The following is a 144,179-nucleotide window of genomic DNA, read 5'->3' as shown; positions in this document are numbered from 1 at the left end:
CACCCTCCTCTTCCCTGCCCATCATGGATGAAGTAATTACTACAAAATGCTCTGTGGTCCGGATACTCATTTAGCACAGTCTACATCACCTTTAATCGGTTGACTACCGACTGGTTCTCCAGCCTCAACTCTTTCTACCACCTCCCTTTTCCTTCTATACACGGCTGTCTCAGTTTCCTGTTGTTAAACTATTGGCAATTTCTATAATGTCTTCTATGGCAGAACTTATAAATATTTCCAAACAACTGTATTCATACCCATTTCTTAGTGCCTCTAATTTTTAAAAAAAAAAAAATGTCATTGTTCATATGTTTTGTCCCTCCCATGATGTAGTTAACATCTGTCCTCTTCCCCACCTGGCTATAGGCCCCAGAGTTCATACACCAGGTTGATCTTTATTTCCTGTATCTTTAGTGACTCACAGGTGGTAAGTGTCCACCTGCAGCAATTGAATGCTTTTCAAAACGCTAGTGGCCGTGTGACAGAGGAGTTACCGCCTCTGCAACTACTGCTGCAGCTCACATTCTAAACGGATTACTTATTAGCTGGCTACCCTTGAGCAAGCACCTTGGGCTCTCTTTATGTTTGTTCTTCCGTATAAAATAGACTGTTTAAATGCCGATTTCATAGAGTTGCTCTCTTTTCTTAAATGTGAAAAAGAAAAGCCTGATGTTTAAACCTTATGCCTACCACGCAGTCAGCACGGAGCAGCTGGCTGTTGTCACAACTCTCCTTGCACTGGAAACAGGCGTCCAGGTATCTGTACCCTTGCCAGATTAGCCAGTGTCACCAGGCTGGAGCTAGCCTCGTTCATCATAGATGAGTGCAAAACTAGTCTACAATTGTCATTTAGCATAAGCACATTACATCAACTGTCAAATTCAGAGATCATCAGGATAGTAAAGTATTAATGACGTTTCTTCCCAAGTTCTGCAGTTACTGTTTTTATGAATTATTAAAGCTAACAGTTCCTACTTTATCATTCATTGCATGCCTAATCTATTCCAGGCAGTGGTAATACATGAATTGTTCCACTAATTTCCCCAACACTGTATGAGGCTTAGGTATTTTTTTTTTTAACAGATTAAGGCATTTGAGTCCCAGATGAACTGAGGAACTCTCTCAAATCATTGGGCTACCAAGGGGGAGAGAGAGCTCAAAGCTGGTGTCTTCCCTAAGATGAGTATGTTAAGAAGTGTTCGTTTATTTTTGCCAATTAAAGACCTTCAGGCCTGCTGAGAATGTACGTTCCCCAAAGTTACGTCAAGCTCACGCCTTTACTGGCAGTTCATCTCCATGGTGGAGGAGGCCTCCTTGGAGGAGACCTTGAGACTCCAGGCTCTGATTTTCCGGTGGGCTTTGAGGACACGGACTGTTGAGCTTCGGTTTGGCAAACGGAGGACAAAGAAAGTATCCTGTCAACTTTCCTTGTTTATAATAAAACCTACATTACGAAGAAAGCTTGGACTACAAGTAATCCAAGTAGCATTTGTCTTGTCCATTCCATCCTTTTTTGGCAGTCATGCCCACAATACATCCTGACGAGTGTGGTGAGACAGCAGTGTGGTGGGACTCGTGCCCTCAGAAGGCATTTCAAGGACAGGATGGCATCCTTGAGAAGTGATGTGGCATCACACACACACACACACACACACACACACACACACACACACACACACACACGTAACTTCCCTAATAGACTACCTTAGAATCACGATTGAATGGCAGCCAGATAAAGTGGGTAGTGGCTTCTGGGTCAAGAGTTGAAAGAGTGGGTTCAGAAGCTCCCCAGACAAGCAACTCAGCTATTTGCCCAAATGACAAATACAGCTGCTTGGATCCTGAGCTTCCTCAACTTGCCCTGGGGAGAAAACTCTCACTTTTGGGGGAAAATGAAGACAACCTTGCCCTCTGTAGTTCTACTGAGAAGATTAAGATAATGATTTTTAAACCAAACCAGATGGGGGTGGAGACAAAAATGAAAAGCTCACAACCCAAGTAGCTCACACTCACAGGAACACGTAGACAAGCCCTAACAAGGCCAGGAGAAGGAAGCTACTATCCTCCAGCTACCCTAAGCCAGCCTCAGCAGCTGAGAGCACCTGAGATCCCCTCACAGATGAGCTCAGGTCACAGCCCTCCATGCCCCCTCCCTGTGAACAGCTCTGTCACCTCTTCTTTTTAGCTCTAAACCATTCCATCTCTTCCTGCACCCCCGATGCCAGGATGATGCTCTTGATTCCTGTTTCACTGAGACCCTCAAGAGAGGCAGGCCACCCCTCACTGCCACTTCTGGCATTCACCGTTTTCTTTCTGCCATGTACCTGGCACAGACATGGACTGTGCTTGCCCCTGTCTCCTTTGCAGGGGTGGCCCCTCTCCCCTCTGATCTGCTGAGGCTGTCATTGTGTCCTCTGTCTGTCCTGTCCCTTCCTCTTCCTTCTACTGACTCACCCCTGTTGGCATAAATATGCTGCCTTGTTTCTCAGTTTATTTATTTCAAAAAGGAAAAAGCCTCCGTCTGACTCCACAAAGTCTGCAAATCGGTCCTTTCTTAAAGAACTGCTCAAATAGCGTTGGATAAGTTTACTGGTTTACCTCTTCTTCTCTTGGCTTCCTGGAGCCCATTCTGATCATGCCATGGAAGGGAACAGCATTGCCAGACTCAGGGGGCCTCAGCTCTTCATTCTTATCTTTGTCAGTAGCTTTAGACATGGGGTCACTTTTCAATTTTAATAGCAGCTTGGCTGAGCTATGATTTATAAAGTAGAAACTTTATCCTCCTAAAGTTTAATTCAACAATTCTTCATGTATACACAAAATTGCATAGTTTTCATCTTCAGATCTATTGCAGAACATTTTATCACCTGAAAAGAAACCCGACATGGATTTGCAGTTACTTCCTATGTAGTCTACATTTTTTTTTTAATGTGGTAAGGTATCTGGCAAATCAGCTTAAGGAAGGCAGGGTTTGCTTTGGTTGACAGTTTGGGTGAGTAATCCATGATGTCAGGTATCCATGAATCCATGGCCATGGGTGCTTGAAGCACCTGGTCGCAGAGAAAGTTGGGTGCTGGTGCTCAGCTCTCTACCTCCTTTTTCTTCAGTTCAGGACTCCAACCCATGGGATGGTGCAGTTCACAATTCAGGTGGGTCTTCCCTCCAATGTTAAACATGTCAGGAACCATCCTCATAGAAACACCCAGAGGTGTGATTCCCAATCTCATCAACTGACTATGAGATTAACCAGCATACTAGCACCTGTTCCCACCGTAGCCCAAAATCTAATTTTGTCTCTGTTAATTTTCATGTCCCAGATGGTTTCTGTAAATGGAATCATGACATGTGTCCTTCAGTTCTTTCACTTAGCACACTGTTTTGAAGACTTATTTGTGATGAACTGTGCATTAGTACTTTATTGCTTTTTAGGGCTGAAAATATTCAGTATGTACATATGTTCAAGCCTCTCAGCTCCTCTTCGATTTTTTTTCCCCTTTTAGCACTGAACATCAAGCCCAGATCCTAGCACATACTAGGCAGGCATGCAACCAAACACAATCTCACATGCTTAGCATATCAGGATTAGTTGCTTATCTTGTTTCTATGACAAAATGTTTGACAAAGAGCAACTTAGGGGAGGAAAGATTTATTTTGAGTTGCACTTTAGAAAGTAGAGTCCACTGTGGTCAGAAAGGCATGGCAGGAGCATTCAGCTGATTTTAACATCTCAGTGGATCTTGAGGCAGAGAAATGAAAGTTGGAACTCATTAGGGTTTCTCTTCTCCTCCGTGTGTTCATTCTAGAACCCCAGCTCCTGGAATGGTGCCACCCACATTCAGAGTAGGTCTTCCCATTAAATCTTTCTGGAAATTCCTTCAAAGTTGCTCACAGTTAGGTGTCTCTTAGGTGGCTTTAAATCCAGTCAAATTGACAATGAAGATTAACCATCACTATGTCCAAAGCAAAGCTCCTCATTCCCTCACCATCACCCACACTTCCTGCTGACTCTTCTTCCTGCATAATGTCAGGTGCACCCTTTCAAGATTCTGGACACAGTACAGCGATCCTTTACTCTTCCCTGCCCCGCACCTCACATCAATCCACTATCAAACTCCGTGGCTCTCACTTTGAAGATATAGCCAGACTTTCTTCTCACTATCTCTGGTCAAAACTGCCACCATTTCAGTTCCTTGCTAGCTGGCCTTGCCAAATGCTAACTTTCTAAATTCAAGGCTCCTTTCACAGTGAAAGTCACAGCATCTCTGTTCAGTATCCTAGAGTTTTGTCTCCTCTTCGGGGGGGGGGGGCAGGGGGGGGGAAGCAAAGCCATTAAGAAGCCTACCGGTCACCTTGATGTGACCTCCTGTGGCTTTCCTAACCCAACTCCTGCCACTCTTCTCATTCATACGGTTCACGTGTGTGTCTTCAGTCGTGGTGGCCTCCTTTCTGTTCTTCAGGCTCATTCACAGCAAACTGTCTCCAGGGCCTTCCTCTCCACCTAAGACCCTCTTCTAGGACATTCCTTTATTTCTTTGCAAGCTTACGGTCAACATTGCTAGGAGCTTCCCAAGAGCCAGCCTCCCTCTCTAACTAGGAACCAAAAAATAAAATTTCTGGCTTGTGCTTACGGCCATATCCCCTAACTTCCCTAGCAACTGACTGTCACTGTGAGTGGGGCTCTAAACAACCAGTTGGCAGATGCACATCCTTTAAGGGTGGATGTGTGCTTCCTCCAGCCAATTTCATGCCACCTTTGCAATAGTAAACCAAAGTTCTTGACTTCCTGAAGCTCCTATCTGGTTAGTAGGAAAAGACAGCTAATGAATAAGCACAAGTCAATCCACAGTGTCTCGTGTGGTATGGCTTCAGTGGTAATCAATAAAGCCAGGTCAAGCAAGAGTCGACGGACACAGTGCTTTGCTACCTATCACAGTGTCAGGGAGGACATCCATGACAAGATGCTACTTCAGCAAATCCTTACATTGGTTAGGATAATTCTTTCTTGTATACATCTTAACTAATCCCCAAACAGCACTGACCTGTTTTAGGAGACAGAAAGCTCTTTCTTTCAAGTTGACCCTGCTTGTCAGGCCCGGGCTGTTAAATGTGGCCTCATTGGGTTACTAGAGTCCCGGGATCCTTCATTTCTCATTGTTTTTATGCTGAACCGTCCCTCTGTGCCTTCCTGGTATCAGCTGCGGGTGTCATGCAGCTAGCCATATGCTCTCCAAGGCAGGCCAAACAACCCCACTGTGCAGCACACAGCCTTCTGTTTGCAGCACATTTCAGGGTTTGTTACCTCTCACCCTCACTTTGGCAAGGAAAGGGGGATTTCAAGACCTACCTTCTGCTGTCTCGCTGCATAACTTAGACTATTTCAGTTCTCTGGACCCATGGACTTTTTTCTAAAAGAAGAATGCTTATGGCCATGTCCACAACTTCCTGTAACATCCATGTGAATGTCCCCTCTTTCCTCCAACAGTAAAATGGAATGGTTTTGATAATCAGCTATTTCTTGGGTCTCTGCCTGTGTTTTCATTCATAAATATGAAGCTTGTATGACCAGCTAGGTTTAGCAATTCAGCTTTTTATTCAATTTTTAAACAATATATGTCTTCACAAGCATCAAAGAGAGAAGTGTTTGCTTCCTGACGTTTTATAACTTTGAGTCAGTTGCACGCATATTCTAACAAATTTTTTTATTTTTTTATTCTCAGATTTATTACATGAGGCTGGGAAGAGAATCTGCTTGGGCACCTTCTTAAACCCCAATAGCTATTCCAACAGGTAGCCCTGGTTCAGCCCATCAGCTGCTCCTGAGCATCTGCCTGAGTTCAATGTCTTCTCCCTCAGCAAATGCTAAGGTTCCCATCTCCCTGAATCTTTTCATCCTCTAACGTAGTGAGCATTGGAAATTACATGATCTCCAACACAAACTGGGATAAATGATAAACAAAGTGTAACAACAAAATTTTGTATTACTAATAGAATCGAAATCAGCTAAAGTGTTATATGTAGATTCTTAGACCACTTGGGTCAGATCGTTGCTTTTTGCTTCAAGCATTTCTGGAGGGAAACCTCCAAGTTAAGACATTGAACAAATAATTCTCTAAAGTAGAATGCAGACTTCTGTCAGTATTGATGGGCAGCCTCACCTCGATCCATTGGCCACTTACCTCTGAGCAGCTCTGAGAGCTGGAACTTCCAGGAACACACGCCCAGCACAGAAGGTGCCTGTAGGCCAGGCAGAGGACAAATGTGCTTTCCTGCCTGTGGTCCTTCCTCAATACACTACAAATTCAGATTGTTCTCATTTTTCTGCCATAGCTATTGATCAAACAGGGTTTTTGTTGTTGTTGTTGTTGATTGTTGTTGTTTTGCTATTTTGTTTTTAGATTAGTAAACAAAGGGATGGGTTTAAACATGGGATTCTCATACATTTGTTTTTGGTGTAAACTAACAGGTTTTAGATCAAATATAAATGAAACATCTAAGACAACAAAATTTACACATAAAATTAATGTGCTTTATAAGAATTGCTTATAAAAATTTCAGTATTTCTCAGAGGAAAGGCAGTAAGTAGTAAGTTTGCTTTGCTTGGTGATCCACTCATTCATTCATTCATTCTGTAAACAAATATCTAACGGCCACCTGCTGCTTGCTGGGTGCTGTTCCAGAAAGCAGGGCTGTCAACAAGGTAGAGCAGTACTTGTGCTGTGGTGCTGTCATACAGAGGTGAGGGGGCGGTCAGAGGAGCCCCGGTGTGGAGAGCCTTTCTAACTGGGTACACTGTGAAGCTCTAACTTACTGGTGCTTTTTGTCAAGATGATTTTAATTAAAAAACTGTAAGCTTTCCATGAATGATTTTTTTTCCAACAACATTGAATTGTTTTTATGCTGAAGTTCATAGTTGACCTGCCACCTTGTATCAAAATAAGATTTTAGTTTTAACTTTAACACTGACCCATTTTTACAATAGAAGGAAATGTGAAGACGTCCGTAGTCCCCCAAATTCCCTAACATGTGTTAGAAGTTTTCACAGACAGAAGAATACAGACCATTAACTAGCTACCACCTGCCTTGGTCAGTTTCAGAAATGGCACATGACCTCTGGGGACAGTCGCCACTGTCCTGTGAGCAGCCTCACTTCTGAAGAGGTAAGTGAAACATTCTGGAGCGAAAAGCAAATCTTTGTTTTCTGATTTTGGATAGTTCTTTAGATTTATTTTTAGTCTCCTTGATGAGAAATGCCCATTATTTTAACTCAGGCTGCACGGCTTTTCTGGTTCCCTTGTTATTTCACATTTCTCCCGGGAAAATGGGCCAGGATGTTTTCTTTTGTATGAGTGGTGAGTGCCGAAGAGAAAAGGCCAGGGGCACCAGGAAGAAGTGCAGGAGCTCTATTTAGCAAGCCTCAGAGTTAGAACTCATGTCTGTCTCATCCTTCTTAGACCACTTGAGTGGGTGTAGTCTAACTTTCTTCACTTTTAATAATCTCTGTAGTACCTGTTGATGGCTTTAAAGTCCAAGAAAGAACATTCTGGAAGCTACCATTTCAGGATACAGGCACTCTGCTACTCAGTTCCGTAGGGTTCTTAGATATCAGCATGAGCACAACCTTTAGAAATGATTTGTTGCCAAGCGGGGTGACACATGCCTTTAATCTCAGCACTTGGGAGGCAGGTGGGTCTCCATGAGTTCAAGGCCAACCTGGTCTACAGAGTGAGTTCCTGAACAGCCAGTGCTACACCTGAAAAGAAAAATAAATACATACAAACATGATTTGTTAACAGTACCACCCGCAGCTTGCTGGGTTGTTGTTACGGACATCCCTCCAGCTGATTGTCTGGTTTCTTCACCTGTCAGTTTAATGCTTCCATTGTTTGGGGCCCCCATAGGCTATTTGCCCCATTGTCCCATGGGACAGGGGCTCATTGTCTGTCACTGACAGGTTTATGTGATGGCGGCATATATTAGATTGAGGTGCATTCTTATTAATCCCATTCAATGATCAGGGTAAATCAGTGCCCTATATCATGGCTCTGTTTTACTTTCATAGATTTTAAATTTTTTATCCTAATAACAAAACATTATTAAGGTTTTTATTCTAGTAATAAACACAAATAAAGTGAGGTTACATTCCTCGAGGGAGTTGAAGGCTGTCAGAGAGAGAGAGAGAGAGAGAGAGAGAGAGAGAGAGAGAGAGAGAGAGAGAGAGAGAGAGAGAGAGAGAGGAAAGCTCAAGTACAGACAACAAAGGAAGAAGGGAGGAAGGGAAGAGACTGTGGAAGAGAAGAGGGGGAAAAAGAAAATTCTCACTGTAGAGGGCAGCATACTGTGTCCAGAAATGCCATTTCTGGCCTGGAGAGATAACTCAGTTTGAAAACACTTACCTCCCAAGGACCTGCAGATGATCATCAGAGCTCAGATTTATGGGGGGAAAAAAGTTGGGTTTGGGTGTTGTGGCATGCGCCTGGAATCTCAGCACTGTGGATCCCTGCGGCTCTGTGGACAGACAGACAGCTTTAGCTGGTTGGTGAGTATCAGGCCAGTGAGAGACCCTGACTCAAAGAACAATAAATAGGTAAATAAACAAGCAAACAAATAAATAAGGACAGCTCCTGAAGGGCAGCACCTGAGGTTGGCCTCTGCCCTCCCCCCCCCACACACACACACCTGTGCACACATTCGAATGGGCACGCACACCCATACACAAACAGAAATGTCATTTCTTCTTCCAGTGCAGCTACTTAACATGGAACCAAACATGTAGAGTACTGTGAAGGCCTGAGAATGAGGCTGGGGCTGTAGCCGTTCAGCCCCTTACTTGGGAGAACAAAAAAATCCCTGCTCTCACTGCCCAGGTTTCCTCGTCTCTGACATGGCAGTAATTGCTGCCTTGGTTACTGTCAAATGAAACAGGTGAATGTGTGCAAAATTCTTGGCAGCACACTTGACATACTGAGCACCGATCAGGTGTCCGGTAACGCCTGCTGAAACAGTGGCGGCATCCGAACACGACAGAATGTTTTCTGTGGACACCCTCGAAGGACAATTGCTTTTGTTCCTGTGCCTGTAACACTTTAGACACTGAAGCAGCTCAAGTGCTATAATTAGATTTACTGTATGCCTGCAAAGACATGCGTGGAATGTACTCCTTTTTAAGTTCCTGGGATTGTTTGTGTTGTAGCTGTACACATACCTGATCTTTATCTCAAACAGCCAGAGTCCAAATTCTTACGGCGAAGTGTTTCTCATGGACGCTTTATAGTTTATAGTTTATAGTTTTTGCCTTCAAGTTCAAAAGTTGGTCAAGGACTATGTCTATATATATAATAGTAAAATAAGGAAACAAAATGTAGTGTGAGGTAATGAATGTCAGCTAGAACCCCCACTGGAAAGAAAACAACCTCATCAGCCTTCAGCTTTACGTGGGAACTGAATAGCCAGTGCTGGCTAGGTGTCTGTGCACGTAGTCAAGTCAGGCATAAAGACAGTCTCAGGGACAGGAAGGAGCTCCCAGGGCTATAAACACAGTTGATCCAAATGTCTAGATTTCGCCTACAATTGCGATTTTCAATACCTTTTTTTTGGGGGGGGGGGATTGGAACTCTTTCCATTCCAAATTGAGAGAGCTGAGGGTGTTTCTTATGCATGAGCAAAAGTTAAGATCCAGCTGGGAATCCAGTTTGCCTGGTGTTCATCTGAGACGTATGTCACTCGTGTTGTGGTGTCTTTACAAGCTTGTGTTTTCTCTGGGTATCACCAAGCTCAGAAGTTGGTGAGACTGTACTGTGCAGAGTGAAAGAGAATTCCAAGCTGGGCACAGTGGTACACACCCAAAGTCCCCGTCTAACTGGAGCAGTGAGACAGGAGGATCACTAGATCCCAGAAATTAGAGGACAGCCTGGGCAACAGTGAGCCCTGTGTGGAAAAGATGATGAACACAGTGACTGTAACTATCCACAAACTTCTGGTGCTCTGCTTGTGGGCGACGCTGTATTTCTGGACCTTTTTTTTTTCGGCATCAGTTTATGTCAATCAGCCTTCACTGAAAGAAATTCCTGAGATTTTTTTTTAAAGAGTGCAGAGGTTGATCTCGGAGCACAGTGTGGAGAGTTCAGCCCATGACCACTGGGCCATTACTTCTCAGCATGTGACAAAAGGAGTACATGGAGGAGAAGAGATCAATGTCCCACCATCCCCTTAGAGGCCACCCTCTAGTGATCTAAAAATCTCCTAGTAGATGACACCTTGTAAAGGTTTCACCACTTTCCATGAAAGCACAAAGCCAAGCCTTTGGTGGCTGGGCCTTTGGGGAACATTCCAGATTCCAACTCTAACATAACCTTTTCTTCCCAATTCCTTCCATTTGTGTCTTCCTTCCCTCACCCCAGGTTATCATCTGAAACAATATCATCACCTCTCAGTGAATAGTCTCAAGTGGGATCAACATGACAAGGATTGTGTCAGAATACCGGAGTGGGTATAGCCTACACACAGTCTGAAAGTTCCCTTAGGAGATGTCTGTGCCTCTTCTTGCCTGTGCCTTTTAACCATACCATAAGTTTATATGTATTTTAAGTTCTGAGCCTAACCAGATATTTTTCTAGGATATTATCAATACATTGGGTTATTAACAATTTTCATAATTTGATTTTTCAGTTCCCAAAGTCCAGGAGTAAAGTATCTATTCAAACCCTCAGGATTCTGTACCTAGATCTCTGTGAGAGCATCCTTCAGGTCAGCCTGGACCCAAATTATAAAATGAATCTTAATTGGATGGCATGACTTTAGTAGAAGATGCTGATGGTGTGAAGTTGATACCCAGGTTGGCAAGTTTCCTTTATCTGCATGGTACAAATTTAACCATGTGCTCTGATATACCCACCCATGTTTCTAGATATTGTAATGAACAGTAGAGTCAGCAGCATAGGTATAAAGGAGTGAAAATATCCAAATATTTAAAAGTCATTGTATGTATTGAGAGTTTTCTAATAATTCTAACATATAAGAGACTGGGGGTTACTATTTTGTTCTTTTTTTTAAAACCATTTAGTTAATAATGCTATATGCTGAGTTTACTGTTAGAAGTTGAAGCATTCATTTTTTTTTTTAATTTTCTGCAAAAAATAGGATGTTCCGGAAAATATTAGGTACAACCGAAAGCAGAAATCAGACTCATCACTGGAACCAACTTCAACACACTAACTGTGAATGTTGTTTTGGGGCCATGATATTACACATTCTACCTGAAAACAAATTTCTCTCGTATGCTGGAAAGAAAGGGTAGGTAATTTTTTTAAATAAGTAAGTGGGGTCTGCTCATTATTTACTAGCATGTGAATTCAGGGATGGAGAAAGTGCTCAGCTGGTAAGGTATTGAAATGCTCAACTAATTAGTCCTTATCAATAAAATAAATCGGAAGTCAGAAATTGGGGTAAGAACCTGAATGATCAGAGAAACTGAGGAGAAGCTACCAGTCAACTCCTACCTCTTCTGTTCCTTTCTCCAAAAGGGCTGAGATCTTCTCTCAACCCCACCTTATTACTTCCTATCTCCTATCTGTCCACAGTCCTCCAAATATCTATGGTTAATTTTGGTCAGCGAGTTACTAGCTCTACCCTCTGACTCAAAGCAAGCTTTATTTTCAGAATGAAATCAAAATATCACACAACAAGGTATTGCTCTGCAAGTGTGAAGACTTGAGTTTGGATCCCCCTCACTCTTGCACAAAGCAGGACACAGCAGTGTGTTCCTATAACCCCAGTCTGAGAGGTAGAAACAGGTAGGTTCTTGGGCTTGACATCCAGCCAGAGATTAAAAATGTGCAAACACTAAACCAATAGATAGCATGGACTTAAGGAGTGTGGTGGTTTGAAAGGAAATGGCCCCATGGGGAATGGTACTATTAGGAAGTGTGGCTTTGTTGGAGTAGGTGTGGTCTTGTTGGAGAAAGTGTTTCACTCTAGAGGCAGGCTTTGACGTCTCAAATATGTTCAAACCATGCCCAGTGTCTCAGTCTACTTCATGTTGCCTATGGGTTAAGTTGTAGGACTCTCGGCTCCTTCTCCAGCACTACGTCTGCCTACATGCCACCATGTCACACCATGATGATACTGGACTAAACCTCTGAAAATGTAAACTACCCTGAAGGTAAGAGTTTCTGTCCCACCAGCCCACTCCCAAGTAAGCACACAGAGAGACTTATTATTAACTATAAATGCTTTAACCCATATTTCTTACGTGTGCTCTGGCATATGGTGGTACTTTTGTCAGCATGGCATGCTCATCTCCTGCTTCCTCTGCATCCGGCTGACAACTCTACCTTCCTCCTTCCTCAGTGTTTTCTCAGTCTGGCTCCCCTACCTAACCTCTTTCTGCCTAGCTATTGACCAGTTGGCTCTTCATTAAACCAATGAGAGCAAAACATCTTCACAGTGTACAAAAGGATTATTCCACAGCACCATCCCAATTAAATGTTTTTTCCTTATTAAGAGTTGCTGTGATCATGGTGCTTCTTCATAGCAATAGAAACCCTAAGATAAGACAAAGAGCTTCTGCCTTGGGTTGCATTAAAGAAAACCTGAAATTTGAGCTAAATCTTGAAAGATAATGACAATTTAAACAGAAGGAAAAGCCCAGGATACTTTGAATAGGTCCAGTTATGGAGGTAATGATGTGGAATAGAAGACCAGATAAATGTGAAAGAAGGGGGGGGGGGGGACTGGGTCAGGTAGGACCTTGATTTCTGCATTTAGTATTCCATTTACTAAACTGATAGTCTTGACAGTCACTGTCTGGTTTCAGGCACTGCTTCACAGTAGATGTTAACACAGTGGACAAGGCTCATCAGCTCCCTGTGTTTAAGAATGAATGCAATTCACGCAATGGTAAAAGCAATGAAGAAACACAGGAGAAAACAGCCCCTGAGAAAGAGGAGAGTTCCACTTTCAGAGTCTCAAGACATTTCAACAGGTAAACAAAAGACTTACTCAATGATCGTTTTAGTGTGAAGGAAGCTTTAGTCTAGCCAGGAGGCCTAGGCTGAAACATGAGGAGGGAAATGAATCTGTGAGGATCAGGGGACCCAATTGCAATAGAGGTTCTACCAGGTGAAGAGGAGATGGGGTGTGGGAAGCTAATCTTCACCCCACAGGTAGCAGGAAGCAGCAGAGTGTGAGCAGGATGGGGGTGTGAGAGGTGCTATGGAGAACTGATGTGTTAAGCAACATAGTCTTCCATCAGTGTGCAGGTTATAGTGGAGGAGGCAGAGTTTGGAGGCAATTACAGTGTTGTTTCTTCTGATAAATAGTAATCTTTGCCATTTGTAGAAAAGCATAAGTCTAATACTTCAGGAGACAGAAGAAAGGTGAGTGAATGAAAGCTCAATGACTGTTATTCAAAATGTATTTGCTAGGTACCCATCATATACCAGGCACTGTGAAATGGGCTGCTGGAAAAACCATGTGATGGTACTCACCATAAATTCCCACATTCAGGAAGCAGAGGCAAGCAGATCTCTGTGAGTTCAAGGCCAGCCTGTTATATAGAGCAATTCCAGGCCAGCTGCATCTACACAGTGACACACTGTCTCAAAAATGGAACAAAACAAAAAAATTCAAGTGCTTCTCTAGGAGAAACTTAAAATACAACTAACAGGTGTATTGTAGTGAGTGAGGCAGGGGAAAACACACACCACGCAGAAGGACAAGGGCTAAAGAATACTTTTATTATTTGCTTTTCTTTTTAGATTTTTTTTTATTTTATTTTATGTGGATTTGGCCTGTAGGACCTGTGGAGGTCAGAAGAGGTCATCAGACCCCTTGGAAGTGGAGTTAGGAAGGCTATGAACTACTCACAATGTTGGTGCTGGAAGCTGAACCCTGGTCCTCTACACGAGCAACAAGAGTTCTTAACCACTTATCCCTGGAAACGATTTTTAGCTAAGGCCGGCAGGATGTGTAGTTTATTGAGTAGATAAAGAGAGGTAAGTGTGTCCCTTGAGACCATATGAAAGGACATTCGAGGCATGAGGACAACTTCAAAAGCAGCTGTGGACTCTTATTATCTGGAGACAGCATGTGAAGGGGATGGTAACTTTCTATTTCTGTACAGCACACCTGAGAGCAATCAACTTTCAATGAGAAAATGTTACGTATTTTAGTTGAATCTTAACACTGGGGAAGTAGAGGTAGGGCCTCTGGTGCTGGGCCAGGCTAATCTGCATAGAGTTCCAGACATGCCAGGGCTACATAATGAGACCTTGCCTCAGTAAACAAACAAACAAAATCAGGGCTGGAAAGCTGACTCAGAAATTAAGAATGCTTACTGCTTTTTCAGAGAACCCAAGACTGGTTCCCAGCACCCAAAGGACATTTAGCAATCACCTGTGACTGCAGATCCAGCAGACCCAATACCCTCTTTGGACCTCTGTTAACACCAATACAAATACACATATGGTTTAAAAGTAAAAAATAAAAAAATAAAAAAGAAACAAACAAACAAAAACAAATACACATATGGTTTAAAAGAAAAAAGAAACAAACAAACAAAAACAAATACACATATGGTGCAAATACACACACTCAGGCACACACACACACACACACACACACACCACACACACACACCACACACACACACACAAACACACACACACACACATTAAATAAATAAATAAATCTAAACGCAATGCTTAGTGGCACACTTACTTCATTCAATGAAAGAATTAGCTAACCTCTCTAGACCATCGCCTCAAAGGACAGAATGATTCTGAAAGTACTGTCAAGGACTCTTTGTTCCACAAGAGACCGTAAATAGCCAAAGCCTTTCTAAGAACTAAGAACACAGCTGGAGGTAAAGTGCTGCTCTCCCTCAAATTATCCTGCAGGACTGTAGTGACAGTGACAGCATGGTACTGAAAGGAAACCAGATCGTTAGGCCGATGCAATGGAATAGAACTACAGACAAACTATCAAAGGTATGGCCACCTAGTTTTTGACAAAAACATGCAATAGAATAAAGATAGTTGACCTAGCAAACGGTGCTTACAAAACTGAATATCCACTGCAGAGGAATTAAAGACATTTAAAATCATTTGCACAACAATACATTCAAAATGACTCAGAGACCTTAATATAAAGCCTGAAACTACTGAAGGGAAATGTAGGGTATGTTTTCAAGACATTGAGACAGGCAAGAACTTTCTAAACAGAACCTCAATAGCATAGACACGAGCACCAAGTATCCACAGGTGAGACTACATGAAATTAAAAAGTTTCTGCCCAGGAATAGAAACTATGAGCAGGGCAAATGGCACATCCAATGGGAGGAAATCTTTACCAGAGATACTTCATGAGGGGGATGAATGTGTGTGTGTGTGTGTGTGTGTGTGTGTGTGTGTGTGTGTGTGTGTGTGTGTAGGGGGTTATGCTCAGAATTTACAAAGAACTATAGAAATTAAATACAGAGGAAATAAAATTACTAATCAGCAAAGGGATTGATGAAATGAATGGGCATTTTAGAAAAAGAAGAAACACAAATGACCAACATCTATTGTGAAAAGTGTTGACAGACAACCTTAGTCATTAGGAAAATGCAAATTAAAACTACTTTGAGATCCCACCCCACCCCAGTCAGCTGACTGTCATCATGAAAGCTGACAGGGGAGCCTAGAGAATTGACTCTGGGGGAAAGAACACTGACTGCTCTTCCAGAGGCTCCGGGGTGGGGTCCTAACACTACACGGTGGCTTACAACCAACCGTCTGTACGTCCAGTTCCTGTGGACACCTTCTTCTGCCCTCTGCGAGCACGAGGCATGCACATGGCACAGAGACGCATGGGCAGACAAGACACCTACACACATAAAATGAAATTAAAAAACTAAAAACAGAAACCTGAGTATTTAAAAAAGAAACTTAAAACAAATCTCAGAGAGGGTGCAGGCAAAGAGGATCCTTACTGCTGGCAGGGATGCAAATTAATATGTCCATTCTTGAAACAGGTTTGGAGGTTCCTCAAAAAAATTAAAATTGAGCTACCAAATGACCTTACTATCCCACTTGTGGATGTATATATGGATAATTTCATACCCTGCCAGAGAGATAGTTTCAGCCCCGTGTCCTTGCTGCTCTATTTATGACAGCAAGGAAACAGAACCAGTCTAGACAACCACTAACAGGTGGATGGATAATGAAAGCGTAGCACATGCACAAGATGGACTATTGCTCAACTGTAAAGACTGAAATTTGGAGGAAAAATGAGTGGGCTTAGAGAGTATACTATTAAGTGAGAAAGATACATAATATTCACAAAGAAAAACCCCACATGTTCTCCCTTACATATGGATCCTAGCCTATGATGTATACATTTATATTTATAAACGGGCATAAGTGTAGTTATAACATCTAGAAAAGGAACCAGGAAATGACAATATTTGGTGATGAGGAAGGACAGAGGGCAGCTGAAGCACACAGGTCATGAAAGGGTTGAAAACAATTGTTCTTCTGGTTTCAATTCCCCCATAGGCTTGCTTGTTTGCTTGTGTGCATGTTTTTGGTTTTTGTGGATCGATGCATAAAATGCAATATATAATGAAAATGTAAAACCTTGGGCAACACTTCCTAGCTTCACAATGGCCATTTTAACTATATAAAGATTTCACTGAGATATAGAGTTTGGAGCTGGGCAAGTGTTTGGCTGATTGGCCACCTTAATCTAATGTGATTTTACTTGTGGGTTCATTACAATAAAGTGATTTTTTTTTATTTAAAAAAATGGTTAGAGAGTATAGATACATTAACACACAAAAATGAATTGTTTTGTAATAAAGGTGTTGCTAAAATTCACAGGAGAATGAATAGCATAGCTTTTATTGTAATTTCTATTGATTTTATGTGTGTGGGTGTTTTGCCTGCATGTATGTCTGTGCACCACACATATGCCAGCAGAGGCCAGAAGCGGGTGTTGGATCTCCTGAGACTGGAGTTACAGAAGGTGAGTGCTGGGGATAAAACCCAGGTCCTCTGGAAGAGCAGCAGGTGTGCTTCACACTGCCACGGATAGCACAGTTCTGGCCCGCGCATCTGGTTTAAAGGAGAGCACACCTGGCTGGCTGCCTCCTCATGTAGCAACACACCGGAGCTCACCTCCTTCAGGAGCACAGACAGACAGGAGGAGCTTTTTGGACAGTTGCTGCTTCTAAAGCAAAGCAGAGTCATCCCAGTCCTCACTGAGCAAGGCATTCTCACTCTTTTTAAACACACGGGGAGAGAAGGGGCCGTTGCCACAGAAACTAGACTGAAGGTGTTGACTGCTCCGTTATGAAAAAGACCATTTCAAACTGCAACAAGAGGCACTCCTTTGAAGCTGGCTGAAATGCCAGCATTGCTGTAAGCGTCGTTAGTTGCGGAGGCAGGTGTCGTTGTCACACTGGCGGTGAGTTTGTCCCTGGATGGGGTGTGACAGAGCACAGTAGCAGAGAGGAAGGACAGGTGCTCCTGAAAGGTGACTCTGGAGGGAGAGGGAGAAAGGCTCTTTGTCCTCTCACCTGGAGGGCTGCCAGCACCAAACTTCTCGGGCTATAATCAAATGTTACTGAGGTGATCACTGTTCCAGAGGGACACAGAAACAGGAAGAGAAGCTGCAGGGTGGTGGAAGCTTTCCCATACCCACACATGCACACACGTGCACGCACGCACACAAACACTCCCGAGACCACTGTTCATAGGCACAGGGTTGGCCACTGTTCTGCAGGATTAAAATGAGATGTGTGGCTTAGGAAAATGTCCTTAGTTTCGACAGAAGCTTGTGTTTTTCCTTTCAAGGTCAGACATCTGAAAACAGTGAACAATTAAGAAAACTTTTGTTCTTGACTCTTACATAAAGTTATCACATTGTACAGAGCAAATTATTTTTTTAAATCTATGATAACAGTAAACAACAGCCCTGAAACACCCTCACATATTTCAGATGTGTAAGAATATACACCATACCCTGTTGTTGTTGTTGTTTTATTTTCTTCAAACCCTTTTGTCATCCTAACGTCTTCCAACGCCTCGTGGGTCCTTACAATACCCTGGCTTGTCTCCCTGCCTCCACCCCTGCCACGTTCCTTCTCTTTTCTTTCCATCCTGATGTGAGTGCCATCCAGCCTCCTTCCTCAGCCACCTGCTGGTCGGTCCTGCTGCATGCTGCCCCTCTTGTGATGAAGTCTAGGTCCAGAATACTTTCAAATCAGTGTCTCGGATCTCAGCACAGCTACAGCCCTCCAGCGCTGGAGCCACCTCCACCTTAGCAATTACTACATATCCACTGTGCCCAGAATCCTCCCAGCCACCAGCCTCCCACCCTTCACATCACCTGTCCCCAAAGCCTACATGTGTTTCCTCTGAGGTGCCTTCAACATCCTTTTCCAATTTCCTCCTTCAGCCTGATGTAGGTCTCCATCGCCATGCAGCTTGATAATTACTGTATTTTCCCCTTTCACCATCCTGCTCCATTCACTTTCTCCACACCAGCTTTCCACGGGTCTGTCTTTTGCTCCTGACTCTGTACATGGTGTTTTCCACATCTCTGGGTGGATCTTTTCAGACGACTGTCATCACCCTGGCTCAGCAGCGACTCTGGCTGGTAAATGTGTATTTCCAACCCATCAGAGAGTAAACATTTCTTTGTCCCTGGGCCCTGCTATCCCTTCATAACCAGTCAATTCCAGAATGTACTCCCCCACTCTTTCTACCTCTGCAGGCCCTGGAGTTTAAGAAGCTCACTCTTCATTAGAGCTATGTATGTTGTTTGCATGTATTAGCCTACATGAGACGTCTTGTCCTCTGCCCATCTTTCCGGCCCTCTTTCTTCTAACACAATTCACTGCTGTGACCAATGACCCAAGATAACTGACCGAAAAGGAAGGAAGGTCCATTTCAAAGGTTTCCTCCCAGGCTTTCATGGCCTCGCTTCAGCCTTTGTTTGCACAGCACAGTAGGAAATGTGCACTCATCTCAGGAAACCAAGAAGCACAGAGAGCAAGCGTTTCAGTCTCTCCTTCCACGGCACACACCACCACCTAACTTCCTCCTACTGGGACCCCTCCTGACAGTTCTTCCACCTCTTATGCGCTGCAGACATAACCAATCCTGAACAACACTCAGGTCCCTGGGGAGCATTTGGTCCCTGCTCTTCCTTCCTCCCATACTGTAGACACCACATACCCCAGGCTTCTTAGGGCTGTGTTTGTTTCAGACACACCTCCCCCAAGATCCAATCATCTATCAGATTTTATCTTGACATTCTCTCTAAACACTAATAACTTCTCTGAGCTGCACTGTTCTGTCAGTGCTGAGCTCTGAGTCTTGTCAGACAGCTCAGGAAAAAAATAAAGAATTTTTGGTCTGAAGAGTGGCATTGGGTAAGGAAGCCATGATTCTGAGGTCATTGTGTTGACATGTTTATGAAGTTAAGCAACTTATTCAAGATGACCCGTTTAGCTGACAGGCTTGGATTGAGCATAGTTCTTCAGATTACCTTACAATTATTTCTTACCAGTCTTCTACGTCGACATGCTTTATCCTTTTGTGTGAGTCACACCTGTGGTTTTTTTTTTTTTTCACCTCTGCAACAGGAGCCATTGGCATGTTCTATTGCTGCCAACTGAGTCATTACTGTTGTGATAACACTACATGAGTCCCATTTGGATTTACATTCTTCTGCCAGAGAAATTCACTGCTGCTTTCATCCCTCTATCTCACTGGCTTCTCAGAGACTGGACTCTGACTCTAAAATATGAGAAGTGTATGTGGTTGCTTCCAACTTGTAGTCCTTGGGACGTCCTGACCCAAGCAACCCTGCTCTGTAAACCTGGTGATACACAGAAGTGCCTGTGGTTGTGCCCTTCACCACCCAGTTAATCCTGAGCCATCATATTGCATTCACATCAGCAATCTGCTCTTTATTTACCTAGATGAACAGCAAATAGACAGCTACCCACACTAGCCGAAAGTTTTCTCCCTGTGATGTTTGCCAAAGAATACCCAGGGCTTTATCAGTGAAACTCATAAGAATCTAACTTAGGACAAGATTAATGATGAATTAATATTCAACATTAACTCTACTCACTTCCCTTCAAATGATCTAATCTATCAACCGCTGCTATTAAATATGGTATTCTTTATTTCACAAGTCCAGCCAGCAGCAGTACAGTCATAACTGTTCTGTGTTTGTACTTCAGGAAGGGCATTCCAATTACTTCCTTTTCATGCATTTATTCCCTATGAAGCCCACCTCCCTCCTCCATTATCTAGATCCAAGTTTTAAGATTTTACACCGAGCTCCCTCTATAATCTGCCCTACCCCCATCTACTGTGTACCATCTACACTTGCCCAATCCATACCCAGACTGCTGACAAACTCCTCAAGAGTCTTGCCTGTTGAGTACACCTGATCTCTTCATCCTTGCCATTTTGGTAATCCATCAGATTTAGCCTGGGCTTCACAACCCATGAAGCCTACTCTGGCTTTCTCTACCTTCATTGCAGAGGGGCTCTAGACCTGAGCCAGTACTTTCCCTAACTATCCACAACACCACAGGACTCTCTCATGTCATATCCAACCTAGATTAACCCTAGTACAAAGAATTTTAGAAAAAAATCATAAACTTCCAAGAATTCAAGAGGATTAAAGAAGATACAAAGAATTAGTTCAATGAAATCAAGGAGAAAAAGCTTAAGGAGCATCAGTGCCTGAGTGATGCCTGAGAAAATACAAATATGAGGCTGATGAAAATGACAAAGACAATCCAGGCCCTGAAAATGGAATTCAATGAAGAGATAGAAACACTGAAGAGGACTCTGGCTGAAATACAGATGTAATTGAAAAACCCAATAGCCCAACCAGGAAATTCAAAGGAAGCCTTACAAATGTAATGAATCAAGCAGAGGACAGAATATCAGATCTGGAAGATGAAAATAGAACATCTAAACCAAATGGGCAAAGACCACAAAAATGAAAGAAAAAGAAACACACAGACACACACACATAGGGAATAAACACAGGAAATGTGAGACACCATGAAAAGAGCAAATCCTCAAATTATAGGCAGAGATGAGTGTGGTGGTATGAATAAAAATGACCCCCATAGATTCATATATTTGAATACCTAGTCATCAGAGAATGGCACTACTTGAGAAAGATTAGGAGGTGTGGCCTTATGAGAGTAGGTCTCGCCTTATTAGAGGAAGTGTGTCATTGAGAGTGGGCTTTGAAGTTTCAAAAGCCCAAGCCAAACCTGGTGCCTCTCTCTTCCTGCTGCCTGCAAATCTGAATGTAGAATTATCAGCTACTTCTCCAATACCATGTATGCCTGCATATCTGCCATGATAATAATGAACTAAACCTCTGAAACTGTAAAGCCCCCAATGAGATGCTTTCTTTCATAATAGTTGCTGTGATAATGGTATCTCTTCACAACAATAGAACACTGGCTAAAACAATGGGGGAAAAGAAGCCTAAGCCAATGGCATAGACCACATCTTCAACATCATCATTGAAGAAAACTTTCCCTCACTAAAGGAAAGGTATACCCATACAAATACAAGAAGCATACAAAACACCAAACAAAAAAGACCAGAAAAGAAAATCTCCATAATATGTAATAGTTAAAACACTAACTATATATAACAAATAAAAATATATTGAAAGCTTTAAGAGAAAAAGAACAAAAAACAAAAACCACAAGTCACATATAAATGAAAACTCAATAGAATAACAGTTGATTTCTCAATGGAATATTCAAAGCAAGAAGAGCCAGAACCAATGCATTCTAAATTCTAAAAGACTTTGATAGCCAACCTATATTAGTATATTCAGGAAAACTATTTGCTGTGATCCAAAGTCATTCCGCCATATAAATAGCTTTAAAAATATCAAATAAACAAAACCTAAGGAAAATATAAGAAACATTGTGTTGGGCTGAAGAAAAAAATGAGCATAGCAGAGAGAATGTGGAGAGAAATACAAAGCCATAAGTATTAAAACACAAAATACCACTGAGAACACAAAAACATCAAAAATTAACAACACAAGCACCACAACTTGGACACACATTTCAATAGCAACTTTAAATATCAATAGCCTCAGTTCCCCCAATCAAAAGACCCCAGACTGCAGCCTAGACTACAGAGTGAGTTCTAGGACAGGCTCCAAAACTAGAAACCCTGTCTTGAAAAAAAAAAAAAAAAAAAAAGACCCAGACTGACTGAATGGATCAAAAAACAAAATCCATCTGTCTGCTGCCTACAAGAAACACATCAACCAATCAGAACAGGTAAGTGACCTGTCTCTTAGCTGAATGGCCCCACTCCTTAGATTCATTTCCCAATGACCCATTCCACTGCCCACACCCTCCCACCTCACCACTTACCCTATAGCTAGGCCCCTGTCCCCAGCTCTGGATGACAACTTTATAAAGATGATTAGAGGTCCTTAAAGAGGAAATGAAAAAAAATCTTTTAAAGAAATCAGGGAATAGACAAAAAATTAGAGGAAACCAATAAACCCGTTAAAGAATGGCAAGAAAGCCGGGGGGGGGGGGCGGGGGACAGGTAAATAGGTGAAAGAAACTGTTCAAGACCTGAAAATCAAAATAGAAGTAATAAAGAAAACACAAACTGAGGGAATTCTGGAAACGGAAAATCTGGGTAAGTGAACAGAAACTACAGATATAAGCATCATTAACAGAATACCAGAGATGGAAGACAGAATCTCGGTAAAGAATCGGTAAAGAAATTGTTAAATCTAAAAAATTCCTAACACAAAACATTCAGGGAAACCCAGGACACTATTAAAAGAGTAAAGTTAAAAATAATAAGAATAGAATAAGAAGAAAAATCCAAGTTCAAGAACCCAGAAAATATATTTAACAAAATTATAGGAGAAAATTTTTCTAACCTAAAGAAGGACATGCCTATAAAGGTACAAGAAGCTTACAGAACACCAAATAGACTGGATCAGAAAAGAAAGTCCCTGTACCACATAATAATCAAAACATTAAATAAATAGAACAAAGAAAGAATATTAAAAGCTGCAAGGGGAAAAGGCCAAATAACATATAAAGGCAGATCCATTAGAATGACACCCAATTTTTCAACAGAGACTATAAAAGCCAGAAGAGCCTGGACAGATGTCTTGCAGACTCTAAGAGACCAGAGATGCCAACTCAGACTACTATACCCAGTAGAACTTTCAATCACCATGGACAGAGAAAATAAGATATTTCATGACAAAGTCAAATTTAAATGATATATATTCACAAATCAGCCCTACAGAGGTATCAGAAAGAAAACTCCAACCCAAGGAAGTTAACTGCATCTGTGAAAACACAGGAAATAAATAATCTCACACCAGCAGCAAAACCCAAAGAAAAGAAATACACACACACATACACTCACACACACTCACACACTCATATATATACACACTACCACCAACACCAACAACAAGAAAATATCTTTGGTCATTAACATCTCTCAGTATCAATGGACTTAATTCCCCAATAAAAAGACAGAGACTAACAGAATGGATGTAAAAACAGGATCCATCCTTCTTCTGCATACAAGAAACACACCTCAACACCAAAGATAGACATTACCTCAGAGTAAAGGGTTGGAAAAAGATTTTCCAAGCAAATGGACCTAAGAAGCAAGCTGGTGTAGTGATTCTAATATCTAGCAAAAGATTTCAAACTAAAAGTAATCAAAAGAGGTGGAGAAGGACATTTCATACTCGTCAAAGGAAAAATCCACCAAGATGGCATCTCAATTTTTAACATCTAGGCCTCAAATACAAGGGCACCCACATTTGTTTTTGTTTTGTTTTTTTTTTAAATACTAAACGTTAAATCACAAATTGAACCTCACATATTAGTAGTGCAAGACTTCAATACCCTACTCTCACCAATGGACAGATCATCCAGACAGAAACTAAAGAGAGAAATAATGGAGACATTATGAATCAAATGGACCTAACATATCTACAGAACATTTCAGCCAAACACACACACAAAAAAAACTATATCTTCTTCTCAGCACCAGATGGAGCTTTCCCCAAAATTGATCACATACTTGATCACAAAACAATTCTCAGAAGATACAAGAAAATTCAAATAACCTCCTATAAACTATCAGACCACCATGGATAAAAACTGGTTATCAACAACAACAGAAACAATGGAAAGCCTACCAACTCATGGAAACTTAACAACTCCCTACTGAACAACTGCTGGGTCAAGGCAGGAACATAGAAAGAAATTAAAGACTTTCTAGAATGGAAAATAAATACACAACATATCCAGACTTATGAGATATAATGAAAGCAATGCTAAAAGGAAAGTTCATAGCACTAAGTACCTTCATAAAAAAAATTGCAAAGATCTTGCTGGGTGGTGGTGGCACACGCCTTTAATCCCAGCACTCAGGAGGCAGAGGCAGACAGATCTCTGTGAGTTCGAGGCCAGCCTGGTCTACAAAGTGAGTTCCAGGAAAGGCGCAAAGCTACACAGAGAAAAAATTGCAAAGATCTCATACTAGCAACTTAACAGCACACCTCAAGGCTTTATAAAAAAAGAAACAAACACATCCAAGAGGAGTAGACGGTAGGATGTAATCAAACTGAGGGCTGAAATCCATAAAATAGAAACAAAGAGAACAATACAATTATTGAAGCAAAGAGTTGGTTCTTTGAGAAGAATCAACAAGATAGACAAGTACTTATTCAAACTAACTACAAGACAGATAAAATCCAAATTAACAAAATTAGAAAAGAAAAGGGGGATATAATAACAGACACTGAGGAAATCATTAGGTCATACTTCAAAAATCTGTATTCCACAAAATTGGAAAAATCTAAAAGAAATGGACAATTTTCTTGATATATACAACTTACCAAAGTTAAATTAAGATCAGATAAACAACTTAAATAGATTTGTAGCCCCTAAGGAAATAGTAGCAGTCATTCAAAGTCTCCCAATCAAAGGAGCACAAGGCCCGATGGTTTTAGCACAGAATTCAACCAAACTTTCAAAGTAGATCTAATACCAATACTCCTCAAGCTATTCCACAAAATAGAAACAGAAGCAACATTCCAAAACTCATTTTATGAGGCCACAGTCACACTGATACGAAAACCACACAAAGACTCAACCAAAAAAGAAAATTATAGACCAGTTTCCCTTGTGAATACTGATGTAAAAATACTCTATAAAATACTCACAAACTAAATCCAAGAACATGCCAAAAAGATCATCCACCATGATCAAGTAGGCTTCATCCCAAAGATGCAGGGATGGTTCAACATATGAAAATTTGTTGATGTAATTCACCATAGAGACAAACTGAAAGAAAAGAATCATATAATCATCTCATTAGATGCTGAAAAAGCCTTTGACAAAAATCCAATTCCCCTTCATGATAAAAAGTCTTGGAGAAATCAGGGATACAAGAGACATACCTAAACATATAAAAGGAAATTTACAGCAAGCCTATAGCCAAGATCAAATTAAATGAAGAGAAACTCAAAGGAATTCCACTAAAACCAAGAACAAGATAAGGTTTCCACTCTAGCCATATATATGTTCTAGCTATATATGTTCAAAGTTCTAGCTAGAGCAATAAGACAATTAAAGGAGATCAAGGGTATACACATTGGAAAGGAAGAAGTCAAAGTATCACTATTTGCAGATGATAATATATATATATATATATATATATATATATATATATATATATATATATGACCCAAAAATTCTACCAGGAAACTCCTACAGCTGATAAACACCTTCAGTGAAGTGGCTGGATAGAAGATTAACTCAAAAAATAAATAAATAAACAATCAGTAGTCCTCCTATGTACAAATGACAAATGAGCTGAGAAAGAAATCAGGAAAACAATACCCTTTAAAATAGCCACAAATAATATAAAATATCTTGGAGTAACTCTAACCAAGAAAGTGAAAGACCTATATGATAAAAACTTCAAGTCTCTGAAGAAGATACCAGAAAATGGAAATTTTTTTCCATGCTCATAAATAGGTAGGATCAACATAATAAAAATTGCCATCTTATAGAAAACCATCTACAGATTCAATGCAATTCCCATTAAAATTCCAACATAATTCTTTAAAGAGCTTTACAAAACAATACTCAACTTCATATAGAAAAACAAACAAAAGAAAACATGATAACTAAAACAACCCTATACAATAAAAAATCTTCTGGGGATATTGCCACCCCTGATTTCAAGCTGTACTAGAGAGTACAGGTTGATCAATGGAATTGAATCAAAGACCCAAACATAAATGCAAACACCTATGGTCACTTGATTTTTGATAAAGAAGCCAGAAATATATGATGGGAAAAGAAAGAAATTTCAACAAATTGTGCTGGTTTACTGGGTAAAAGTATGTAGAAGAATGCAAATAGATCTATATCCATCACCCTGTAGAAAGCTCAGTCTAAGTGGGTCAAAATCCTCAACATAGTCCGAGATACACTGAACCTGAGACAAGAGAAAGCGGGGAAAAGCCTTGAAAGAATTGGCACAGGAGACAACTTCCTGATCAGAACACCAGTGTTGCAGGCACTAAGATCAACAATTAATAGATGGAACCTGATGAAACTGAAACAAAGAAAGGAAAAGCTTCTGTAATATAAAGAACACCATCAATAGGACAAAAAGGCAGCCCACAGAATGGGGGAAGATTTTCACCAACTCCACATCTGACAGAGGGCTAGTATTCAAATAAAGGACTCAAGAAACTAGACATCGACAAACTAAATAATTCAATTGAAATATATGGAATGCTGTGGGATGTTCTGTATGGCAAATGTGTTGCTCTGATTGGTTAGTAAATAAAACACTGATTGGCCAGTGGCTAGGCAGGAAGTATTGGCGGGACTAACAGAGAGGAGAAAAGAAAGAACAGGAAGGCAGAAGGAGACACTGACAGCCGCTGCCATGACAAGAAGCATGTGAAGACACCGGTAAGCCACGAGCCACGTGGCAAGGTATAGATTTATGAAAATGGATTAATTTACACTATAGGAACAGTTAGCAAGAAGCCTGCCACGGCCATACAGTTTGTAAGCAATATAAGTCTCTGTGTTTACCTGGTTGGGTCTGAGTGGCTGTGGGACTGGCGGGTGACAAAGATTTGTCCTGACCGTGGGCAAGGCAGGAAAACTCTAGCTACAACGGAATACAGATCTAAATAGAGAATTCTCAACAAAGGGATCTCAAATGGCCAAGAAACGTTTAAAGAAACATCCAACATCCTTAGCTTTCAGGGAAATGCAAATCAAAACAACTTTGAGATTCCATCTTATACCTTTTAGAATGGCTAAGATCAAAAACACATGTGACGACTCATGCTGGTGAGGATGTAGAGCAAGGGGAACATTCCTCTACTGCTGGTAGGAGTTCAAGCTTGTATAGCCACTTTGTAATTCAATATGGCAATTCCTCAGAAAATTGAGAATCAATCTACCTCAATACTCAGCCATACCACTCCTGGGCATATACCCAAAGGACACTCCATCCTACCACAAGGATACTTGCTCAGCTATGTTTATAGCAACTTTATTCATAATAGCCAGAAGCTGGAAACAACCTAGATATCCCTCAACCATTAATAAACAAAAGGTGGTATATTTACATAATGGAATATTATTCAGCTGTTAAAGACAATGACATCATGAAATTTGCAGGCAAATGAATGGAACTTGAAAAAAAAAATCATCCTCAGTGAGGTAACCCAGACCCAGAAAGACAAACATACTATGTACTCACTTAGAAGTAGGTATTAGCTTTAAAGTCAAAGATAACAGTGCTATATCCCATAGACCCAGAGAGGCTAAGTAACAAGAAGTGCTTAAGGAAGGAATGCAAGGATCACCCTTGGAGGGGGAAATAGAATAGATTTCTCTGGTGGACTGAGGGTGGGTAGAGTAGGGAGCAGGAAGGATAAAATCAGGGAAGGGGATACTGGGAGAAATTACTGGAATTGGGGGCAATTTTGAGGGCAAGGTGGAAACCTAGTACAATGAAAACTCCATGGAATCTAAGATAGTAACCCTAGCAAAGTAATGGGGGATGAGGAGCCTGAACTGACCATCTTCTGTAACCAGGCAAGGCCTCAAGTGGAAGGATTGAGACACCAACCTAGCCACAAAACCTTCAACCTACAGTGCACCCTGCCTGCAGAGTATTGTGGGACTGGAGCCTAGCAGAATCCTCATCAAAGAGACCAGAGAGACTTCATCTGACAACTGATGGGAGCAAATGCAGAGTCCCATGGCCAAATATTAAGTAGAGCATGGGGAGTCCTGCTGAGGAGAGGGGTCAGGGACACCATGAGAACATGGCCACAGAATCAAATGACTAGGACTCATGGGGGCTCACAGAGATCAGGGAGACTGTAGGGGTCTGACCTAGGTCGTGTGTGTGTGTGTGTGTGTGTATAAAATCATATATATATATATATATATATATATATATATATATATATATATGTATGTATGTATAATGATTAAGTAGTTTGATGTTCTTGTGGGATTCCTAACAATGAGAGCTGAGGCAGTCTCTGACTCTTTTGCCCACTTGTGAGACCTTTTTCTCCTACTGGGTTGCCTTGTCTAGCCTTGATGTGATGGTATGTGCCTGGTGTTATTGTAGCATGTTATGCTGTGTCTGGCTGATGTCCCTGGGAGGCCTGCTTTTTTCTGAGAGGAGACAGAAGGGATGGATCTAGAGGAGAGGGAGGTCAGGGGAGAGACTTGTAAAGGAAACTAGGATTTGGATGTAATATATGAGAGAAGAATAAAAATAAAAAATAAATAATAATATATAATAATAATAATAATAATAATAATAATAATAATAATAATAATAAGAAGAAGAAGAAGAAGAAGAAGAAGAAGAAGAAGAAGAAGAAGAAGAAGAAGAAGAAATGAAGGTGGTAGAAGCATGTTGATGGGATATAGGGAAATCTTAGTTTTAAAGATAGGCTCTGCCTTAGAGTAAAAGGATGGACAAAGCATTCCAATCCAATGGGACAAGGAAGCAAACAGGCATTACCATTTTAATATCTAACAAAATAGACTTCGAACTAAAACAAGGAAGGACCCAAATTAGCAGTCAGAAATGAATAGGGAAATATTATAACAGACATCGAAGATATTTGTATTATAAGGGAATATTTTAAAAACCTGTACTCCATGCAGCTGGAAAATCTAGAAGAAATGAATGATGTTCTAGATTCAGCCAAACCTCCAAAATTAAACCAAGAAGAAGTCAACAACTTAAGCATACCCATAAGAAATGAGAAGACTGAAATGGTAATAAAAAGCCTTCCAGCTAAGAAAATTCAGGACCAGATGTATTCATAGTAGTGTTCTATCAGACTTTCAAAGAAGATCTACAGTCAGTCCTTCTGAACTATTCAAAAAATAGAAACAGAAGGGGCACTCCCAAACTCCTTCTATGAAGCCAGTACCATTCTAATACCCAAACCAGGTTAAAGACAGACAGACATGCACACACGCACACATGCACACATACACACACAGTATAGGAAGAAAGAAGGAAAAGAAAGAAAGAAAGAAAGAAAGAAAGAAAGAAAGAAAGAAAGAAAGAAAGAAAGAAAGAAAGAAAGAAAGAAAGAAAGAAAGAAAGAAAGGGAAAACTACTATAGGCCTCAATTCTCCAATCAAATGACACAGACTTGCTGCCTGAATGGATGAAGAAACAAAACCCTTCAAAAATTAGCCAATATCCCTAATGAGCATAGACTCAATAATGCTCAATAAAATATATGCAAAGAGAAACCAAAAAAAATATATAACATGACAAAGTTAGCTTTATTCCTGAAACACAGGGATTTCTCAGCATACTCAAGTCAATAAATGTAATAAACCACATCAATGGATTTAAAGACAAAAATCACATGATCATATCAAAAAATGGTGCAAAAAAAAAAAAGCCTGTCACAAAATCCAACATGCCTTCCAAGACAAAAGTCTTGGAGACTAAGAGGCTAGTTGTAAAGTATCTCAACATAATAAAAGCTATGTATGAGAAAACCGTAGCCATAATCATTCTAAACAGATAAAAGCTTGAAGCAATAACATGGAGGTCAGAAACAAGATAAGAATGTCCACTCCATCCAGTCCTTTCAACACTGTGCCAAGTACGAGCTGGAGCAATAAGGCAAGAGAAGGATATTAAAGGGATACAAAAGGGGGAGGGAATCAAACTATTCCTATCTGCCAATGATATGACTCAATAGATTAGAGATCCAAAAAAACTCTGCCAGAAAATTTCTAGAAATAATAAACAAATTCAGAAATGTGGCAGGATTCAGAATCAACTTGCAAAAATCAATAACTTTTCTTTCAAACAACAACAAACATACATAGGAGATCATGGACACACTCCCATTCACAATAGTTTCAAAGAAAAATAAAATACCTAGGAATAAACCTATCCAAGGAAGTGAACAACCTCTATAATGAAAACTTTAAGGCTGACTCTAAATAGAAAAAAACACTACAAGATGGAAAGACATCCCATGTTCATGAATTGGTAGAATTAACACTGTAAAAAATATGGTTCTACCAAAGGCTATTTACAGACTCAGTGCAATATCAATCAAAATCCCCATCTCATTCTTTTCAGAAATAGACCAAAGTTTCCTAAAATGTATAAGGAACCATAAAATAACCCAGATAACCAAAATAATACTGAACAAAAAGAACAATGCTAGAGGAATTACCATTCCAGATCTTAAGATATATTCTAGAACCACAGTAATAAAACAATGTATTTCTGGCACAAAAGAGATATGTAGACCAATGGAACAAAAAATGAAGACAAAAATGTAAGTACACATAACTTCAGCCACTTAATATTCAACAAAGATGCTAAAAACATACACTAGAGTAAAGAAAGCACCTTCAACAAACGGTTCTGGTAAAACTGGATGTCCATATACATAAGAATGAAATAAGACCTCTATCTATTATACCCTATAGGCAAAACTAACTCCAAGTTTATAAAAGACATAAACCTGAAACACTGAAACTGCTAAAAACAAAAGTAGTACCCTACATGGTATAGCAGTAGGAAAGGACTTAGGAATAGGATGGTTGAAGCTGTAGGAAGAGGACTCCACTTACCCAAGAATGAAGGTCAACAATTAATTGGTGAGACCTCATGAAATTGAAATGCTTCTACACAGCAAAAGCAATCAACTAGATGAAGAGAACTCCCACATAATGAGAAAGAATCTTGGCCCGCTATATACCAGACAGAGATTTAATGTCTAGAATATACAATGAACTAAAAAAAAAGTTTTTTTTAAATGACCCATCTTAAAAAAATGGGCTTTGGACCTGAACAGAGTTCACAAAAGAAGAAAAAAGGATTTCTAGAAGATATCTCGAAAAATGTTCACCATCACTAGTAATTAGGGAAACACAAATCAAAACAACTTTGATTTTTATCTTACCCCAGTCAGAATGAGAAACATCAATGGAACAACCAACACCAAATGCTGGAGGGGATGCAGGTAAAAGGAAACTCTCATTCGCTGTTGGTGGAACTGCAAACTGGTACAGCCACTACAGAAATCAGTGTGGAGAACTCTCAGAAAGTTAAAAATAAATCTACCATGTGACCCAGATATCCCACTCCTTGACATATGCCCAGAGGACTTCACGTACTCTACAGACACTTGCTCAGGCATATTAACTGCTATTCTACTCACAACAGTTAGGAAAGGGAAGCAACCTAAATGTTCTACAACTGACAGATGGATAATGAAAGTGTGGCACATATGCACTATAGAATAGTATTCATCATTAAATGAAATCATGAATGTTTCAAGTAAATGGATAGAAATAGAAAAGATGATACTGAGTGAAGTAACCCAGACACAGAAAGACAAATGTTCTATCTTATTGCAGGCTCCTAGCTCCAAATTTTCAGATGTAAATATAGCCTGTAGTAACTACAGAAACCAGGAACTTAAAAAGGGACCATTGGAGGCATGGGGGTGGTAGTTGTGAGAAACAGAGACCGGAATAGCAAGGCACAAGTATTATGACCAGAAAAATGGGGGAGAGGGGGGCTCCTTAGGGAGGTAAATACAGAAGAGGATGGTAGGAGAGTAAGGGAGAATAGCCGTATACAACTGATCTGATAAGAGGAAAGGGAAAAGTGGTGGGGGGCTTTCTTGGGAAGGATGAGGAAGTAAAATACAGGAGAAGGAGGTAGGTCAAAACAGGAATTATTGGCCGGGCGGTGGTGGCGCACGCCTTTAATCCCAGCACTCGGGAGGCAGAGCCAGGCGGATCTCTGTGAGTTCGAGGCCAGCCTGGGCTACCAAGTGAGTCCCAGGAAAGGCGCAAAGCTACACAGAGAAACCCTGTCTCGAAAAACCAAAAAAAAAAAAAAAAAAAAAAAAAAAAACAGGAATTATTAACATTTATCAAAAAACCTATAATGCACATAATTTGGTGTATAAATGTATGTATATTGTTTTAATGAACTTTTCTTTTCTGGGCCAACAGTGCTTCCTCCAAGAGTCTAAGCTCACCTAACAAAAATCCCACTATCCAACATGAAAATCCCTCTTTTGAGCTGTTGTCCAGGAATGTCAAAAGACTCCCAAAACATAAAGCCTATTGCTGTTTCCCTTGGTTACCTCTCAGAAGCGGAAGGCACGTTTCCTGCTGCTGGAGACGCCATGCACTTCAGACATGGGTTCCAGAGGCTCCTGAGCTGGAACTGACTTTAATGCCCCTTTTCTTAGGACTAACTTTCATGATACCAGAAGGTACCATGCAGTTTTCCAAAGAATAGAGGCAACCAACAGTCCCACCCAGCTATGACACCCATGAACCACATCAATTACTAGCATGGCACAATATCCCTACAGGTGCAGTAGTGGGACATATAACTTAATGGTAACCAACAGCTCTCTAATTGGACTTTAGACCCATTCAACAAGAGGTAGACCATGTCTAGTACTGGAAACCCACCCAACCACCTTCTGGACAACCACGCTCTTGTATCAGCAGACTATTTTAATGTTAGCATTCTCTCCCCAACTTTCATGTCCAGCAGTATGAAATTATCAAATCAACTATGACAATTTATATTTTACTAAATAACAGTACTTTTGCCTGATGATCAGTTGGTATATTTGTTGACATTACTCAAATAAATTTGTCTCTTTTTATATTGATATTTACTGTATTAGAATGTAAAACTAAATTGTTTTAAAGCTATGTTGGTACTATTTTTAAATGAAAATAACTCCTTTAATTTAAAGTAGAGTTTTGTAAACTTTTTTCCAAAAGGAAGCAAACACATTTGGTATTTTTGAGAGACTCTTTCGTAGCTAATTGAACAGAAGACATTAAATTTGTTGTGGCATCCGTCACCTTGTAACCTTCGGAAAGTCCCACTGCACATTCCTGAGCAAGTCAGAGTGAACTAAGCAGGTAGCATCTTAGCACAACTGTGACAAACAGCTTTTACCCTGGGGATTTCCTGAGCACTCGGACTGCAGTTTATGAACAAATGACTGTTCTCTAGCGTAGCTGAAAGATACTGCAGAAAATCAAAAATCTCAAAGGGGTGCATTATGAGATATGTTACAAAATAGTACACATGGCATGATCTCATCCTTTCTGAAATGGTAGCAAAATAAATTGGTCACCATAACCACTTCCAAGTGCATGGTTCATTGGTGTTAAATATATTCACACTTCCTTATCTTTTGTAATTATACTTGACTTCTTTTAAGTTAACATATATAGACTCCAAATACTGGTAATGTAAGTGGTGGGGATGTGTTTGACCTTTATCATCTTGTCTGTTTTTAAACGTTTCTTCCATGAACATATACTATAGAATTTATAAAATGAAAGGAAAATTTTTATTTTAAACTGAATAAAGCAAATGTTCCAAGGAGAGAATGGCAGGCATCATGCTTTAGAGTGATCGTGTTAAGGAACAGATGGACTGCTTCTGCGGAACTCCATTTGGGCTGCAACTATGATTTAATCAAACCTTAATGAGGTTTAGTGCATGAACGGGGAACCTGAATGGGCCCCATGAGAGAAGCTTGGAATGCTGGGCTTTATTGTTGATTTTACATGAGAGGTGTGGATTGTGAGGTTGTGCCAAGCTAGAAGAGATGCCTGAGCAAAACACAGTGAGAGGCCAGAATGTGATGGGCCCCGAGTTCTTGTGAGGGAGATGGGCTCCTGCTGAGATGATACAGAATTTGGACTTTATTCATAGGTAGTAAAGCGAAATTGGAGCCTTTTGGTTAGTGTTATTGTGAAGAAGGTCAATTTTCTCAATTCTCTATAATCTGGGCCTAGGGGGAGAAAGACCAAACATCAGTAAGGCCAATTGGAAAAACAAATGCTTGAATGCAAAGGGTAAGCAATGATAAGGTAAATAGGGAGGAAATAGAAGGGAGAAGTCGAAAGGAAGAGAATGGATGCTTCCTAGCAAAGGTAAAGAGAATGGGATCTCATTCATGCTTTCTTCTTGAGGAAGTATTCATTCATTCAGACCCAGGTTGACCTCATTCCATACTGGGTATCGGTTTCATAGTAAAGTACTTTAAGAGTCTTGGAGGGACTGGGGTGTGTTAACCGGATTAGTAATGTTTTTAAGTTGTCTCCCTGAACTAGACTTTTGGAGAGATAATTTTCAATGGAGTTCCTTTTATTTGTTTTTTTATGTTTAAGGCATAAAATCTGATGTTGTGGTATATTGTAAAATGCCTACTGCATAAATATTAATGCCTAGATGAGTAGCCAGTAGTTTTATTAGCTCTGCTTATTTATAAGCCCGGTTTTTCTAATCATCTGAATTTTTTTCTGCTTTACATACTTCCTCACTAAAATTCAATGGAAAAAAAAGAAATTGTTTCGTTGTAAATTCTAAATGCACAGATCATAAACAGCCCTAAAAGAACATATGTACAACTATTTAATACACTGGGTCCAGTTTTCTGATGAATTAAAGGGTATGTTTTAAAAATCAGATCATTAAAGATGAACTAGAGATTTGACACTTTAAAGACTGATATTATAATTCCTTTCATATAAAGTATCCTTGGTAACACAAATAACTATACTTCCCCTTACTTTCCTTTAAAATAGATTTTTGCTTTTTTCATTTATTGGGCTGTTTCAGAACAAAACATTGTGCTTTTTGTCAAAATAGATATTATTTTAATAGGCAGCAAACTGGCCTTGAGATTTTATGCTTGTACTCAACAGCTCATGACTCAGAAACATACAGAGGGTATCTGTCTATGTGGGCACAGAGCCAGCCCTCCAGTTACCGTATTACATTTAACAGTGCAGAAGCTATGCCCGGGCTTCTCCTCCTGGCAGAAATACCATTTAACAGGGTGAAAGGTCCCTGGGAACTTGAAGCAGTGGTCTCAGGTGTGGCAGCAGCTGCTGTGTGGGCCATAACTCACTCTGTGAGGACAGAATCATCATCATCTGGACTCAGGGGAGATGTGGAGAATCATGTCCAAAGAGTGCTGTTCCAAGAAAAAAAAAATGTGCTTGGAGCATTTATTTATTGGCAATGCTCGCTGACTGTGGTTCCGTCTGGCAAAACTGTGGATTTTTCCCAGAAAGCTGGGGAACACTTATGTAAGTTGTCTCAAGGAATTTATTTTTAAACACTGTTAATGTATCCCTTATGGGTTTTTTGTTGTTGTTGTTTGTTTGCTTGCTTGCTTGCTTTTCCAGGATTTAATTACCTTCACGTCCTGCTTAAAATATATACTTACAAGGCAGGAGGGGGTATGGCCAAGTAGAGGAACATTGTGCTGATATAAAGACTTGAGACTCTAGTCAGAGTTAAGGCCAACTTTAAACGGCCGACTGCTGTTTGAAGGAAATAACTACAAAATATCTGATTAAGTCCTAAATGTGTTGAGTCTCATTAGAAGCTTCAAAACTGTAGATAAATGGTTTTCAGAAAAGTACCGTGTACAGCTGTTGTGGATGCTGCCACACGTAGGTAAGGGAGTCTGGAGAAAGGGTTCTACCCATCCTGGTGTAGAGAGCAGCTTGCTTTGGCAACAGTGTCTGCTGCTCATAGCTGGACCAGGTACTGGTGTATAGAGAATAGGAGGCACGGGCACAGAGGCAGGCCACTGGGTGTCACGTCCACTGTGGGTGTCACGTCCACTGCATGTATTAGACTGTGTCGTGCACTAATATTTTCCATAGCCTTGCTCGATGCTTCTTTGAATGTTCTTTTCTTTCCTTCAAACATTTTCAAAGGCTTAAAAATAGTACATATCTTACTTGTCAGGGCAAGAAATAGAGGATACCTATGTAGTTCGGAAATGACCTAGGCTTCCTTACTCCCCTATTTCCTAGGATGCTGCCTCTGTCACTCATCTGTATGGGAGTGAAAGGGAGCTGCTTTGGTGACCTGGCTCACCCATTTCTTCACAGGTCACCCTGCTTCTGTGGGAAGAAGCTTCTTGAACACACCACTGTTTTCTCTGTTGCCTCATATATTTTCATTCTTTTCTCCAGCTCTTGCTCCTCAGTACTTTTTAGAACCTTCTGCCTTGCCGGTGGTACACAAGACACGGTGTGTTTCTCCTTGGCTTTCTCTTTCTTCTCCTCTGGTTTTCTCTTGTTGTTGTTTAATGAAAAATGTTCTTCTTGGAAGGTGGAAGTTGGAGGAGTGTTACATCTTTTTGCTTTCATTCCAGTGTGGTCTTTTTCTTTCTGCTCCAAATCCTTCTGAGCACAAAGTCTAATGCATCTCTGAGGCTGGGCCATCTGAGTATTTCTTGATCTAGCTCTTCAGCATCCAGGGATGAGCACTCATGAGCTGGAATGAGATATTTAAGATTTTCTTTTTCTGTCTCTTTATAGTAAAGCATCAAATGTCTTCAAAGGTGTGACAGGAAGGACTGATACTTCACTTTCTCAAGGAAGTTTGGCCCTGAAAAGGCTCTCCTAGTCCATTTTTTCCAAGAAACTTATTCCCCAAGTTGGCTTTCTCCTTAAACCAAGAGTCACATTTTCAGCATCTTCCTCCACATCCAAAGATGAAAAATTTATGAAATCTGTGGGGACCCCAAAGGAATAAATAGTTGTAAATTGTGTCATTGTCCCCAGCCCTAGCCCCATTCTGCACCCTGAGTTCAGAAGAAAAGGTCTTTCCAAGTGTCCATAGCATCCTTCTTGGGAAGTCACCTGTGGTTGATCTGTTTCTGCAGTCCACCTCCCACAGCCTTGACTGAGAGTCAAGACTCACCAAACTCTTGAAGTCTGGCAGATAATTCTTATGAAGAACCTGGTCTCCCCTCACCACAGTGTGCTCTCTCTCTCTCTCTCTCTCTCTCTCTCTCTCTCTCTCTCTCTCTCTCTCTCTCTCTCTCTCTCTCTCTTGCTCTTGCTCTGTCTCTCTGTGTCTGTCTGTCTGTCTGTTTCTTTCTCTCTTTAAGCTTTTGTGCACTCTCTCTGGCTCTCTCGTTTTCTCTTTCTGTATCGCTGCACTACTTTGCCCACAGTGATTTGCCAGCAGTCCTCAGTCCTTCTGTTTTGAACCCCTCTTTCCACAATGGCAGTGATGAGACCAGCTAGCCAGGTGCTTTATGGAGTGTGGAAACAGCATCCCTGGCTGACCAGGTCTCAAAAGCCAGCCTCTGCAGCAGCTTTCTCCTCCTCTTCTCGTTGGCAGCTCTGTTGGGACTTTAAAATTTAAGCAGATGAACCGTGTGGGCCATCTGAAAGCCCAGCAGGCCTCCTTGGATGCATTTTAATACTTTAAGAAATACACCAGTTTATTTACATAAAACAAGTCACAGGCCACCTGCCACTTCTATATGGTAATGTTTAAAAGGGGAATAACATTTTTTTAAAATGAAAATAACCACAACTGGGGCTAGAAAGATTGCCATCGTTAAGAATGCTTACTACTTTTCCAGATGACCCAGGTTTTATTCTTAGCACCTATATATTAGGAAGCTCACAATGGCCTATAATTCTAGTGTCATGAGAATCCTACACTTTTGTCTTCCAAAGACACCTGTACTCACATGAACATATCCACACTTGAGCACATATGCGTGCACACAAATATGCATACACACACACACAGCACAGCACAACACAGCACAGTCTTAACTCACAGTAGCAGAAGAGGTCATCTGTGGGCCTGTGGATGTCTTTATATTGGGCCAATCACTATAAGACTGTATGACTTTTATTTAATATATTATCTATATAATCATCTAAATATAAATTTCAAATGAGAAGAAAGGATCCATTATTTCTTATAGTTGTTTGGAAATGTGTAGGTAGATAGCTGGATGGGTAGAGGTGTGTATAGGTAAGTTTAGTACTTTACTGTTTTGAAAGGCTACATAATGGTGGAAAGCTGTAAAAGTTGTCATTCAAATACTTGGTTAATGTTGGCCATTTGCTAGCTGAGTGCTAACATGAATCCTTCATTTTTATATATCTATTACAATGTGCACAAACAGCATAAGTTCTCAGTACATTCTAGTTACCTTCCTAATACCACCATTCTAGTTCCTTCTTCCTTCCATCTTTTATTGTAATTTTGTTGTTGTTGTTGTTGATGATGATGATGATGATGATGATGAGACTGCCCTGTGGTTAGCTCCAAAGCCCACTAATGTCCCAATACAAACTGCTAGAGAACTAGCATTACCAAGGGCCTTTTGCAGCAAGGCCACAGCTTCTAAATTGTCCAAATTATGTGGACCTCAAAATCTCAGCTTTGCCCTATTTTTTAATCTCACATCAAATTTGTTCATTTATAAAGACTACGTGAGTATCTCGTAGAGGGCATTGCTTCCCCCCCCCCTGCTTATAGAGTTTATTAGAAAACAAAGGACAGAGAGTGCGCAGGCCTGTGGGAGAGACACGTGGACACGTGCGTGGAGAAGAGAGTGGGGAATATCGCGCCGGACTTTTTAAAACCAGCTGGGGGCGTGGCCAGGTCACGTCACTACTCTACGCGTGTGCGTAGATCACATGGTCACGTTGCACGCTTACATGACCATGCAATGGAGGGCATTGCTTTTAAATGCATTGTTCGGAGACTAATTTTAAGATGTATGTGAAGGACAACTCTCCCTGAGAAAAACTTTCTTTACCAAACTTCCAATAAAATAACTTATTTTAATGTATCACTATATCATAGAAAACATATCAGTCTGATTCTGAAATAATATTTGAAAACAAACTAATGTAGCCAAGAAATGTTCCTGGCTCCGTGGTTGTTTTTAATTGATGTTGAAATTAAAGCAAATGTAGCCACATCATTGTTGGAACAATTGTTGATCTTGATAGCACAAGGGCAAACACAGATATTACCAAATACTTGGAATCTGCTGAAAAACTTTGGAAAAAAAAGAAGAAGAAGAAACTTACCAGCCGTGTAAAGTGTGGAGGAGCAAGCAGGGGCCTTAGAGGGAGCTGGGGAGGGAGAGTGTCTGACGGGGTTCAGAGGTTTCACAAAGCATCTTACTATTCATCTCTATCACTAGGCTACAGCTCAGTTAGTTTATTTCTTTTTCAATTGCTGATTGCCCAGAGTTTTTGTTTGTTTGTTTGTTTTGTTTTTGTTTTTGTTTAGTTTATGCTAAGTGGTCATTACAAAGAAAATGCTAAAATGCAGATATCAACACTGCCTGATAATTTAAAACTAACCAAAGGAGGTGTGCTTTAGATTATCTTGAAGATTGATTACCCTCCATTCACTCAGCACTTACTGAATAAGTGCCCCAGAAAAGACAGAGTTCCTGTCACTCCTTCCAAAAGGAAGATGATATGTAGAGCCAAATAATTAAAGAAAGAAAAAGAAAAAAGAAAACAAACAAACCACCGTGGGGAAACTGCAAACATCACCGCAGCGGAATAATTAAGAAATATCATGAGGAAAGTGCAAATGTCATTGCAATAGGCTAAAGGAGCTCAGAGGCCCAAGAGTTTTCCTCCAACTGAGCTGTGCATGAAGCGGAAATTTTCTAAGAGGGAATGGAACTGAAGGGTCACCCCAAATGCGGGAGTGGAGCGGAAGGGTGGTCCCAGCTAACGGCACACCACGAACAAGTGTTCAGATAGAAAAGTTCAGAGCAAATTTGAAAATAGCGACCTGGGGTTAACTGAAACTTTTTCTGAGGAGGTATCGAAGGCTGAACAGAAGAGAAACTGATCAGCTGAGAGTTCTAAGTGCCACAGTAAAAGCACTGGGCTTTCAGTAAGAGGTTGCTGTGAGCTGTTTCCAGCAGCAGACTGAGCAAGCTGTTTAGTCTGGGGAGGGAATGTAGGCATTGGAGAGCCAGTGAACAGAGTGGGAAAGAGGGAGATGATATTGGGACCCGTGACATGGGCACACCGAGGGAGATGATATTGGGACCCATGACATGGGCACACCGAGGGAGATGGTATTGGGACCTGTGACATGGGCACACCGATGAAGCAGAGCTCTCAGTGGCTTTGGTTAAATGGAGGAGGAGGAGTTAAGATGATTTGTGGCTTTAACACAACTCAGAGAATGATCACATGGATAAGAAGGAGCAAAAGGAGGAGAAACTAGAGACCAGACAGAAGGAGGGCTTGAATGTTTTGACTGGGCCATTAATAAAATCAGTGTGCACTCGCCCTCTGCCCCACGGTCGTCTGTGTGTTTTACATGTGTGACTCCGCTGCTTCCTCAAGCAACCTCCCAGCTTCAAGATCAGCCCTCCAGAGCTTGCAGAGCCTTATGTGGACAGCAACGAGGCCAGAGTCCTATCCTTAGGGGCAGAATTCTGGGGCCCAGCTTGTTGAATATACTGAATCGTGTTGGGCTTGGAGACAAAGGTAGAAGAGAAGGAAAGACAGATGAAACGAATGGACAACGGATACCACGGAATTTTGAGAAATCCCAGAAACACAAGGACTTTCAGAAAACTAGAAGATCATGTGTCATGGGAACCAAGATGCAGTGCCAGAGGCTTGGAGGCCTAGGATATTGTTTTTAGGCTAAGGGACACCTGCTTATTCCAATTGGAAATGACAGACTTGGAGTGTAGTGGACACCAGGCTTCCTCCAGGAGAAAGTGCTAAGACTCAATGCTCAAATGGAAGAGATGCCAGGTGCCTTTTCTATCCCCCACACCCTCTGACCCCTTCCCCCCCCAAAAACCACATTGCCATTCTCTTTTTGTTTAAGTTGTCTCTGTTCTTTACCATTGCTTCCAGGGGAGCTATGATGAGTGAGTGTCCTTTCCTGGGGCAAGCTGTGCTGAGTGAGACAGAGCAGGGCATTAGCGGAGCCAAGACCAAAGGCATTTGTTTCTTCGTGATGCTCTTGAGTTTCTCAATTAGGAAGAGGTTAGTGTGTGGCAAAACATGAAGATTGTGTCACTGGAGAAGAGCCACAGCACAGCATAAATCTGTAGTCTAACTAGTTGCCAATAGTCTGTGGATTTCATTTGCACTATGTAGCAGTCTGGCAGAAGTCTGCTAGCAAGCGGAACTCATTAGGGTGAAAGGGTAGAAGAGTCTCGTGAACTCCCCTTGAAAATGAGAAAGTCCTTTTAAAAGCTGCATTGCATGCCACAGGGGTGCAGGTTGCCCCCTGTAGACACTCCAGAACAGTGGAAGCTGATCAGAAAGCTAGGAAAAAGGCAGAGGGGTGGCACACGTGGAGGGGCCTTGAGGAGGAGAGGCAGCCTTTGAGGACTTAGAAGGGACAGCAGACTGAATGATGTCCCTGCCACCTCCCTGTGGAGCCCTGAGCAGAGGGAGTTAGGTGACAGAAAGGCAAACAAGGAAAGCAGTTAAGCAATATTTGGTAGAGAAAGAAGGAAAGGCTATGAACAAGTACTGGCCATCACAAGTGATGCCTTCAAAAGGATCCAAAAAAGAAGTGGTCATACTCAAATAGTGAAACTTGGAAAGGCATGTAATCACTATGTGTAGATGTGAGCAGATTTTAAGAAAACAACTACCAACCTCTATCTAGATAGCATCGATGCCTTCATAAAGTTCTGAATAGAAAAACATTCTAGCAATGAATCTTGACTTCATGTTTTAAAATATTGGTGTCTTACAAGGTGCTTTAAGAGCTTATGAAGGGTGTAGGTTTCTTGGGCTTCCCTCTACTTTGTGGAGGACCTTTTTCCCTTTTCTCTGTGTGTCTGTTGTATGTGTGTTTCCTTGCCCCTAATAAAAGACCTTCTTCAGCTGATTCTGTCCTCTGTGTACAAAAATTTTACTATGGTGAGCTGCCATAGCATCGTGATGAAAGAATGTGGCAGAGCAGAATTGCTCATCTCACAGCTGGGAAGGAAAGGGAGATGGGGAGGAAAAGAAGAAGGGAGGGGAGGGAAGGGAGGAGAGGGGAGGGTCTGGCTATATGTCTGGCTTCAAGATGTTTCCTGCCTTTTAATTCTTTAACTGGCAGGGAAAATAAAAAATTTTAAAAAAAATGGTCTGATCGTGAGTCCTAAACAGTAGCATTTTGGGAACATCTCTTGGGATTTCTTCTGAGGACTATTGACTCATGAAGATGAGTATAAACCAGGCCAAACCCTGAAAGGATAATCAAGTATGACTGTTGAAAACACCAGCACACTTCCCCCCACCCCAGAATGGTCTGGTCATTTTATTTTCCTCTCTCTAATAAGGTGAGGTCCCCTTAGACACAAAGGTCCCCTATAACCTTGTCTATGTATCCTAGGAAGCAAGTTCAATTGGTGATATCTGAGAGACCTGTGGACAGATACTAAAATACACTATTAACTTGAGACCTGGCTGCACATCGATGTTACCTCACTCTGCTTAGGTGAGACCTGATTCGGACACCTGAAGAGGAACATCTTAGGCAGATTTGGGGAGTTATAGACAAACCTTTGGATTTTTCAGAGCTCCTATATTTCCCATCCTTCATTTGTCCCTTCTGCAATCCTGAAAGACAGACTCACTATTGTTTTGGACTAAAACTGGATGATGGTTAAACTTCTCTCAAGCTCTCTAGAAGCTATGAGAACCTTAAACTCACTCTAAATACATGTGGGAACTGCTCCTCTGAGCTGAGACCATGGAATTCTTTCTCTGGTTTCTTTCTTTCTTTCTCTCTTTCTTTCTTTCTTTCTTTCTTTTTTTTTTGAGGGGGAGGAGGAGTAACTGCTGTCTCCTATATCCCTGCTAACCTAATTAAAGTATCTTTTTAAAGAAATGGCTGTAACAGTCCACATCTATGAGATGTGTGGATCCCACGTGGACTTGTGCCCTGATGGAGGATGGACTCACCATGAGCAGAAAGCAATCATATGGTTTACCACCTTGGCTGGTGATCTCACCAGGATGGAAGCAACTATGTGATTTGGTAACCATCCTGCTAATGATATCATAAAGAGGGCAAATGGCAGGTGACTTCATTGCCATCTTGGTTAATGTGACCACGTGACACAACCCATAAAACTTTCTAATTACACTGAGCCCTCTGGAGATCACTGAACTCCTTTTTGTATTAAACTAGGGAGGTAACAGCAGGCAGCCTCCAAGGTGATGTATTGTATTTTTAATGTTCTGTTTTGTTTTAGTTTTTTGTTTGTTCTGTTTTGTTTATTTTTGGGTTTTTTTTTGTTTTATTTTGTTTTGTTTTGATTTTTCAGGACAGGGTTTCTCTGTGTACTCCTGGCTGTCCTGGAACTAGCTCTATTATAGACCACATTGGCCTCAAACTCAGAGATCCCCCTGCCTCTGCCTCCTAAGAGCAGGGATTAAAGGCGTGTGCCACCACGGCCTGGCTTGTTTTAGTTTTAACACATTGTTTTCCATGATGTATTTGCTGGTTTCTAGAGGAGACCTAAGAGGTTTCCCCAGCCACATGCCTCCAGCACTGGCCTTCTACAAAGGGGGACGTCGCTGAAATGTGTGGTAGTCCAGGGTTGAATATTGCTCAAGCACAGATCCCAGCAAGAACTTAAAGGAGAAATTGCCGGGTACTAGACAAGCTGCTGTCAGGGCCAGCTGCCGCCGCCAATGTAGGATCAGCCTGCTTGGGCAAAAGATCAGCCTGCTTGGGCAAAAGAATGGCACGTGGGCTTGACTGGTTCTTATTGCCTGTTCTCTCTACCTGGTATCTCCAAGTCCATTTTCCTCTGAGACAGAATGTTCTCCCTCCTCACACCTTGAGGCTGCTTTGCTTCATACTTGCCCGCTTTTATTTCACCCTGTGGCGCCGTGGTACTGTTAATTTGCTTTTGCCTTTCAGTTACAGTAGCAGAGAGAGGTTAAGAGGAAAAAAAAAGAAGAAGAGCTTAATGTCATCACCTTCTGAGTCTTGTCAATTCCTGTTCCCAAAGAATGACGCAGCAGACATGACTCATGTGGACAGCTCTATGCAGGTTGATAAGGAGTACAGGTCAGTTTGGTCCAGCCCATTTCCTGTCCAATGCAAGCCACTGAGTTCAGTTCCACAGAGCAGAAAATTCCTTTTACATGGATGGCATATAGGCACACTGTCCTGTGCTGGTTAAGCTCACCAAGAAGCAGGCTCCAGAGAAGGGATTTGGCCCTCCCATTCTAGATTCAAGCATGTTTATCTCAATATCTTCCAAAACCCCTGTCCTGGGTCAGGCTGGCCCCCTGACTCTGTGACAAGGGAAAGAAGAAGAACAAGAAAGCTCAAAAGGAAAGGCATCATGTCCTTAAGGACAGCTAAGGTGTTAGCTATTTCCAGCCCAGGTTACTATTATTTACCTCATGACATAAAGATGTCTATGGTAAAAATAATGAGATACTCCTCCATGGAAAGAACAGAGAGGACTTTTCTGCCTAGAAGGTTTCAGCCAGCATCTCCAGTATTGGGGTTTTGACAAGGCTTTATTAGCTGATTTCCAAGGCAAGTTGTCGACATGGGTTTGGGGATATTTTGCTCTGCACCTGCTGCTTCTCTTTATCCACTGCTTACATGCATTCAAGACCAAGCGCCCAGCTAGGGTGGGTCATTCTCTGGACTGAAAACTACAAAATAAGAAAAGATTAGTTTCCTTAGCCTTTGAGAATTATGAGAGTTGGGAGTGCTCTTTATTAGGTCCCACCAGAAACTCTTGTTAGATTTCAAGGTGGGACTAGAGAGAGAAAAAAATGGCTTTTCTAGGCATGGACTATACACTAATCTATCCCAGTTAAAATGAGAGAAACGATGTCTTCTATAATCTAAGACTATAATTACAAGATAAACATGTGAGGAGTTTTGGCTCGATGAGTGTGATTTCTTTTCTGCCTTTTGTTATTTGCAGAGGCTATTCCTTCATGTCAAGGTTATTTTGGTAATGTATCAAAACTCTTGCTAAAATGTAAACATTTTCTATATGCACAGGCAATCCTAATTCTTTATATGCCTTAGAGTTTCTGTTGCTGAGATTAAACACCATAACGAAAAGGCAAGTTGGGGAGGAAAGGGTTTATTTGGCTTACGCTTCCACATTGTATCTGTCATTGAAGGAAGCCAGAACAAGAACTCAAACAGACCAAGAACTCAGGGCAGGAACCTGGAGGCAGGGAGCTGATGCAGAAGCCATGGAGGAGTGCTGCTTACTGGCTTGCTCAGCCTGCTTTTTTATAGAACCCAGGACCACTAGCCCAGGGGTAGCCCCACCCACAATGGACTGGGCCCTCTCCCATCCAATTACTAACTAAGAAAATGCTTTATAGCTGGCTGGATCTTATGGAGGCATCTTCTCCACTGAGGTTCCCTCCTTACAGATACAGGTTGTGTCAAGTTGACAAAACTAGCCATATTATATTATCCTATGTAATAGAGAGCTTGAATTCAGCTTTGCTTCATTAAGGAGATTTCGCACAGCAACCTCTTCCAAGTCGAGCAACTGCCGTCTTTATGAGCTCAGCAACGCCTTCTTGCAAAAATCCAACAGATTAGAACTTGCTGATTGTGTTTCCTCGAGGAAGGACAGGGTCACTGCACCCTCACCTGAGCACCCAGCCACTCCTCCCAGCTAGCATGCAATTGCACCTTCTTTGCACATGGCTTGGTGGTCTTGGGGAGGAATCAGAACATACAGGCTAAAGAGGCTAAGGGAAAGAGGCTCCACCTGTACCCTTGTCAGGGAGCCACCATCAGGACTGGGTACAGACTTTGCAGTGTGGCTCCTCTTGGGACGCTACCTGCGCTCTGTAAGTAAACCTTACACACTCACTGTTTCCCTAGGATAAGCTTTGGTTAAAAACCAGAACTTTGATTTGCCATTGGAGCCTTTTAAGGAAAAGATAGACATTGCTAATTCCCCCCTTCTGGCCCAAATTCTCACAGATGGTGAATTTTTTTTTTGTTGATGGTGTTACTATGACTCATGGTATTTTTAAGAAGGAAGATACTAGGATATAAAAATAAAAATATTCTTAGCGTCTAAAGATGAAAATGGCTAGATTTCTTTTATCAAAATGGAAAAAAAGCTAGAAAGCTTATGTAAGTCACAAGGGTCTGAATAAGTTATTTAGGATACATAAATGATGAGATAGATAGAATACTGACAACGTATGTCCAATCAAGGTTTATTTAAGTATGCTCGATTTCTGATCATGCTTTGTCTCAGTATTGCACAGTAATGAAAAATATAAGACTGGTGTAACTAACCTCAGTGTTCAATACCCATACTTGGAATTCTACACTGATGAATTCAAAAGGAACAAATTTCCCCCTTGCCCTCCAAAGTCAGCTTAGTCCCAGTGGACTATGTGGCATCTCTCAAAAGACTATGATAAGTCACCTTTACTCTTGTTCAAGGAGGCCATGGAGATACCACTGAGTGCACTGTTGGAGTGTTCAGTGTACAAAGAGGAGAGTCAGCAAAGAGAAAATACTCCCTTCACACTTACAAATGAAACAATGGTCAAGTGAGACCTTTGACTTATGACCCCTAGATGGACTAATGGGCAAAAGAAGAAGAGCCAGAGGTTCCTCCAAGCCCATGGACCAGATATTCAATTGGCCTTGGCATTAAAAGAAAATAATTAATTTGGGCCGCCTACCTGGTCTTCAACACCAAGCAGGAAAATATAACCAGGATGAAAATGAAAAGTATGTTTCTTTGACAGTTCAAGGGACTCCCGTCCTCAGACATTATACTCAACCATATGAGATATTATTTTGACAACTGTTTCTCCTAATGAGTCTCTTTTGACAAAAAAAAAAAAGAAAAAGAAAAAAGAAAAGAAAAAAAAAGACTACCCAGATATAGGACATGACCTTGGCTCAGCTCAACATTACAGTGCCTACATGAAACTGAGAAAAATGGAGCTATCCTTTTTAAATTCCAAGGCCAAATATAAAAATAGCATTATTCCCAACCATAAAACACTCTCTTTCTAGAAGAGTACTTCTCACAACTGTGATGCACCCTCACTACCCATGTTCCATGATTAAAAGAGGCATAGTAATTTGGATGAGAATAGCCCCAATAGACTCGTATATTTGAATGCTTGGTTCCCAGTTGATGGAACTGTTTGGGAAGGATTGGGAGGCATGGCCTTGTTGGAGGGGGTGGTCACTGGGAATGGTTTTTGATGTTTAAAAAGCCCACACTAGTCTCCTAGCCTCTCTCTCTCTCTCTCTCTCTCTCTCTCTCTCTCTCTCTCTCTCTCTCTCTCTCTCTCTCTCTCTCTCCTTCTCTCCCCTCTAATTGGCAGATAAAATGTAAGCTCTCAGCTACTGTTCCATGCTTGCTGTCAAGCTCCACACCACAATAGTCATAAACTAAATTCTAAAACTGTAAGCAAGTCCCCAGTTAAATGCTTTCTTTTATAAGTTGCCTTGATCATTTTGTCTCTTCACAGCAATAGAAAAATAACTAAGATATCAAGGCAGTTCAAAAAGATAATGGCGTTGATAATGAAGTTGGTTCTGGGAACAGAGCTGATAATTTAAAAGCAAAAAATTGCAAATATAGTATCAAAAATATAGTGACAATTGCAATTTTGTGAGTAGCCTGTAAAAAAAAATTGGGAAAAGCCATAGGAGTACCTCTAAGTTGGCACACTTTTTGAATGTTATTAACTGGGTCTCTGTTATTTCTGATGCTAAAAGTAATGATTGTGGCTGTGTTACTATTCTTTAAACTTCCATAATGTGAAATAAATTATACATAGTATGTTTATGTATTTGCTTGCATTGTATGAAACCTATTTTCTTAGGGTTTCTTTTGATGTGAGGGTACATCATGACCATGGAAACTCTTATAAAGGAAACCATTTAATTGGGGCTAGCTTGTAGTTTCAGAGTGGTCCATTATCATCATGGCAAGAAACATAGCAGCATGCAGGCAGACATGGGGCTGGAGAAGTAGCTGAGAGTTCTGCATCACAGGAAATGAACTGAGTCCCACACTGGGCATAGCTCGAGCTATGAAACCTCAAAGCCTGCCCCTACAGTGACACACTTCCTCTAACAAGCCATACCTACTCCAACAAGGCCACATTTCCTAGTAGTGCCACTTTCTTTAGGCCAAGCATTTAAACACATGAGTCTATGGAGCCATACCTATTCAAACCACCACACCTATGAATTGCAGTTATTTTCCTAGAAATAACACCCTAGTGCTCCTGAAGAAATAAGAGGGCTGGACAGATGGCTCTGCAGTTAAGAGCACCTGCTGCTATTGTGGAGGACCCAGGTTTGGTTCCCAGTACCTACCCAGCCACTCACAGGTATCTGTAACTCCAGTTCCAGAGGATCCTATGCCCCTTTCTGGCCTCCTCAGACAACAGTCACACATGTGGTGCACATCTGTATATGCAGGCAAATATATATATGTGTGCGTGTGTGTGTGTGTGTGTGTGTGTGTATGTAAAATACATTTTTTAAAAAAATTATAAAAGATAATAATTAGCCGGGCGGTGGTGGCGCACGCCTTTAATCCCAGCACTCGGGAGGCAGAGCCAGGTGGATCTCTGTGAGTTCGAGGCCAGCCTGGGCTACCAAGTGAGTCCCAGGAAAGGCGCAAAGCTACACAGAGAAACCCTGTCTCGAAAAACCAAAAAAAAAAAAAAAAAGATAATAATTAATAAACATTTAGAGGACCTTATGGAAAAAAAACTGGTTTTGGATTAGCTGTAAAAAAAAAAATAGAAGAAGAATATAATAAGAAACAAGTCTCTCCAAAGTACAGTTGACATTTTGAATAGAAAAACAATTTGCAAATAGCTACAGCCAGTTCATATGAATGAAATGTACCAACAACAAACTGAAGGACCGTGCAAGTAGAGGGTTGGATCTCTTGAGGACCTGAGCCCTGTTAGGGCACTGTGTCCTCCTCCTCTTGAGTAATGTCACCAGGGACTGCTCACAGCCTAGTGTAAACAAGCATCTGGAGAAGAAAATGTGGGTAGGGCAAGGGTCCGGGTATGCCTTCCTTCCAGAAAACTCTTAGGCCTTCTCTGGCTAGTGTTTGGGTTTTGTTTTGTTTTGTTTTTTAATTTATTTAATTTTTCTAGGAAAACAAGGTGCAGTGCAACTCTTCCCTTGGGCCACGAAAATGCTTCGCTTAGAGACGCTGTCTATCCCTGACAATGCATTTCCTCGCTGTCTTTCTTGCACGTTGAACCATACAGGACCGGGCTCCGCTGTAGTTATTGGTTGCTGGTCACAGACTGACAGGCTTGTCGGAAACCGCTCAGAGGAAAAGTTTCAGGTTACTGGTGCTTGCCAAGCCCACTGAGGAGCGAGCAGAGCAAAGCGGGGTGGGGACTGGAGGAGGAGCAGGAGGAGCAGGAGCGGGAGGAGCAGCGGGAGGAGGAGCGGCCCTTCACACTCCGCTGCTCCTCCTCTGATTGGCTCCGGGTTTCAGCTGCTTCGCTGGAACAAAAGGTCAAAGTGGACTGCAGTGTAAATGTGGAGGCAGCCGATAAAAATCCTTGCCTGCAGCTGGAGGTGGAGAGGCGGCGTCAGCTGCAGCAGGTTGTGTGTGCTCTGCGGGTCCTGCACACCCAGGCTCGGCTGGAAGACACTGGGGGATCCCGTGCAGATTCGCACACGAGGATGGCTTGTGAAATCATGCCGCTGAGAAGGTAGTGTTCGCTGCTTATGCTGTTTGGTCTTTTCTGAGCAGTGTACCACAGCCCTTGGCCAGTGCTCGGCATCATTCATTAACAGGCTGCAAACCTTGTAGTCTGTTCTTCACCGTGCTTTTTCCTTAGACTAAACAGAAACATTTAAATAACTCACTGCTCTTTCACTGACACTTCTGTCCAGCTGCTTATGATTATTGAGTTCACTTATATCCTTCTTTTAATGGAAGTATATTTAAGATAATACCTCTGCAACTCGAAGTAAAGCAGGTTTGCCTTAGAACTGAATGGTCTTCTCAGGTCTCCAGGCTGTTAGAACACTTTAGTGGGCTCAATGGATGGATCTGATTATCTGTTCTCTAGGCAAGGGCTTTCTCTCTTCAAGTGTATTATAATCATGGGAATAAAGGTTGAGGATAATGTCTGTCCTTGAATAATTCTAGGTAGATTTATTACCCAAATGACGCTGGAAAAACAAAAAACAAAAAACAAAACAACCCTCTGTGTAAGAGTGATTGAGCAGAGGGTTCTGGCCCTGCTGCGGGACTGTGATGAGGAGTCTCTCTCAGTCCCATGGAAGTAAAGAAAGGTGACTGTAAACAGCCCTGCCTGTCAGGAAGCCCACTCCGAGTCAAGTGGACAGGAATGCTGTGTCCTGGAGTGGACGTGGAAGTTACCACAGTGATGACTGAGTCCTGTCCCCACAGAAAGTCTGAGTTACTCAACGTCACAGTTTTTTTTTTAATTTTTGCTAATCAGATAGCCACATTTATTGTCATTACTTTATGTACGGTGATATTTGACTTCATATAAATGTTCCATTTACAATTTTCTGTGTAAAATGATATTTTCAAAAATCAGATAATAATGACAATTTATTGAAAAGAAAAACTAGACAAATGAGTTTTTCTTTTAAAAAATGCTACAGCTGTTTTGTTTATGCTTTAACAACAGAAATATGGAAACTTTTTTTTTATGGTAAGACGGTTCCTACAGACTGACTGAGGTGAGAACTAGGATGGTCATTTTTCTTTTGCTCTCCTTACATGTCCATTGTAAGAGGAACTTGATGTGGTATTCAGAGTTCCTTTCCAGAGAAGTAATACTTTAATATAAAAAGAAGTGTTGTTTAGAGGAATCTATGATTCTATATTAACTTGGTGGCAAAGTCCACATGCTTGAAATGTCTAAGGAAACAAAACTAATGTACACTTTTTGGAGTTTTAACAATGTCTAATTTCAAAGTTGGGAACTTTTGTCTTTATAATGACGTCAGTCCTGAAGAGTTCTACGCAGGTTGTGTTTTAGATAAAAAGGTACTGGCTATTACTAAACCCTGGTGTAGCTGCTTGCTAATAGAATGCCTGCTATGCAGACCAAGAAGAACAATGTGATTTCCTGAAAATGATTTTACACTGTTGGTCACTGTAGTGAACCTAGGGCTATCTAACTTTGCATTCAAGAATGCTGAGTCATGACTTTGGTTCTCTAGCTCCCTGTGCAGTCAATGTCCCACCTCCTCCAAGTTCAGGGGTTTGCTTTGATTGATTCCCTGACCACCCTCACTTTCAGTTTATTTCTGCTTTTGATTATAAACTTCCTGAAGACAATGACCAGGTGTATGATGAGACTCTCTGCACAAAGGTCCCTTGTGAGCATGAGCATTTATGCAGACACCTCTGAGCTCTGAAGAGTGTTTCTTCGGCTCTCAGCCCAACATCTTTGGTTGTTATACTCCATGTTTGTTATGGAAATGATAACCATTGCTGAGGATCCTATCCTCAATCTGCCCAAAGGAGAGAGTTTGTAGACTCGTGCAGTGTTTCAGACTACCAGAGTGCTAGAAACTGACTTGAAATAAATAGGTAAAAGATTTGCTTTAAATAGCAAGTAAAGAAATCCATGCTGAATATTTGCATTGAAAATACTGGTGTAAATTCTAGTTAATGATTGTAGCTTGTAGAAAGCTATTGACAGCTGGTCCATGTAGTAATCTAAGGCTATACTGCCCAACATTGCCACATAGCATATTTAATATCATGGCCTTGTGAGAGGTATTCTGTTCAGTTTTGCCTGTTCAAACAAAACTTCCAACATTGTTTAATGTTTTCCCTCTGATCAAACACTAGTGCCCTGCCAGTGATCATGAGGTAATTAAGACACAAGTTTTGCTGTTCCACAGCAGTAAGAATGCAGAAACATCACCAGACAATTGCAATGCCATGTGGTAAATTCTGTAATACACAGCATGATTAGGGTAATAACACATGCACCTAGATGGATACATTTTACCCTGTGTTTTATTCAACCTCATCTACGTGTCTGATGTTATTAGAGGGTACACAGGTACTGTGATGTCTACTTAACTTATAATTTTCATAGATGACTTCTTAGCCTTTCTTCACATACTGTGTGAAGGTGTATAAGATATTCTGTTACTGCTAATCTACAGAGATGAGAATCCACACCAAGTTAAAAAGTAAGACTGATTTAAAATACCTGGGTCCTCTTTCCAGTCTTCTGTTGTCTGGGAGGAGCTCTGCATGTGCCTTTAGAGGTCAGAAAAGGGCATCAGATCCCCTGGAGCAGGAGTTACAGGTGATTATTAGCTGATAACTGAACTCGACTCCTCTGCAAGCTCTCCCCCAGTTATGTGTCCAAATTCTAATGTATTTACATAATTCTTACAGTTCATGATAAAACAGCACACTTTATAACCTTCCTCTATCTGAAAAGAGTCCTGGAAATAAATAATATAAAGGGAGAAATTGAAGTGAAGAGCTGTGTTAAGAATTGAAAAGAAAGTGAGATTTTTTTTTTTACCTTTGATGACTCATGAGACTGCATGTTATCAGATCCCAGGTCAGCTGATCGCTCAGCTCTTTGTGTGATTCACATTCTATTGGTATTGCTTTCCCCGCAGCATGTGACTTTGCAAGGATCTCTATTGAGATATTTCTGCAGATAGATTTACTGTAGTGGACCAAGATACACAGGCTTATATTAAACCAGGACAAAACTCAGCTTTCGCAGCAGAACTTTGATTTGCTAGATTAACTTTCCAGTGGCCCCTAACTCAGTTTATCTCTACAAAAGATGATGTGGAAGCCAACCTATAAGAGCTAGTGATTAATTTAGCCTCCTCTTTTAAATGTACTGGCGTCTCCATGCTCGAGAAAACATCCAGTTCATGTCTGTGTTTATTTACCAAGTGAGAAGCAGAGATTAATAATGTTTATACAAACTTTTTTTCATCATTTCACTCAGAAAATTATAATAGCTAACATATATTCTTGAATGTTAATGATGTGATGGTGACACATGTAATAACTCCAAATTCAGTGGACTTCAGAGCAACGTGATTGGTTAGCATGTACTGATGATTCCAAGTGTCTAAAATTTTGCTGAAACTTCCTATTAGAGGAATTTACGTGACCTGTAAATGTTGGTCTTAAGAATATCCTTCGGCAAACACATCCACATTGACAATGGGATGACATCTGCATTCACTGCTGAAAACCTGGGTCACGTGGACACCGACACTCCTGAGCTGCTGTGCGGTGTTAGAGGGCCCTCTACTGCTTGTGGAGGTGATACCTCACTTGTTGGCTGGTATTTCTCACAGCCCTGCCTGCCAGTGCAATATAAGGAGTCAAAAGCTACCTCCCTTCAGACCTATGTGGGTCCATTTTCTGGATTTATTCTTTATCAACAAGATGGCTTTTATTTGACAGTGACAAACCTAAAAGGAAACAAGACCTCTGTGGACTCATTTTCACTGTGTGGTGACTGCCTTTACCCGCAGAGCAGAAATGTTCACCGATCTCTCATGTAAAGAAGGTCATTTGGCCAGGCACAGTGGTACACACCTTTAATCCCAGCACTTGGGAGGTTGAGACAGGAGGATCTCTGTAAGTTGGAGGTCAGCTGGTCTACATAATGAGCTCCAGGAACAGCCAGAGTTAACAGCGAGACCTTTTGACCATTTCTCAAAAATACAAAGGGAAAAAAAAAAAAGGTAATCAAAACTAAAGGAAGGATGCTTTGTTTCGAGGTGGGGGTGTTGGGCATTTGGTGCTTGTCATTGTGCAAGTACGAGAACCTGAGTTAGACCCCTCAGCACCTATGTTAAAGCAGGACAGCACTGGGTGACAAAGACAGGCAAATCCTGAGAACCCATGGCCAGCCAGTTTAACTGCAAAACAACCATCTGTAGGATCAGTGAGAGACTTTGTCTCAAAACAAGCCAGAGAGCTCTGTTGCTTTCTAATGTGACATGTTGCTCTGACTTCTGTGTGCATGCGCACCTTCCCACTCAACTCTCTTTCTGTCTGTCTGTCTGTCTCTCTGTTTCTGTTTCTGTCTCTCTCTCCACCCCCTCTCTGTCTCTGTCTCTGTCTCTGTCTGTCTCTCTCTGTCTCTGTCTGTCTGTCTGTCTGTCTGTCTGTCTCTCTCTCTCTCTCTCTCTCTCTCTCTCTCTCTCTCTCACACACACACACACACACACACACACACACACACACACACAACACAAAGCTAAATTCCTTGGAACACAAAACCTTTTCAGCCTCTTTCATTCCTGCGCATATTTGCATGTGGCAATGAGAATCAACTGCCAAATAAACAGTCTGTGTTAGATAGAAACTTCTAAATGCATAGACTAAAGGGACTAAAAATAACTTCCAGTCAGGTTTATTGATATACCACTTGCATATCATTTTACCCTTTTGTAGCATGTGATTCAATAGCTATCAGCATATTCACATTATGGTGCATCAATTGTAGACATTTCATCACCTAGAAAGAGACCCAGTGTTTAGCTTTCAATCTCATCCCCATGCTAGGTGACCTCTGATCCCCTTTCTGTTTCTGTGGTCCTCTCTCCTCTGGACTTATAAACAGAGTGCTATGGTTATATCACATGTAACATCTTCTTACTGGCTTCTTTCTCTTCTTATGGTGTTTTTAAATTTTGTCCACATTATGGCAGGTACCAGTTCTTACTTCATCTTTATGGCTGAATAATATTCTGATTTATGGATATATCAAATTTTGGTGATCCATTCCTTAGTTCATGGACCTTTCCTCCCTTTTCTCTTAATGTTTAAATACTTACTTTTAACTTGTTTATTTGTTTATTTTACAATTTTGCAGTTTTGCATATTTGTATAGTGAATTTTAGTCATATGCAGATATAGCTTTGGGGAATTCTGAAAATGTAGTCTCTACTTTAGAGCCAAAGGGATCCTTAGGGGCTATCTAAATTGTTTTCATTTCTCATGTGGCTGAACTCAAACTCCTGGAAACAAAATAGTTGCCTAGTCAAGTACATAAACACACATGCAAAATCCCTACCCAGATATCTAAATAAAAACCATTTGTATGTGAAGTTGATGAGCATGGTGTGTGTGGAGGGGGGAGGATTAGCAGCACAGTTAAGGAGGAGATGTTGTTATCCAAAAAAGAAAACCCACTAACCAATAAAGGGAAGTGATCTGCTCACCTTGTTCCCAGAAGCATGGAGGTCTGTGAGATAGATACTCACTATACCAAAGACTGAAAGTACCCCTGAGGCCAGAGATGATTCCCTGTGTAGGCATGGAGTAAGTACTCACTAAACACTTGAACTGAACATCATAGGCAATATTAGTGGAAACGTCAGAACACTGTTCTCCACATAATTCCAAAGGGTTTCCATTACAAATGATAGAAATATTATTATGTCAAAACATTGCAAATAATGTATTCGGTTAATTGTTCTATACATGTATAGTAAAAAGGGAAAACAATTTTGAAGACTACCTCTACTAGAATACTCCAGTATTTTATCTGAGAAATAGGGAAGTCATTTTTAGCTCATTTCCTGCAACTGTTATGACTGTTGATTTAGGAAAAACAGCAGTATTATTTTATATGCTTATCAAAATTTGAAATTGTCTTCTAGCTCTTTCTGTGGTATAGGTGATAGTGGGTAAGCTTGTTTTATGGCCAGCCATTTGAGATTATTTATATTTGGTTGTGTTTTAATCTAGGGGCACCTAGATTCTCTCATTCCTAGTACAGTAGCACTGTTTTGTGTTGAGAGAAATGCTTTGCCATCAGCATGGGCAATCAGCTGCAGACCTGGAGACTCTTAGGAGCTATGTTACAATTGGTCTTCATTCATTCTTGTCAATAAACACAACAAAACAGGATTCCTAATTCCTAACTGTATGAAGTGTTTTCAGAGTGCACAACTTGATAGGGATACACTGTAGGAGATTACTGCACTCATTTTATGCATAAAATGCAGATAAACTTTGTTGGGACATATGTTCATACACTTTAAAAGTTTTAAGTGACTCTCTTGAGCTATGTGTTTTTCTGGTACGGATTTGCTTGTATGTCTTCAAATGTAATATTCCTTCCAAATTCCACATTGTCACCTTGAGATTACACTCTAAAACCAATTTTGTTTCCTCCATCAACTAGAGATTTATAATTATTATTGCCAAACCACTGAATAGTGGATCCCAGGAACAAAAACAACCACTTGTCAACAAATCTTCTCTAAACCCAAGTTGTTTAGTCTCAGCTTGAGAAAGATGTAGGGGTGGGGACAATGGGCATGGTGTACTATAACTGTAGTTAAAAACAAGATAAATGGAAGCCTGAGAAGCTTGTTTTTTATGTTAGAGTGCCTGTGTAATTAAATAGAAATAGAGAGTGTGAAGGGTTGAGACGAAGCAGAACTAAGACTCCTAAGGGCTCAGTTTCAGAAAGGATCAAATATAAGAATAAAACTCAGGAAAGTTGACTTTAACCAAGAACTAACTTGAAGGCCTGGATAGATTTGTTCCTATCCTGTCACCTGAGAAGAACTAAAAGCACAGTATAAATGGCTTTGCAAAAGCAGCCAACAGAACGAGGATGCAACAGAGTATGACTGCATTGTCAGGAAGAAAATAACCCCTGAAACAAATCAGACACCAGACTCTGGCCAGAACAGACCACTAACACACTCACACACTGCACAGACCACTAATACACTTACATACACTCACACACTGCACAGATCACTAACACACTCACATACTGCACAGACCACTAACACACTCACACACTGCATAGACCACTAACACACACACACTCTCTCACATACTCATACACACACACTGCACAGACCACTAACACACTCACACACTCACACACTGTGCAGACCACTAACACACTCACACACACACACATACTGCACAGACCGCTAACACACTATGGTGTTTTTGTAAGGGACTTTTATGTACTTTCATCTTCTTCACGTTACAAAAACTCAGGTGCCCTTCTCCCATTGATGTCACTGTCCCAAGTCACAGCTGCTTGCTTAGGGTACTCTATGTTCCCCATCACATCACCATGATGCTTCCCTGGGCCTCCAAAGCCCATTATCTTGTCATCCTGTGGGTAGTTCTTTCCATCTTCTTTCCCCCATAATGCCTCTGCGGCCCTTGGAATTCAGTGTGGCTTAGGTCACAAATCTCACCAAACCTGCCAGACTACATAGTGCTGCAGAGACCAAGGGTTAGAGATGGACCATACTGGCAGCATCCCGGCCTTCACAGCTAATTAGCCTTCCCTAAACATGTTCATCTCTCTTGAAAGACCTGATTGCTAATACTTTCCTCTGAGGGTGTCTGGGGAGTGACAGAGACAATGTATATAAACTTTTAGCACAAAAGCCTGGCCTGTGGTGAGCTTCCAGTCAGCAGTAGTTGCCTGTCCCTGTCTGTGAATTCTGTGAGGGTTGCCATCATATTTTACTAGGCTGTGCATTGTTGGCACGTGTCAGCAGTTCTAGAAAATAGCAGTCACTCAGGAAGTGTTTCAAAATGAGTGCCTGTGCAGATCAGTGCAGAGCCCACACTGCCCTGAGCTGCTCACCACTCTAAGCCCAGGACAGAATCACAGTAGAGACTCAAATTACTTGGGCGGTCCTCCCCAGGAGGAAGGAGCAGTGGGGGGTGATGGTGAGAGGATGATTGGCGGTGCCTTCTGCACATCTATCATTGTCCCCCAAACTCCGACATGTAGATTTTACCATTTGAGAGACTATATACCTATTAAAACAAAACTCTGTTAACAAATCATTGACATTTTGTAACAATAGTAAATGCTGGCAGAAGTTAGTTACTCTTTCCTTCTCCCCTCTGAGGATATCTGCTGGGGATGTCTTTCTGTATGCTGTGAATGTGTTGCTCTGATTGATTGATAAATAAAACGCTGATTGGCCAGTGGCCAGGCAGGAAGTATAGTATAGGTGGGATAAGCAGAGAGGAGAATTCTGGGAAGTGGAAGGCTGAATCAGGAGACCCTGCCAGCTGCCTCCCCTATGAGAAGCAACATGTAAAGATACTGGTAAGGCAAGAGCCATGTGACAAGGTATAGATTTATAGAAATGGGTTAATTTAAGATATAAGAACTAAATAGCAAGAAGCCTGCCACGGCCATATAGTTTTTAAGTAATGTAAGTCTCTGTGTGTGTGTTTGGGTCTGAGCGGCTGCAGGACCCCGGTGGACACAGGAAAACTCTAGCTACAGATATTTACCTACTAATTTGTTTCAGTGACTAGCGTTGAGTATATTTTCACCTAATGACTAATGCTCCAAAAATATTTTCCTGTCAACTAAGCTTAACTGTTCCCAAGAAAGCTGCTCCTGGGGTTTGCATTTTAATGTACTGCCCCACTGAGGGGCTCTTTGTATTGTTATTACCGAATAACAGTGGCCATCACTTTCCTGTAAAGGCCTCAATACACATGAGATCTTCTAGCCGCCTTGAGAATAAGTTTAAAATAAACCTAGAATTTCTTTAAGTTTCAAACAACCTTTGGATTTTCGGTGAGGTCAAATAGTTTTCTTTTCCTGTTCTCAAGCCAGAGTAAACATTGGTGAGGCCATATTCAAACATCAGGTTACCTGAACATACCCTCTTCTGGGTTCTCCACACACCACCAAGTAGTGTTTACATTACAGGTGTTGTGACAGAACTCCTGCCTCAAATTGTGCAGTTGGAGAAAAGAAATTATTTTCTTTTCCTTAAGTAAGTATGGAAGAAAACCCAGACTATAGTTGCAATTCCATTAACTTTTGAATAGAAAAGAACAAGACCATTTAAAGTAATCAACATATGGATTCCTGCAAATGTTCTAATTGTCTAAATTGACCTCACAAATGATAGACAGTGTATATCTTTAAAATATTTAACTAAAGCATTGTGTAAACCCTCAGCAAAATCTTGATGCTGTTTTTATTCATCAGCTATTTACTGGGCCCATGCACTATATTAGGTAACTAGTCCATGCTGGGGCACCTAGATAGACACATCCCCATGGCAAAACAAGCTTGAGCACCCGACTTGCACCACTGTGCGCTTGGCACTCACATACAGCTGTGAGAAATGTCTGGGAACCTGGGGCCTGAGAGCACCTCCCTTCCAGGGTCCTGATAAAGCCTTCCCAGATTAGATGGCCCTTGAGATAAGACTCAAGGCATTCACCAAGCAGAGAGAGGTGTGGGGTGGGAAGGAGGAAGTGGGCAAAAGCAGAGGGTTACAGAGTCCAGTGAGAGAAGGCCTATTGCAGAAGCATAGAGGGCTGAGGCAGGAGGACCTTGATGTGCCAGGCCTCAGCTTTGGGGTTTTACCCCAAATGCAGTGGGGAAGCAGAATAGACTGGAAAGCGAATTGCCATGCATGACTATGGAGGAGTGTGGCCGTGAAATTAGAAGGGCTGGATGCAAGAGACAGGGAGAGGCTTTCGGAGGCAGTGCCTGTAGTCTGCAGAGTGCCTGGAGTTTGCAGAGTGCCTGGAGTTTGGTGACTGAACAAAGATGGGGGGAAGGGATAAACCTTGAAGTGAACATTTGGCTTGTTAATGCGATCTAAATACTGTCACAAGTGTGAGCCTTCCTTTTGTGCTGTAGTTTTAAACAAGTCTTAGCCCAGGATTCTGGGAGAAAACACAGTGTCAAACCAGTTAGCAAGTGGCTGTGGTTTACGCACCTTCTCACTGGAAGGAGAGATGCAAAGGAAATAGTAGAGAAACCTGTCCTTCCCCACTCCTGAATAATTCCACTCCCTTTCATCATGCGCAACTATCCTTGCCCAACTCAATTTCTTAGACACTGCAAGCTGTTAATCAGACGGCCAGAGCTGAACAGATTGTGTGGGTGGAACTGGACTAGAATGAGACAATTCTCAGTTCCTTATCAAAGTAATAAATAGTTCTTTGATTTTTTTTTTTTAAACACAAAGTCTTATGCTGCCCAAGCTGGCCTCAAACTCCTTATGCAGAAGTCTTGAACTGTTTGCTGATCCTCCTGACTCCACTTTCCCAAGAGATGGGATTGGAGGAGTGTGCCTGCACACCTGGCTTTATGCAAGTTTGGGGGCTGAACGCAGAGCTTTGTACATGCCAGGCAAGCACGCTGCCAACTAAGCCACTTTCCAGCCTGAAGAGAGAAGACAGTACAGGTTAGAAAGAATGTTGCAGTCATCAAGTAAGAAGTTCCTAAGAAGTATGCAGAAGGGTCTCCTTCCCAGGCTCCTGGGATGAGGTCCTAACAGTTGCGCATGCCGTCAGGGCAGACTAGCCAAAAGACTGGAGACATCCTGTCAGTTCCCTTGGCCTTTCAGAACTATGCCATTATGTCCACCACCAGGCAAATCTGGACCAGTTTTCTGTGCTTCTCCTCACCCTCCATAGAGTCAGCCAACAAATGCTGTTTTGGGTTTTTTTGTTTTTGTTGGGTTTTTTTTGGGGGGGGGGTTGGCTCAGGACAGTTCTAGTTGAGGGGCTGACAAAGAAGGTGACTTCCTTCATGAGCAGATCTTAATTCAGGAGCCTTCCCTGAGTGTGCATCACACAGTATACAAGGGACCACAGCATTTTAGAACTCTGTTTCTGCACTCACAGCCATAACCTGCCGGGGCTCGTAAAGCCAGTTAACAGGTTAGGACCCTCACTTTGCACACGTCTATTTTATATTTATGCAACTACTATACAGCACATCAAAATGGAAAGTATCTAAGCAAAATAAGAACAACATGATGATTTGTGCTCGTGTTTGTATGTGAGTCTGTAGTGGCAGGAAACATGTGTAAGTAGTTCAGTGGAGTGAGTGCCTCGGCAGGGTTCTGAGTACATGCTTGGGAATGAAATCCAGTGTCCGGTGATCCCCATGGACAACTGATCTTGTCTTGAGAGCATAGCCTTTTGCAAGGTTGGGCATGTTTGGATTCAGAAGAATTTGAAAACAAACAAAACATTGTAATCAGTGTATAGGTTTGTGAGGACTGATGTAAGACAGTACCACCTCCCCAGGAGCTGAGAATGGCAGAAATGCATTATCTCAGGTTCCCTCAGCCCTGCAGACCTGGGGCTTGCTGGCCATTCTCCCTGCAGGAGTGAGGCGGTGGTGTCAACACATTACACACCTTGCTCCCAAGTGCATACATATGTGTCTCCACTCACGTTTCTCTTTTTTCATAATGACAGTCACATTGACTCAAGGCTTAATAGCTACATTTCAACTTGATTGCCTCCTAAGGGCCCAGCTTCTAAACATGGTCACATCCTGAAGTTCAGGGACATTGAACTTCTGTGTGTATTTGCCAGGCAATGAATTACACACACACACACACACACACACACACACACACACACACACACACACACACACACTATATATATATATATATATTAAAGATTTCTAACTGCAGTAAAGAAACTGGTAGATATCCTTTGGGCTTAGCTAAGTGGCAGAGTGCTTGCTAAGGTCCGGCACTCAGTCTCTAGGCTCAAATGGAGTACCACCAGAGAGAGAGAAAGAGAGGGAAAGAGGAAGGGAGGGAGGGAGGGAGGGAGGGAGGGAGGGAGGGAGGGAGGGAGGGAGGGAGGGAGGGAGGAACAAGAAGAGGAAGAAGGAGGAGGGGGAGGTAAAGGAAGAAAGAAGAGAAGAAAAAGAAGAGGAGGAGGAGGAACAGGAAGATGAGGAGGGGGAGGAGGAGAAGGAGGAGAAGAAGAAAGAGGAGGAGGAGAAGAAGAAAAAGATAGTAGACAGGCTTTCCTTAGATCTTGGAAAGTCATTTGTCCGTTTTGCTGGACAAATAACACCTTCAGCTTGGTTAAGCTCTCCCATGTTTGCATTTCTTCTTTGGTTAGAGAAAGCCAATTCCTCTTCAAGGAAGGTAATTTGTGTTCCTATGAGCTGTGTGTAGCATTCTCAGCAACAAACACAGGAGAACAGCAAAGCTGCTGCTTTTAAGAAAGGATTGTAACTAGCTCCTCAAATTACAGCCACAGACATTTAGCTACGAACTGATTGAAAACGTTGACACTCATGTTCCAGAAAGCATAGCGATTTGTGTGCCTCTGTGTTGTTTTCTGTCCCTGAATGGGACCAACCCCAAAACCTAAACAGCAGAACAACACAGGGAACCTCCTGGCCCAGTGGTCATGGCCTGTGGTCAGTGCCCAAGTGTGGACAAACCAAGGCCACGCAGGTAAGTACAGCACTCCGCAACAGGCTAGAGGAGCTAGCATCCCTCCCTTCCAGTTCTCAATGAGAAGCACTTCTCACAGGGCCCAGCGGAGGGAAAATCTGAGATCTGGAAAGATTCGCTTAGCTCTCCGATTTCACTTGCTCACTTCCTCTTTTTGCCTTTTCCTTTTTTCTTTTTTTAAGTCCTCACAGATGGTCTTCCTCATTTCTAGAAAGAGTGGAACCCAGTTCTTAGCATTTACCTATTTCTCTGTATTTCTCATTATCAAGAAGCACTTTTAAGACCTCCTGTTTTAATTTATTTAAAACTACATTTAAGCAGAGATGATGAATATGTAAATTATGTTAAATTTTTTTAGTCATCAGCCACTTTAAGGGATTAGAAAGTAGAATTAATTGGATTGTTTGTGAGAACATCTGAAAAGACATTGAATGGAATGCCAGTTTGGAGACATGTTGAATACCTTACTATGGGAATTCTGCCACAGTATTTGGGGTTTTTGTTTGTTTCAGTTTTTGATTTTTGGTATGTTTGTTTCACACATAAAACACCATGCTTTTTCTGTTCCTAGTTAGCTTGCTGTCTAGTGATCTGGATAGACATTACATTCTGTGCTTCCACAGCTCAGGGAGGGATTTCAAGGGTCGGTGCCATTTATGCATATGATTTATCAACACTGAGCATATGAAGAGCTTTCAGAAAAGTCTAACAACCTGATATCTAGGTCATTGCCACTTCAGTTGTAACTTCTTAGATGTGGACTCTTGGGGTCTATGCTAAACATTCTTCCCGCAAGCAGTTGTTTTCAGAGACTCCAACTCCTCATACCTGAGGGAGGACAGTAAGCATTCTGTTGTGTCACGTTAATAGCAAAGGAAAAGCAATTGAATCCCAAACTGCTCCAGTTTGTCACTGGCACAGTCTCCCAGGCCAGCTCTCTCCTTCATCCACAGTGGTGTATGCGCTTGTTCTTAAAACTTAAAAGTGAATCAGAATTCTAAGTTTAGAATTCAGGCAAAGGATTATACTTAATTTAGAACTTAAGTGAAGTCATTCAGTGTCTTTGGACATGACTAAGATTGTCAGAAAATGAACATCCATCAAGAATTTATCTAGATAGTTTGGGGCCAGGAACAAAAAAATTTGACAACTATATAGAAATCATGATCTTTTCTAATGTTTCCCATTCTGAACTGTAAATTTTGTGAAAGAGTTCATTTCTCTCAGTGCTGTTAAAAAAAAAAAAAAAAAAAAAAAAAACAACTATCCTTGTTAGGTTTTTTTTTTTTTTTTTTTTTTTTTTTTTTTTTTACTTAGGGTGACTTCAAAATTCAGGGTAGCTTGAAACATTTATCTAAGTTGTTCTAGTATTCATCAAAACTCAGAGTCAGATACTGGGATAAAAATCCTAATAGATACAAAGAGTGGAAGAATGACCAGCTGACCTTGGCTCTCCACACTTCCCAAATCAAAAAAGCCTGCAAAATCTCCAAGTCCCTCCCTACTTCCTGTGTGTCTCTCTATGCAGCTTTCTGGGTCCTTCTTACTTTTATGGTTAATTCCAATCAGCTAGTCACTGACTTGGACTCCTGATTCAAGGTTAACTTTATTAGCAGTCTCAGAGTGTCAGTGTGAACAAATATCCCACAACAGTAGCTTATTATTCTTCAAAGTTAATTAATTTAATTCACTTAAAATCAGTGCATTGGTTATTTTAATACCTTTGTCAAAAATTATAGAACCATGCCCCCAGGCAAGAGTACTTTTAAGAAAAGGAAAAGAAGAAATATGTCGATTATTTATCCAATTTGATTTATTTACCTTCATTTTATTTTCATATATTATTGTTTCATAAATGGATTGCATTATACTGAATACTAATTATCCATAAAATGTAATATATAAAGGCTGTTTCATTTTATTTAAATTTCTGTGCTTCCTTCCTCTTTTAGAACAGTTAAAACTGATGAAAATGACAGAGTATTAACTTATAGTTTCTGACTTTGTGCCTCATTGATGAATTTACTTTGTGCCAGTACAGCCTGAAAAAAATGTTTGCTTATGATCTAAACCTATGTTTCCATCAAGAGATATTCTTGGACTGTCATGGTGGCACATACCTTTAATCCCATTGCTAGGTAGATATTCAAACAACTGAGCCACATCCCCTGGTCTATAACAAACTCTTTTGATGAATTAAAATCAATTAGAAGACAATAAACAACCAAGCAGCATCAGGTACAAAAATAAATTGTACTCACCACTGGCCAGCATTAGTGATGTGGGAATATTGGGGTATCTTTGAGGACACCAGGGCCTTTGTCAAAGGCCAGGATCCCAGAAAGTAGAAAGGCCACCAAAGTGGCCTCAAGCCTTTCGGGTTCTTGTCTAGAGAATTCAAAGAATGAACTTTGAGAACCACAGAGGGTATGTTCTAGAGAGAAGTTTATTATAGATTCTCTTAAGAGAAAGTGAAGACAGAACTCCTGTGTAGCACAAAGGATCTCTGGGGGGTGAGATACCATCAAGCTGCCAGTTCTGGGGAACTTTCTGAAGAGTCTACAGTACACTCTGGGCTGAAGCATAGGGAGAGGATGAGCTAGTCAGCCTGGGTGGCCCAGCCATGAGGTGTCCAGTGCCTCTACCCAGTTCCAGCCATATTCTCATGTACAGCTTCCAGCCAAGGGAAAGGACAATAAGGAGCCAGGAGCTAGCATGCCCATCCGCCACCAAGGGCATCGCTGCACTCCTGCTTTGGGGTCTCTGCCTACCTGACCAGCTTCTATCTCCTATTCTCATCATTGTCTGGATGAGTTCTAGAAGTCCCCACTTGGAGCCTGCTTTTCTGGATAAATGAGAGCAAGGGCCAAGTACAGGGAGAGTCTTTATGAGGATTCAAGGGCCAAGTACAGGGAGAGTCTTTATGAAGACCCAAAGGCAATAGGTAGTTTATTCCATTTGTGTGGGAGACTGATTCTGTTTCCTATAAAGAAGTGTAACACTCACTTACAAAAAAAAAAGTTAATGGGAGGCACAGGGACAACCTGGTTCAGAGCTTTGTACCATGTGGCAGTGTGGCCCAGCACAGCTGAGAATGTGGCTCAAAACAAAATCATAAACTTACTTAAAATGCAGTTTTTCTGTGATTGATATTTTTAACTCCATTGCATTATTCTCACATGAACTTTGTAGATAACAGGGTCATAAGAAATTGTCAGGAGATTGGACATGCCTGCAAATGCTTACCACTTTAAAAAAAATGACTAATGCCCACAAAATACATGCTAAGCATGTTAATTTGCTGTACTTTGTTTCATGTTAATGTTAAGGAGTTCTGATCTAAGAAAGACAGCCCTCACTTCACAACATGAGGCAATATTCCTATCCTGTAACATGAAATCATTACAGGTCTATACCGGTAGCTTTACCGGCACAGTGGTAGCCATAATATCTCTTTGATACAGAGTTCTCGGCTAGAGAACAAACCCAGTTGTTTTGTCAAATGTTTTCTAGGAAGAGTCTGAAGTCAAACATGTAAGTTTCTTGTGTGAGGTTGGCTTAATGTAGTCGCTCCCTGTAAAACCACTCCAGGTAGCTTCATTGCAGCCAAAGTGAGTATTTCCAGATGAGGTTACCTCTCACTCTTACACATTCTAGCTGAATGGTACCAGCTTTGCTGTTAGCCCATCCACATTAGTCTACGATGAAATGATCCACCACTCCTCACATAGGAAGAATGTGCATAGCTAATTTATGCCTGTGTGTGTGTGCATAAAACACAAAGATGCTATGAACAGCAGTATTGTGGACAACGTTGGCAATAGCACTGCTGAAGGAGATTAAGACAGTAAACCAAAAATCATAGATTGAGAAATAGCATGTCAAATTGCATATGCCCTATTCTAGCTGGAAAGTAACATATTTTTCAACTCTTAAGACAACTGTGTGTGGCGGGGGGAGGGAATGGGGAGCATGGGGGGCTACATCACTGTAGTGAGATCTTGTTGACTTCCAAGCCAATATTGTCAATTGAATCCAACATTTCCATTTTCATGAATGATGCTTAAGAAAATAAGTAAGCAAGAGAGACTAACTTTATGCTTTTTATAATAAAAGGCAGTTTATTAGAAGAAAACAATGTTAAGGAAAATTCTAGCATGTATTTTAAATGTAAAAGATTAAGTGCCTTTATATTAAGCTTCCTATTATTTCCACTTTGTTTGAGGAACTTGAACTGTGTTGAGAATTTTCTTTACATCCTCCCCTGGTATCCATATCAGATTATACTTAGCAGAGCAGCCCCAATAGGAAAAATAGCCTGAGATTTGCCTCACGGATGTGCTTTTCACTCTTAGGAAATTACTCTTGAAGAAGCCCACACTTAATGGAGATAGTTAATCGTTCATCTTACTTTTGCAATTAACTTTGTTAAAATAATTGTGTCTGTAATAATTTGTAGGGGTTGTATGTAATTTATGAGTATTTGAATAAACTTGTTGGGCAATATAGTAAAAAGCTGCTTCTTGAAGAGTGATATAAATTACTTTTGCTTTAGGCTAATCTGAGAATACATCTATCTGATAGGCTGGCTTCTTTGAAGAAGTAATTGATGTTGGCTAGGTCCTAGGGAGAGTGTTTTGTTAACTTGAATCCGTTACAAGATCAGCAGTAATATGTCACAATTTGTGACAGGGAGAATAGAATTTTAGTAGAATTTACATGTTCTATTAATAGAAATTTTATTAATTCACAACTTGTTTTTCTTGTAGCTCACAGGAAGATGAAAGACCTTTGTCACCTTTCTATCTGAGGTATTTCTTTCTTTATTCTGTCTTATTTGGGTCTACTGTAGGACATAGAGGTGAGTTAAGGTCCCATTGGGTTTATTGGCCCATTTTTCTTTTCTTTTCTTTGAGACAGTCTCAGACATCCCGGATTAGCCTGGAGTTTACTGTGCAGCTGAAGACAACTTTGAACTTTTGTTCTGCCTGCTTTTACCTCTGCAGCTCCAAGGTTGCAGGCTTGTACTACCACACTTGGTTTTCTGTGGTATGGGGGATAGTGTTTTTACTGTTTAATATAATTGAAAAGACTGGAATGAGACATTTTTATTTTAAATTCAGAATGTAATTCCCCAAACTTCCTGACGCTAAGGTAGTAAGTAACCTAAATAAAAAAACCTACCCAGGCACACAACATGTTGTTAGCATCCACAAGGCCCTGGGCTCAGTCCTGGCACACAGAGCTCGTGTATGTGTGTGTGTGTGTGTGTGTGTGTGTGTGTGTGTGTGTGTGTGCGCGCGCGCGCGCGCGCGCGCATACAGTCCCTAGCACCCTGAAGAAGCCTTGGACTATGCTAGCTCATTTTCTGGGAAGTAGTGAAACAATAAACTAAATACTAAGCAAGTTTAAGTTTCTGGAGCTCAGGGTTGTTTCTAACATTTATAGGTCCAGAATTACAACTATTAATAGCAGCAGGTCAAGCTAACAGACTTCAGGGCAGAAGTTAGGTGAAATCACACCAGTAACTGAATACTTGCTATGCCTTTGGGATCTTTTGTATTCTCCGTGTGAGCCACCTGACTGAGATTTGGAACCAAGTCTTCCTTATTGCATATCTTTTATAACTACCCTTCTACCTCAAAGGCCTCTAAAATAGGCTACAATGGTGGTTCTCAACTTTCCTAATACTATAACCCTGTAACCATAAAATTATTTTTATTGCTACATCATAACTGCAACTTTGCTACTGTTATGAATCATAATGTAAATATCTGATAGGCAGGATGTCTGATATGTGACCCCTGGGAAACTGTTGTTTGACCCCCAAAAGGGATGTGACCCACGGCTTGAGAACCACTGGGCTAGAATATCATACAACCACATAAACTAAAAATGTCAAGCTTTTTAGTCTTGCCTTAATTTTAAAGTCCACTTTTTAAAGGAAATATCAGGATGCATAATACACCATTTGTTTATTTACTTATTATTTATTTACTTCTAATCTAGTCTGCTGCAATCATCACAGAGTTAGATTTAGACTTTATTTCGGTAGGGTAGTTTAGAACTGTGGCACTGAATGCCCGGCACAGCTGAGTGACTGCTTTCCCCAGGGCTCTGCCCTGCGGCACACACTGGGTTTCAGGTCCAGGCAGCCCACCAGTGGTGGTTGTTTTGTTTTCAAACCCTGGTTTCATCCAATCTGAATTTGCATATTCTGATCACGGGGAAGTCCCAGCTGTGCAGCCACTGTGGGCGTTTGAAGGTGTCACCCCAGAGCCCACAGGGACTCTGAGATCGCATGTAACCATGGATGGTAACAGAAAACAAGTGATTGCTGGCTACTAAGGGAAGTTAAGCTTCACAGAGCACAGGACTGGATCGCTGGATCACACCACCTATTAAAAGCCTTTTCCTAGCCGGGCGGTGGTGGCGCACGCCTTTAATCCCAGCACTCGGGAGGCAGAGCCAGGCGGATCTCTGTGAGTTCGAGGCCAGCCTGGGCTACCAAGTGAGTTCCAGGAAAGGCACAAAGCTACACAGAGAAACCCTGTCTCGAAAAACAAAAAAAAACAAAAAAAAAAAAAAAAAAAAAAAAAAGCCTTTTCCTGACTGTCTTCATTTTGTTACCCTGGGTGACAACAATCTGTGTTTTAAGTAGTATTGAATTTTATTTTTATGTTTACTATATTTAAGGTAGATGGCAAAAATGGGCTTAAGTCTTCAAAGATATATACCAGTGTTTTACAGTATGAAACTGAATTTTTTCTTATTAACTGTACTATAATATTTCCATAATACTGTCTGTAAAAAAAAAAATTCTAAATTGGTAGAATGATAGAAAAATAAGGAGGCTGCAGAGATGACTCAGTGGCTAAGAGCCCTGGCTGCTCTTCCAGAGGCCTGGAGTCCTGTTCCAGAACCTACATGGTAGTTCACAAGAGCCTGTACTCTAGTTCCAGGGGATTAGATACCCATTTCTGGCCTCCCAGGGCACCAGACACTGGGCACAAATGTACATACATGAAGGCAAAACACACATAAAATTAAAAAAAAATAAATAAATAAAATTTTTAGAAAGAAAGCTCATAATGTATTTACTGGACGTTGAATGCAAGCTGCTTGCTCTGTTCAATATTAGGGTCATAAACACTAAAATGTAAGGACATTAGAAATAAAGAATGAAATTGCAAAGGGATAGCGCAGCAGGTAAGAGCCCTGAATGCTCTTTCAGAGTTCAGTTCCCACCCCCACATCAATGCCTCACAACCTCCGGTAACTCCCTCACCAGGAGATCTGATGCCTTCTTCTGACCTTCTCGGGTACACACACACACACACACACACACACACACACACACAATATTATACACTCACCTACACATAAATAAACAAAAATAATAAAAAAATAAACCCTCAAGAATGAATATCCCTGCAAGCCTATGTTCACAGCAGAGAAAGAAAGAAAAGCAGGCAGCAGGCACTATTTCCAGATAATGGAAGTTCAAGGTAAGTGGAGCTGCTGTTCCACAAAAGCAAAAATAGTAATTATTTAACCTGTAATTAAAATTCCAAAAGTATTTTTTTTCTTTTCTGAGTAACATTATATGATACTCTCAAAAATAATATAAGAATTAGTTTGGTATGAGCTTATCTTAATTCTTTTTTCCCTCACTTGATAGAAACTAAAACAAACTACTGAGAAAACAGGAACCCACCCCCATAATTATTAGGCTGGCTGGTTTGAGGTAGCCTTTCTTGCTATTCTGTCATAAAGAATTTAAGTGGGAGAAAGAAAGGTGATTGCTAATTATTATTAATCTCTGCTGGGTACTTTTAACTAGAAATGTGACATGTCTACCAATGAACAATTTATAAATAAGTTCACATTTCTTGTGTTATATCTAATAAGAGTGAATAATGCTTAGCTGTTTTTAATACATTTTCATGTTTCAACAACTTCCATTTTTTAATCATTTTATTACTTAAGAGTTCTTTGCTTCAATGTCCAAAACATAGTTATTACAAGACTCACAAATTCCTCACTGATTTTTTAAAGATGATAAAAATATTATACTCATTTCTTTACATTCAAAGTAATATTTTGTCTGTAGAAAGTAAAAATGGATTGAGGGTTGCAACCTGCTACTTTCCCAAATAGTAAGTTGAGTACTGAATGCTATATATGATATTTGATGGTGTTGATTCTCTAGATTTTTCTTAAGGGGTGGGGGAAGAACCAACCAACAGATGAGACGTATCTGCTGAGACAGGTACTTAGCAGAAACAGAGCCATCAATAAGGAGCCAGGCAGAGTGGTTGGGGATGAACAACTGGTCAGGAGTCGGATTAATGCTGGAAGATCAGCACAAAGTGGAACAGAAGACTCAGGAGGCTGCAGTCTGGGAGTGGGCAGCCTTCACAGAGAATGAAATGGGTCAGAACAGATGGAAGATAGAGTAAAGCAGTCCTCTGGTCTCAAAGGAAGGGGAGCAGATGGTCATCAAGGCAGGTCACACAGGGACCTAGCCACCGGTGCTCGGCTGGCCAGGCAGGAACGTGGATGAAGGGCCTGGAAGGAGGCTGCAGCACACCAATGGAAGCCTCAGGGTGTGAGTTTGGCTGGAGGACAGGGTAGGGCACCAGAGCGGGGAACCAAAGGAGGCCAACCTTCCGCACCTTGCTTCACGGCCATGGTGTAGAATTTCTTCCTCCGTGACTTACTTCTTCATGGTCACGTTGCGCCCTGTATTTCTCTCTCTTCAGACCTTGCTGTAATAAAGCAAGATTGTTAGACATGAGTGCCCACACGCTGGGTCTAAGCAAAGACCGTCTGTGGTCACAGTCCAGTGTCCACTGCAGTCCCTCTTTAGCCTGCCTAACTCTACAGAGAGCCGGTGTCTTTCTTTGAGGGGGAGGAAATCATAGCCACAGAGCAACAACACCTGCTACCACCATGTGTCAAGTTTATTGCAGTTACAGTAGCTTGGATAGTGGGTGTCCTTGTTCCCAGATTGCTCTCTTGGGATTAACCAGCCCTAATGAAATAATTAGGGCAACGAAAGCGAAGCAAAACTTGGGTAAGACCTCAGCTAAACAAACACATGCCTGTGCACGATACACAAGGAACATTCTTGGCAAGCGTATCATACTCGGTTCTCTTTCAGACGCTAGGCTGGTATCCAAAACCAGGAACCCCCAACTCAACTGATCAGATTAACATCAAAAGCACCTTGCCCTTGATGTTCTTCCATGCCCGGCGCTGCCTGTTGCTGTCTGCATTCTTCCTCCTGGCATCGGGTCAGATCTGGCTGGGATCTGGTGCTCGTTATGTTTCCATTTGTCTGAGTTCTCAGTGTCTACAGACTTGGCGCTGGGCTTCTAGAGCCGATTTCCACCGGAACCAGGGCGCTTCCCCTCCACTTTCTTTTCGCGTCCCCCCTACTCCCACCCCACCTACGTTCAAGCTCTTGGTGCCCGTCCAACCAGATTTCATGCCTGAGATCCAAACAAATTCCTGGACGGCCTGTGTGGCCTGTGCTTCATCTAAGTCTGAGCTGTATGCTTCAGGGCCTGCCAACCTGTAGCCAGTCTTACTGAGCTGTTGTTGCCAGCCACATGGCTTCTCGCGTTTGCCCCTGATAGGCAAACTGAACCTGTCTTCTGGGAAGGACCCAGTGCTTCCTATGGTTCCTTTTTGATGCACCATTGGAACTCTGGAGTTGACAGTTTTTAAATTTCAGCCCAAGTTTTAACAGGGTACAAACCAAAGCTAAATTACTGTTGGGCAAGTTGGAGTTGCTTGAGTCAGGCTCAGGATTTCATCTGTCTTCCAATTGTCCTGAAGGAATACCTGATAGATTTATTTCCCAGTTAATTGTTGGGGACACAAGGTCATTCTTTAGGATTTTGTCCATTTTTAATTGCTGGAGACTTAGACCTATCATTTTACGTAAGATTCTGAACTGCTGAGTCAATATTGAAAATCGTTAGCACTGAATAAATTCAAGTTAAAAATTTACCTGAGGCTGGATATGTTGCTCAGTGGGGAAATGTGCAAAGCCCTGGGTTTACCATAAACAGGGAGATATCTAGAAATTATGTCATACAACTCCTATTTTTGTACGTAGAAAACTTTAAAAACATTTTGAGATGCTTTTTTTTGAGGGGGAGCAGAGGGGACACTATCTTGAACAATTTATGCTATAATTTGCATGTTTGTGATTATTCATTATATTTCTTTAATTTTAAATTTGGGTTGTTATTATTTGGAATTTTTGTCTTTGAAAGACAGTGTTTCCTGATGCCCCTCATTATTATCCAGGTGTGGTGATGCACGCCTTTAATCCCAGCACTCAGGAGGCAAAGGAAGTCAGATCTCTGTGAGTTCAAGGCTAGCCTGGCCTACACAGTGAGTTCCAGGACAACTAGAGCTGCATAGTGAGACCCTGTCTCCAAACAAAGAAATCGATTATCATGAAATGATTTAAAGAAGTGTATACCACAGATACTTTATTTGTGGCTAGTTTGTTTCAGGCTGCTGAAGGGAGAAAACAAGCCATTTATTTAGTATGTATTTAATTTTTTAGCCAGATAAGAATTCAAGTGTGTTTAGACAGTTTGTAGCACAAGTAACTATCTATTGTTTTTTCCTTATCCTTCTTGACAGGAATAGTGTTTCTAAGCTGAAGGGACAACTGTGGAGTTCAGTTGCCCTGTGTGTGTGTGTGTGTGTGTGTGTGTGTGTGTGTGTGTGTGTGTGTAATACAAATGATGTAACATTCACCAATCACATCAATTTTAATTATTTTTGATATTTTGTAAAATACATTTAGGTTATAATTTACCATTTCCATCATTTTAAATGAACAGTTGAGTGATGTTTCATACATTTTGTTGTTAGACACCTGTCACTGCCACCCATCACTAGAAACTCCAGAACTTAGAAGACTGAATTCTGCGCCCATGGACTATTAGTTCCTCATCACTTCGCCCTCAACCCCAACCCTTGGCAGCCATCATTCTGAGTTTGTCTCATGTTCTCTATGCTCTCAGCATCTCGCCTAAGTGGAGCCATGCAGAATCTATCCTTTTGTGACTGTTGTTTCCCTTAGCGTAGTATCCTCCAGGCTCGTGGAGCATATATCAGAAACCCAGCCATTTTTTGTTGTTGTTTTGGTTTTAAGATTTATTTATTTATTACGTATACAGTGTTCTGCCTGCATGTATGCCTGCAGGCCAGAAGAGGGCGCCAGATATCATTCCAGATGTTTGTGAGCCACCGTGTGGTTGCTGAGAATTGAACTCAGGACCTCTGAAAGAGCAGCCAGTGCTCTTAACTGCTGAGCCTTCTCTCCAGCTCCAAAACCTAGTGTTTTTAAAGGCATGTCCCAAGGACTGAACTCAGTCATCTGGCTTGTTGGCAAGTACCTTTACCAGTTGAGCTATCACACTGGCCTAAGTTGCTTCCATCTTTGGCTATTGTAAACGATGCAGCTTGTAAACATGTTGTTCAAATTGCCAGCTCCCTGATTTCAGTTCTATTAAATATATACCTAAAAGTAGAATTGCTGGACTTATTTTTTTAGGTGTTCCCATACTATTTGGCATCCCAGCAGCACCAATTTACATTTCCAATAATTACAAATTAGAGTTTCCATCTTTTCCATTCTCACCAACAATTGTTAATCTCTGTTTCTGATAATATAGAAACCCCTAAAGAGTTGAAGCATGGGGAACTCTTCGAATATTGCTTCTTCCTGGCTAAGATCTAAGTTTTGTATAGGATTGAATGTCTAATTTGTTTTGTTTTGTTTTGTTTTGTTTTGTTTTTGTTTTTCGAGACAGGGTTTCTCTGTGTAGCTTTGCACCTTTCCTGGAACTCACTTGGTAGCCCAGGCTGGCCTCGAACTCACAGAGATCCACCTGGCTCTGCCTCCCGAGTGCTGGGATTAAAGGCGTGCGCCACCACCGCCCGGCCGAATGTCTAATTTTTAAATGTGCCATAGGAGATTTTCATGTGCAGACCTAGCTGTAGACCAAAGTACCAGTATGGCCAAAGATGAGAAACTTTAATACTGTTTGACAGTTTTGAGAAACTCAGTCCTGGGTTCTTGATACATGAGCGTCATTGCTCAGACTTGTTGCATAGTAAGAGATAAGTACAGAATCTAGACTCAGTTTTCTCAACGTTAATGAAAACATTAGGCTTGTGTTCGGACTCCACTGAGAAAGATCAATCATATAAAATTTTAATGCTTCTCTCCCTTGGCTTTCCCTCAGCATGATAAAGCAAAGGAAATTTTTCCTTACTAAAAATGACCCGTTCAGCTCCATGATTTCATATTGGCTTCTCTCTGAAGGAACTTCGGATTGGAATAAAATAAAAGCTTGTAGTTAAGCAGGTAGCTGACTACCTTCTATGATAGAACTACCCCCAATTTCCTTCTTAAATTCCAAGGATGTTAGAAAAGCCCTCAAACTTAGAGTCCGTGCTACAAAGAAAGTCAAGGTGTCAAAGATTGCCCCTTAATGTGCACCTTGAAGTCTTCATGTTCCATCTGCTGGTCAAGATAGACAGCCAGGAAAAGAAAGAAGGCATGTGGGAGAGGGCAGAACTGGACTCCCTTTATTACCTGCTTCACTGACCAGAAAAACAAGTGGCATTCCTCAAAGGAAGGAGAGACCTGAGTCATCAGAACAGAAGTGTGTGTTCCTTTTCACCTCCCTGTCACCACTAGCTTCTTCATTTCACTATCTACTCAAAGACTTAGCACACAGAACAATGGGAAGGAGAGAGGATACCCCTGGGATGTTGGCTACTTAACCAAAACATTTGGAAAAGGTCTCAGAGCAGGGGGATTATTGGATTTTTAGTGTATGCTTCAAAGTATATATTGCACAAAAGCTAACTAATTCTGTGTGTGTGATTCTCCAGTGTACTCCTAACGGTGGAGTAAACAAGCAAGTCTGCCCGTGAAAGCGGAGCACATTGTCCTAGGGCAGACTCATGTACTGGCTACAGTCAGCAAGGGCATTTGGACAATGTCATAAACTAAGAACTAATCAGCTCACCCAGGTTATTTGGAAATGACGTCTCGATTCCTTGTTGCCCCTTAAGAACTCTTTCATACAAAGAAATGATTTGGGATTTACAAAACAAAACTACACATTAAAGGAAAAGACTATCTTCCCTGAAATTTTAAGATAAAAACAACTTTTTTACTTGAAAAGTAATATTGATAATCTTCTCAAAAGATTCTCAAGGATCTGACCAAACTCTTTAAAATGTTAGTAAGAATCTGTTAGGGACACACGTTTAGATCTGAAATGAAAGATAAAGAGGTCTAGACGTTAAAACTTTGGTTAGTTAGTTAAATTGGCATTACAAACACATTTAAAAAAACTGTGAGAAGCACTAGAGAGCAGATGCTTTTCAAAATCAAGTATAAGACACTATATTACAGATATCCTGGTTCTCTGCCTCCCATGGTTCTTTTTTCCTGGTGTTTTCATCAGCATAATATATAGATCGCTATAATAGCCTCCATTTGTTACAAAAAGTTGTTGTTCTTTTTTTTTCTGAAGGGTGAAAGAGATACTTGCCTGTGGGCATAAGATAAGTGTTTAGAATACAGTTTGGGAAACTGGTAGGATTACGTTCTCCTCTAAGTCTAATATATTTTCAGCCCTGGGGAATTGATGTAAATCTAAACTCTTACGTTAACAAAGATAAACTTTTAAGTACATATGGAAATGGGGGTTGTACGTGCAGCAATATGTCAGTGAGAAAAATTGCAAAGGAATACACAAGAAACAAAGACACAGATCCTAAACCTCCCCCTGCAAATGGCTCCGGCATCCCCAGTGTTCACGCTTATGCTTGCTCTTTGCAAAAGATCTCAATCCTTTGAAGCACTTTAGTAATATAGTCTAATGAAATAAATATTAATAGGTGTATGTCCAGAATTTTCTGGAACTCTCAGATTATTTGAGAATAATGTGCATCTTTAGTGAGGACACTAAGATGTCAGACCACACAGAATGAGATCAACTTCCCTGAACTTCAGCTTCCAGTCTGTAAAACCGGCCAAGTATCAATATGATCTGATGGTTACATTTAATACTTTTGCCTAATAATAACCTCATATGAAAACTAAAAGAAAAAAATCTGAATTTCATTTTAGGCATAAATCCAATAAGTATTGTGGTGGTATTGTGTTCCCCAAAATATTGTGCACCCTAATAAACTTATCTGGGGTCAGAGAACAGAATAGCCACTATATACAGAGGCTAGAAAATGGTGGCACTCACACCTTTAATCCTAGCATTCCAGAGGCAGAAATCCCTCTGGATCTCTGTGAGTTCAAGGCCACATTGGAAACAGCCAGGCATGGTGACACACGCCTTTAATCTCAAGAAGTGAGCCTTTAATCCCAGGGAATGATGGCAGAAAGCAGAAAGATATATAAGGTGTGAAGACCAAAAACTAGAAGCTTTTAGCTGGTTAAGCTTTTAGGCTTTGAGCAGCACAGTTCAGCTGGGATTCATTCTGGATGAGGCCTCAGAGGCTTTCAGTCTGAGGAAATAAGACCAGCTGAGGAACTGGTGAGGTGAGGTAGCTGTGGCTTGTTCTGCTTCTCTGATCTTTCAGCGTTTACCCCAATAACTGGCCTCAGGTTTGATCTTATTTTTTTTTTTTTTTTTTTTTTTTGGTTTTTTCGAGACAGGGTTTCTCTGTGTAGCTTTGCGCCTTTCCTGGGACTCACTTGGTAGCCCAGGCTGGCCTCGAACTCATAGAGATCCACCTGGCTCTGCCTCCCGAGTGCTGGGATTAAAGGCGTGCGCCACCACCGCCCGGCCAGGTTTGATCTTATTAATAAGAACTTTTAAGATTCCTGCTACAAAGTATCTAAAACTGAGAACTCTTAAATATCCCCAAAAGAACTGGGCAGTGGTGGCACACGCCTTTAGTCCTAGCATTCGGGAGGCAGAGGCAGGCAGATCTCTGTGAGTTTGTGGCCAGCCTGGTCTACAGAGTGAGTTCCAGAACAGCCAAAGCTACACAGAGAAGCCCTGTCTCAAACAAATAAACAAACAAACAAAATCCCAAAAAGAGCTAAACAAAATATGAGTCTGCTGACTGTGAAGTACTGAGGAGGATATCAAGCTGAAACTCTTTTCTTAACATTAGGCCCCTTCAAATATGCCTAACAATAGGAAGTGTGACATTAAAGAAGGATGAAGACAAATGTTTTTGTTCCTGTTCATTAGTATGTACTCCATGTGGTATGTACAGTATTATGTATACTATATTTAAAGCCAAATTGTGTTCAAGATGTTAATAATATCAACCATATGTAGATCATACAGCTAATAGTTAAGGTTAATGGCTATAAAAATGCCACATGACCCCTCTGCATGTGATAATCATGGCCCAAGGGTAAAACACAGGGAATAAGTAGGAGGATGGAATGTGTTTTCATGAGGGACACTTCGCTGAATGCACTAAGATCATAAAATTGAGAAAGCCACCCTTCAGTTACCTATAATGTCATCCTTACTGTTGACACTGCGTGTCAGTTTTTGTTGTTAGAAAATAATACCTCATCACTGTAGTTTGTTAAATACAGAAATCAAGAATTTGGTGATTTTGTACTTGTTGTTTTGATTTTGGGTTTTGTTTTTTTGGTTTTTTTTTTTTTTTTTTTTTTTTTTTTTTTGAGACAGGGTTTCTCTGTAAAGCCCTGGCTGTCCTTTGAACCAGCTCTGTAGATCAGGTGGGCCTCGAACTCAAAGATCCTCCTGCCTGAGTCTCCAGAGTGCTGGGATTAAAGATGTGCATCACTACTGCCACCCGGCTTGAGTTTTGTGACATTTTGATTATTAATTATATGATTTTTTTTTAGGCTTAAACAAATCCCATAGTATCCTCTTTGTTGGGTTTTTTTTTTTTAAACAAATGTATATGTTGCATTCCATAGAGAAATGGCAATTCTGTTAACCTTCATGGGGTTTGCTACGGTGATGGTACTGTACTTAGGACTGCATATGCCACCTAAGAGAACACACTGGAACAGGAGAGGATGCACAGCCATGTCTTTTCAGGGTGCCTTGATCTAGTTTGGTAGATGTGACACTTTGTGTGTGTGTGTGTGTGTGTGTGTGTGTGTGTGTGTGTGTGTGTACCTGCATGCGTGCATGCACATGCATGTGTTTTCTTTTTCTTCAAACCAAGGGCTCTACTAAAAGTCTCCCTTGTCGACAGGCATCTGCACATCTCAGCATATGCAAATTTTAGAGACCAATGTTATTAAGCATAATTAGCTTAAGAAAATGTAGTTTGGACTCTGCTAATAGAAACAGAGACTAGCCAGGTGGTGGTGGCACATGCCTTTAATCCCAGCGCTTGGGAGGCACAGGCAGGCGGATCTTTGTGAGTTCAAGACCAACCTGTTCTACAGAGCGAGATCCAGGAAAGGCGCAAAGCTACACAGAGAAACCCTGTCTCGAAAAAACCAAAAAAAGAAAAAAAGAAAGAAAGAAAGAAATAGATACTAAAGGAACCTAATTGTGCCACGGAGCATACATCAACTTGTAGGCTTAGAGTCTAGTTTAATACATAATTATACCAACAGAGCAGGAGCATGAAGATGCAGCATCACTAACAGTAGCCATGGTAATGAAACTGAGTACAGTGCTGGGACTGTGTGTGAGCTTACTTCTTTCAGTCTCTGCTCTGTCAAAAGTCAGGAAGTACGTAAGGAAGAAATTTTCTTAATGTGTTAGTTAAGGGCTCTGAATTAATACATTAATTCCTAATATTATATAGAGAATTAAAGGCTTCATGAAATGAAAACATTGTTATACTTTAACTTTATTGCTCAAATGCATTTTAGTTCATATCAATGCCTTAAATTTCCTCCTTGAATGAACCACAGTTTTAAAAGCTGCCCTTGTTGCTATCATTAAATTTAGTTATAAGTTTTGTATTCGTCAAGGTGGCTGGATACTTGGCCACAGCCATTTTGGTATTTAATAAAACTGCTTGACTGTTAACCACATCATAAAACTAACTAACTGTAGCTCTAGTCTTTTATAATGACTTAAATTTGGGGGCAGTAAACTTGAATCTGAGACAGTGTTACTAAGTTTTAGAGCTAAACAGATATCACAAGGCCAAGCCTTTCATTTTCTGTGTGAAGACACTAGCCCAAAGCAGCCTAGCTAATCAGTGGCCTGCCTATGACTTCATCCAGTTTCCAGAGCCAAGACCAGAACCTTGCCTTTTCTGATTCTCAACAGAAAATATCTTCTTTAAGTTCCTTAAAATCATATCCAAGCTACATAAACTAGAAATTCTATATTACATTTAAAAAATAAAAACATAAAGTTAGCATAAATCAGATTTAAAATAAATACAGCAAAAATGAAGACGATATAACTTATTTGGTCTTGTACTATTTGTTCATTCACCTTTGTAACCCGAAGAGAAATCTCCATGACTGACTCAGGTGGCTCAAGTCATTTTTCCTTTAAGTTATGAGGAAGATCTTAACTGATTTTCATTCAAGAGTAGCATAAGCTAGGCGTGGTGACGCACACCTTTGATCCCAGCACTCCAGAGGCAGAGGCAGGCAGGCCTCTGAGAACTGGAAGCCAAGCTCGTGTACAAAGCAAGTTCTAGGACAGCCAAGGTTACATAGAGAGAACATGACTCAAAAAAAAAAAAGAAAAAGAAAAAGAAAAAGAAAGAACAACAAAAAGATTGCCATATTATGTCTTTATTAATTTGTTTGCAACATTTAAAATAGCTATTGTGATATCTAAATAATTGAAATTCTAAAGAATTTTAGGGCAAGGATTAAGGGGCCTGCTACTCAGTGTGTCTTTGACTGACCAACAATATCTTGGGATTAACTGGGGAATTCATGAAAACTGCAGAATCTGGCTAAGGCTGTAGCTCAGTGGGAGAACTTTTGCCCAATTCTGTAAACTTAGCTCCGTCTTCTCTTAGACCCAGTCAATCACCTGTGCTAACAAGGGCATGGCTCATTCCTGTGTATGTAGAGGCTCTAATGTACCTATTTAGAGAGTTAGAAATGTCAAAGCCGGACACTTTTGTTCTTGTGACTTTTTCTTCCTCACAATTTGTTTCTCCTTACCCTGGGGGGAAAAATCAACAAAGGAACATAACAATACCAGTCTGGAGTTGGCACAGTAGCGCAGTGGAATAGCACTGCCTAGCACATGTCAGGCCATTTGTTTTATCCCCAGCACCACAAAACAACAAGCAAATGCATCCTCTACTTTAATAGATGAAGAGAACATGAAGAACGAAGTGTGTAAGAGAGGAAAGAGACTACATCTCCTCCTTCTGGGGCCAGCAGCCAAACTGGTTGGTGGCCTGTCTTTGGAATGTTCTTTAGCATTTGGCACATCTGTCTCTTTGCTAGGTCTTTCCCAGCTGTTTTTCAGTCCATTCTTGGCTCCCCAAACTGAGATTGTGTAACTGTATCGAGGAGCACAGGAGTTAATTATACAGTGTTGGATTTATGGAGGGCTAGCCACAAAACATCCCTAGGGGGACTGCCTGTTCCAGTTCAGGACAGATACAGCAAGAGTTTCTTGTTGGCCACAGAGTCTGGGAACCACTGTGACTAACAGGCATTGTGGCCAAAAGGCAAAGTCAAATGCTAAGCCTTCACCTCTACGTGCAAACATGCTCCAGTGTACGTGGAAATGAGCTCAGGTCCAGAGCTGACACTCCCAGCTCCGTGCTCATCTGTGTCTCTCCTCCAGAGCAGTTGTTAGGCTGTCTGACCTCATCACCGAAGACAGGAAAGACAGCACATACCTCCTAGGTCCACTCTGAGCTAAATGAGAAAAAAAAAAATACATGCAAAAAAGCACTCAGTCCAGTATCTGAAAACTGGAAGAGTTCAGGGCTTTGACTTATGTATGCATTATTTATTTGTTCTTAGTTCTCTTTTGCACAGTGAAGTGGGTTGGGGTTTTTCCTATCTTTGGGCATAAGTTAGAACTGCGCCTCAACTGAACAAAACTGCCCCGGGGCTGATAGATGATTACTGGCTCCCTCTGGGATAAGGATTTCCACACCTGGCATGGTGGTGGTGGTGGTGGTGGTGGTGGTGGTGGTGGTGGTGGTGGTGGTGGTGGTGGTGGTGGTGGTGGTGAGGGATAGAATCCTCCAAGTGGCGGGTCCTGACATGAAGGCGCTGAAGTGTGTTATTAGACAGCAGCAAAAGCTAGCTGATTCCGAAGCAATACATGAATGTGTTCGAATGACACCAGATAAACTAGCATTTAGGTTGGTTGAATCGCAACCACTGGTAGTGATCTCTAGTCACTTTCATCTTCTTCCGGTATAGTCAGACAAGTAGGAAGAGAAAAGGGAGAGGCCATTTTATAAAAACTAGCTTGATAGACTTAGAAGTCTGCTCAATGTTTGACTCTCTTTTTCGGCATAAAAAAATTACATCTTGACTAAGTACGGAGCTGGGGTGGAGGGCTGTGAGAAGTAGTGACAGATGCTTTTAGACAGCCAAAGCTGGACTTTGTGAACCCTGTGAACACTGTGAGCCCTGGCTTTATAAACACGGAGCTCCCCCAGGCAGGAGGGGGCTCTGGTGGGTGTGCATGGGTGATATGGAGTAATTGTCTTAATTATTCCAAAAGAATCAGGCTTTTTAGAAAATAGAAGTTTATACAAGTCCAGCCAAATGTGCTAAATTGTTCGTTACAGTGAGATATCAGAGTTTGACAGTTTCCATCTCTAGGAGTGTAGGGAGGAAAATGTGCCTGTGGAAAAGACAAGTTAGAAATGGTTACGTAGAAATCAATGCTGGCTCCTTGTTCTCTGTCCTCTCCGGACCCTGCTCACCTCCATGAGTTCTGAGCAGTTTTAGAAACATATCTATGCTCAGTCCTGGGACAGCAGGTGATAGGCAGTCAGCAGCAATTGATCACATTAGCACCGTGAAAGAGAAGGCCACAGGGAAGAAGGCCACATGCTCCAACTACAGCATCAGGCTTAGAGCTACAAGGCAGCTTCTAGACTCAGTGTTGGAAGAAGTAAAGAAGCCACCTCTGCGTGTAACACAGTGGAAGGATGTCCTGCCCTGGTTGGTGATCATCAAGGACCCCTTGGGACCTTGCTGACTCTGCCCTCTTGGCATCCCTTCAGATGCTTGTTCGCCATCTGACCTTTCAGCAAATCTGATTTTCTTTTTCTCTGCTTTTTTTTTCACAGTGCTCATGTATCCCAAGTCAGCAATGTTTCAACAACTGGAGAGTAAGTTATTTGTTTTCGTATTTTGGAACTCTTTATGCCTTTTCCCACTTATTAATGGGGGGGGGGGGGAAGAAGCAATTCTAATGTATAATATTGGAAGGTTGTAGTGAGTCATTCTCTGTCACACCAACAAGCGCCCATATCACGACACAGAGACTGATTATTAATTACAAAAGCTCAACTAATAGCTTAGGCTTGTTTCTAAATAGCTCTTATAACTTAAATTAACCCATATCCTTTAATCTACATTCTTTTATGGCATGGTTACTTTTACTCTGTACTGTCCATGCTTCTTCCTCTGCATCTCCTCATGTCTCCCTCTTCTTCCTCCCAGCATCCTCTGTGCCTGGAAATCCTGCCTAGCTATTGGCAGTTCAGCTTTTTATTGAACCAATCAGAGTGACACATCTTCACAGTATAAAAAAAGATTATTTCACAACAGAAGAGTAAGACAGTAAACAAGCAGTAATTTTGAAGCTGTTCATGTCCAGATGTAGCTACGTCTGTGACTGTACATGACTCCCCTCCCCCACTTGATATCACCAACTAGGTTCTTTGTTATTTTCCCTGTGTATGCTAGGTTAGCCTTAAGTTTCCTGTGTAGCCCAGGCTGGCCTTGAACTCACAATCCTGCCTGGGCCCCAGTGCTAGGATTACAGATGTGTGTGTGCGCCACTGTGCCTGGCACTATTAGCTTTTTGTTTATTTCAATAGAAACCATGTCAGGTTCAGTGAATGTCTGCAGAGCCATTTCTGTTCCCTGGAGGCATCTTGCCGGGGAGAATGTAAGTAAAGCTAAAGCATTAATTGTGACTTTTCCTCTCACTTTGATCATTCTACTGAGATTACACGTATTGATGGCAATGTGCCATCCGCAGTGTTGAATGTGTGGTAGTCAATGAGCCTTGGCCCTGCCTTTGAGGATCCTTGCAGTCCTTCCTTTTTTGTTCTTACAGGGATGGAGGAAAGGAAGGGAAGCTGCAGTGGCACCGAGTCCTTTCTCTGCACAGCAGTAGCGGTGCTGGGGTGGTTGTGTCTGCACATTCTTTTTCCCTCGGAGGCTTCCAGGGGCACGTAGGCCAGGCACAGCGCTGCTTTTTGCCCTGCCCCTGGCTGGACTTTCTGCACTTGCTCACCTCTCTGACCTCATTGCTCTCTGTTGTTTGGTCACTTGACTTTCCGTTGCTGAGATAGTCCCAGCTGTGACCTGCCACACCAGCACTTTCACGGTTTGATTCATCCCTTCCAGGAACCTCTTCCTGACCCACTGTCAGACAGCACATGGCCACCCTGGAGAAGGGCAGGCTGTGGTAACACAGGGTCTTTCCCGCCATGTTCATGGTTGTCTTCCCAGTGCCAGGAAGCATGTTAGGAATGTATTAAGTGCCGGGCGGTGGTGGCGCACGCCTTTAATCCCAGCACTCGGGAGGCAGAGGCAGGCGGATCTTTGTGAGTTCAAGGCCAGCCTGGTCTACAGAGAGATCCAGGAAAGGCGCAAAGCTACACAGAGAAACCCTGTCTCAAAAACAAACAAACAAACAAACAAACAAAAGGAATGTATAAGCACTGCTTGGATAGTCTTTGCTTCTCTAGATAAATGGTCTCTTTCCCAGAAGCCTCTCTGTCACCCCTACCTCTTTGTTTGTTTGTTTGTTTGTTTGTTTGTTTGTTTGTTTGTTCTGGGACATGTGAAGCCTATTCATAACATCTTCCTTGGGCAATAGTCTAGTGGTAAAGGTGGGGAAGGTGTGATATGGTAGAAAGGAAGAGAAAGGAAGAAGCACCGATTGGACAGAATTGGAATCTCAAAAGATGGACTTGGACTTTTCCCACTAGTTGGGGAAGCAAACAAGGGCAGAACTAACTTTCTTCGGCTCTGTCAACTTTAAACATTCCAGAACTGAACCAAGATGAGCGTGTTCTTGCCCTTGTGTGCCTGGTAATCCCTGCTCATGTAGGTGGTAACACTGTAAGCTGCTCTGTATGTGATGCCAACTTATTTACTTACCTTCTCTACGCCAGTGAGTCACTCGGAGCGCAGAATACGGAAGTTGCAGTGACCACCTCACTTAGGCTGTACTTGTCTCTTGTCTTAAAGTAACTTTAGTAAAATACTTTAATGCAATTAATAAAACCCTGTTTATTTAGCGAATTTTAAGTTGAAGTCTTAAAGAGTATTTGATAAAACTAGGGCTAGCAGTTTCATAAGATTGCAAGTTGGAGACTTGCCTGGGCTACGTAGCAAGACTCTGTCTCAAAACAAAACAAGCAAAACCCATTTTATTTAAAGAAAGGTACCTTTCAGTCTAGATATTAAAAAAAAAAAAAAAAAAAAAAAAAAAAAAAAAAAAAACAGAAAACTGTGAGTCTTTTAAGTGGGAAGAAAAGGGAGCTTTGAGGAGTATAAATTAAGAGTTTTCCATACCAGTGTATTCGGAATTGAACTAAATGGCAGTTGATTACTTAGATACACTGAATGGCAGATACACTGAGTGATTCTGCCTCTATAAAACTGGCACAGCGAGATTAGGACGGAGCCGTGTCAATGGGCAAAACGATGGCATTTGTATCCCACACGGCCCTGTTTTGGCCCTTCATGCTTAACCTTTTTATCCTCAGATTTAACAAAATAAACTATCCTTCCAATTTGAGTAGCATGTTTTGGGATGTGTTTGTGTGCACCCAGTTTTAATTTTATAAATCACCATTTGATTAGAAATGTGGAAGTGTTATGCTATGCCATTGAGTTGTAATTGTTCTGGTGGCCAGGGGTTCCCCACCCCCAAACATTATTAATCCCTGTATAACTTCATCTTCATGAGATTCTAAATATGTAGTAGATATTCTAAAATATTTGTGCCAGTTTACTTTGTAAACCAGACTATCATCTTCTGCAGAACTGGTATGAAGTCTGGAGGGACCGTGCTTTGTAAAGATACACAACTGTTACTCTATAGTGAAAACTTCTAATTCTACCTTGCCTTAAGTGGCCCTTATTTCCTGACTGCCTCACAACTGTTGCTTGATCTGCTTGGGGCATTTCAGTCATTACAGACTCACAAAATGAGACAAACAAACTGATGTAATTTAACTCAATTTTTGCAATACAATATGCAAGTATTTTAGATGAACATACCGTTCTGTCTTTGCTTATGAAGTACTAAAGGTCTTCAATGGGAAATAGAGATACTTCAGAAATATGGGCACATTAAAGGAAATCATTGGTAACTGTGATTGCTTCATTAATTTGGTGGTTTGTTTTTAACTAGGCTCTTAGAAAGAACCATCAGATCAGCAGTAGAAGAACATCTTTTTGATGTCAACAGCTCTGAAGATCAAAGTTCAGAAGACTCAGAACCTGGACCGTCATCAGCATCTTCCACACCCACCAGGCACCGAGGGCATCAATTTAAGAAGCAGGATGATGTTTGGCATGGTCGAGACAAGTAAGCTGTCATAGGCTCTGACCGATTGAGTTTTTTCTTTCTGTCTTTAAGTCAGTCTCTATGTTACAGGCACACCTGCTCCTCTCATTTCAGCATCTAGATTAAAACTTTACGAGTGTTCGCTATGGCCATTCTAAATTTAGCCCGCATTCCTGTTTCATCTAGATAGCTAGTATTTTGTTAGAAGCCATGTCTTAATTCATATATTTCATAACTTCCTGTTTAATGTCTTGTTTAGAGAAATCCTGTCCCGAGGCTTTTTCTTCTGTGTAAGTCAACATGAAATTGATTAAGTCAACATGAAGTTAGCTTCTTAGTCAACAGAGTTCCCTTTATTAAATACTAGAGCATCCCTGTAATAACTCTAACACTTGGTTATGTTTTATTATTTTTTTAAAGTTGAACATTTTAATCAAAAGAAGAAAAGCTTAAGTTCTGTGTTATAATATTACTTAACTTTTAAAACTTTAAAATTTGCAGCCTAAATTTCAGGAATGGTATTACAAAGAGTTTATTCCCCATTAGTGGCTGTAGTAAAGTAAGAGTGCAAATCACCGTGCGTATTAATAATCATGAGGAAGATTCCCAAGGAAAAGTACTGTATATTGTTAACTGATTATATTGATGTTTCCCTGGAATGTTCCCAGTTTGTTTCCGTTTACTGTGTGGTTAATATTTTGACCTGATTATTAAGTGTTGACGACTAAATTTGACCCTAGTTCCACACATTCCCCACCACCCCTGCCCCAGCACTCATAATCCATAGCAAAATCTTTATGAAAAGCTCTCTTTTTGCTGAAAGAAAATCACAGAAGATAAGCCGTGTAAGCAAACCCCTGCTGTCTACCATTGAAGTGTACAAGAGCTATGTTAGCAGATGAATTCACACAGGCAGCAGCATCCATGATCTAACCCACTGACTTCACAAGGAAAGGGCTCATTAGTTTAAGAGTTGTGTTGGAATTTCAGCCCAAACTGGACTTGTAACTGTGAGATCTCAGAACTAAAACTCCTTATCCAACAATTCAAAATATTATTTGGAGGATTATGTCTAGATTTAATCAGTACCACACACTAACTTTATATTAAAAAGCTATGCATCCATCGCAAATTTAATATCCAAAACAAACTTTATTTTAAAACATAGTTTTAAGTGGGAAATAATGGTGTACACCTTTAACCCCAGCACTTGGGAGGTAGAGGCTGGAGAATCAGGAGTTTTCAAAGCCCATCTTGGCTACACAGAAATTTTTAAGGCTAGTCTGGACTTCATGAAACCCTGTCTCAAAAATAAATAAATAACCGGGCAGTGGTGGCGCACGCCTTTAATCCCAGCACTTGGGAGGCAGAGGTAGGCGGATCTCTGTGAGTTCGAGGCCAGCCTGGACTACCAAGTGAGTGTTAGGAAAGGCGCAAAGCTACACAGAGAAACCCTGTCTCGAAAAACCAAAAAAAAAATAAAAATAAAAATAAATAAATAAATAAATAAATAATAAGACAGGTTCCTGTTTTAAGAATTGTGTTAGAACTGGTAGAAAAGGGTAGTTATAATATTTCCTTAGAAAATAGAAAAATTGCAGCATCAGAAACGCTCACATTTGAAATCAGTCACAGATGGGTTTATATAAAACATTTAGCAGCAAATTTCATATACTGTCTGTCTGTTTTATTATGCGACAAGTACAATTTATTCATTAGCACAGTTGTTACCCTCTGCTTTGGCATTTTAAAAAAGATCTTCCCCGTGTCATGACAGGCTGCTTTCCACCCTCTCTCCTTGGACAGTGAATGAATTTGTGGGGTGGGAAGTGGTATCATAGCAGGAAGAGATTAGTGGTAGCAGCGCTGGAGGCAGGTAGCAGGCAGGGATGGCCAGGTCAACAATGGGGAGGGGCCAGATGGGGCCAAGAAATGTGAATCACAAGCTAACTTCTCCCTCTGAGAGAACTTGGTGAGGTTAGTTTCCCAAGTCCTCGGATATTTCTTGCATGTGTTATCTTGAGTTTATTCAATTAGCAACATGAGGAGAGCCAGCAGAAATGGGGAATGGTGGAGCCTGGCCAGCTGCAGACAGCCTGTGAGATTCTAACCTTAATTTTTCTCCTCTGGCATCCCCATCGCTGCTCATTGTAGTCCCTGTCTTGATCTTGTTACAGCTGAGAAAAAGAGTCTTGGGGTACAAATATTCACGTCCTCCTAGGGTACCATATATGCCTACCATACAGAAGTTGCCACAACACTCTTTCCGGGGCACCTGGTCCTTCCTTTTGCTCCTTGCCTGCATTCTCCATCTAGTTGAGAGACATCTGCCCATCTCACCTGACATGCTGGGCCACAGTCTTGCTGGACAGGACTTCTCTAGCTTCCAGCAAACACTGAGCATCTTCTCTGGGTTCGTGTGGAACAAGGTCAATTATCTGTCTTGGTCCCAGAGCTAGGATTTTTACCTGGCTCAACTTTTACCACAGTCCGTAGTCTTTGATGGCTGCCCTCTAGTCCCTGGTGGGCTCTCCTGACCTTCTCTTGCCCCTGGGCTGCCCTTCCAGCTCTGTTCTTTCCCCACTCCTCACCCTCTTGCTTTGCACACTTTCTAGCTGCTGAGTCTCCCAGCACCTCTACCCCAATCTCAGAATTTTCTTTTCTTCTTCCTTCTTATATGGACTTCAGAATGCTTAGTCCTCTCTGATAACTGCAGTAGAGCCATTAATATTTTATAAATTGAGAGAACATCCAGGCTAGTCATTATAGCATGTAGGGAATGTATTATTCTTAGGGCTTAATTATAACTGATTAAATCAATTTAGCTAATTTTTCATCAGGTTTTACTTTAAAAAAAAAAAAGGCACAACTAGTCCAGATCTTGTAATATTTTACCCAAAACTGTGAGCCTCATGGAACATTTTCAAAGTGTTTTAAGGAAATCCATTTGTTTTGTTATATTACTTTACATCTCACTACTTATGGCTGTGATAATGAAACACTGTCCCCAGCCAGTGATGGTCTGAGGCCATCGTGACTTTTTATATAAGTATCACTGAAGGAAGAAAAGGACTGTGAATCATTCACTTCAGTGCAAATGATTTGTTGTCAAATTTACAAAGAAAAAAAAAACAAACAAAAAAAAACAATCAAACTCAAATAATTGTTTGCCATAATAAAAGCATAAATGTTTAAGGAATATATCTAGTATATAAAAAGTTTCAATCTAATTTGTTTACTTAAAGAATCTGCTGGCTACCAGGTAAATAGAATATGCATGTTTATTTCTATTTTATTATTGTTTAAAAGCAAGGTATCATGTTTAAGTGAGAGTAGTTTAAATCTCCCAAAACACAATGACCTGAAAACTTAATGCACACATTTATTACATAAATTATATTATAATCCTGCTGTAAAGCAAAAAGAAAAGCATGCTCAATTGCAGGAATAATAAACATCAGTATTATTAAAATATTACATATGCATGAAGGAGAAAGAAAGAAATCCAGGGTAAAAAAAAGGGGACCCTGGGGAAAGATCCAAATAATTAAAAGGAAAGGCCCAGAGTTCTAAGTCCAGTTAAAACTGAAATCATGCCAAATATGACAGCAGTATGATGTGTGTTTGGGAAAGGAGTGGGGTCCTGTGCTGCAAGCCCTGGCTAACATTGTGACTGAGGCACACTGGTGATGATGCAAGCGATGTCTCCCTTTGGGAGCCGGCTCAGGTGAGCACTATACTGCCACCTTGCTGCATGTCGATGTCAGCAGCTTATTCTGCTTATTTGTTGGTTGTTCCAGATGACTAAAAAAGAAAATCAGCTTTCCATTTAATTTTTTAAAATATTTTTCAGTTTCTGTGCTAGTGTGCTCCCACAACAAAGTACACAGACTGATAGGCCTAAACAACAGTGTGCATTTGTTCACAGAGCTAGGGGCTGGCAGGTCCATGGTCAAGGGAGAGGCAGGGCTGGTTTTAGGCAAGATCACTGTCCTGGGTCTGACATGACTATATTTGCACCGTCCTCATGGGACCTTCCTCCTTTCTGTGTGTGCTTTTCTGATGTCTCTTGTATGGACAGCACACACACTGGATGTCCTGCTGTAATGACCTCCGTTAGACTGAATGACTTCTGAGCGGCCTTTCCCTCACCACGGGTATATTAGGCATCAGAACGTCCACACAGGAATTGTGAGGGGACACAGATGAGTCTATATCAAGCACGATAGGACCTCACTAAAAATTATAATCGACACATAGTAGTTTTGGGAAATAGGCGTGGTAATAAGAAGACAGAATTTGAAGGATGAAACATATCTTGGATTTGCAACAAAACTCCTGCAGCCATCTGCAGAAGATACTGTGTGTGGGTGTAATGCCTGCATGCTAGACGCTGTCAGCTTTACATCCTCTCTTCAATTAGTTTGTCCGTAAACAAACTTTCTTGTTGGGACCACCAGCTCACAAATAATGACACAAAGACTTATTAATTATGAAAGCTCAGCCTATAGCTTAGGCTTGTCCCACTAGCTCTTATAACTTAAACTATCCCCTTTCTTTTAATCTATGTTTTTTTAACATGGCTCAGTTACCTTTATTCTGTACTGTCTATCCTGCTTCCTCTCCATCCGGCTGACGACCTGTCTTTCTTCTTCCCAGAGGGCTCTTTGTCCAGAAGACCTGCCTATACCTGCTGCTGTTTAGCTTTTATTAAGCCAATCATCACAGTGACACATCTTCACACAGTATAAAGGAATATTCTATAACAGTTTTTCATTAAGTGTCTCTGATAAATGTATATAAATCTTCACACAATTTTAACACATACGTCTGTTCTGCATTCTAAAATGACCAAATTATACAGCACTAAAAATATCTAAAGATAATAAAACTTTGAAAATATGTTAGTAGTTTTTAATTCATAATTTCCTTTCTATTATAGTGTAAAGGTGTGAATTTATTGCAGAATAAGTATTTAATGCTGTCTTTCCATGGGGCATGTGATGAGCTAACAGTAAAATATGGTGTCTATTTTTGGTTGTCAAATTCATTTATTTCCAGATGCAGGTTTAGGGTGAGGGAATTACACTAACTCAGCCATGCTATGAGACTCTCAATCATTTCTGCCTTATCAAGCCATAGTGCTGTGTTGGTAGTTTAATTTGATCCATGATATAGATTAAAATAAAACTTTGCTAAGTCATTAATTTTGTGAAAACTTCTTACAGGACTGGTTAAAATACTAATGTTTCGATAGTACAAATGAATTAAAGCCCATGATGATGATATTCCTGTGTGATGTCATGTAGTGACTATATTATAAAGTTTCCCCTTCACATTTTAAAATAAGATTAAGCTTTTTTTTTTCTTTCAGGGAACTTATCAATAAGGAGAATATTCCCTATGGCTTCAGCAACTATGATGAGTGTATTTTGAACGTCCAGGAAGCAGAAAGATTCCCGGATGATACTTGTGATTATGTAGAAGAAAGAAGTAAACCCAAGCGTCAGAAATCCAGTTCCAGGCTTACAGAGTTCAGTGAAAATCATGATGGGCTCCTGGTAAGTAGGTATTTTAGTAACTTCTTTACTTTATTTTGTAAAGAAATATCTCTCTTGCTTAATTTAAAGAAATGGAATTTCACAAAATTATAGGCGTTCTGAGAAAGACCTCCAACCCAGGAAGTACATGCATTTGTGCTTCTGTTTAGTAAATGGAGTGATTAAGGCAGAGAAATGTGACTTTCTGCCCAAAGAGCAAGAGACACATCTTTGGTGTTGTTTAAATTGACTTTTAATCTAATTTTTAAGCATTTTTACATTTTTGTAAATCAAAATGTTCATAAAACACATTTCCTTATTTCCCCTCATCTTATTTATTCTTGTCCATATGAACACTTGAAATGGATAAACACAAAGCAAGGTTAGAGAGGCAACCATCCTATGCTCAAAAACATTTTCCTGCTTGATGTCAAACTTAAACCCTTATAATGCTTTACTCCTGGTTAATCAAAAGCAAAAAAGAATTAATGGTCAACACAGTTACTGCATACCAGAACTTTGAGGCATCAATTTGATGTCTAAGTTTTTGCAATTTTTTCATTCAGTAGCAATATTTATATGACTATTTGATATTCATCCTCCTTTTTATTTATGCTGCAGCTTCTCTGAAAAATGAAACCCCAAATCTGCCTTGTGATTTCCTTTTTGCTATTTTTTTCTTTTAGAAAGGCAAAATTAACAACAACAACAACCCTATAAATAAATGGATAACAGAACTAGAGACCCCAGTAGAGGTGGAAATGGAGTGTCTGTCTGGTGTAGATTCACTAGTCTCCTTTATCATTAACCTATTTTATTGCTTCATGCTAGGGTGACTATACATTTATTAAAATTACAGATTGTCTGTTTTCCCGTTGTTAATTTCTATATGTGCTTAGAAAAATTCTACATTTCCCCCTAAGTAAAGCATGTATAATACAAATTAGAAATACATTTAATAACATTCTGAAGATGAAGAATCACTACATATTTTTATATTAACATCAGTGAAAAGTTTTCTTCCTCTTTTGTTAAAGTGTGTGTGTGTGTGTGTGTGTGTGTGTGTGTGTGTGTGTGTGTGTGTGTGTGTGTAGAGACGGACAGACAGACAGACAGAGACAAAGATAGATAAACAGATAGACAAGGAATTTAACCCAGTCCTCACATGTGTTGAGCCCATGTATCACATCTCTAGCCCCTGAAGAGTAAACAATTAAGTAAAGTAACCCCATTAACTCTTTATTTGACTCATGATTTGCTTATCTGCCAAAGAGATTTATAGTGATTAAAAGTCTGAAGCCTGGCTTTACAGCTTGGAAAGAATATACTTCTTAGTTTCAATCTTTTTAAAAAAACAAAAACAGGAGTTTAACCCATCAACTTTCCCACAGGGAATTGTGTTGTAAAGCTGCTAGATGGTAACTGTGAAGAGAAGTGGAAAGAAACATTCACTTCATTTTTCCATTTATCTATCTATCTGTGTGTGTGTGTGTGTGTGTGTGTGTGTGTGTGTGTGTGTGTGCTCACGCACGCACACACATGTGTGGGATAGTATAAGATCTTTTTTCAGTTATTTTTGTTTCTTTATTATTCTTTCATATATTGCATGCCAAATGCAGTTTCCTCCCTCCCCTCCCCCTAGTCCTCTCTACCCCCCAAAACCACCCCCCTCCATCTCCTCTCAGAAAAGGGCAGGCCTCCCATAGACATCAACCAAACACAGCATAACAAGCTACAATAAGACCAGGCACATACCATCACATCAAGGCTGGACAAGGCAACCCAGTAGGAGGAAAAGGGTCCCACAAGCGGGCAAAAGAGTCAGAGACAGCCCCTGCTCCCACTGTTAGGAATCCCACAAGAACATCAAGCTGTTCAGCCATCGCATATATGCAGAGGATCTAGGTCAGACCTTTACAGGCTCCCCCATCTCTGCAAATCCCCATGAGTCCCAGTTAGTTGATTATGTGGGCCATGTTCTTGTGGTGTCCCTGACCTCTCTGGTTCCTCTGGATCCTTTCTCTTCCCGCTGCAGGATGCCTGAGATCCACCTAATGTTTGGCTGTGGGACTCTGAGGAACATTCACTTCTTAAGATACATGTCTGAACTTTGAAAAGATTTCAAAGGGAGATTCCTTGTTCCAATTGGCTTTTGGTGTGTGAAGTAATTTGCCCCTCCCCAGTCACCAGCTTCTACATTCAAGCTCTGCACATATCACATTTACACAAATGAGATCAGTGGACTTCTTTGCAATTAATAATTTAAATCCTGCCAGCAAACTTGGCAGGTAAACTTACTCCTCTGCAAAGTGATGCTATTCTCAAAGGCCTTTGCCTGTTTTTTTTTTTTGTTCCATGAACTTTAAAGTTTTATTTTTTTGTTTTTAACTATGTGTAGATGTGTGTTTCGAGTGTGGGTATGTACACATGAGTTCAGGTGCCTGTGGAAGCCAGAGGCATCCGATCACCTGCAGAAAGGGTTTCTGACAGTTGTGAGCTGCCTGATGTGGCTGCTAAGATTTGAACCTCGGTCCTCTGGAAGAGCAACAACAAAATGCTCTTAACTACTGAGCTATCTCTTCAGCCCCAAATTTTATTTGATTTTTTTTAATTGTCTCACTATGTAGCTCTCTGGCTGGCCTGGAGCCCATTCTGTAAACCAGACTGGCCTGGAACTCACAGAGGTCCACCTGCTACTGCCTCCCAAGTGCTTCCATGAATTTAAAACTTCAGCATTCATAGGTAAACACATGCAAAGATGACAGAACACAACAGTGAGTAGTGTTTCTCACACTTGTGTGTGTGTTTAACTTTACTTTCTCCAACTTCAAAAACTTTCCCCACCCCAATTCAAGGTTTTTACACTTGGGAGAAATATTTGTTTTTATACAAAGTCTAAATTAAGAAGAAAAGGAAATAACTAGATCCATTCTGTATGTCAGAATATAGTCTAGAAATCTGGGATACATAAATAAGAAAAATGGAAAAATTTCTACCTTTGTGAAGCTTAAAATCTATGGGGGGGGCGATCAAAATAAGTAAAGCACTAAGCGTGAAACCATGATAATCGATAATCACTAGGAAGAAAGTGGAGGGGATGATCAGAGGAATTTTAGAGGACAGGGTATACAATTATAGTACTAGCTGGGACAAAGATCTCCCATCAGAGTGTTGTAAAACAAAGTTCAGACATGTATCTTGAGAAATGAATGCTCCTATCCACACCTCTCTACAGTCACCACCTTACACACTCAACTCACTGTTCCCAGTGCGAAAGCTGATGGGTTAAACTCGTTTTTTTAAAAAAGGGATTCAGACTAAAAAGTATATTCTTTCCAAGCTATAAAGCCAGTGTCAGGCTTTTAATCACCATAAATCTCTTTGGCAGTGATGAGAGAAGACCTCCCTGGGAATTTGACTTTGCTTATAAAACCCAAGGGTAATGGAACAGGCCATCTAAGTAAAACTACAGGTGTGAAGACCCTCAGCAGATCACTTATCTGCAAAGTCCAAGGGATTGTGGAGGGCAGATCGAAAGGCTCTGGGGATGGGAGAGCAGATTAACTGAATTCTCAAACATCATTAGGAGGATTGACTTACTGTGGGTAAGATGAGAAGCCAGTCAAGTGTTCTTTGATCAGAGAATGCAGATAACTTAATTTTGATGTTACTGCTGAATTGAACATGGACACACGTGATCAAGGGCGGAAGCCGGCACAGCAGTGAAATGCTCTGGCCATAATCCTGGTCTGCGATAACAGCTTGGCCTAAGATGATACCAGAGGCAGCACACCAGCCCTGCAGGAGCCTGGTGCTGCCAATTTATGAGGAGAAGAAGACAGACGTTTAGGGAATGATGCCCTAGGTTGCCTTCGGAGCATGTTAAGATGGAGTGTCCTGTCAGATATGGAAGAGGAGCTAGCAGAGCGGCAATTGGATTTCTGGGCCTAGAGTTCAGGCAACGTGCCTGGGCTAGAGACATGTGTGATGGCCATCAGACAGAGATATACTCAAAGACAGTACACTGGAGGAGATAACCAAGGAGGGAGTATGGGTGGAAGAGTGGCCCAGATAATGAACACTGAGGCACACCAACATTTAGAGAATGGGAAAATAAGCACACAAAAGAGACTTAACAAGTAGCCAGGAAATAGAGGGAAAATGAGGCCAGTTGGAGCCAGTTAGATGTCTTAGCAACTAGGTCACTGAGGGTCTTAAGGAGAAGGGGTCAGAGATGAGGCCAGGAGTGGACTGAGTCTGGCCATTTCAATTCACAAGTGAAGCTCACTGTTGATCTTAGGAAGAGAATACTGATAGAGACAGGAGCAGAAGCCATTCCCAAAGGAGGAGAGTAATGGCAGCTATAGAGGCTTAACAGACCCAGATCAGCCAAAGAGAGAACCATGTGCAGAACTCCCCAGACCCTCGCAGGCTTGGTGTCCATACAGCAGGACTCCCATCGTCATTTTCTTTGGCTTCTCTGGGAAGTGAAGACACAGATATCATTAGGGTCTAGGGAACAGGTCACTCAGGAAGAAAGCAGAGGCAATGAACTGCCAGTCAGTGTTGTGTTGCTGTGTGTCAGCTCCATATCGTCTCTAGTGATTGTTTCCCTCCCTCCTTGCCTGTAACTCTGCCTACACCCTTAGTTTTCAGGAGAAAAGCTAACCCCTGCCTTATCTAAAAAGCCAAGGTAGTGGGCTGTGTTTTAACTATTCCCCTTACTCTAATCTAAAAGAAATCCTAAGTCTCGGGCCATTTAATATTTTTACCTGACCCAATGACAAGTGATTTTTTTTTTTGCTTGTTTTCTAATTCTGAGGCTAGCCTATAAGGCAAAATAAAACAAAACAAAAGCCTCCTTTGGAAAATTTATTTACTAAACACTCTCCCCACCCTGCATGTGCATACACACACACACACACACACACACACACACACACACACACACACACAATCTCTTACACATATGGTTTTCATAAACTAATCTCTATAGGTCTAGAAAATAGTTTCTTTATCCCCCAAAAATGTTCTCTCTAGAAAACAGTCAACAACGTGACTAGAAGCCACCAGAGACTAATGCATCTTCCTTCTAAACACAGGAAAAGAGAACTTCTATATTAATTCTCTCATCACAAACCTATCCATACTCATGGAGAATTAGAAGCAACTTTATTATTTAGAAATATAAGATAAAGAAATAGGTAATATCCAGATGTGGGTTCAGTAAGATACAATGTAAGCATTAGAAATTATGGTTAAGAAGACTAATAAAATGAAAAGTGTTGATAATTGTATTTGAAGTGCTTTATAAATTTAATCCTTCCAGTAGACAGGAGAGTATTATTAACTGTCTTCATTCTAAACGCAAAGGCATGAAATGTAGGTGACTGAATATCTAATTCATAAGTGAGGAGCAGCAGTTCCAGCATGGGGTCCTTTAATAACAGTAAGCTATGAGGTGTGTGTGTGTGTGTGTGTGTGTGTGTGTGTGTGTGTGTGTGTGTGTGTAGAATTCAGTTCTGGGAAAAAGACTGAAAGAAAATGTTTACCTGAAAGTGGTTGCGTAATATGATGGTATTACCAGAAATGATTATTCTTCTTCTCTTTATTTTCCCAATACATCCTATTAGAATATATAATTCTACAGTCAACACTAAGTTTCAAACACTAAGTATTCAAAGTAAACACTAGGTATTAAGAGCAAACTCCAGTAGAGCTCACCTTTGTGAGCAGATGCCACCGAACGTCTGAAATCTCAGCTGAGGTTCACAGGAGGGGAATGGGTCTTGCAGTTAGTTGTGTCTTAATTTCGGCTTTCACTTCATTGCTTCATAGCAAGGCAAGTGAGAAGAGTAGTCGAGCTCAGTGCTAAAGCTCGTGGCTCACATGTGCAAGGCTGGGGGTTCAATCCCCAGCTCTGCTAAAACAAATAGCCACAAGTAGGCAGGTGTGTGCTGAAGCTTCAGTTACTCTTTATGTCAAATAAGGACGTTATTATCTCTTTTGGCCTTTTGTGAATTAAATGCAACTAAATTTGCTAAAGTATAGGTAAAAGGGAGCATAGGGAAGGTTTTAGCGTCTAATGCCTAGTGCCTCTCCTTGGTTTAAATTCAAATACTCAGCCATCTGCACTTTTTGCCATAGTCCTTTACCTACCCAGCCCTGTCGTCAAATTTGACCCACACTTTTCTGCAGAAACCCAGGTTCTATGTTATGAACTGGCCCTTTAAGGCCCTTCTGCAGCTGCCTCCGGTGTCCTGTGTTTGACCCATGGTCTCTTTGTCTCTTGGCCTCTCTGCAACACTGGTCTCTCCTTGCCCTCTTCTCAGAGTGACTGTTGACTCTGCTGCTGGATCCTCACTGGCTCACCTTCCTAAGTCATGCTGGGCTGTGTTAACCAAATCTTGACATCTCTTGGCCAGATCCTTTCTTATGATCTTCTCCAATCCTAAGGGTTCAGCAGTCTCTGCAGACGGGTTCCCAATCAGGTTTGCCTCACGTAACACCTAAAGTCAACGTGTTAAAACCGGCTTTTCCTCTGCTCTGTGATCTCTTCTGACCTTGGGGTGTCCCTCTTATGCAGCCACATGGTGTTCCCCTTGGTTGTTCTAAGCCCTGTCCTTTTCCTTCTCTTCAGCCCTTCCTCCAACTTTCTGCTGTCAAATGTAGTTTATTATATTTAAAATATCTTGCAATATCAGCAATATGGCTTGGAGGTAAAGGTGCTTGCTGCCAAGCCTGACTCTCTTAGTTCAATTCTAGGGACCAACATAACGGAAGTAAAGAACTGAATCCAGCAAGTTGCCCTTTGACCTCCACATATATACCTTGGCAAGGTTATGCCTCCTCCCATGCACACTCATTCACATAAAAATAAAAGGCCATTTAACAATAAACTATTCTGATTCCTTTCCCCCTTGTCTTGCCATTTGCGTGACTGATACCCTTTTCTAACTAGTTTGGCCTCCAAACAGTCGGCTAGCACGTCTGTACACCTCCACTCTGCCCCCACTGGACCCTCCCATCTGCCGCTGCAGAACAAATCACCCACCCAATACAGACAGCGCTTTTAAACTCCATCAGCATAAGATGGCAGCGGATCCTGCCCAAACTACACAGCAGTTATCTTCTATGCAGGGCCACGAGTGCAAATGCCTGTCACTGTGTAACACTGGCACAGTCACTCACGTCTCCAGCAAGCACTGCCGTGGGGACTGAGGACAGAAATGGTGGCTAAGCAGGCACACTCATTCTGCCTACCTGAGTCTGCCTTCTCAGAGGATGAGACGGGCGACGAGTTCATAAGTACGGTCAGATGCAATACTTACCAACTATGGGAAGCCATAAATCGGGATAAAGAGAAGAAACAGCGGGAGGCTAAAGACTGATACTGAAGAGAAGGGTCAGCAGGGCCAAGGCTCATTGCAAATGACACTGACGCAGGACCTCAGAGAAGAAGGAGTAAGCCCTCGGGGTCCGTAGAACAGTCGTGTCCAGGCAGAAGGAGCGGCAGCCTTCTCTTTTTGAGGATGCAAAGAAGCTGGGTCTGGATTGAGAGGAGAGTGTGATAGAGCATAGTGTCAGATATGTCGGAGGAGCCCCTGTTGCTTGAGGCTTTGGGCCATTTTTAGGACTTGACTTTGAATATGAGCTGCCACCAGAGGAAGTCTTTTTTCATCATACCTTAGGAAGGACCAGTCTTTTAAGAAGAGCTTAACATGCCGTGCGATCCCCGGGAGGATGCCATTTTCAGTGGTGTTGACGTTGCAGTTTTTCATAAGAGGAAATAAGATGCAAGAAGAGACACAGCTGGCAGTTGATGGAGACAGAATTTAAAGCCGAAGATCCTAACCCACACCATCATCCTAACCATGATGGAGACAGAATTTAAAGCCGAAGATCCTAACCCACACCATCATCCTAACCATGCATTATACTGTCTCTCTGTTTCTACCCCTTGATGGAGTGAAGATTGTCAACTCAGAATTCTAGACGAGTAGGCCAAGTCATGACAAATAATTCATTTACCTTATTTTCTACTCTGTTTATTTTACAGAGATTTTTTTGGTGAGCTAATGAAGTTATTGTGAACCTTAATCAAATTTCCTTTCTAAAGGGTTTTTTTGGCATAGTAGGTTATAAATATGTAGGTGAATACATGCTGTTTAATTTGTTGCTTTTTGTTTATTTTCACAACACAAGTTAACTGTATATCTTTGATGTAGAAATTTTTGAGTTCAAAAGAATTTAGGTCAAAATTTCAAGACAGCTATTTTTCTGATGCTATTGAACTTACAATAAGCAAGTAAAAAGCACATTCAGTCTTAGTTTAAGGATGACTTATTCTGTGCTCAGTTCCCTGAATTAGATTTAAAAGGCTTTAACCTAGCTAAACATGGTGGCACATGCCTGTAATGTGTATAATCCCAGTACCTGGGAGGCAGATGCAGGAAAATCTTGACATTGTCTAGGAGAAAGGATGCAGAGGCAAGAGAAAGCATTGACCACATTCACAGAGGCAGGAAAAATCCTTACAAATGTGCCTCCTGATAAGCATTAAGCTCACTTAGTCAACCTGAAATATCTACTATTCTAAATATGTTTCCTATTTATAGTCTAAATATGTTTCCTATTTATAATCTGTTCTCCTAATTATTATGAAGATTAATGTCAGATACTGTAGGAAAGGTAGGTTCTTAACCCCACTGCCTTTTATGGATGTTTTCAACTTGGATACAATTATAAATATAACCTTCAAGTCTAAATGAACAAACGCCTTGATACAGCTAGCTTTGGCCAAGAAATTATTTTAAATCCCCCTTTGACCAATGTTGGAATTAAAAACTAGACTCAAAACCTATTTGCCCACAGATTTAAACACTAGAGGACAAAATGACTTTGTCTTCAAAAGCTGTACATGCTGACAGAGCTTTTTAGAGGACAAGGTCAGCAGGCCTCCTCTGAATAAACATGTCACGCTGAAGGTCATGGTAGCACTGCCAGTCAAAACAAGTCTATGACTCTAACCTTGAGTTCAAGAAAGGAGATTGTGATATGACCTCATTAGTAAAGGATCAGTAGCAACTTTAAATTCCTTTTTTTTACTTTCATGCATTTTATGTTTTAGTGCTTAAAATATGTAGGCTAGGGCCAGCTGGATGGATCAACAGGTGTACATGTCCTGGCAACCTGAGTTTGCTCCCTGGATCCCAAAAGATGGAGGGGGAAAAGTGGCCCTATAGAGCTGTCTTCTGAATCCGCTCTCATGCAAGCGTCCAGGCATCCATGTGCACATGCACACATACCCAAAGAACTACTGATATCATAAAGAGGGACCACAAAGAGCTCACTAGCTCTTCCCATCCTCATCCTTTTCTTCCAGTCATGAAGTAGCCATAGACCCGGTAATGGTACATGTCCTGCCTCTCCTGCTGAGATGTGAGATATGATATGTGTGGCTTCCAGACCTGGCTGGTGAAATCTCCCATTTGCTCCCTCCTCCTATGAACTGGAAGGAAGAAGAAATGTCCCAGAGCAAGCCTGGAGCTTTGTGCTGAAGAAGGCAGCTGTTCTGGGCCCCTATAATACTCAAGAAACATACCATGTGCCTCCCCCGCCCCAGTTCTTTGAGTCATTGAGTTTGGACTTCATGTTATTTGAGTTACCCTAAACGATGCAACAGCGCTCATTCACAGTGGCACATTGATCACTCATGCTGAGCTACGCTGGGCACCGGGAGTGCAGTGGCAAATGTGATCCAGACAGACCACTGATCTTGCCCTGATCACTTTCATAGTTTGCCTGCCCCAAACACACTTTGTCACAGTGTTTACAATACATTTGTTTTCATCATAGGCCCTGAATAGGGAAGTTAACCATTAATTGCCAAAACACAGAACGCAGAAGTCAATGTGTTCTTTCTGTATTCAACCGTACACAAGGGAAAGGAATCTTGGATTTATATGTAAACAGAGCAAGGTTTGTTTAAAAGTAACAACGTACTAGCTGCTTTTTCAGATGGTCAGATGGAAGGGAAGCTATAGCTCAAACACCAGGGTGGCACTGAGGAGAAACTGCTCAGAATTCTTGTGTTGTGGCTTTGATTCTTTTTCTTAAAAAAAAAAAGAGGTATTGGTTTATGAAGAATTGGGTTGTAGTGTGGTGTTTTTCTCCATTTCTCTCCTTCCTCTTTGCCCTCCCACCCCATAGTCATCTTTCCTCTTTGGTGCCACAGGAGACCTTTCACCTCTCCTCCACTTTCTTCACACTCTTTGTCCTCCTCTATCTAGTTTCAGATTTGGTACCCACTCCCCTAACTCGTTACTTGTTATTCACACAAATATTAAAAGCTAGGGGTCCTCATGTGAAATAGAAGATGCATTTGTGTCTTTCTGAGACTGGGTCACTTCATTTAATGTAAACTTTTCAGTTCTATCCATTTTGCCACAAATTTTATGGTTTCATTTTTTATTAACAGCTGGCTAAAATCCCATTGTGTATAAACCACATTCTCTTCTGTTGCTGGACATGTATGCTGGCTTCATTCCCTTGTAGCACCAAATAGTGCATCAGTAAACATGGGTGTGTAGGTGTCTCTGTGGTAGGATATGGAGTGCTTTGGGTATATGCCCCGTCATGGTATAGCTGGGTCATATGATAGTTCTATTTTTAATTCTTTGAGAAACTTCTACACTGATTCCCATTGTGGTTGCACTAGTTTACACTCCCCCAATAGCAGATAAGAAATGCAAAGAACATTTCTTTTTTTATGCAGGCAATTGAATCCAGGGCCTTGCTCTACTGCTGAGCTACTTGCCAAGCCCAAGAGATGCCCTTTGGACCAAATTGATTTATAATCAGACCATTCCACTCATCATGGACTATTATTTACTCAAGGTCATATTAGTATTGTATTCCACAATAGTAATAAATTAAGTTGGGTGTGAGAGCACACAACTGTATCCTAGCACTTTCAAGATGGAGGTCTGAGGATCACTTCAAGAGCATCCTACATTACATGAGACTGTGTCTCAAACAACAACAGCAGGAAAAGGCTATTAAAAGAGCAGCGACTGTTACATCAGTTCTGATTAGATTCGAGGTCATTCCTCCATTGGATTTCCAAACCATCCTGATTTTCTGGCAATCTGAGTTTTGCACTTTAGCCAAAAAGCTTTTTTAGCTAATGTGGATGTTACAATCAACCCTTTCCATTACACTATCAGTCGTCTGTGTTAAAATGATGATAGGAGTCATTTTATCTTTACGCCAATAACCATTTTAATAGAGTGTGTCTGTATCTATTTTTCCCTGATTTTTCTATTTTAAAGAAAGAATGATACGCTGTTGAGTTTTTCTTTCCTTCCCTCATAGCAAACAACATGTTTTGTGTTACAGAACATGGAAAGTCTTAGTTCTGTGCAGTCGCATGAAAGACCTGGACCTGAAGCTGTTGAACTGAGGTCCAATGAAAGGTAAGTTTAGAATTTTCTTCTCACCCTGTTTTCAAGGGCATGAAAAGATTTCCTTCACTAAATGCAGTGTGAGCTATGAGAACTCAGAAAAGAGTAAGAGGAAAGGATTGTGTGTATTTATTGTGAATAGAGTATTTGGCATGCAGACTATATTATTATGGCTAATAATCACATCCAGGTATGATTTTCTTACAGGTTTTTTTTCTCTACATGCATTATTTTTAGGATATAATGTTTTGCCAGGTGGTGGTGCACACCTTTAATCCCAGCACTCAGGAGGCAGAAGCAGGCAGATCTCTGAGTTTGAGGCCAGCCAGGTCTACAGAGTGAGTTTCAGGACAACCACAGCTACACAGAGAGACCTTGTCTTGAAAAATCAAGATATAATATTATTATTAATTATTTGAAATTTTCATAAAATCTATTTTGGTCATATTCAACGTCTCTCCTCCAACTTCTCCAGATCCACCCCTCTCCCTTACTCGACAGACACACCCAAGTGTGTTGTCTAAATACTCTTGGATGTGGGAACTGCCCTGGAGTATGGATCACACCCTTAAATAAAACTGACTCTTTGTCTCCTAGCAGCTATCAAATGCCATATAGTACCTCAGCTAGTGTTGGGACTCGTACCCTCCTACACACACACACACACACACACACACACACACACACACACACTCCACCCCCCAGACCCAAACTCCCATCAATGCTGGGATTTTTTTTTTTCTTTCTTGAGCTTGTGCAGATCTTGTGAAGCAGTCATGAAACTGCTATGACTCCACATGTGTTGCTATGCCCAAAGATTAGTACATCTCCAGGCTGTCTATTAAATCTTAACTTTCTGTTCGATTTTGTTTTTGAATTTTATGAGAATTCAATTTAGAGATACTCTGATTACTTTTAAAAGAAAATCATAATATGAATAGATAAAAGAGATTATAAAATAAATGGACAATTTATGTACTTTTCTGTTGTCGATAGCAAAGAAAATGGAAGAGGTGGTGGAGATACTCAGCATTATGAGGTGAGTAGCTAACAAAAGTGTAACTGGTGGAACTTTGCTCTTGTTCTTGAGTGTGCTTCTGAAATGTCACTAGCCTGTTGATGAGAGCCAGTGAAGTCACTGACAGGACTGTGATTAGGAAGGAGGGTGGATTGTTTTACTTCTTGTAAAAATTGTAATAGACAGCGATTCTTCTCTGGGTTTTCTACTAAAAAAAAAAAAAAAAAACAGTGACTGGTTTGATGTTTCTATGACTTGATGCATCTTTTAAGTGTATGAAACACATAGGTAGTGAGTTTCAACTCATCTGTCACAAGTATTGCCTCATTAGTTTTCAAATGAACATAAATTCAGATTAAGTTACTTACTGGGGTTCCTTTTGTTTCAGATTAAGTAAAAAACAGAATGAAAACTCTACCTCCCTAGTGTCCCTATCCCCAAGTTTTGTTCATTTTCCTGTCCTTGCATATGTCGTCTTGGTGGCACCATCCTGACTCAAGGACTCATTTCCTCCTGTGCCCATTTCTGGTTCAGTTTAATGCCTGAATTTTAAATTTATATGTGTATATTATATCTTCTACTCCTGAATGCTTCCAGATCCAGTGTCAATTTTAGTGTTTATGGGGAAAATTAAAGCTTTTCTCAAAATATTGTTAAATGTAGATATACTAATAATATTGAAAGAACAGTCTCTGTAGCTGAGTAGTTCTTAATACTTACTGAGGACTGGCCTAATTTATTAATGGAGTTGTTCAACAATGTCTATTAAATTCTGTATATTAAATCCATATATTCTGTGCTGGGAATAGGCATTTAACTGCAGCTAGAGTTACTGCCCCCAGAGAGCTTTGAGTCTAGCAGATTAAGAATCTAAAAGCTGGACCAGATGGAAGTGAGTGGTGTAGCTGAGTGGCAGAATATGTATATAGCAAGTACAGTGTTCTAGACTTGATCTCTACCAGAAAAAAAAAAAAACAAAAACAAAAACAAAAAACAAAACAAAAACCCCAAGGAATCTTTAGCATCTTTCTCCTTAGAAAAGTACACACTCACATGAAACCACTGTAAATTAATGAAAACTTCCCCACTAATGCTGTAGATTTCTTATATTTCTTCTACTCAGGTCTTGTCATGTATGCTTTTTCATCAACCTAGATAGAGAGCTGGACATGGTGCCCCATGCCTGTAATCCCAGCGCCCAGGAGGCTAAGGCAGGAAGGATGACAGCTACATCACAAAACTGTCTCCCCGAAAATAACCTAGGTGGAGACTGCATCATCTTCTTTGAATTCAAGCTTCTGCTCCTGTGATAATTCCCTTATATCTTATTTCCAACTCAAATATCCACAGGACCAAAGCAAGAGGCCGAGGTGCTTGTCTTGTCGCTAGGGATTGTGTCAAAGAGCATGTTCCTTCTTTTCCCTGCCATCTTCCTTGACTCACAGAACGCCCTTTGACATTAAAGCATGCTGACTTCCTAGAGAGGTCTTCTGTCCTGTGATAAAGTGTAGAAGAGCAGTCTTGTCAATGAACTTCATGATAGTAAATCACAATCCCAAATGGCATTCAAATTCACAGTGGCCTATGTCTCTGGGTCGCAGCACAATCTTGGGACAGATCTTAAGTTCTTCTCCTGAGTGCCAGGTCCTCTTCTTACATGTGCCATGCATATGTAGCATCAATCAGCAACTGGCTCACTGCTAGTACTCTGTAAACATTCGCTATTAATAAACATCATTGTCATGACCACTTTGGATAGGAGAAGAAATTAAATGGTGAGTGAAAAATCGAGGCTAAGCTCTGTTGATCATCCTCTATCATAGCCACACCAATGAAGAAAAAGACACTAATTCACACAATTGGAAATAATATCTATTTTGATGGGATGTTTTACTACTGTTTATTAAAGAATGGGAAACTTGTTTTCCATTTTAAATGTTCTTTCCCTTGTTTTGGTATGCTATGATTTCATATACATCACTTCCTAAAACTTCTGCAACAACAGTAGTCTTTCTATCCCGGAAATGAAAAATCTACACTTTGTTCACCCTTTCTAACTATTATTCTGACTAACTATTATTTATTTTGTTTCAAGTCTCCTTTAGCATCAAACTGATGCTAAAGAATTTGCCAGAATTTGTATGCCTACAACGAATTCATTTTGAAATTTCATTTTCCAGTAAGATGATTTTGTTCCCACTGACATTGGCCTTTAAAAGTCTTTGAGGTCAGGCGGTGGTGGTGCATGCCTTCAATCCCAGCACTGGGGAGGCAGAAGCAGGCAGATCTCAGAGATCAAGGTCAATCTGGTCTGCACAGTGAGTGAGTTTCAAGACAGCCAGGGCTACACAAAGAAACCTTGTCTAGAAAAGCAAACAAACAAACAAACAACAAAGTCTTTGTGAAAACTGTCAGCTGTCTATGAGGTTGGAGAGGTGTTTTTGTGACTAGAGTTCTGTCAGATGAGGGACACTGACCCTCAGCCTCAAAGCTGCTCCTTATTGTAGGGACAGACAAGCAGACAGAGACTTCTAAGTGTGCCTCTTAATGTCAAAATGCAGGCATAACAGTGATTTCGTTTTTTTCATATATCAATTGGCAGCTTTAAGCATACCTTGTACCAAAGCCTGTATTGAGAATGATCATAACCTTGTACCTTTATTGCATGTCTTTAAATTTTTATTTTAATTATGCAACTAAACTTATCCAAGAGGAGGGTCTCTGAGAGTCCCGGAAAAGTACTGATCACCAGGAGTTACTCATTCCTTTCTCCTGAGGTTTGAATTAGACTTTATTTAATGACACACAATTTAAAAAAAATAGTTGAGTCACTTCAAAATGCTACAAATGAAAGTAGGGTTTCTTGGGGCAGATATTGGAGAGGTTGGCACTTTAATAAAATATCTTCCTTGCACTGAATGAATAGAGGTAACTTAAGAGGTGGCGAGTGTTTTATGACACATGGAGCCTAAAGTGTTTGTTCTTTCTTTCTGAAACTCATTGAAAAGCACAGGTATCTGGAAGAGAAAGCACCCTTACCACTCTTCTAAAACGTATACCTGAGATACATTTTTAGACTTGTGCTTACTATGGAAGTGCCCTACACGTTGAAGCCTTCTGGAAGCTAAGCATTTCTCTTTAAAGGTTTAGTTTTATTGTTTTAATTATATGTCTGCATGTGACATGCCTGTGAGTGCAGATGCCCATGGAGGCCAGAGGCATCAGATCTCCCCAGAACTGGAATTATAGACAGTTCTGAACTGCCTGATGAGCTGGGAACTGAACTTGGGGTCTCTGTAAGAGTAGTAAGCACTCTTGCCCTAGAGTTGGGTCCTGATCCCACTGCCAGGGGGCCCCCTAGGACATGAGAGGACTTTTTGGAGCCCACTGCCTATGGTGGGACACCTTACATAGCCTTGATGCAGGGGAGGGTGCTTGGACCTACCTCAGCTGAGCGTATCAGGTTCTGCTGACTCCCACCCCTTGGAGGAGGTGGGAATAGAGGGTAGAATGGTGAGGAAGTCTGGAGGGTGGGAGGAGGGAGGGGAGGGGATCTTTGGTTGGTATGTAAAATGAATAGAAAATTTCTTAATAACAAAAAAGTACATTTAAAAAAAAAAAGAGTAATAAGGACTCTTAATCACCGAGCCTTCTCTCCAGCCCCAAGCTAAACAATTTTCTATTGTGAAAATGTTACAGTTCATATAAAACCTGAAATAGTCAAACAATAAACTTATAATGAGTCTCTGCTGTGGAAGTAAGAGGAGCAAAAAATTATTAACTGTATGAAGAGCATTGCATTATCTGAAAGAGATAATTTTATTCCAGAATTCTAGGTCAATAAAATGTTAAATTCTTTCAAGACATTTTTATGTTCTTTATGCCTTCTAAGCCCACTGATTAAGAGTGATTAGAAGCATACTTTTGATAACAAACAGAACATTCATCATAGAAGCCTATTTCCCTTTTTTCCCCTCCTGCTTCAAAAAAGTAAGTAAATAAAAGAAGGAAAAGAAAAAGCGGAGAAAGGAAGAAGTTGAGGCTTGCCATGCAAGACAGAGCGTTGCTTGTCCCACCAACCATCTCAAGTCCAAGCTCTCACTGACCCTGAGAAACAGGACAATCAGTGCTCACCACAAGCCACTGGAGCTTGTGGCAGACGAGAACCTTGGGGATGTGTTATGTCTACACTCCTTTATTATCGGCCAAACAGTGACTGCTGGTGGTTTCCCGTGTCCAGTTAAGACTGGCTTTTCCTGGGAAAGCTGCATTGTCCAGCAGCCTCTAGTGTTGTTGTTCCTCATCCTGCTAAGTCCTCAGCTACGTCCCCAAATCCTATCCAGGGAAAGAGAGGGAATGACACACAAATTCTGTCATTGGAAGCCAAGGAAGGGGGCAGAGCAGAGCAAACAGGATAGGTTCGAGTCTCAACAGTGAGACCGAAAGCCTTAAGTTAATGGCCTGGACCTGCATGTGGAATGTCACCTGAGACCCAGGTGAGACAAGCTGTCTATATTGGCTCTCTGCCAGCCTTCCCTCTCCCTTTATAACTTCTATAACACTGGCCCTTGGACATTCAATGTTTCTCTTCCACATGGAATTCTATACCTTATGCACTTGTGAATTCTGTTGCCCAGAACATACTACCCATTCAATAAACATTTGCCAAGTGAATGGGGAAAGGAGTAGGGGGAGAAACAGAAATCTCTTTACCCTCACTGGGGGTAATCTGTTTGTATACGTTTTCCCTTTGTTCCTCACAACAACCCTAAGATGCAAAGTCCAGTGTCAGAGAAGGGAAGGGAAGGCCAGAGATGCTGGCTCACAGGTCTTGACAAAGCTAAGCTGCTATTTAAACTCTTAGGTCTCTGCCTCCAGAAACCATCCTGATCTGCCTACTATACTGGATCCTCTACGAGCCCTCCATTATCCCATTTAGCAAAGATTCGTTGTGTATTCATGTGAGGCAGCATTTTGAAGTTCAGTGTGCTTCACATCATAGCATGAAGTATTTCTGAGTTGAAACATGTGCCATTGACTTATTTTTAATTTAATTGAAGATACTTGATGTGTAAATAACAAAAATTTAAACCAAAACTATTTTGGTATTTGAGACTGTCCTTGACATTGTTAACCCAAATGATCAAGGGGAAGAAACAGATAAGCAAATAGGCAGTATTTGCTGTGTCTATGATGAGCATTCCTAGAGAGTATGGCCTGCCTGACAAGGGGCCTCCGCCAAGGTACCGACGGGAAGGAAGAGCAGTTTAACTTCTTGCACATGGCTACAGAGCCTGAGCAGCCCCTGAGTAGCAACCCGCCATCATTGCCCCCCTCTTGTGCAGTTGCCAATTGAGCAACCCTAGGCCAGGAGAGCACCTGAGCTTCATAGATCAATGAGCCAGAATTAGGACTCAGGCTACTAAGACCAGAGGACAAGTGAAACAACAACCTCAGGGGTGGATCAGAGTCCAGCAAGACAGAGCCACGCTGTGCATGCATCCCACTGAAACAGCATGCTTGCTGCACTAGTGTGTCCATGATTTCTTAAGCTGGGATAGGTGTACGGAAGAGGGATGTGTGCACCCCCGTCCCAAGAATCAGCTTCAGTTAATGGAGGTCTCTCTATTCAGGATGTCCTACTCCACACTGAATGGTGCCCACCCTGGTGGCCTGTCCTTACTGGATTTCAGATGCAGTGAATGCTTGCTATTTGTAAACCACATAGAAAACAGCAAGGCCTCATTGAGCAAAGCTCCATATGCTTACATCCTCCTTCCTGAAATGCCCTTCCCAGTGACAGCCCATTTCCTCACTTCCTTCACACCTCTGCCTAGGTCTCATTGTAGAAAAGAGGCCATCTCTGTCTACTCAATATAAAATAAGACACCTCATCCACTGTCGATCATGCTCATCTTTCCTTGTTTTATCCCCATCGACCTAATGATGTCTTTATTTTTAAAACTTTTAATGACTTACTTATTTTTATTGTATGGGTAAGGATATTTTGGCCTGCATGGATGTCTGTGTATTATGTGTGTGAAGTAGGTGTGGAAGCCAGCCCGAGTTCAGATCCCCTTGAACTGGAGTTACAGACAGTGGGAGCCACCACGTAGATACTGAGAATGGAACCTGGGCCCTTTGTGAGAGCGACAGTGCTCTTAACCATTGAGTCACGCAGCACCATTGGACACTCAATTATGCTGTGCTTAGCCCAGCATATGGAGTCTGCCAGCCTTGCCTCTGCTTCTGGCACTTGGGTCATCTGTCCGCCCCTTCTTGACCTTGGGGCTGGCCACCTTGGACCTCCTTCTCTCACCCTGGCCAGGGCGCTCCTCCATGCTTTGCTGGCTTTCTTACTAGCCCACCTCTTCCTTCTATGTGACGTGTCCCCTTCTACGGCCTTTCCACCCACCTCTGTTGCCTGAGTCAACTGCTGCTGCTGCTGCTGCCGATCAACGGCAAACACACTGGTGGCTCTGTTTGCTGATTTTTTTTTTATGATGCGTAAGTGTGTCCCATCTTTCGATATAGCATGTTTTACCTAAAATCCTGTCACACACACACTGTGTCTCCTAGTCCCCTTGCTAGCAGTTTGAGGGCCTGGCGTTTTACTTGTTGGTCTTTGCATGGTGGCTTATAACAACAGAAAGAATGGTGGCTTCTGTCTGTCCGTTCTCTTTTTTCTGTTGTTGGCTGATTAGATTAGGCTTTGACTAGAACCTCTTAGGTTGTCCCAGAACTTTACAAGGTTATTTACTGTATACACATTCCATTCCTCTGTTTTACACATTTATAGTCATACAAACTCACATGTTTACACACAACTTTTGACTGATTGTCCCTAAAACATCTATAAGCTGGGTACTAGATTGATGCCTTCAGCCTTGGTCCACTTAGGCTAAACTCAAGGAACAAATGGTTTCTGTAATGTGGCTGTTTCTTAATAGACAGATAACATGCTCACAATGCCCTAGAGTGTAAGGTTGCCATGGTGTCTTCACGTGATGCTGCTACTCACCTCTACCTCACTGAAGTTTTGTTCTGTTCCCAGTGTGAAGAAAATGCCAGTCTTCTTGCTTCACTCAGTAGAAACAGAATAGTACAAAAGCACTGAGTATTCCCCTGGTGATCTCAAAGTGGGTCGGATAGCTGCTAAAAGGAACTGAAAGTCTTAAATAGCACTTTATTTTAAGAATAACAACATCTCCTACATTAGTGAATTCACTTATGATTTCCAGATGTTCTTAGGGTTTTTTTTTTTCAATTAATAATAGGATAACTAAAAATAAATGTTCATTTACCCCAAAGAAAATATTTTGTGCAGATCTGTGCTACTTGGAAAAGTACATTTTTGAGTAAAACGATTTAAGCACAGTCATTTATGGTTTTATGAAAGCAGTAAGAGACAGAACAGCTTCATTTACAATATGCCAGGAGAACAAGGTAAACCAAGACAATGTTGATGCAAAAGAATTAATTTAAGTGCTATTTTAAACATACACACAGAAGCATTCAGCATAAATATCTGCCTTTTAGCAAAGGTTCCCCTCCTAACCAGGTGTCCGTGCTGCCTATGGCAGAGCCAAATGTAGCTTTAAGGTACATGAATAATTAGAAAAACAACTGGCCGTTACATGTTTGTAAGTTATAAATTACAAATCACCGACTTGCCAGCTCTGACTTTTTTTTTTCCTGGGAGGGGAAGATTGTTCTCCCTGTAACCTTGGCTTGTTTTCAGGGTCTATTCCTCCCTGCTAGCCGAGATGAAACACCAAACCGAGCCATTTGAATTTGCGCAACAATACTTTAATACCCAGAGCGCCTCCATAAATAGTCTGTTCTCCCCACACTCCAGAGAAAACAGCCCCATTGAATCGATCTAAGCCTGAGGGCTCAGAGGAGTGTGGTGCCCCCAGCTTCTGCCCCTGTCCTTGCAGGAATGTTTACCTAAGAGGCAGAGACACTGCTTGCCAGACACACCATGTTGCTGCCGCAGCCTTAGCAACCGGAGCCAGGTTTTTGTTGTTGTTTACCATCTGGTGGGCCATGCTCCTTTAAGAAACATAAACTCCTTCTCCTCCTTCCACGGCCTCAGTCAGTAATCATTCACGACCTGTCAGCTGCCTGAAGTCATCTGGAGGAGCAGCCTAAGGAAATCATCTTGCCTCTCCCCCACCACGAGAAGAAAAGTTAAAGGCTGGCAGATGGACAGTGGCTTTCTGCGTGAGAGTAGCCAGATAGTGCCCACGGGGCATCTAAGCCCGGGTTTTATTTCTGCAATGGAAGTGTTAGCAGCTGTGGCTGGGGAGGTTACTTTCAGAAGGCGTGGAATCGCTGCAAATGTTTTTGCATTTTGGTGAACAGTAGCTATTGGGGGACACTGTGCTGTTATTGCAGAGCCCCACAATGAAGATTCAGGAGCATCCCAGTATATCTGACACCAAACAACAGAGGAATCAAGATGCCGATGATCAGCAAGAGAGCTTTGTCCCTGAAATGCCCCCGTTGGATCTGACAGCGTTGTGTGATGAGAAGAACTGGGAAGGTAAGTGATCCTCTGCCATTTGGATTGTTGGGCACTGAAGAAAATCAATATCAGTCCATGCAAGGTGTGTGACTGCATGCCTGTGAGGACGAGAGTAAGAGCTATGCATGCGGAAGAAACTGGGTTTCCATAAAGAAATAACCGAAAATCCTTTACCAGGCAGCACAGGAGCAGGCTGTGTTTAGTGTTACTTAGGGTGGTTGCAGTACAAGAAAGGAAGACAGGCATGCTCTTTGTCCTGGTGGCACCTTGCAGTATATTTTTAACCCACCAAGCATGCTGCCCCTGCTTGTGGTATGCCCCAGAAAGCCGGCCACCCACTACCTCATCCACCACCCCCATGCCTCAGCTGCCCCCCTGCTACCTACCAGTCACCCCGCTACATCACTCACTTTCTGCAGTACACCTTCCAAGTTGTCAAGGAAGATGTTTTTCTTCGCTTTTCTTCTATCTTTTAATGTATGCATTAAAAAAAAAAAAACAATCAGGTTAATACACACTAACGAGAACACTGACTGCTGAAAATATAGTTTTAGATTTTTTTTTTCCCCCAGAGATGTCTGGTGAAAACATCAGAAATTTACTTTGAGGAAGAAGTTAGCTTTATCAAAACTCTGTCAGAGAGGGCCTGGCAGCAGTTCCAATCAAGGTGCCTTCTTTATCCCTCTGTCTACACTCAAACCCATGTCCGCGCTCGATAGAGTGACTTTCTGAAGGCCACAGCGTCATGACTTAGCAGAGGATCACGACTATGAAAATCAGCCCTGCTAGTGCTGGTGTGCCCAGCCCGCTATCCAGACCCACCCCTCTGTTTCCACCCAATGATCAAAGTCCGTCTGAAAAGCCCACATGTGAAAAGTTGACCTAGTTATCGTCCTGGCCTGCGGGGCTTTGTGAAAGACTGTTTTATTTTCATTTTCCCTCCTGTAATCTAAGAAACCCATTCTGGATATTTTCATGCAGTTAGGCAGCAGATCTGAAATTTTGTCACATCATCCCAGCTCAAAATATTCAGAGAACAAAAGAGGGCACGGTTGACTTGCTTCATGTCATATTAAATTTAAGTGATCTATGTCTGGATATCAGTTGGTTTATCGTTCATTTCTGCCCACTTTGAAATAATCATGTGTCTTTTTAATCTATAAATTCACAACAACCTGCCTTCTCTACCCGCAAGAGTCTCAGAGTGCTCACTGTTGCCCACATAATAGCAAAAGCAAAAATAAATAAATGAGTTTGAATTTCAGTGATACAGCCTATCTTATAGATTTTAAATAATAAGAAGAAATTGGAGCCAAAATTCAAATGAGCTGCAGCTGCTTCCTGCCCCTCCCCTGAAATGGACTGGACTTGGTTTGATTATTTCTCTTGGTTAATCATAAATTCAAATTTCTCTCTCTACATACATAGCCTAAAATAAAGCTGGACACGCGTTCCAGAGTGGTTGAAAGTCAATTTAGAGTTTCTTAGAAACCATTCTATTACTTTAAAGAATTATTCTGCAGAGAATAAAAATATGGAGGAACCAGCCTCTTCCTTGAAAGGCTGAGCAGGATATTTTCTAAAAGGTTATTGGGAAAATGCGCTTTACAGGCTGTTTGGAGCACGAGACTTTGGCTTCATGCAAATTGTCACGACTATTCTTTTTTCCCATTACATTGGCATTTGTTGTTGAACTTCTACACCTTTCAAATCTACAGGGATTTATTTTTCAAGGTCATTTTGGCTGTTTGTTTATTGCTCTCAGTAACCTTTTTAAAATGACCTATTTTAATTTCCAAATAGCTTTATACCAGGAACATGGCCGTAAGTATAGTCAAAATAAAGGAACCAAATGCGTAAAGCTAGATAAAATGACAACGATAAATTCGGTGGCTAGAAAGTCATCTTGTTTATAGCTTCAGTGATGCATGAGAAGGTGTTTTTCTAGTGGCAAGTAGCTTGACACTGGTTTAAGTTGTGCACACCAAAGCAAGGCAGCAAAATGCGGAGATGGAAGCAATAATCACCGGACTGCACAAACCCATGGCCACATTGAGCCTCCAACAGCCCCAAAGTCACTGTGTGGAGGGACACTCTGTGTTTGCGAGCCTGCTCGCTGGCCCGTGTCGTTGGTCACAGTCTGGTGTGTAGCCAGGAAGGGTCAGCTGATTTAGGGTGGCATGAATGGGTGTGGTTGGAGCAGCGTGTGTCTGGGAAATAATGCTCTCCAAGTTCTTAAGCTTAGGAATCCAGGGAACAATGAAGGAGATTGAAACAGTAAGTAGATTCCATAGTCTCCAGAGTGGAACCCTTGAGAGGTGAACATAGGGCCCATCTCATCCCGCTTGCTGGCCTGTAATCAACTGTGCCTTCATATTTTAAGACACATTATGTAATCTACCATGCCATTATTCTTTTTGGTGTCAGGGTTTCAAGTCTTCAAAGTTAAGTGGATACACAAATCAAAGGCACTATTCTAATGCTGAAAGGTAATTAGGACTGTGTAATTAAAATGTTACTAAGTCCCATGCATGCAGATTTGTATGAGATTTAAACATACAACTGTACTTTATTTGCCCTGAAATTAGGTGTAAAGAGCACTTTGACCTGAGAATGGTAGCTCACACTTGTGATCCCAAAGTGGGGAGACTGAGGCAGCAGAATCACCACAACTTTGAGGCTAGCCTGTGCTACACAATGAGACCCTATAGCACAGGCTGGCCTTGAATTCAAGTTCCTCCCACCTCAGCCTTCCACGTGCTGGGTTTACAGGTGTTGACCACCACAAATAGCTAATAGGACATTTTTTAAAGGTCACAAAACACTTAGTTTTTCTCACTTATTAATTACAATGGACAACAATTTTGGAGAGAAATTCTCTATAAGTGTCATAAAAAGAGGCTGGCAAGATGGCTCAGTGGGTAAGGGCACTTGTCACCAAGTCTGATGACCTGAGTTCAGGCCCTAGAACTTACATTGTGGAAGTAGAAAACCAAGTCCCCAAAGTTGTCCTCTGTCTTCCACATATACACCACAGTGCACACAAACACAATCAATCAATCAATTCATCCATGTTAAAAAAAAAAAAAAAGTATTTTGGAAGAATCATGGAGAAGCAAGCGATCTTAGAAGATCTCCAGCTGAACCCTTCCATTGTACAATTAAGAAAGCTGAGCATCTCCTAACTTCTCGCTCATGCCCAAACAATACTAATCAGGCATCCCATCACATAAAGCAGATAAGAACCAAATTCTTGGGTCAAATCCTGGCTCTGCTGCTTGATCAGCTCTGTGGGCAAATTAGAAAATCTGTCTCCATTTTGCCTTGATTCCATTGTCCTTAACTAGGTATAACAACAACAGCAACGATTAAATGAGCTAATACCTGCTGTCTTCCACATCCTATGGGTACCATGTAAATATTACTTCATTTCTCTTCCACAAATATCTCTAAAATATACTTTTGAGGGGAAATTCAGCCAATATTTTGTATGAAATTCTCAAAGAATTAATTATTTTTCAAAGAAGCAAAATCAATAATACTAAGCAGGTCCTCATGTATTTGCCAAGTGCTGCCCATTCACACTAACCTCCATTCCTTTCTTTGTAGTAAGCCAGACCCTGGCCCAGGAAATGCCGCACTTGAAGAGAGAGCAGCTGGGCACCTGGCAGGGTCTTGGTGATAGCTGTCTCTGAGGCATGTGAGGAACGGAAGACAGGCAGGGTGGTGCATTAGTAACTGATTAAGAAACTATGTGAAGCGGGGCAGCAGTGGCACACCCCTTTAATCCCAGCACTCGGGAGGCAGAGGCAGGCAGATCTCTGTGAGTTTGAGGACAGTCTGGTCTCCAGAGTGAATTCCAAGACAGCCAAGGCTACACAGAGAAACCATGTCTGGAAAAAAAACAAGCAAGCAGAAGAAACTATGTGTAAATGGGTAAACCACTAGGTCAGCCCCTCGAAGAGCATTGTTCCTATTGGTTGAAGTCATCGGCCCTATTCTGTCCAATAATTTAAGCAGACCAGTTGAGGACCTGCTTCTTAACTTTGCAGATAGAAGCAAAACAGATGCATGAGCTTTAAAAAAAAAAAATCAAATCTGGCCGTGACACAGCTGACTGCTGAGGTTCCTTATAAATCTGGTAGTGAAAGACTTTTTGAACAATTTAGTAAGACTACCATTGTTCTAAGGTTATGGGACACTAAAAAGAATTTATGAAAGTAATCCCTCCATTGTGACCTCTGTCTTTCCATGTCTGAGATGTACAAGCACCTCTTTGAACAGCTAAAAGGAGAGTTATGACATTGTGCCAAACAGTAATGGCTCTAAATAACATAGTTGGAAAAAGAAGCGTGGAAAATATCATCTCCCTTAATTTCATCCAGATTTCTTATAAGTAAGTCATTCCAATCACCAGTTTCTTTTATATAGACAATGGCTCCAGCCAGATAACAGAGTGCAGCTGTCTCGATGCCCTGCACCAGCATTGCTCGGAGGTGAAGTCCTTCCTCTCATGGGTTCTTTCCCCCGATGCCCCTGTGGACTGCGGTATCTGAATTAAGACTCCTCAGAACCCATTCTTATCACTTAGATAGCAGGAACACAGCTTTTATATTTGTTATTTCTGATGACCTGATATGATGTCAAATGACCTGAATGAATTAGTTTTTTAATAATAAAAAAAAAGAGTCATGATTATATCTAGAGTTTATTGTGAGTGTACTGAAGGGAGTTTTATTTGAAAATGAAAATGTGCTCACTTTATGGCCTGCTGTGGGAGAAGAGTCAAGTGTGAAGCCTTGCATCTTTTCTCTTGTCCCTTTGAATATGTTTGCAATATCCTTGTTTCAATGCTCTAGAGTTACTAAATCTAAAATACTTGTCAAGCAGCCGTTAGAAATGGCTGGTGGTGCATCCTCAAAACTGGCTCTCTACAAAGCAATGAAACTGCATATACTATGTTTCACGCTATTTAGGGAAGTTGCCTGGCTGCCTAGTTGGGTGAATATTAGCAAATGTTAGCTAGAATATTTCAGACTAAAATGTGGAACTGGCTGTATTGACTCTTTAGTATATGTGATTCATGCTACATGTCAGTTTGTGACTTTCTGAAATGGGATCCTTTACATTTGAGACTGCATAGAACAGAAAAAAAGGACGACACTCATGTAAGTGTTCCATGTCGCAGGAGCGGGAAACTCTCCATTTCTGTTCCACCTGCAGACCAATGATGCGACAGTCCTCTATTTTGTTAAAGCTGAAATTCATAATAACTTTACATCTCTAATCTTTCAATAATGGATTCATCTACCCTACCTATGTGCTTCAGTGGGAAAATGCTACAATTTCCTCAGCCATTTTATTTCCTATTCAACATTGGTAATTCTAGGAAAGGATGTATTTGGATTTTCTAGTTTACTTGTTTTTGTTTTGTTTGTCATTGAATTGACTGCTTCATGACCAAGACACAAAATAAAGCTATATCAAACAAAAGAATGGATAGATGGCTTCAGGTTAGCTGCCAAGCACCACTTTTAATTCAGTCTGTTTATAATGAATTCATGATCATAGAGACCAAATGGTGGAAAACTCAAAGACGTTTTCATTTTAGAAAATGTATTCTTCTGGATTAAAATTCAAATTGAGGGTGTCAGGATCAAAAGTAAGATCTTTTCAAACTCTATTTCTTTTTTCTTGATGAATAGAAATGTCCAACTAACTAGCACGCTCTTGTGCCAATATCAACATCATACTTTGTTATATCAAAGTCTCACATCCCTCCAAAACAGCTCTCACTCCCCTTAATTGTTTACTCCTCTGTAGAGAGCCTATGGCCAGCTGCATGGCTGCTTAGGCTGTCTTAACCCTCTCCCAGTCTGACCTGAGTTCATTTTTGTCTTAGGAAATGGGAGACACAGTCTGGTCAGTTTAACAGTCTCATCCTTTGCAACTTAACACTAAACTTTATGATTCCCCCAGATTTTCCCTTGTCCTGGCTCTCTCCTTTCCTGGTGCTTTTCATCCTTTTATGTTGGTTGAGCTGCTCAGTCCTAAACCTTCTACTTTGCCGACAGAGACCGATACCATTCATCCAAAGAATGAGATGGTTGTGTCCAGGGTTAGCCACATGAATTGCCCCATATTTTGAGACTCAATAAACAGGACTTTTTTTGCCCCTTGAATATTTTTTATTTTTCAAAGTATTTATCTGTGTTCTCAGATAGCTTGAGTTCCTTTAAACTTTTCAAACCTTGTTCTTTATGACTTAGTATTTCAGGTGAGCATGCTTAGCTTTCCTGTTTTGCTGTGAAGTCTTCCTGAGCTTTAGGCGGTCATCACTGATTTTGTAGTTCTGGCACATTCTAAAACAAAGCACTGACTTAGAAGTTAGAAGGCAAGAGGGCAGACTCACTCTTCTCACTGCCTGGGGGCTGGTTCTTAACTTCTTCAGATCCCAGTAGCCTTATCTCTCAGCAGTCTGGAATCAGTAGTTCTCAAACTTGGTGATCATGGGGGCACTTGAATCATTTGGGCAGCTTTGAAGTGTGTGCACTCTGGTGTGTGTGTGTGTGCATGTGTGTGTGTGTGTGTGTGTGTGTGTGTGTGTGTGTGTTTATGTGTATAGATGAACATGTGTATACATGTTTGTCAGCCTGCTTGTCAGTCATGTCTGGACCTTCACTTAAATACTCTGTATATGAGGTGAGTTAAGGATTTGTATCTTGATACTTGTTACCTGTTTCCCTCGGTTACTCTAAACATGTACCAAGAATGAGAGGTTTTAAGAATGCAGTTAGCCTGGCTCTGACATTCTGGGATTACAATCTTGTCTTTCTAGATACAAAGCTTAAGCACATTTATTCTATATAGCTGCATACATTTTCAAGCTTCACAGTTGAATGAGCAGCTAGGTGTTCGCTTCTTCAAATTCTAGGCATCCCAGAAGCTAAGGTCATGGCAAGTACTAATTAGCTTTATGGAGATCACTGAATGGCAAGTGCATTTGACGCTCCCAGTGCAGAGTATTATAAGTGGAAAATGGCATGCCATACAAGATTTACTTTGAAATCTTTTGGATATAGTTTTAAAGCTTTCTTTTTTAATATTTATTTATTTATTTTGTACAGGGCAGGGGGTGTGTTGCACCTGTGCCACAGCGAACATGTGGAGCTTAGAGAACAGCTTGAAGAGTTGGTTCTCTCCTTCCACCATATGGGTTCCAGGCATCAAATTCTGAAATTACAAATGCAAACCACAGGGAGAGGCATGCTAATCCTTTGTACTATACAGAGAGGCACAGGGAAAAGCATGCTAATCCTGTGTACTATGCAGAGAGGCACAGGGAGAAGCATGCTAATCCTGTGTACTATGAAGAGAGGCACAGGGAGAAGCATGCTAATCCTGTGTGCTATGCAGAGAGGCACAGAAAGAAGCATGCTAATCCTGTGTCCTATGCAGAGAGGCACAGGGAAAAGCATGCTAATCCTGTGTACTAGGCAAAGAGGCACGGAGAGAAGCATGCTAATCCCATGTACTAGGCAGAGAGGCACAAAGAGAAGCATGCTAATCCTGTGTACTAGGCAGAGAGGCACAGAGAGAAGCATGCTAATGCTGTGTACTAGGCAGAGAGGCACAGGGAGAAGCATGCTAATGCTGTGTACTAGGCAGAGAGGCACAGGGAGAAGCATGCTAATCCTGTGTACTATGCAGAGAGGCACAGGGAGAAGCATGCTAATCCCGTGTACTAGGCAGAGAGGCACAGGGAGAAGCATGCTAATCCCGTGTACTAGGCAGAGAGGCACAGAGAGAAGCATGCTAATCCCGTGTACTAGGCAGAGAGGCACAGAGAGAAGCATGCTAATCCTGTGTACTATGAAGAGAGGCACAGGGAGAAGCATGCTAATCCCGTGTACTAGGCAGAGAGGCACAGAGAGAAGCATGCTAATCCTGTGTACTATGCAGAGAGGCACAGGGAGAAGCATGCTAATCTTGTGTACTAGGCAGAGAGGCACAGAAAGAAGCATGCTAATCCCGTGTACTAGGCAGAGAAGCACAGGGAGAAGCATGCTAATCCCATGTGCTAGGCAGAGGCACAGGGGGAAGGCTTCCCAAATGACCCACACAGAGACTGTAAACCCTTGGTAAATAGTATCTCACAAGTCTAGCATGGCTCCTTAGTCATCAGAATTGTCATAGTTCTATGTGCACCCTCCCTGACACTCATCACTCTTTCGGTGGTGCTCCTGATTGGAAATGTTTCACTCACCTGTTGGGGAAATTGGAATTAGACACAATTGGATATACACCTTACAGGCTGTTCCTCAGGGCAGCCCTAGCAAATTCTGTTTTGAAAGAAGTAAGAATGGAGATAAAGGCAGGTGGTGGGCATGAGGTACAGTGGTGATTTCAGTTAGGCATAGTGCCTACTCTGGACCTTGGATCTGAAGTGAGAAACCACTCAGTGGGTAGTAACCTAGAGCATTCAGGACACCTGGATAATGAGGCCTTCAAGAACAGTGTTCACCTCTTAAACCACATCTGTTTTCCAGAGCCCCTGCCTTCCTGGCAGCAAGCGAATGTGGACTCTGACGAAGCCCGCCTCTCCCCCCAGGCTGGGCGCCTGATTCACCAGCTTCTGGATGAGGACAGCGACCCCATGCTGTCCCCCAGGTTCTATGCCTATGGGCAGAGCAGGCAGTACCTGGATGACACAGAAGTACCTCCATCTCCGCCAAATTCCCATTCTTTCATGAGGTATGTTCCAAGCAACTTCACCAGTCACATGACACTGGAACAGAGGGAAGGGCTAGCCCACTGATGGCTGGCCCTCTTGTAAAACTTAAGGCGGGAATCTGTGCAAAGACACACCTCTATCCTAGTACACAAGCTGTGCTGGAGTTTCCACCTGAGCTATGGCCCAACTGCAGATCTCATTTTGAATTCCAATTTAGCGCCTCCTTTCTAAAGCGCTCTCAAATTTAACATTCAGTCTTACAGTCAGTTTCAGATTGCTCTGATAACGTAAGCGGAAGTGAGAGAAACACAGACCTATTTAACAGGCGGTATATGCAGAACTCCCAGTCAGAAAATGCACCCATCCACTTGGTTTTATCAAAAGGGAGAAGATGTTTTCATTCTCTCATACCCCAGTGGCCCTTCCCGTAATTACTGGTTCTTCACGGGGCTGCTAACCCAGACCATGCTCTTTACAGGCGGAGAAGCTCTTCCCTTGGGTCCTACGATGATGAGCAAGAGGACCTGACACCTGTGCAGCTCACCCGAAGGATCCAGACCCTTAAAAAGAAGATCCGCAAGTTTGAGGACAGGTTTGAAGAGGAGAGGAAGTACAGAGTGAGTTCTCTGTGGGTTCCCCTCACCCCAACACACCCTTCAGCATGTAGAGCAGTGGCTCTCAACCTGTGGGTCATGACCCCCTTGGAGGTCACATATCAAATATCCCACATAATCAGATATTTACATTATGAATCATAGCAGTAGCAAAACTATAGTTGTGAAGTAGCAATGAAATAATTTTATGGTTGGGGGTCACCATACGTGTATCGAAGAGTCACAGTATTAGGAAACTTGAGGACCACTGATGTAAAGGATACCAGAAGCTGATAAAGAAGGGCATTTTATTTGTTGAGCTGAAATTTAATTCAAGATTATCTTCTACAGTTTCCTCCTTGCGGGCTCCCTCCACTGTTGGCTCTGTCTTAGTTTCCCAAGCCAGGGACAAGAGGGGATTTTCCTAAGGGACTGCAGTGTAAGCCCACAAACCCTGTCACTTTCTTCCCCATTAGCCTCATAAGCTGAAACATGCCAATAGTAGAAAAGGAGATATGGACCTCACAGGAGTCCATGATCATAAAGGTCCATTATTTTGCCCTTAAGGAAGTCTGTGGGAGTATCAGAAATTAGCAGTAACATATTTACTCTAGACTTTCTTTTCAAAGCCCTCCCACAGCGATAAAGCCGCCAACCCAGAGGTTCTGAAATGGACAAATGACTTGGCCAAATTCCGGAAACAGCTTAAAGGTAAGTGAAGTTGTGCAGCCACTGGCAGAGTCTGATGTGGAACAAACCAGGAGCCAAATCCCGTGGGTCCTTCTGAGTGTCATCATTGGGGTGCCCCGGGCCGGAAGACACTTCCCAGTTCTCCCAGGTCTTCATCCCAACACTTTTTACAGCCTCACATCAAACCAAACCAGACCAGGCCAGATATGAATTCCTCAACCTGCCTTCATTTCCACACACTTCTCCTAGAAGGATGGTTTCACATCAATACTTCTGAAGCAGCAGTTTAATCTAAAGGTGCACTTGCTGGAATGTTAGCATCTCATCAGAGTTGAATTTGTGAGAAGAGTGAGGGCCCTTTCCCTCAGACAGCTTGCTGTATTTAGGGGCTGGTCACAGAAACAACTAAATGGAATAAATAAAACGGGGCATGTAGATTGGATGAAAAAGAGCTGTCAGTGTCTGGTTTTAGGCCAGCACATCTATATGCACTAAGAGAATGCATTGAAACTGTTCGTTTCTGAACTCAGAGCCCAAGCCTATGTAGCCAAAAATCAGGTGCTAAAAGCTAACACTTTCCTAGGAATTAGAGTTTGGGAAACATTTCTGAAGATCCAGGAAGAGCCTATTAGTTTGGTTTGTGTAATGATCCAGGGATTTTCTCTTACACCATGATTCAATACTCTCTGAAAAGAAGTCAGAGCTAAGCAGTTATTGGCATGGCAGTTAAAGCAATCTGGGTCCCACAAACCTCAGCCTCATGGATCTCTGTTTCCAAATCTAATTGCCTAGAGTCAAAACTAAAGATCTCTGAAGAGGGCCTCACCCCCAGGACACGGCAACGAAGCAATACGCTCCCCAAGAGCTTTGGTTCCCAGCTAGAAAAGGAAGATGAGAAGAAGCAAGAACTGGTGGATAAAGCCATCAGGCCCAGCGTTGAAGCTACACTGGAATGCATACAGAGGAAGCTCCAAGAGAAGCGAGAGGAGTCTAGCCGTCCTGAGGACATTAAGGTATGATGCTGTTAGGGAGCCTGGGGGAACGCCCATCCTAAGCCAGTGCAGCCAGCATTATGAGAACACAGGCCATGCAGATGGCTACTGATATCTTTACCACACTTACCTCCCGCTCAGCTCGCTTCCCAGCCAGGAGTTCCTCTCCTCTGCTGTCTCCTGGTATGACAACATTACGCCCAGTGAAAGGGGGAAGAGGACAAGGGACAGGGCATGTCACATGAATCCCAACAAGCACAATGATACCTTTTATAAAAGCCGGAGTGTTTCACCTGTGGGTACTTTGGTTTCTGACTACTGATTGAAAGCAGATTGCTCTTTTGACTCCACAACAGAATGGACTTATTGAGGTTAATAGATGGCTTGACTCTCTGAGTAGAGGGATTATACTCAAATCTTTAAGAGCATGTATCCGATAACTGCAGCTATTGCCGGACCCATTGAAGTCAGTCCATGTCTTCAGTGGGTCTTTCCTGCCATGTGGGTGTTCCAGGTAGCTGGTGACAATGGTGCTGTGCACTCTATGTTTCTGGTGGGAGGTCAAGAGGCTCCCTCATTCCTATGTGAGCTTTGGGCAGAGCAGTTTAACCCTTCCTTTAGATGTGCTTGGCAAAATAAAGAAGGTGGGATGTGCTCAAATGTACTTCCCATGTTTTATTTCTTACCACTGTGTTTACACAGGATATGACCAAGGACCAGATTGCCAATGAGAAAGTGGCCCTGCAGAAAGCGCTTCTGTACTATGAAAGCATCCACGGGAGGCCGGTATGTGATGTACCAAACCTTCTCATGAGGGTCAGTTGTCTGGTTCAGGAAAGTTTCTACAATTTAGTGCCATCCAGGAAGTAGGGCCTTCAAAAGTATTAGACCTTGAACTTAATTGAATCCCAACAAACATTAGTCTGCAAGTAAACTTAAGTTGCTAATATCCTCTTGAAAGTGAAGAGAGGTAAAGGATGGAAGGGAGAGTATAGAGTGCATAAAATTCTGAAAGAAAGTGACCTCCTGCCCAAGTCAGCCAACTATAAGCTGCAGGTAACTGTAAGCTTCCACAGCCATATTTTAAAGGGACTAAGCTTGAACATCTGTCATAAAACTGTTACTCTGCGCTGCAGGACACAGCCAGCATTTCTAAAGGATTCCTGTCGGTGTGTAGAACCCAAAGTGTGGAGTCCATAATGCAGTTTTGCCTTTTTATCATATCAGGAAGCATCTGAAGTGGCTTGGCATTTAGCAAGCATGTGTTGCGTGTTTCTTGCTAGCTCTAGGGAAGCCAGTAGTGAGGCAGGCTTCTGCTCTCTTCCTTGGGGGACTTAGATATTTTTGTTGTCTATTACTCTTCATAATCTTCTTTTCAGACAGTTGACAAAAAATGTCGGGGTGTGGTGGCATATGCCTTCAATCCCAGCACTCAGGAAGCAAAGGCAGGTGGATATCTGTGAGTTTGAGGCCAGCCTGGTCTGCAGAGTGAGTTCCAGGACAGGCAGGGCTACACAGAGAAACCCTGTCTCAAAAAATAAAAACAAAAACCAAAACCAAAGGGAAAAAAAAATGCAACAGCAACAGCAGTTCCCCCAGGCAGGAAGCATGAAGTTTAGATTCATGGATTTTCACAAAGCCCCCAAACCCGGGACTCTTCCTCCACTCTATCATAACTACTAATTTAATGAATTAATTTAATCTTTTCTCCTAAATGATACTCTCTTTTCAGTGCAGAAGCTTCCAGAATGATATATTAAGCTCCTTTTTAAACAAGGCACAGTACTAGACCGGGTTCTTCAGGGGCTAGGCAAACCCTCTACCACAGAACTATCCCTCCAGTCATGGGCTGGGGTGAGGAGGGGTGAGGATTCTGGGTGTTGTTTACCTAATAGTGAACCTAATCCTCAGTGACTGGCACAAAACTTGTCACACAGTGTAAGCCCAGGGACTAGCCACAGAAGGTGTCCAGGTGTTCTCCATTGCATTCTAGTTCTCAACAGATCAGGTTTTTGTTGTTTGTTTTGTTTTATTTTGTTTTAATGCTGGCACCCGTGCTGATTCATTTTGCTGGACTGTTCCGGCAATGGAAAAATACTAGAACTCTGGGATAATGTTCATGGTTCAGCCAAGTTTGGCTTTAGATTTTTTTTTTTTTATTTGAAGGCACTGAACCAAATAGTAAGTGCTCCAGAGTTCAAAGATTGTGAAATGCTGTCCTTCTGTCCTGGAGTATTCAGGACCATGAGAAGCAGAATTGAGCTGTTGTGAGCAGAGAAGGGCCCCTTTGCCAACGGCAGCTCAGAATCCCAAGTGTGGAACTTGTGGCCACTAGAGGGCTTCTGTGACACTGTTTTCCCTTTGCGTAGCTCTTTCCCTTGCATGGATGGATTCTAGCTGGAATATTGACAGTCCGTCAAAAGCTTCCTGGCCGGGGTCTCCGGCCAGAAAGGGCACACAGCTGCATTCTAAGAGGAACAACCCTCATTGTTGCTTCACTGGTTTGTGTGGTGGAGGGATTTTTGTTGTTGCTGCTGCTGCTGTTTTTGTTTTTTCATGGCTTTCAGCTGAGAAGATTTTCATTCTATCTCTATCTCATTCCACAGTGCAGACACCATGAGCCTCAGAATTGTAGGAATTCATCTTGGTAGACACCTCGTGCTCCTTAAGTAACCACTTGAGCTCTTGGTATTTGGTTGATAGATATCTGTGATGGGTTGTCATGGCAAGAAAAAGAGACACACAGAGACATTTATACATATATTGACCTGTAAGCTCAAAACAGAGGACGTGAAATAGCAGCTTTGGGACTGCTTAGTAAATGACGGTTCTCACCGCGGCTATAGTCATGTGTTCTATCTCTCCTGCCCTTGACATTAGATGACCACAGTGGGGTGAAGAGGATACTCTTCTTACCTGCCTGTTATTAAGAATACAAAGTTTTAGTGTTCCATTTCAGATAGATCAAGATTCAGGCATCTCACAAGGTAGAGAACAAATATGAATGTCATTTATCTCTGTTCCCAGGTCTGTCTGCCTCTCTCTGAGTCACAATGCTCTAACCTCCTCAGAAAAAAAAAAAAAAAAAAAAAAAAGCAAACTTGCCCAATCTGAAAATCAACGTAAATTTTTATTTCTTAGATTTCTGCTATAGTTAAACCCTAAACATAAACACAATTACACAAAAAGTACATACATTTCCGGTGCTCAGCTGTCATTCCAAGTTCCTTTATCTCATAAAATAGACTCAGAACTCGTGGGTTGTTTTTTTTTTTTCTAAGTCTGCAGATTCCAATTTAACAGGCCATTGACCACCAGGATCATAGCCAAACAGTCATGTGCTACGCAGCTCTCAGCAAAGCTGTTTGCTTTAACGGAGCACGCTGTAGATGGACATGTGTAGCATACAAAGGCAAGTGGGCTTATCGTTCTGTGTGCGCTATTATTGAAGTGCGCCCTTTTCAACAAGAGTGTTGGAAGTCTTCAAAAGAACGATGTCACAGAAAAATATAACAAATAATTGAAGCCCCCTCCCCCATATCACCATTCATAATCAATGTGCAGAGGGAGAGACTAGGTTGCTTGACCAATGCTTCCGGTTTCTTCTGAATTCTTTCCCTCGCTGGTATATTTTAACTCTGTGTTTCAAAACCACGTTGACTAACCTAGTACTGAGTATAGCCAAGTTAACGTTTAAATTATGAGTCCATACATGAAGAGTAGCCTCTGGTTAGCCATTGTTTTGGATTTTCTGGTCTTTACACAAACATCCTACCATTCTTAACTTATAAAAGAGTTGCCATTTTCTAAATTAATGGGCCCAGGGTGCGGCCGTTAGAAGAGCCCATGATCACACTGCTAGATCCTGCTTCGTTCAGGGCTGACGTATTTGTGAATAGAGAGAAACCTGGGCTGGGAGTCAGTACATCCGGTTCTCATTAAAGCTCTGTTGCCTTGGAGAATCATTACTCTTTGAAGTGTTCAGTTTTAGCCTCTAAAGAACAAGGTTTGTCTAGCTCTAAGATTCTGTGGCTCTAATTTTGTCTTTATCATCAAAGTAAATAGGTCACTTGTTTTGCCATTCACTTTTACATCCAGGTAACATCAGCTAAATGTTGTAGAGAAAAGTTTTGTTTGAGGATAAGAGAAAACCATCACGATGTAAAAGCAGGCACATTGGGCTGTCCAAGCTTTATGATTTCTAGCCAGGATTTGCCTGGTTAAATGTGAACAGTTATTGGGTAAGTGTCCCCTTTAGGTTTTAAAACAGTGTCTGGCTCTTGCAGAGTAATCAAAATCAGGGCAGTAAGTGAGTTGGCCTGTTTCTATGTCACTCAGAAGACAGAATGGAAATGCTGCTGCATCCCTGATCTTCTTGTCTCATGTTTATTTTTGTTTGTTTGTTTGTTTTGTTTTAAGATAGAGTCTCACTATGCAGACCTGGAACTTGCTATGTAGACTAGGCTGGTCTTGAACACACAGAAATCCACCTGCCTCTGCCTCCTGAGTTCTAGAATTAAAGGCATGTGCCACCACACTGGCTAATGTTGTTTTGCTTTGTCATATGAAATACATCTTAATAAGAACTCGGTTTCCACACGTTGCAAAGCCATCCAGTTCTACTACTTAAATGTAAACTAAGGCTTTGAAAGAGGGGAGAAAGAATTTTGAAGAGATAGCATATGCATGCTTGGCCTAAAGTAGTTTTCAAGTAATTTTGAGTCATCAACTGTTTTCTGAACTGACCTCTCGAGTTTACCATCAGAACGTGGTGCACAGAGAATTCTCATGGCCAGTGTGGTTAGTATAAGCTGAGGAGTGTGATGAACAAGCCATAAATTCACCCATGTGCCAAATGGGTAACTGATTTTATAATCCCATTTCATATGGCACATTCTAGAAGCAGAAGCATGTCAACAACTCTTAAAATTGTGATAAAGAGGTGAAAAGAGATTATTATTATTGTTGCCAAGAGCAGGAAATCCACAATGTTTTGCAGTGCCCTATTAGCTGGTGAAATTTATTCAAAGTGATTTACTATTGATTATGTTGAGAAAGACAGATACAAAAGCCACACAAGACAACATATTTACATAATCCGGAACCATCTTTGAAGTTAAACCTTCCAAAGACTGGAAGAAATGGTAAAGCTCCATACCTTATGTCATTTCCTACCTGAGAAACTCTTGCTTTCTCAGGAATGCAACAGTAATAGAATGCAGAAGCCCAGCAACCAAATCTAAAAAATATACTTTACCTCATTGTGCATTGAGGTACCAAAGGAAATGCATGCATACCTATGTGTTAGGCATACCTAGATAGGTTTGAACTATTCATTCACTAACATTGCAGGCATGTATAAAATGTTTCCATTGGATGAGGTGCTAAAATACCTACTCAGGATATGAAAACATAAGCCCCCACATCGAACAGGCTATACTGTAAACCAGGAGATACATGTGTGAACAATTACGATAGAATGTGAAAGTGAACTGGGCGTGGTGGCGCACGCCTTTAATCCCAGCATTTAGGAGGCAGAGGTAAGTAAATCTTTGTAAGTTCAAGGCCAGTCTGGTTTACAAAATGAATTCCAGCACAGCCAAGGCTGTTACACAGAGAAACCCTGTCTTGACAAAAACAAAACAAAGCAAAAATGTAAAAGAGTTTGAAATTACAAGGCATTGTAAGTAACTTGGGGGTATGCTGTCTTAGTTAGGATTTCTATTGCTGTGATAAACACCAGGACCAAAAGCAACTAAGGAAGGAAAGGGTTTATTTCATCTTACAGCTTACAGTCTACCATGAAAAGAAGTCAGAAACTCAAACAGGGCAGGAACCTAGAGGCAGGAGCTGATGCACAGGCCATGGAGGAATGCTGCTTACTGACTTGTTCATCCTGCCTTGCTCAGTGGCTTTTTTTATAGCACCAGGGACCACCTGCCTAGCGGTGGTGTTGCCCACAATGAGGTTCCCCCCCACCCCATCAATCACCAGTCAAGAAAATGCACCACAGGCCAATCTGGGGAGGGCATTTTCTTAACTGAGGTTCTCTCTTCGAAAACCGCTGTGGTCTGGGTGAAGCTGATGCAAGAGTAGCCAGCACACATGGTGATGTGGAGGACAGGATCATCCTTTCAGGACGGGGCACGGGGAAAGAGGGCTGCGCCAAGTTGGCTTCTCATCTGCAACTTCCAAATAAAGAAGAGAGAAACCCCCTGGCTTGCAGCGGGAATCACAGCATTAGGCGTGGGATAACCTAGTCTATTCCCGGAGCTAGAAGTACAGTGGGGAAGGGAGAAGCCACAAATGACGAAGGGTTTCAAATCTTACCCAAGGAAACAGGACTGGAGTCTGTCTCGCTGCATAGAGATTTCGAGCAGGGTGCCAGATAAAGAAAACCGGGATGAATCACCCAGTGGATTCCAGCAACGAAAGTTCCTTGAATACTCTCTGCCTGCCAGAATCGTACTTTTAGGAGGGAACAGTTTCACAGGGAAGAAATGAACTCCAATAAGTTGACTAGAGTACCATGTGGTTATAATTATAGCAGAAACACTTGCCTTCTTCCTTGCGCCCTCTGGATGATACACGATTTGGAGATTTTGAATCTTGAGTTCTAGATGTCAAGTTCAGGTCATCCGGCTTCGAAAATATGCAACTTTACAGGCTGAGTCATCGCACATCATCGCCCCTTAAGGAGTTATTGTTTTGTTTTGTTTTGTTTTGTTTTGTTTTGTTTTGTTTTGTTTTGTTTTGTTTTGTTTTGTGGGGGTAAATTTGATTTACTTATTTTTATGTGTATGGGTAATTTGCCTTCATGTGTGTTTGTATACCATGTACATGCATACCTGGAGCCCACAGAGGCCGGAAGAGGGCATTGGATCCCCTGGAACTGGTGACAGATGATTGTGAACTGCTTCATGAGTGCTGGGGATTGTACTTAGGTCCTCTGGAAAAGCAGTTAGCGCTCTGAACCCCTGAGTCATCTCTCCAGCCACCTGCCTTGAGTTTTAAAATGACCACAGTGACTAAGAATGTACCCCGCTATTCAGATCTAGAAGAAAGTGCCCTAGTGGTGTAGTTTCCACTGATCAGCAGTGTAAATCTGCAGCATTTTTATTTACTGACTAAATATTATTATTGGTTTAAATACATTTTGTAAATTGTAGCATCCTTGGGCCACAAAAGTCCAGAGCATGCTGGGACAAGGGAGAGTATGACCTGGGAGCTGGCTTCTCACGTGTCCTGGTCTTGCTTTTCAGGTGACAAAGGCTGAGCGTCAGATCATGAAGCCTCTGTATGATAGGTACCGACTGGTCAAACAGATCCTGTCCCGGGCCAGCACTCTTCCCATCATTGTGAGTGTGTCCCTTTCTCTTTCTCTTGGCAGCCCCACGGCTATACTAAGAGCACCTGATCTGGTTAGGTTTCAACTACTGCTGTGAGGAACATGAATGACCAGGAAAGCGACTCGGGGAAGAAAGGATTTATTCTAGCTTATAGTCTGTCATGGAGGAAAGTCAGGGGAGGGACTCAAGGAAGGAGTCGGGAATTGATACAGAGGCCATGGTGGAACACTGCGTATTGGCTTGTTTTCCATGGCTTACTCAGCCTGCTTTCTTATACAACTCAGGACCACCTGCCTAGGGGTGGCACTTCCCATGGTGGGCTGGGCCCTCCCACATCAATCAGAAAAAAAATGCCTCACAGATATGCTCCAGGCCAACCCAGTGGGGGCATTTTCTCAATTGAAGCTCCCTCCTCTCAGGTGACCCTAGCTTGCACCAAATTGACAAAAACTAACCAACACTGGGCCCTAGCCACACTATCACTGTGAGTGTAACCCTCCCTTTCTATTGGAGGACCCCCACCTATGCATATCCTAACTGCCATTCTCATTAAAGGTCAAGCTGTAGTAGTTGAACCATCCATTGATAGCCATGTCTTACTGCCTGAGGAATGACTTGATCATATACACATTCCTCTGGCACTCATAGGGCCAGCACCTCAACCCATTCCTTGGAGACAGAGCAAAAGAGGTAGGGATGGACCTTCTCCAGGCTTTGCATCCCAAAGAGCGCCTCTCTGGTTTCTGTCTGTTATAGTCTCTCCCCATTCACTGAGGGACCACTCCCTAAGAACTTCACCCAAGGAGGACCGTCTAAAGAGCTCCAATGAGAAGGTCCTTGTTTTGTGGGTGATGGGGGTAGAGAGGGGGCGGAAGGAGAGAGCAGGAGCCTCGTGCTTGGGAAGCTGCCTACCATGGCCACCGTCCTGAGATATAACTGCTGTTAGCACCTGGATTTGATCTTGTCAAGGGGAAATAGTAGCTCGTGTCTGGCTGTGGGAAGTATTTTAACACTGACAGACCTTCCTTAGCCAGCCTGAGAATCCCCTCCCCAGGTTAGATATGGTTGAGATCTTAGTGCGTGTCCATCTCTTAGAGAAGTATTGCCTGATTCCGTGCCCTGGCCTGCTAACATAGTGCTCTTGGTTTGATAGCACTCTTAAAAGGCCTACTCTCTGTAGCTGCTACTATTATCTAGCTCTTCGTTTAGTCTTCTTATTCATTTCTTTGTTTCTAGGCCTAGAGTATGCCCTCATATTTCTTTTAGTAGGGCACTTGTTTTTATGAATGAGAGAGAGACAATCCAGAGACTCTAGGCAGGTGTGATTAAAGAATGTTACTCTTCTGCAAATTTCCTGCTGAATAAACTAATAAATAAAATGGCAATGTAAACTGAGTCATTGTCTCTCACCAGTTAAGAACACTTAGGGTTCCTAAATTGGGTGAATGTACAACAGAGAAGTTCAACAGCCTTCACATGGTTGTTTGGCCTTGGACTACTCTCCTTACTAATGACAGTTGGCTGGGGCTAGGGAGGAGGGTGTGGGGGTAAGTGCTTTTCTTGGGGGAGTCCTGAGAGTTGGGTTTGAAAAGCATGTGCGTTCTTACTCTACTGTGTCCTCTGATTTGCGTGTGTAGGCTCTGAAGGAAGGATCCCCTTGAAAAAGAGCTTTGAGTGTATTAGTTTTGGGGGGAGGCTTTTTGGTGGGAAATGGTTATTAACTGTAGTGAAAATACAGTAGTGAATACTGGTGTGGTCAAATGGTCTGGGCTATAAGGTGAGGAAAAGCGGCTCATGACATAACCTATCTGTTAACTTGTCACAGGGGTCCCCTTCCAGCAAGCGGAGAAGCCCTTTGCTGCAGCCAATCATCGAGGGCGAAACTGCTTCCTTCTTCAAGGAGACAAAGGTGAAGAGCTGGGTGCGAACCCTGCCCTGCTAACCCCACCTGGAGGGACAGTCCTTGGGCAGCGGGTCTAGTCGCATTCCCTCCAAGCCAGTAGCTACCCGAGCCAGCTGTGAACGTTCATGACCTACTTCCCAAAGTTTTCTTCCAGTCTCCTCTTTGTTAACTTGCTCTGTTTTGCTTTTGCTTCGATCACAGAGACTGTTTTGTTCCTCACTTTGTTTTTCGAAACTCATGATTACTTCTTAGGAGCTATTTAGGGCCAAAGAGGAAAATTAAGCCCAAAGCAGAAGTGAGTTTGAAGAGGCCCGCCCGTCCATAGTTTTGTGACAGTCTAAGATGAGAGCAGTCATTTATTTCCTGTAGTTAGGGATGATTATCTCAGAATCATCTATTGAGGGTGATCAATTGAAAGCTTCGTTTCCTTGCCTGAACTCAGGTAACCCACACTACAATACCTAATTTTAATGTATTAGACAGACGGTGCTTGATAATCACATCATAAATAGAACCTGAATTATGGGTGCGGTACTGGGACATCGGGGCTAGTGTGCTATAGTCTATCTTTAAAATTACAGCTATTTTCTCACAATACGCTTTGCTGTCAATGAAAGGCAATGTGCTTTGTCCATTGTGGTTTTTACCGATGAGCTGAATCTTGGTAATTGAGCAAATTTGGATAGTTTGTATATGAAAATTAGCATGCTTCTCTCAGCAGCTTATAATGGACTTATTACCGGGTAAAAACATGCTCTTGAATACATGCAAGATGTGACACTTAATGATTGCCTCATTAAATGAATAGTAGGTATCCTAATGATGCTCCTCCTGGACAATGACACTCTACTCGTTCTTATTCTTTAGCAAAAACTTTTTAGAAGATTACTTGGGCTGCGGCTTATTGCCCACTGGCTCACACCATGACCACAATTACAAGCAATTTTGCAATGGTGACCTTGCTTTTGTAAATCCTGCCGTCTTTTAGTTCATTTTTTCTTCTAATCAGACACAGTCATTAACATGTTCTTGATAACACATAGTAATTCTAATACAATTTATAATTTAGTGTGTTTGGAGATAAAAAGAAAAAAAAAACAAATCTAAATGGTGTCTTTAAAACTTATCCCCAGTTATACTTACTTTTTGGGGGGGAAGAAACTAACTTGTATGAAACAGAGCCAGCTCAAGTTCTGAAGGTTCTGAAGGCTTTCAGCCCACAATAAGCCCAGAGAATTTTCCTGTCCACTCCAGAAACCCACTAAAACATGATGGAATGGGGTTTTGTTCTCAAGACAGACACTTTCAGAGCAGTGGGAGGATGCGGCTGGGTATTACATGAGCTGAGTAACCGAAGTGGCTAACGGTTTACTCGTTTCCTAACCACATTTAATGACAAAATAGAATACAATTATATAACATGTAATTTTAGAATGTGTTATTTTGATCAGTGTAAAATAATCACAGTGAAAACTGATGTTTTTGTAGCTAGGATAGCTCATTACATTCCACACACACACTTAGCTTGCCCCGCCCCCCTACTTCTGCTGGAAGGTCGGGGAAGACACATATGGCTTCTTCTCTTTATAGCTCTTCACGCGTTTCCAGTCATATGCCATTTCCTCCCACCCTACTCCTTGCCTTAGGAACCTTTTCTCCAAGCTCTTACTACTCCTCGTGGAATGTGGGTTTCAGGTCCTGCAGCAGCCACTGGCTCTGCTGTGAACACGTAGGTCAGGTTCTTTGTGTTTCCCCAGAGCTAGTTCTATCCTAGCTATGTTTTAGCCAGGACAGTAGACCGGGAGCCAGGCCTTACTTTGCCTGATGGCAGAGGCCCTTTCAGTTCTCCAAATACTGTCTCCTGTGGACATCCACTGGTCAAATTTGCAGCATTGGATCAGGATAACTCCTGTGAGATGTTTCCTAGCACTCCCGGTCTCCACCCACAAGTTACTACCATCCCCTCTCTAGTTGTGACAGCCAAAAATGACACTGGATATTGCAAATACCATTGAGACTTACTGTCCATGACCCACCTCTTTGTGACTCCCATTGTGCTCAGGGATTGTGTGATCCCATGATGCTTACCTGCGGATTTCTTATTGGCTATGTATCCAGGGTTTTTTTTCCCCCTTTTTCTAACCTACTTACAGGACCTTGAACTTTCCAACTGCTTTTTATACTGTTATCAAGCTAGATGAAGTAAACTAAATATAGATTCTGTATTCTAGCAAACTAGATATCCCTGTCCACTCTGTCATTGATGCATGTGGGTATTGTGCCCTTTATATCATCATCTACGTAACTAATTATTGTTGACTCGTGGTTCCAGGCAAAGAGCCCACTATGGACTTTTTCCTTCAGGTTCATGTCACCATCTAGCATGTCACCATGTAGCATCTTGGCTGATAGTCACCTTTCGTTTTGATAGATCTGTGTACCCTGATCTTTATCTAAATCCAGATATCACATCAGTCCTATCAAAAAAGGACAACTTCTTTAAAGGAGTCAGTGCTGGGAGACTGACCACTGGCTCTTTCCCAAATATGCATTATTTGGGTACTATACTAAGTATCTACCACGTACAAGTTTTTTTTTGTATGTCATTTTCCCCATGGTTTTCCAAGGCCACTGAGAGTAGTTCTGTTCAGTTTATCCGGAAAAATATCAGAGTGCTTCAAATCCTCTCCAGACTTTAAAATATAAGTAGGAGGACTTTTGAGATTTTTTATTTACTTTTATTTAATGTATATGAGTGTTTACCTGAATGTTTGACTGTGCACCGTGTGTGTGTGTGTGTGTGTGTGTGTGTGTGTGTGTGTGTGTGTCTTTGGAAGCCACAAGAAGGCATAGGATCTCCTGTGACTGAAGTTACAGGCGACAGACAGTTGTGAGCTGAGATAATGGGTGTTAGGAATTGAACCTGAGTCCTCTGGAAAAGCCACCAGAGCTCTTGACCACAGTACCATCTCTCCAGCCCATTAGTAGAGCTTCTGAGAAATGCAATCTTACATTCTTACTTGTTGCTTTCCTTGGTATCCCTTTCCAGCTGTAAAGTGCTCGTTCACAGCTTTCTTTGCAATCTGAATTGATAGTTCACCAGACATGGGTTCTGCACAGTTTTTGGTCAAGCTCTGAAGCAGCAGTATATAGGCCTGAGCTCTGCCTGAGAGCTCTTGGGTCTGTTCTCCTTCATCTTCCTCATGCAGGGGAGGTAGAGGAGGAGAGGGAGGCTGACAGATGTTGCCTGCCAGCTGTGCTTCACCAGGTTCCGGGAATCTGCTGCCTCAGTTTGTAAAAATGGCATAGGGAGGAACTGTTCCTTCTACTTACAAAACTGTTTATCAAGTTTTTGTCTCAAGTTTTAAAATAATTTAAATTGAAAAGAATACTGAAGCATCGTTTCTTTGGGCCAGACAGAGATTAAAGACACAAAGCACAGCTGAGGCAGGAAGTGCCTCCTGGCTTCCTCCAGCTGTGCTTCCACACTTAGTCTTGGGGCCGCTGTTTTAATGAAACAGAGAGAAATGATGTGAATCTGGTTAACTGGGTGATTTCTGAACAACGCTTGTAATGGAAGCACACTCCAAGATATGCTCAGAGTTTCACTGAGATTGTGTCTCCAGGAACAAGAGGAGGGCTCAGAGGATGACAGCTCCACCAAGCCAGACTTCACCGTCGCTCTGAAAACAGACTGCAGCGCACACTGTTTCCTGGACCAACTTGAAGACGATGCTGATGGATTTATTTCACCAATGGATGACAAAATGCCATCAAAATGCAGCCAGGACTCAGGCCTTTCAAACCTCCACTCTGCTTCAATGTATGTTGTTTGGGCAGTGGCCTTGGAGTGGCTTGGTGCAAATAACAATAGAAATATTAGTTAGGCCAAAAGGCCACCGATGACTTCCTTAGGGTGTGTTTAAATGAAGAAGAAAATGATTTAAAATAAGGAGATGAGCTTGGTGGCTAAAAAAGAAGAAGTAAGTGAGCTTGAGGCAAGCCTGGGCTACAGAGTGGATTCCTGGTCAGCCCAGAGCTGTGGAGTACAACCTGATCTAGAAAAAGAGAGGGGAGGGTCAGAGAGATGGGGGGAGGAAGGGGAGAGAGAGAGAAGAGGAAGGGGGAGAGAGAGAGAGGAGTGGAGGAAGAAGGGAGAGAGAGAGGGAAGGAAAAGCACACTGTATCAATTTATCAGTTTTCTCATGTATTTTATCCCAGATTATTTGAGGAAGTTTTGAGATCTTGCCTGAACAAACAGAAGAGCTCTGAATGACACTGTGGCTCTGTCCACCACAGCTCATCATCTTACACTGAGTACAGACATCACTTTGTTCTCTCAAAAAAATACATATATATATATATATATATATATATATATATGTATATATATACATATATATACATGACAAAGTGCTGTAGGGTTTCATAACATCTAATAATTCATGAGTGGCACGATCCCCTAAGAGCCCCTGGAGCCTCGCCTTCTTTCAGAATGTGGGCATTCAAGAGAAAGCACCGGCCATGACTTCTAAATTGCTTTGCTTTCTTACTTCATGACTTCTATCAAATCACATGCTCATTACATGTACAACAATTCATATTTAAGTTTTCTGAAATTCATGTTCCTTTTTAGACCTGAACTCTTGGAATACCTTCAGGAAATGAGAGAAGAGAAGAAAATGATTCGAAAGAAACTTCATGATTTTGAGGACAATTTTTTCAGACAAAATGGGAGGTATGTGTGCGTCTGTCTGTCCCTCCTTTTCCCCATCACCTAGTCCACGATCCAGGCTCTCTGTTTCTGTCCCATCTGTGGAGTGCTTCCAACGTGAGAACTTTGCTATGTTCTCCCTGTAACAAGGTCCTCAGGTTTATGCCCAGGGACCCTCAGAGATTTTCAGTGAGACCGTGAGATTTATGTGTATAGTTAAGAAGAACTGTGTCTCATACAGAGTGCAGGACCTATACAGTGTCTGCTGATATGCAAAACCAGCCTGTCACATTTGGTTCTCAGCTAAAAAAAGTAGCTTGGAGCTGAATTTCAAAATGCCAGCACTGAGTTTTTTTCTCGGGAAACAAGAGGGAGAAAAATGATAACGGGGGATTTAACCACGGTTTAAAATCCAGAGTTGGACTGGGGATATGGCTCAGTTTGTGCCCAGTCCTGGATTCACTCAGGGGTGCTACAAAAACTAAAAGAACCAAGACGACAGCTGCCAAGTTTGAATGAAATGGGTGTGTGAGAAGCAGTAGTGAATGTATCTGTCTGGTGAATATGTTGTTTTATCCAGTGAATTTTAAGGTGTAATTGAATTGTCTCTTTATTAAATTTGCTGGGAAAGTGTGTGTGTCACAGAGTCCTCCTCACATCACATTGGGAGCTCAGGGACAAGACCATGAGGAGATCTGTGTCTCTCTCCGTGGAGTTAGGTTTCACCATCTGAAATTGGTTTTACATTAATCCAAATTAGATAAACTGTATGCAGTTTCTTTGGAGTACTTTCATGTCCTAGAGTGTGAAGAAATAAAAGAATTATAACAATTAGCTTTGGGACTGTGTTTTATATCCCAGTGTAGTTTCAAGATCTTTCCCTTCCACACAGACTATTTAGAATATAGATAAGTAGACAAAAGAAGTAATTCTCAAAATAATAATAATAACCAAGCCACTGGCTGCTGTTCTTGCAGGAGACAAAGTGCAGGCCTCCATGGCCGTTCTGTTACTTTGTTTGAAGGAGACAGTATTCATAGAGCTGAAATTCTTGGGCAGGAAGAGACTGGCATCTAAAACCTGTCAATTTCCACAGTTCATGCCTTCAGCTTCTACATAAGTCAATTTAATATTAATTATTAAAGTGTTAATGTGATGTTTCTGTCTGTTTGCCTTTTGTATTCTCTTCACATGTTGTGCATAGAATTCTATACATGAAATATATGTTATGGAAGCCCACAGAAGATTTAAGAAAGTAGAAATTGCATTGGTGCCACACTGATGGAAAAAAAAAAAGACTGTCTTGGAGTAGTTTAAACTAAGAGTGAGCCCAAATTTAAATTCTCCACTTCTCCCCCTGTGTCTTCCTTCTGTCCCTAATAATAGGCTTTCCTCTATATTTATCGAATATCACAGAAAAATATGGCTTGAGAAGGAGATAAGGAATCACTGGTCTTAATTTTTTTTTTTACCAGAGTTTACAAAGGAAAAATTTACTTTATGAACCAGAATGACCCAGAATAGCACTCTAATCCACAAACAAATATTATCAACCTATATCCATATATTGCTGCCAACATTTATGGTAGATACTTGTTTTTCTTAAGTTCGCTTTCAACCTATTGGCTGCTATCAGTAAATGATTCCTACAGTATCACGTGTGCGCACACACACACCACTCACACCACTCACACACTATTCTGAGTTTGGATGGAAGAATACAAAATTTAAGATTAAAGCTATGCCTTTAGCTTATCTTGTAAAAGCTGATTACATGGGAAGTGTAAGGCACAGTTAGATTGGTTACACTGTTTTCTTAAGGGGAAGATAACCTTAAAATAGGCTCAATTCACAATAGGGAAACAGATTGAGGACAGAGTTTTAAATGGTCTCAGGGCACACCATTAACTTGGTTGCAAATCTGGCAAAAGTTCCATTTCTGAAGGCCAGAGACATTTTTAGAGAAAGCTATTTCCACAGTGAATGGTAGAAATTGACTTCATCATCACTCAAGTTTGGAGCTGTGAGGGCCTAATGATATCATAGCATCCAGCTCACTCTCACATCTCAAGAGTGAGAAACCCTCCACAGGGCATGATGGTGACTGGGTGGCAGATATTCACCTTAGTCCTCTGTCACTGCCTTTTGCTAAGGAGTCATTTGGAATCCTTTGCTAAAGCAAAGCAGACAAGAATAAAATTAGCTTCATTTGTTAATGAAGCCTCCATCTGTCCCCCTTGCCCATTTTGACTCTGTAATGAAGTGAAAAGGAGTCATGGTGGCTGGGTGCTTGCTACATGTATTTCAGAGAGACTGCTATGGTAGAGCAGTCTCTCTTCCAGGAGTGTCACTGCCTGTCCTGACCACACCATACAAGAATGTACACAGTAGCTCCTTCTGGTCAAGTTTTCCCGAGAGTTGTGTTAGATCATGGATATAAAGTACCGTGTTGGACCTCAGAGTAAGCTTTAAGCCAGTACTAGTGCATATAGTTTGCATATAAAATTACCCAGTAAACTACAAAGACATAGCACTTTCAATTCACCAGTTGCTGAATTCTAAAAGCAAGTCTCAAAGTAGGAATATTAATTGTTCTTGAAATATCTACAAATTGTGTGTGACCTGATTGCTGATTGGAGATTTAATTGGGTGAGCAGTTAAGAGCACTTGCTGCCTTGCAGAGAACTCAGATCTGGTTCCCAGTACCCACCTGGCAGCTCATAATTATCCATACTTCCAGTTGTAGGGGATGCAGCTTCCTCTCCAAGCCTCTGTGAGTACTGTGTATGTCAGCAGTGCATTTGTGTATATGTACATACGCAGGCAAAAACACTCATGCATATAAAATAAAAATAAATAAATCTTAAAAAGAAATTTAATGGCTCATTAAATAAAATATATAAAATGAGAAAATATTAAGAATTGTGTGGTTTAGTATTATGTCATCTTGATACAAGCTAGAGTCATTTGAGAAAAGAGAATCTCAGTTGAGAAATACCCCCACAAGGCATGTAAGCAAGCCTGTAGTACATTTCCTTAATTAATTAATTAATTATTGGTGTGGGAGGGCCTGGCCCAATATGGGCATGCTGCCCCTGGGCTGATGATCCTGAGTGTTATAAGAAATCAGGCTGAGCAAGCCATGAGAAGCAAACCACTAATCAGCAATCCTCCATGGATGGCCTCTTCTTCAGTTCCTTCTTCTAGATTCCTGCCTTTAGTTCCTACCTGACTTCCCTTCATGATGGGCTGAAACAAAACCTTTCCTCTTCAAGTTGTTTTTGGTCATGGTGTTTTATCACAGCAATATAAGCCTTAAGAAAGTCAAGAATGAATAAAATATTTCTTTGCCAGGTGTGGTGGTACATGCTTTTGATCCCAGCACTTAGGAGGTAGAGGCAGGCAGATCCCTAAGTTTGAGGATAACCTGGTCTACAGAGCAAGCTCCAGGACAGCTAGGGATGTAATGCAGAGAAACACTGTCTTGAAAAACAAAAACAAAAAGCAAAACGTTCTGTTTATTCTGAGCAAACTATTACTGTGAAATCATACTTAACAATCAGTAGTAAATTCCTACATTCCTTAGTTGTTTATGATCTTCTATTAGATCCCAGATTAACTTTCTAGACCCTCAAGTTGCATGGCACCTCCAGAGAAAAACCACTTTTCACTTATCTAAATCCAGCCCATCTAGATACCAAGAGTATTACCAACACTGATTCTGCAGGTTGATAGCATATGTAGTTTCCAAATGGCAATTCCTGGTGCATGCTAGCCTCTAAAACCAGTAGAAAGTGATCCTCAGCTCCTCTTTCCTTTGTTTCCTCTAGAAACGTCCAGAAGGAAGACCGTACTCCGATGGCCGAGGAATACAATGAATACAAGCACATAAAGGCGAAGCTACGGTTGCTGGAGGTGCTTATCAGCAAGAGAGACGCTGATTCCAAGTCTATGTGAAGGCCTGGCAGTGTGGGCGACAGCTTTCCCAGGAATGATTAGCTCTGGAAGGCAGCCTTGGAGCTGTACCCTGCGAAGCAGGCAACCCCCTGCCTCTGAGCCATCAGATTAGCGCCTGCTTCCATTGCCTGCCTTCGAAACTGCCTGCATGGAAGATGACAGTGTGACCTGACTTAGGAATTTCATAATGGGAGAGTCGAGAGACTCCTACCCATGTCAACGCACACTGCAGTAAGAACCTAAGTGACATGAGCAGTGATCAGACTCACCATCAGACACACCCATGTACAGATAACTTGCTGTTCTTCCCTGACAACTAAGAAACACAAGGCCATCCTAAAACTGTGACAAACACAAGCTCAGGACTTCCCTCGCAGAGCCTGCTTCTTGTGGCGGTCTGTGCTCTCCCTGGCCCCCGTGCTTTGGCGTACCATTTGCTGCCTTGGCCGTTTCCCCGAGCTGTACTTATTCTCTCCCACCGATCCATTTCCCGTTAGCTCTCAGGTAGATGGAAGCTGTATCTGCCAGAGGTGGCAGGGCAGTCCTTTCCTTGATGCGCTCTCAGCCGACAGACTTTAAGTCCCTGCCTCATACTTGTGTATGCTGAGGACAAAGTGACAACCGAAGTAGCTATGCAGATGCGATTTTTAAAATCAGGTGACAGCTGAAGAGCCTGAAACCTCTTCAAGACACTGACTGCACTTTCCAGTCTCAGACATTGTTGAACACAAAACAAGGCCAGTGTTCCTACAATGATAACATGTTTGGGGCTCAATTTTGTTGCTGCACTAGCCAAACAAAGGGGTCTTGCTTAATTATTAGACTAGGTCTAGACTCTCATGGGAGAGAGGAGTCTGTATCAGCCTCCTGAGCTTACCAGAGTTTAATTTTTCTACGAAAGTGAGTCTGCACTAAAATCCTTAAATGGATGGGTAAGAAGATGTAGCCCTCAGAGCTCAGCTCAGTCTCAAGGCAGGATCTAGATCCCAGTTTCCAAGATGATACATAAACAAAATGGTGTGTGGCCAATTCCGATGCTCTTTTTCCCCCCCAAAGTCTATGTCACAAAGCTGTCTATATTAGACATTCTGGAGGGACCAGGGAACTTAAGACGCCCAATCCTTCATCTCTTCTGTGTGCTCGCTGTCACTCTGGGCTGTGTTGTTTCTTTTCACCCACTGTGTCTGTCTGAAGAATGAAGCCTGGGCTTTGCAGGCACCCGCACGCACGAGGTGAGGTGCGTGACAGCCTTGCTGGGCAGGCAGCAGGGAGACCTCCTTCTGTTTGGAGAGTCGCCTTCTACGGGGTGCAGTGTTAAGGAGGAGAAGGGAAAATGGTAACACCCGTGGCAATGATAACACCAGTTTGGGGTTCTCCAGTCAGATGATTTTTCAGGACGGCTCTCCTCACTGTAGCTCAGTCATCAGGGGGCTCTTTCAGTAATGGGGCTGGGGGTGGAGAATTCCTTCCGTTTTGCTTTTACAAATAATCACATAGAAGCATGAGCTGTGTGTTGGAAACACTCTGTTTTTATCCACACACTTAAAGACGGTACATAATCCTACAAATTTCAATATACATGAAGAGGTAGTTCAATGTTCTTTGCTCTGCTGTTTACATTTGCTGATTTCAAAAAGCTGTATTAGAAATAAAATTATGCAATGTAGGATTGTTTTCTATTTTTGAAGCCTGAACATCAATCATTCACATGACCAAAAATTGTATTTTTAAAAAGAAATCCATATCTAGTCTGTAATTTTTAACTACTTATTCTACTAAGTAAACTGTGGAATAACTCAAATTAGTACCAGTTAACGTTTAAAGCACATGGGGGCTCAGGAGTATTGTTTTGAAAAAAATACACTAGAGGTTTTTTCTAAACTGCATATAAATGAAATGCTACTAGATGTTTTGAAATCCATTGTTTTCACCAAAGGTAAATGAACTAAAAGACTTATCAGGACTCCTACTCAGTTTTATGTGATCAATAAAATATCAAGTTATTGGAAAATAAATCATGTATGGAATGGTTTCCTTCATAATCTCTAACCTGTTTTCCTCATAAAATGGAGTCCAAACGAATATGGGAGCTGTGTTTATACCAGGTCTTCTCTGCAGGCATATTACTCAGCGGTTTCTGGCTCTGCTAGAAGTGTGGGGGAAATTGGTTTCCATGGCAACTGTCTCTGCGGCTCTCTGTCTCCAAGCACTAGAGGCAGCATCTTAATTGACTTCACACAAACAG

General features: G+C 41.5%; 1 protein-coding gene across 2 annotated transcripts; it reads left to right on the top strand.

The window, feature by feature from the left end:
• The first annotated feature begins 49,842 nt into the window (after nucleotides 1–49,842).
• On the top strand, nucleotides 49,843–143,949 carry Fam13a (family with sequence similarity 13 member A). 2 transcript variants are annotated; one of them, XM_042273386.2, is made up of 18 exons: nucleotides 49,865–50,176; nucleotides 67,481–67,522; nucleotides 82,983–83,024; nucleotides 86,294–86,470; nucleotides 91,824–92,010; nucleotides 103,390–103,466; nucleotides 104,451–104,493; nucleotides 112,873–113,020; nucleotides 121,552–121,756; nucleotides 122,215–122,353; nucleotides 122,959–123,040; nucleotides 123,812–124,032; nucleotides 124,714–124,797; nucleotides 131,274–131,369; nucleotides 133,186–133,269; nucleotides 136,890–137,086; nucleotides 137,900–138,001; nucleotides 141,808–143,949. In XM_042273386.2, the coding sequence occupies exons 1-18, from the start codon at nucleotides 50,148–50,150 to the stop codon at nucleotides 141,932–141,934; spliced, it is 2,082 nt and encodes a 693-aa protein (XP_042129320.2). In that variant the 5' UTR covers nucleotides 49,865–50,147; the 3' UTR covers nucleotides 141,935–143,949. The 2 variants fall into 2 exon arrangements, with proteins under 2 accessions (XP_042129321.2, XP_042129320.2); XM_042273387.2 differs by lacking the exon at nucleotides 67,481–67,522 and having other exon boundaries at nucleotides 49,843–50,176.
• The last annotated feature ends 230 nt before the right edge of the window (nucleotides 143,950–144,179 follow it).

This window comes from Peromyscus maniculatus, chromosome 3, assembly GCF_049852395.1.
Source record: "Peromyscus maniculatus bairdii isolate BWxNUB_F1_BW_parent chromosome 3, HU_Pman_BW_mat_3.1, whole genome shotgun sequence".
In the NCBI taxonomy this organism is placed as follows: Eukaryota; Metazoa; Chordata; class Mammalia; order Rodentia; family Cricetidae; genus Peromyscus; species Peromyscus maniculatus.
Note: the sequence above shows the minus strand (reverse complement) of the source record. Positions and strands in the feature narration are given on the sequence as shown.

Excerpts from the sequence above, each read along its gene's own strand:
- Fam13a (XM_042273386.2), top strand. The coding sequence starts at position 50,148 with ATGGCTTGTGAAATCATGCCGCTGAGAAG. Across the intron at positions 103,467-104,450 it reads GAACTGAGGTCCAATGAAAG|CAAAGAAAATGGAAGAGGTG; the intron begins GTAAGTTTAGAA and ends TGTTGTCGATAG. Across the intron at positions 123,041-123,811 it reads ATTCCGGAAACAGCTTAAAG|AGTCAAAACTAAAGATCTCT; the intron begins GTAAGTGAAGTT and ends CTAATTGCCTAG.